The sequence below is a fragment of the Oncorhynchus keta genome, unplaced genomic scaffold (assembly GCF_023373465.1).
Source record: "Oncorhynchus keta strain PuntledgeMale-10-30-2019 unplaced genomic scaffold, Oket_V2 Un_contig_86_pilon_pilon, whole genome shotgun sequence".
Classification (NCBI taxonomy): domain Eukaryota; kingdom Metazoa; phylum Chordata; class Actinopteri; order Salmoniformes; family Salmonidae; genus Oncorhynchus; species Oncorhynchus keta.
In genome coordinates this window covers 2,296-146,474 of record NW_026290186.1, presented here as the reverse complement: position 1 = coordinate 146,474, position 144,179 = coordinate 2,296, and the positions used below count along the sequence as shown (strand labels likewise).

The 144,179-nt window shown below is 41.9% G+C and overlaps 6 protein-coding genes and 2 long non-coding RNA genes across 62 annotated transcripts in view; 5 read left to right on the top strand and 3 right to left on the bottom strand.

Annotated features, from left to right (window-relative positions):
• LOC127926940 (serine/threonine-protein kinase B-raf-like) overlaps positions 1-21,760 on the bottom strand; it is a 130,602-nt gene extending 108,842 nt beyond the window's left edge. Inside the window, 1 exon segment of the mRNA XM_052512567.1 lies at positions 21,441-21,760. Within this exon segment, the coding sequence (XP_052368527.1) occupies positions 21,441-21,596 (156 nt within the window). The 5' untranslated portion in view covers positions 21,597-21,760.
• Positions 21,761-28,396: 6,636 nt separating this feature from the next.
• Positions 28,397-52,180, bottom strand: LOC127926933 (28S ribosomal protein S33, mitochondrial-like). 2 transcript variants are annotated; one of them, XM_052512558.1, is made up of 4 exons: positions 51,971-52,180; positions 33,958-34,178; positions 31,852-31,984; positions 28,397-31,819 (listed from the first exon to the last, which is right to left on the bottom strand). In XM_052512558.1, the coding sequence occupies exons 2-3, from the start codon at positions 34,170-34,172 to the stop codon at positions 31,879-31,881; spliced, it is 321 nt and encodes a 106-aa protein (XP_052368518.1). In that variant the 5' UTR covers positions 34,173-34,178; positions 51,971-52,180; the 3' UTR covers positions 28,397-31,819; positions 31,852-31,878. The 2 variants fall into 2 exon arrangements, with proteins under 2 accessions (XP_052368518.1, XP_052368517.1); XM_052512557.1 differs by having other exon boundaries at positions 28,397-31,984; positions 51,971-52,179.
• LOC127926932 (uncharacterized) lies at positions 29,461-31,987 on the top strand. The gene is made up of 15 exons (XM_052512556.1): positions 29,461-29,597; positions 29,731-29,858; positions 29,896-30,028; positions 30,066-30,161; positions 30,199-30,326; positions 30,396-30,587; positions 30,652-30,752; positions 30,785-30,816; positions 30,923-31,028; positions 31,066-31,129; positions 31,236-31,346; positions 31,384-31,484; positions 31,522-31,585; positions 31,714-31,819; positions 31,852-31,987. Exons 2-10 carry the CDS (start codon positions 29,738-29,740, stop codon positions 31,072-31,074), a joined length of 918 nt encoding a protein of 305 aa, XP_052368516.1. The 5' UTR covers positions 29,461-29,597; positions 29,731-29,737; the 3' UTR covers positions 31,075-31,129; positions 31,236-31,346; positions 31,384-31,484; positions 31,522-31,585; positions 31,714-31,819; positions 31,852-31,987.
• Positions 52,181-76,701: 24,521 nt separating the features above from the next.
• On the top strand, positions 76,702-90,970 carry LOC118380578 (uncharacterized). 3 transcript variants are annotated; one of them, XM_052512553.1, is made up of 13 exons: positions 76,702-76,999; positions 77,357-77,418; positions 77,962-78,110; positions 78,818-78,946; positions 79,100-79,211; positions 79,410-79,476; positions 79,572-79,618; positions 81,928-82,109; positions 82,244-82,357; positions 87,403-87,689; positions 87,952-88,050; positions 89,835-89,913; positions 90,691-90,970. In XM_052512553.1, the coding sequence occupies exons 1-13, from the start codon at positions 76,992-76,994 to the stop codon at positions 90,700-90,702; spliced, it is 1,347 nt and encodes a 448-aa protein (XP_052368513.1). In that variant the 5' UTR covers positions 76,702-76,991; the 3' UTR covers positions 90,703-90,970. The 3 variants fall into 3 exon arrangements, with proteins under 3 accessions (XP_052368513.1, XP_052368515.1, XP_052368514.1); XM_052512555.1 differs by having other exon boundaries at positions 76,703-76,883; XM_052512554.1 differs by having other exon boundaries at positions 76,703-76,968.
• Positions 90,971-97,793: 6,823 nt separating this feature from the next.
• On the top strand, positions 97,794-100,528 carry LOC127926937 (uncharacterized). 47 transcript variants are annotated; one of them, XR_008125571.1, is made up of 3 exons: positions 97,794-99,099; positions 99,897-99,943; positions 100,468-100,528. XR_008125571.1 is itself a non-coding variant. In XM_052512563.1 (2 exons), the coding sequence occupies exon 1, from the start codon at positions 97,873-97,875 to the stop codon at positions 98,839-98,841; it is 969 nt and encodes a 322-aa protein (XP_052368523.1). In that variant the 5' UTR covers positions 97,794-97,872; the 3' UTR covers positions 98,842-98,864; positions 99,662-99,753. The 47 variants fall into 47 exon arrangements, 2 of the variants coding, with proteins under 2 accessions (XP_052368523.1, XP_052368522.1); XR_008125569.1 differs by lacking the exon at positions 100,468-100,528 and adding an exon at positions 100,132-100,234; XR_008125574.1 differs by lacking the exons at positions 99,897-99,943; positions 100,468-100,528 and adding exons at positions 99,662-99,708; positions 100,085-100,169 and having other exon boundaries at positions 97,794-98,911.
• Positions 100,529-101,058: 530 nt separating this feature from the next.
• Positions 101,059-118,801, bottom strand: LOC127926936 (uncharacterized). Of its 2 annotated transcripts, none has more exons than XM_052512560.1 (13): positions 118,687-118,801; positions 118,394-118,455; positions 117,710-117,858; positions 113,796-113,924; positions 113,531-113,642; positions 113,375-113,441; positions 113,228-113,274; positions 111,148-111,329; positions 110,900-111,013; positions 107,261-107,547; positions 105,135-105,233; positions 101,908-101,986; positions 101,059-101,207 (listed from the first exon to the last, which is right to left on the bottom strand). In XM_052512560.1, the coding sequence occupies exons 2-13, from the start codon at positions 118,440-118,442 to the stop codon at positions 101,196-101,198; spliced, it is 1,326 nt and encodes a 441-aa protein (XP_052368520.1). In that variant the 5' UTR covers positions 118,443-118,455; positions 118,687-118,801; the 3' UTR covers positions 101,059-101,195. The 2 variants fall into 2 exon arrangements, with proteins under 2 accessions (XP_052368520.1, XP_052368519.1); XM_052512559.1 differs by having other exon boundaries at positions 118,602-118,771.
• Positions 118,802-126,711: 7,910 nt separating this feature from the next.
• LOC127926939 (uncharacterized) lies at positions 126,712-129,491 on the top strand. The gene is made up of 3 exons (XR_008125592.1): positions 126,712-126,954; positions 127,417-128,117; positions 129,301-129,491. It is a non-coding gene; the product is annotated as an uncharacterized LOC127926939 (long non-coding RNA).
• A 1,580-nt stretch (positions 129,492-131,071) lies between these two features.
• Positions 131,072-134,719, top strand: LOC127926938 (uncharacterized). Of its 5 annotated transcripts, none has more exons than XR_008125587.1 (6): positions 131,072-131,145; positions 131,996-132,229; positions 132,428-132,497; positions 132,823-132,881; positions 133,502-133,864; positions 134,348-134,719. It is a non-coding gene; the product is annotated as an uncharacterized LOC127926938 (long non-coding RNA). The 5 variants fall into 5 exon arrangements; XR_008125588.1 differs by lacking the exon at positions 131,072-131,145 and adding an exon at positions 131,573-131,620 and having other exon boundaries at positions 131,996-132,160; positions 132,425-132,497; positions 134,348-134,718; XR_008125589.1 differs by lacking the exon at positions 131,072-131,145 and adding an exon at positions 131,823-131,873 and having other exon boundaries at positions 131,999-132,160; positions 132,425-132,497; positions 134,348-134,717.
• Positions 134,720-144,179: the final 9,460 nt, after the last annotated feature.

Genomic DNA, 144,179 nt, shown 5'->3' with positions numbered 1-144,179 from the left:
TAACACTAGTCTATGTATAGACAGTATCCTACCATAACACTAGTCTATGTATAGACAGTATCCCACCATAACACTAGTCTATGTATAGACAGTATCCCACTATAACACTAGTCTATGTATAGACAGTATCCCACTATAACACTAGTCTATGTAGACAGTATCCCACCATAACACTAGTCTATGTATAGACAGTATCCCACCATAACACTAGTCTATGTATAGACAGTATCCCACCATAACACTAGTCTATGTATAGACAGTATCCCACCATAACACTAGTCTATGTATAGACAGTATCCCACTATAACACTAGTCTATGTATAGACAGTATCCCACTATAACACTAGTCTATGTATAGACAGTATCCCACCATAACACTAGTCTATGTATAGACAGTATCCCACTATAACACTAGTCTATGTATAGACAGTATCCCACTATAACACTAGTCTATGTATAGACAGTATCCCACTATAACACTAGTCTATGTATAGACAGTATCCCACCATAACACTAGTCTATGTATAGACAGTATCCCACCATAACACTAGTCTATGTATAGACAGTATCCCACTATAACACTAGTCTATGTATAGACAGTATCCCACTATAACACTAGTCTATGTATAGACAGTATCCCACTATAACACTAGTCTATGTATAGACAGTATCCCACCATAACACTAGTCTATGTATAGACAGTATCCCACTATAACACTAGTCTATGTATAGACAGTATCCCACCATAACACTAGTCTATGTATAGACAGTATCCCACTATAACACTAGTCTATGTATAGACAGTATCCCACCATAACACTAGTCTATGTATAGACAGTATCCCACCATAACACTAGTCTATGTATAGACAGTATCCCACCATAACACTAGTCTATGTATAGACAGTATCCTACCATAACACTAGTCTATGTATAGACAGTATCCCACTATAACACTAGTCTATGTATAGACAGTATCCCACTATAACACTAGTCTATGTATAGACAGTATCCCACTATAACACTAGTCTATGTATAGACAGTATCCCACCATAACACTAGTCTATGTATAGACAGTATCCCACCATAACACTAGTCTATGTATAGACAGTATCCTACCATAACACTAGTCTATGTATAGACAGTATCCCACCATAACACTAGTCTATGTATAGACAGTATCCCACCATAACACTAGTCTATGTATAGACAGTATCCTACCATAACACTAGTCTATGTATAGACAGTATCCCACCATAACACTAGTCTATGTATAGACAGTATCCCACTATAACACTAGTCTATGTATAGACAGTATCCCACTATAACACTAGTCTATGTATAGACAGTATCCCACTATAACACTAGTCTATGTATAGACAGTATCCCACTATAACACTAGTCTATGTATAGACAGTATCCCACTATAACACTAGTCTATGTATAGACAGTATCCCACTATAACACTAGTCTATGTATAGACAGTATCCCACCATAACACTAGTCTATGTATAGACAGTATCCCACTATAACACTAGTCTATGTATAGACAGTATCCCACTATAACACTAGTCTATGTATAGACAGTATCCTACCATAACACTAGTCTATGTATAGACAGTATCCCACTATAACACTAGTCTATGTATAGACAGTATCCCACCATAACACTAGTCTATGTATAGACAGTATCCCACCATAACACTAGTCTATGTATAGACAGTATCCTACCATAACACTAGTCTATGTATAGACAGTATCCTACCATAACACTAGTCTATGTATAGACAGTATCCTACCATAACACTAGTCTATGTATAGACAGTATCCCACCATAACACTAGTCTATGTATAGACAGTATCCCACTATAACACTAGTCTATGTATAGACAGTATCCCACTATAACACTAGTCTATGTATAGACAGTATCCCACTATAACACTAGTCTATGTATAGACAGTATCCCACCATAACACTAGTCTATGTATAGACAGTATCCCACCATAACACTAGTCTATGTATAGACAGTATCCTACCATAACACTAGTCTATGTATAGACAGTATCCCACCATAACACTAGTCTATGTATAGACAGTATCCCACCATATAACACTAGTCTATGTATAGACAGTATCCCACTATAACACTAGTCTATGTATAGACAGTATCCCACCATAACACTAGTCTATGTATAGACAGTATCCTACCATAACACTAGTCTATGTATAGACAGTATCCTACCATAACACTAGTCTATGTATAGACAGTATCCCACCATAACACTAGTCTATGTATAGACAGTATCCCACTATAACACTAGTCTATGTATAGACAGTATCCCACTATAACACTAGTCTATGTATAGACAGTATCCCACCATAACACTAGTCTATGTATAGACAGTATCCTACCATAACACTAGTCTATGTATAGACAGTATCCCACCATATAACACTAGTCTATGTATAGACAGTATCCCACTATAACACTAGTCTATGTATAGACAGTATCCCACTATAACACTAGTCTATGTATAGACAGTATCCCACCATAACACTAGTCTATGTATAGACAGTATCCCACCATAACACCATAACACTAGTCTATGTATAGACAGTATCCCACCATAACACTAGTCTATGTATAGACAGTATCCTACCATAACACTAGTCTATGTATAGACAGTATCCCACCATAACACTAGTCTATGTATAGACAGTATCCCACTATAACACTAGTCTATGTATAGACAGTATCCCACCATAACACTAGTCTATGTATAGACAGTATCCTACCATAACACTAGTCTATGTATAGACAGTATCCTACCATAACACTAGTCTATGTATAGACAGTATCCCACCATAACACTAGTCTATGTATAGACAGTATCCCACCACACTAGTCTATGTATAGACAGTATCCCACCATAACACTAGTCTATGTATAGACAGTATCCCACTATAACACTAGTCTATGTATAGACAGTATCCCACTATAACACTAGTCTATGTATAGACAGTATCCCACCATAACACTAGTCTATGTATAGACAGTATCCTACCATAACACTAGTCTATGTATAGACAGTATCCTACCATAACACTAGTCTATGTATAGACAGTATCCCACCATAACCATAACACTAGTCTATGTATAGACAGTATCCTACCATAACACTAGTCTATGTATAGACAGTATCCTACCATAACACTAGTCTATGTATAGACAGTATCCTACCATAACACTAGTCTATGTATAGACAGTATCCCACCATAACCATAACACTAGTCTATGTATAGACAGTATCCTACCATAACACTAGTCTATGTATAGACAGTATCCCACCATAACACTAGTCTATGTATAGACAGTATCCTACCATAACCATAACACTAGTCTATGTATAGACAGTATCCTACCATAACACTAGTCTATGTATAGACAGTATCCTACCATAACACTAGTCTATGTATAGACAGTATCCCACCATAACCATAACACTAGTCTATGTATAGACAGTATCCTACCATAACACTAGTCTATGTATAGACAGTATCCCACCATAACACTAGTCTATGTATAGACAGTATCCCACCATAACACTAGTCTATGTATAGACAGTATCCTACCATAACACTAGTCTATGTATAGACAGTATCCCACCATAACCATAACACTAGTCTATGTATAGACAGTATCCCACCATAACACTAGTCTATGTATAGACAGTATCCCACCATAACACTAGTCTATGTATAGACAGTATCCCACCATAACACTAGTCTATGTATAGACAGTATCCCACTATAACACTAGTCTATGTATAGACAGTATCCCACTATAACACTAGTCTATGTATAGACAGTATCCCACCATAACACTAGTCTATGTATAGACAGTATCCCACCATAACACTAGTCTATGTATAGACAGTATCCTACCATAACACTAGTCTATGTATAGACAGTATCCCACCATAACACTAGTCTATGTATAGACAGTATCCTACCATAACACTAGTCTATGTATAGACAGTATCCTACCATAACACTAGTCTATGTATAGACAGTATCCTACCATAACACTAGTCTATGTATAGACAGTATCCCACTATAACACTAGTCTATGTATAGACAGTATCCTACCATAACACTAGTCTATGTATAGACAGTATCCCACTATAACACTAGTCTATGTATAGACAGTATCCCACCATAACACTAGTCTATGTATAGACAGTATCCCACCATAACACTAGTCTATGTATAGACAGTATCCCACTATAACACTAGTCTATGTATAGACAGTATCCCACTATAACACTAGTCTATGTATAGACAGTATCCCACTATAACACTAGTCTATGTATAGACAGTATCCCACTATAACACTAGTCTATGTATAGACAGTATCCCACTATAACACTAGTCTATGTATAGACAGTATCCCACCATAACACTAGTCTATGTATAGACAGTATCCCACTATAACACTAGTCTATGTATAGACAGTATCCCACCATATAACACTAGTCTATGTATAGACAGTATCCCACTATAACATAACACTAGTCTATGTATAGACAGTATCCCACTATAACACTAGTCTATGTATAGACAGTATCCCACTATAACACTAGTCTATGTATAGACAGTATCCACCATAACACTAGTCTATGTATAGACAGTATCCCACCATAACACTAGTCTATGTATAGACAGTATCCCACTATAACACTAGTCTATGTATAGACAGTATCCCACCATAACACTAGTCTATGTATAGACAGTATCCCACCATAACACTAGTCTATGTATAGACAGTATCCCACCATAACACTAGTCTATGTATAGACAGTATCCCACTATAACACTAGTCTATGTATAGACAGTATCCCACTATAACACTAGTCTATGTATAGACAGTATCCCACCATAACACTAGTCTATGTATAGACAGTATCCCACTATAACACTAGTCTATGTATAGACAGTATCCCACCATAACACTAGTCTATGTATAGACAGTATCCCACCATAACACTAGTCTATGTATAGACAGTATCCCACCATAACACTAGTCTATGTATAGACAGTATCCCACCATAACACTAGTCTATGTATAGACAGTATCCCACCATAACACTAGTCTATGTATAGACAGTATCCCACCATAACACTAGTCTATGTATAGACAGTATCCCACTATAACCATAACACTAGTCTATGTATAGACAGTATCCCACCCATAACACTAGTCTATGTATAGACAGTATCCCACCATAACACTAGTCTATGTATAGACAGTATCCCACTATAACCATAACACTAGTCTATGTATAGACAGTATCCCACTATAACACTAGTCTATGTATAGACAGTATCCCACCATAAACACTAGTCTATGTATAGACAGTATCCCACTATAACCATAACACTAGTCTATGTATAGACAGTATCCCACTATAACACTAGTCTATGTATAGACAGTATCCCACCATAACACTAGTCTATGTATAGACAGTATCCCACCATAACACTAGTCTATGTATAGACAGTATCCCACCATAACACTAGTCTATGTATAGACAGTATCCCACCATAACACTAGTCTATGTATAGACAGTATCCCACTATAACACTAGTCTATGTATAGACAGTATCCCACTATAACACTAGTCTATGTATAGACAGTATCCCACCATAACACTAGTCTATGTATAGACAGTATCCCACCATAACACTAGTCTATGTATAGACAGTATCCCACCATAACACTAGTCTATGTATAGACAGTATCCCACCATAACACTAGTCTATGTATAGACAGTATCCCACCATAACACTAGTCTATGTATAGACAGTATCCCACCATAACACTAGTCTATGTATAGACAGTATCCCACCATAACACTAGTCTATGTATAGACAGTATCCTACCATAACACTAGTCTATGTATAGACAGTATCCCACCATAAACACTAGTCTATGTATAGACAGTATCCCACTATAACACTAGTCTATGTATAGACAGTATCCCACTATAACACTAGTCTATGTATAGACAGTATCCCACCATAACACTAGTCTATGTATAGACAGTATCCTACCATAACACTAGTCTATGTATAGACAGTATCCCACCATAACACTAGTCTATGTATAGACAGTATCCTACCATAACACTAGTCTATGTATAGACAGTATCCTACCATAACACTAGTCTATGTATAGACAGTATCCCACCACAACACTAGTCTATGTATAGACAGTATCCCACTATAACACTAGTCTATGTATAGACAATATCCCACTATAACACTAGTCTATGTATAGACAGTATCCCACTATAACACTAGTCTATGTATAGACAGTATCCTACCATAACACTAGTCTATGTATAGACAGTATCCCACCATAACACTAGTCTATGTATAGACAGTATCCCACCATAACACTAGTCTATGTATAGACAGTATCCCACCATAACACTAGTCTATGTATAGACAGTATCCCACCATAACACTAGTCTATGTATAGACAGTATCCCACCATAACACTAGTCTATGTATAGACAGTATCCTACCATAACACTAGTCTATGTATAGACAGTATCCTACCATAACACTAGTCTATGTATAGACAGTATCCCACCATAACACTAGTCTATGTATAGACAGTATCCCACCATAACACTAGTCTATGTATAGACAGTATCCTACCATAACACTAGTCTATGTATAGACAGTATCCTACCATAACACTAGTCTATGTATAGACAGTATCCCACCATAACACTAGTCTATGTATAGACAGTATCCCACCATAACACTAGTCTATGTATAGACAGTATCCTACCATAACACTAGTCTATGTATAGACAGTATCCTACCATAACACTAGTCTATGTATAGACAGTATCCTACCATAACACTAGTCTATGTATAGACAGTATCCCACCATAACCATAACACTAGTCTATGTATAGACAGTATCCTACCATAACACTAGTCTATGTATAGACAGTATCCCACCATAACACTAGTCTATGTATAGACAGTATCCTACCATATAACACTAGTCTATGTATAGACAGTATCCTACCATAACACTAGTCTATGTATAGACAGTATCCTACCATAACACTAGTCTATGTATAGACAGTATCCCACCATAACCATAACTAGTCTATGTATAGACAGTATCCTACCATAACACTAGTCTATGTATAGACAGTATCCCACCATAACACTAGTCTATGTATAGACAGTATCCTACCATAACACTAGTCTATGTATAGACAGTATCCTACCATAACACTAGTCTATGTATAGACAGTATCCCACCATAACCATAACACTAGTCTATGTATAGACAGTATCCTACCATAACACTAGTCTATGTATAGACAGTATCCCACCATAACACTAGTCTATGTATAGACAGTATCCCACCATAACACTAGTCTATGTATAGACAGTATCCCACCATAACACTAGTCTATGTATAGACAGTATCCCACCATAACACTAGTCTATGTATAGACAGTATCCCACCATAACACTAGTCTATGTATAGACAGTATCCCACTATAACACTAGTCTATGTATAGACAGTATCCTACCATAACACTAGTCTATGTATAGACAGTATCCCACCATAACACTAGTCTATGTATAGACAGTATCCCACTATAACACTAGTCTATGTATAGACAGTATCCCACCACAACACTAGTCTATGTATAGACAGTATCCCACCATAACACTAGTCTATGTATAGACAGTATCCCACTATAACCATAACACTAGTCTATGTATAGACAGTATCCCACTATAACACTAGTCTATGTATAGACAGTATCCCACCATAAACACTAGTCTATGTATAGATAGTATCCCACTATAACCATAACACTAGTCTATGTATAGACAGTATCCCACTATAACACTAGTCTATGTATAGACAGTATCCCACTATAACACTAGTCTATGTATAGACAGTATCCTACCATAACACTAGTCTATGTATAGACAGTATCCCACTATAACACTAGTCTATGTATAGACAGTATCCCACCATAACACTAGTCTATGTATAGACAGTATCCCACTATAACACTAGTCTATGTATAGACAGTATCCCACTATAACACTAGTCTATGTATAGACAGTATCCCACCATAACACTAGTCTATGTATAGACAGTATCCCACTATAACACTAGTCTATGTATAGACAGTATCCTACCATAACACTAGTCTATGTATAGACAGTATCCCACCATAACACTAGTCTATGTATAGACAGTATCCTACCATAACACTAGTCTATGTATAGACAGTATCCCACCATAACACTAGTCTATGTATAGACAGTATCCCACCATAACACTAGTCTATGTATAGACAGTATCCCACCATAACACTAGTCTATGTATAGACAGTATCCTACCATAACACTAGTCTATGTATAGACAGTATCCTACCATAACACTAGTCTATGTATAGACAGTATCCCACTATAACACTAGTCTATGTATAGACAGTATCCCACCATAACACTAGTCTATGTATAGACAGTATCCCACCATAACACTAGTCTATGTATAGACAGTATCCCACCATAACACTAGTCTATGTATAGACAGTATCCTACCATAACACTAGTCTATGTATAGACAGTATCCCACCACAACACTAGTCTATGTATAGACAGTATCCCACTATAACACTAGTCTATGTATAGACAATATCCCACTATAACACTAGTCTATGTATAGACAGTATCCCACTATAACACTAGTCTATGTATAGACAGTATCCTACCATAACACTAGTCTATGTATAGACAGTATCCTACCATAACACTAGTCTATGTATAGACAGTATCCCACCATAACACTAGTCTATGTATAGACAGTATCCCACCATAACACTAGTCTATGTATAGACAGTATCCTACCATAACACTAGTCTATGTATAGACAGTATCCCACTATAACACTAGTCTATGTATAGACAGTATCCCACCATAACACTAGTCTATGTATAGACAGTATCCCACCATAACACTAGTCTATGTATAGACAGTATCCCACCATAACACTAGTCTATGTATAGACAGTATCCTACCATAACACTAGTCTATGTATAGACAGTATCCCACCATAACACTAGTCTATGTATAGACAGTATCCCACCATAACCATAACACTAGTCTATGTATAGACAGTATCCCACCATAACCATAACACTAGTCTATGTATAGACAGTATCCCACTATAACACTAGTCTATGTATAGACAATATCCCACCATAACACTAGTCTATGTATAGACAGTATCCCACTATAACACTAGTCTATGTATAGACAGTATCCCACCATAACACTAGTCTATGTATAGACAGTATCCCACTATAACCATAACACTAGTCTATGTATAGACAGTATCCCACCATAACACTAGTCTATGTATAGACAGTATCCCACCATAACACTAGTCTATGTATAGACAGTATCCCACCATAACACTAGTCTATGTATAGACAGTATCCCACTATAACACTAGTCTATGTATAGACAGTATCCCACCATAACACTAGTCTATGTATAGACAGTATCCCACTATAACACTAGTCTATGTATAGACAGTATCCCACTATAACACTAGTCTATGTATAGACAGTATCCCACCATAACACTAGTCTATGTATAGACAGTATCCCACTATAACACTAGTCTATGTATAGACAGTATCCCACTATAACACTAGTCTATGTATAGACAGTATCCCACTATAACACTAGTCTATGTATAGACAGTATCCCACCATAACACTAGTCTATGTATAGACAGTATCCCACCATAACACTAGTCTATGTATAGACAGTATCCCACCATAACACTAGTCTATGTATAGACAGTATCCCACTATAACACTAGTCTATGTATAGACAGTATCCCACTATAACACTAGTCTATGTATAGACAGTATCCCACCATAACACTAGTCTATGTATAGACAGTATCCCAACCATAACACTAGTCTATGTATAGACAGTATCCCACTATAACACTAGTCTATGTATAGACAGTATCCCACCATATAACACTAGTCTATGTATAGACAGTATCCCACTATAACCATAACACTAGTCTATGTATAGACAGTATCCCACTATAACACTAGTCTATGTATAGACAGTATCCCACTATAACACTAGTCTATGTATAGACAGTATCCCACCATAACACTAGTCTATGTATAGACAGTATCCCACCATAACACTAGTCTATGTATAGACAGTATCCCACTATAACACTAGTCTATGTATAGACAGTATCCCACCATAACACTAGTCTATGTATAGACAGTATCCCACCATAACACTAGTCTATGTATAGACAGTATCCCACTATAACACTAGTCTATGTATAGACAGTATCCCACCATAACACTAGTCTATGTATAGACAGTATCCCACCATAACACTAGTCTATGTATAGACAGTATCCCACCATAACACTAGTCTATGTATAGACAGTATCCCACTATAACACTAGTCTATGTATAGACAGTATCCCACCATAACACTAGTCTATGTATAGACAGTATCCCACTATAACACTAGTCTATGTATAGACAGTATCCCACTATAACACTAGTCTATGTATAGACAGTATCCCACCATAACACTAGTCTATGTATAGACAGTATCCCACCATAACCATAACACTAGTCTATGTATAGACAGTATCCCACCATAACACTAGTCTATGTATAGACAGTATCCCACTATAACACTAGTCTATGTATAGACAGTATCCCACTATAACACTAGTCTATGTATAGACAGTATCCCACCATATAACACTAGTCTATGTATAGACAGTATCCCACTATAACCATAACACTAGTCTATGTATAGACAGTATCCCACTATAACCATAACACTAGTCTATGTATAGACAGTATCCCACTATAACATAACACTAGTCTATGTATAGACAGTATCCCACCATAACACTAGTCTATGTATAGACAGTATCCCACTATAACCATAACACTAGTCTATGTATAGACAGTATCCCACTATAACACTAGTCTATGTATAGACAGTATCCCACCATATAACACTAGTCTATGTATAGACAGTATCCCACTATAACCATAACACTAGTCTATGTATAGACAGTATCCCACTATAACACTAGTCTATGTATAGACAGTATCCCACCATAACACTAGTCTATGTATAGACAGTATCCCACCATAACACTAGTCTATGTATAGACAGTATCCCACTATAACACTAGTCTATGTATAGACAGTATCCCACCATAACACTAGTCTATAACACTAGTCTATGTAAGACAGTATCCCACCATAACACTAGTCTATGTATAGACAGTATCCCACTATAACACTAGTCTATGTATAGACAGTATCCCACTATAACATAACACTAGTCTATGTATAGACAGTATCCCACTATAACACTAGTCTATGTATAGACAGTATCCCACTATAACACTAGTCTATGTATAGACAGTATCCCACTATAACCATAACACTAGTCTATGTATAGACAGTATCCCACCATAAACACTAGTCTATGTATAGACAGTATCCCACCATAACACTAGTCTATGTATAGACAGTATCCCACCATAACACTAGTCTATGTATAGACAGTATCCCACCATAACACTAGTCTATGTATAGACAGTATCCCACCATAACACTAGTCTATGTATAGACAGTATCCCACCATAACCATAACACTAGTCTATGTATAGACAGTATCCCACCATAACACTAGTCTATGTATAGACAGTATCCCACTATAACACTAGTCTATGTATAGACAGTATCCCACTATAACACTAGTCTATGTATAGACAGTATCCCACCATAACACTAGTCTATGTATAGACAGTATCCCACCATAACACTAGTCTATGTATAGACAGTATCCCACTATAACACTAGTCTATGTATAGACAGTATCCCACTATAACACTAGTCTATGTATAGACAGTATCCCACCATAACACTAGTCTATGTATAGACAGTATCCCACCATAACACTAGTCTATGTATAGACAGTATCCCACTATAACACTAGTCTATGTATAGACAGTATCCCACCATAACACTAGTCTATGTATAGACAGTATCCTACCATAACACTAGTCTATGTATAGACAGTATCCCACCATAACACTAGTCTATGTATAGACAGTATCCTACCATAACACTAGTCTATGTATAGACAGTATCCCACTATAACACTAGTCTATGTAGACAGTATCCTACCATAACACTAGTCTATGTATAGACAGTATCCTACCATAACACTAGTCTATGTATAGACAGTATCCCACCATAACACTAGTCTATGTATAGACAGTATCCCACTATAACTCTAGTCTATGTATAGACAGTATCCTACCATAACACTAGTCTATGTATAGACAGTATCCCACTATAACACTAGTCTATGTATAGACAGTATCCCACCATAACACTAGTCTATGTATAGACAGTATCCCACTATAACACTAGTCTATGTATAGACAGTATCCTACCATAACACTAGTCTATGTATAGACAGTATCCCACCATAACACTAGTCTATGTATAGACAGTATCCCACCATAACACTAGTCTATGTATAGACAGTATCCCACTATAACACTAGTCTATGTATAGACAGTATCCCACTATAACACTAGTCTATGTATAGACAGTATCCCACCATAACACTAGTCTATGTATAGACAGTATCCTACCATAACACTAGTCTATGTATAGACAGTATCCCACCATAACACTAGTCTATGTATAGACAGTATCCCACTATAACACTAGTCTATGTATAGACAGTATCCCACTATAACACTAGTCTATGTATAGACAGTATCCCACCATAACACTAGTCTATGTATAGACAGTATCCCACTATAACACTAGTCTATGTATAGACAGTATCCCACTATAACACTAGTCTATGTATAGACAGTATCCCACCATAACACTAGTCTATGTATAGACAGTATCCCACTATAACACTAGTCTATGTATAGACAGTATCCCACTATAACACTAGTCTATGTATAGACAGTATCCTACCATAACACTAGTCTATGTATAGACAGTATCCCACCATAACACTAGTCTATGTATAGACAGTATCCTACCATAACACTAGTCTATGTATAGACAGTATCCCACCATAACACTAGTCTATGTATAGACAGTATCCTACCATATAACACTAGTCTATGTATAGACAGTATCCCACTATAACACTAGTCTATGTATAGACAGTATCCCACCATAACTATAACACTAGTCTATGTATAGACAGTATCCCACCATAACACTAGTCTATGTATAGACAGTATCCTACCATAACTATAACACTAGTCTATGTATAGACAGTATCCCACTATAACACTAGTCTATGTATAGACAGTATCCCACCATATAACACTAGTCTATGTATAGACAGTATCCCACTATAACACTAGTCTATGTATAGACAGTATCCCACCATAACACTAGTCTATGTATAGACAGTATCCCACTATAACACTAGTCTATGTATAGACAGTATCCCACCATATAACACTAGTCTATGTATAGACAGTATCCCACCATAACCATAACACTAGTCTATGTATAGACAGTATCCCACTATAACACTAGTCTATGTATAGACAATATCCCACCATAACACTAGTCTATGTATAGACAGTATCCCACTATAACACTAGTCTATGTATAGACAGTATCCCACCATAACACTAGTCTATGTATAGACAGTATCCCACCATAACCATAACACTAGTCTATGTATAGACAGTATCCCACTATAACACTAGTCTATGTATAGACAGTATCCCACCATAACACTAGTCTATGTATAGACAGTATCCCACTATAACACTAGTCTATGTATAGACAGTATCCCACCATAACACTAGTCTATGTATAGACAGTATCCCACCATAACACTAGTCTATGTATAGACAGTATCCCACCATAACACTAGTCTATGTATAGACAGTATCCTACCATAACACTAGTCTATGTATAGACAGTATCCTACCATAACACTAGTCTATGTATAGACAGTATCCTACCATAACACTAGTCTATGTATAGACAGTATCCCACCATAACACTAGTCTATGTATAGACAGTATCCCACCATAACACTAGTCTATGTATAGACAGTATCCCACCATAACACTAGTCTATGTATAGACAGTATCCCACCATAACACTAGTCTATGTATAGACAGTATCCTAGTCTATGTATAGACAGTATCCCACCATAACACTAGTCTATGTATAGACAGTATCCCACTATAACACTAGTCTATGTATAGACAGTATCCCACCATAACACTAGTCTATGTATAGACAGTATCCTACCATAACACTAGTCTATGTATAGACAGTATCCCACCATAACACTAGTCTATGTATAGACAGTATCCAACCATAACACTAGTCTATGTATAGACAGTATCCCACCATAACACTAGTCTATGTATAGACAGTATCCCACCATAACACTAGTCTATGTATAGACAGTATCCCACCATAACACTAGTCTATGTATAGACAGTATCCAACCATAACACTAGTCTATGTATAGACAGTATCCAACCATAACACTAGTCTATGTATAGACAGTATCCCACTATAACACTAGTCTATGTATAGACAGTATCCCACCATAACCATAACACTAGTCTATGTATAGACAGTATCCCACCATAACACTAGTCTATGTATAGACAGTATCCTACCATAACACTAGTCTATGTATAGACAGTATCCCACCATAACACTAGTCTATGTATAGACAGTATCCCACCATAACACTAGTCTATGTATAGACAGTATCCCACTATAACACTAGTCTATGTATAGACAGTATCCCATAACACTAGTCTATGTATAGACAGTATCCCACTATAACACTAGTCTATGTATAGACAGTATCCCACTATAACACTAGTCTATGTATAGACAGTATCCCACCATAACACTAGTCTATGTATAGACAGTATCCCACCATAACACTAGTCTATGTATAGACAGTATCCTACCATAACACTAGTCTATGTATAGACAGTATCCCACCATAACACTAGTCTATGTATAGACAGTATCCCACCATAACACTAGTCTATGTATAGACAGTATCCTACCATAACACTAGTCTATGTATAGACAGTATCCTACCATAACACTAGTCTATGTATAGACAGTATCCTACCATAACACTAGTCTATGTATAGACAGTATCCTACCATAACACTAGTCTATGTATAGACAGTATCCCACCATAACACTAGTCTATGTATAGACAGTATCCTACCATAACACTAGTCTATGTATAGACAGTATCCCACCATAACACTAGTCTATGTATAGACAGTATCCTACCATAACACTAGTCTATGTATAGACAGTATCCCACCATAACACTAGTCTATGTATAGACAGTATCCCACCATAACACTAGTCTATGTATAGACAGTATCCTACCATAACACTAGTCTATGTATAGACAGTATCCTACCATAACACTAGTCTATGTATAGACAGTATCCCACCATAACACTAGTCTATGTATAGACAGTATCCCACCATAACACTAGTCTATGTATAGACAGTATCCTACCATAACACTAGTCTATGTATAGACAGTATCCCACCATAACACTAGTCTATGTATAGACAGTATCCCACCATAACACTAGTCTATGTATAGACAGTATCCCACCATAACACTAGTCTATGTATAGACAGTATCCTACCATAACACTAGTCTATGTATAGACAGTATCCTACCATAACACTAGTCTATGTATAGACAGTATCCCACTATAACACTAGTCTATGTATAGACAGTATCCCACCATAACCATAACACTAGTCTATGTATAGACAGTATCCAACCATAACACTAGTCTATGTATAGACAGTACCCCACCATAACACTAGTCTATGTATAGACAGTATCCCACCATAACACTAGTCTATGTATAGACAGTATCCCACCATAACACTAGTCTATGTATAGACAGTATCCCACCATAACACTAGTCTATGTATAGACAGTATCCCACCATAACACTAGTCTATGTATAGACAGTATCCTACCATAACACTAGTCTATGTATAGACAGTATCCTACCATAACACTAGTCTATGTATAGACAGTATCCCACCACAACACTAGTCTATGTATAGACAGTATCCCACCATAACACTAGTCTATGTATAGACAGTATCCTACCATAACACTAGTCTATGTATAGACAGTATCCCACCATAACACTAGTCTATGTATAGACAGTATCCCACCATAACACTAGTCTATGTATAGACAGTATCCTACCATAACACTAGTCTATGTATAGACAGTATCCTACCATAACACTAGTCTATGTATAGACAGTATCCCACCATAACACTAGTCTATGTATAGACAGTATCCTACCATAACACTAGTCTATGTATAGACAGTATCCTACCATAACACTAGTCTATGTATAGACAGTATCCTACCATAACACTAGTCTATGTATAGACAGTATCCCACTATAACACTAGTCTATGTATAGACAGTATCCTACCATAACACTAGTCTATGTATAGACAGTATCCCACCATAACACTAGTCTATGTATAGACAGTATCCCACTATAACACTAGTCTATGTATAGACAGTATCCTACCATAACACTAGTCTATGTATAGACAGTATCCTACCATAACACTAGTCTATGTATAGACAGTATCCCACCATAACACTAGTCTATGTATAGACAGTATCCCACTATAACACTAGTCTATGTATAGACAGTATCCTACCATAACACTAGTCTATGTATAGACAGTATCCCACCATAACACTAGTCTATGTATAGACAGTATCCTACCATAACCATAACACTAGTCTATGTATAGACAGTATCCCACCATAACACTAGTCTATGTATAGACAGTATCCCACCATAACACTAGTCTATGTATAGACAGTATCCTACCATAACACTAGTCTATGTATAGACAGTATCCCACCATAACACTAGTCTATGTATAGACAGTATCCCACCATAACAAACCAATTCCTCTTCAGGGGCTTCAGTTAGAACAAACGTGTTCTATGTGAGAAAATGCTTGATAAACCAGTGTCTCCACCACGGATCCTAAAATAACCAGTCACACAAACCTTCCCCGTCACTGGCTAAATGCATGGAAGCGTCTGTACATCCAGAGAGTAGGCCTAGAACTAAAGACAAGCCCCCCGTTGCCCTCAGATACTCAGAACATGATTTGATATTAGGGCTGTCTTGAAAAGCCCAACCAAATCCTTTCTAGTATTTTAGGGGTCTCATTGAAATGATCGTAAGCTACATAAGAGTTTGATACTCTGATCAATCTTGAGTGGTTTGAGTACCGTCCACATTCTTTATGAGCAAATTAATATATAAATATATGTAAAGTGACTTCGGAAAGTACTGACACCTTGACTTTTTCCACATTTTGTTACGTTACAGCCTTATTCTAATTTTTTTTTTTTTAAATACTCCGCAATCTACACACAATACCCCATAATGACATCACAATACCCCATAATGACATCACAATACCCCATAATGACATCACAACACCCCATAATGACATCACAACACCCCATAATGACATCACAACACCCCATAATGACATCACAACACCCCATAATGACATCACAACACCCCATAATGTCATCACAACACCCCATAATGACATCACAACACCCCATAATGACATCACAACACCCCATAATGACATCACAACACCCCATAATGACAAAGCCAAAACAAGTTTTTAGAAATGTATTAAAAACAAAACAGAAATAGCTTATTAACTTAAGAATTCAGGGCCTTTGCTATGAGGCTCGAAAATGAGTTCAGGTGCCTCCTGTTTCCATTGATCATCCTTGAGATGTTTCGACAACTTGGAGTCCAGCTGTGGTAAATTCAATTGATTAGACATGATTTGGAAAGGCACAAAACTGTCTATAAAAAAGGTCCCACAGTTGCCAGGGCATGTCAGAGCAAAAACCAAGCCATGAGGTCGATGGAATTGTCTGTAAACCTCCGAGACAGGATTGTGTTGAGGCACAGGTCTGGGGAAGGGTAGCAAAAAATGTCAGCAGCATTGAAGGTCCCCAAGTGCCCTCCCATCATTCTTAAAATGGAAGAAGTTTGGAACCACCAAGACTCTTCATAGAGCTGGCAACCCCGCCAAACTGAGAAATCAGGGTAGAAGGGCCTTGGTCTGGGAGGTGACCAAGAACCCGATGGTCACTCTGACAGAGTTCCAGAGTTCCTCTGTGGAGATGGGAGAAGCTTCCAGAAGGACAACTATCTCTGCAGCACTCCACTAATCAGGCATTTATGGTAGAGTGGTCAGACGGAAGCCACTCCTCAGTTAAAGGCACATGACAGCCAGCTTGGAGTTTGTCAAACAGGCACTTGAAGGACTCTCAGACCATGAGAAACAAGATTCTCTGGTCTGATGAAACCAAGATTGAACTCTTTGACCTGAATGCCAAGCTTCACGTCTGGAGGAAACCTGGCACCATCCCTACGGTGAAGCATGGTGGTGGAAGCATCATGCTGTGGGGATGTTTTTCAGTGGCAGGGACTGGGAGACTAGTCAAGATCGAGAGAAAGATGAACGGAGCAAAGTACAGAGAGATCCTTGATGAAAACCTGCTCCAGAGCGCTCAGGACGCTCAGACTGGGGCGAAGGTTCACCTTCCAACAGGACAACGACCCTAAGCACACAGCCAAGATAATACAGGAGTGGCTTCGGGACAAGTCTCTAAATGTCCTTGAGTGGCCCAGCCGGAGCCCGGACTTGAACCCGATCAAACATCTCTGGAGAGACCTGATAATAGCTGTGCAGCGATGCAACCCGGACAGAGCTTGAGAGGATCTGCTGAGAAGAACGGGAGAAACTCCCACTTTTAATACGGTATGACTACTTGCATAAAAACTGTGGATAGAAACGTGAGGCCGGCAAGTACCGTTTCATGAAAATAACTCCAAATGCGCACATCATGTGCATATCTGGAGCAGGTGGATGTGACACCTCTGGACTCTAATTGGCCTCAGTCTGTACAATGTTCTACTGTTTTGGGGCAATATGACTTGTGATCAAAAATTATAGAATTCAAATTCAATGACATTCTCTGATTCTCCGGTACTTTTTAGCCAGTAGTTCTGAAAGTAACGCTCACTAGCCAATAGTGGTTCTCGATAAAATTGCGAACTACGTCATCGGGACAGATATGTCATTACTCTCTCTCCACTCTGCATCTTGATTCGTTATCACTCAAAATGGCGAGGGGCTGAAGCTCATTGGCTAGAAATCAAATTGCTAGGGGCTAAACCCATGTGGGAGGAGGGGTTTAGGGGTGGAATGGAGGAGCACAGCTTCCAGAAATACTGTTGCTTTCAAACTCGGGATTCCGTGGCTAATTGAGGTAAGACAGTAATTCTTGCGCATAGATTATGCATGTATGAACTACACATTGACACATCCTGCCCAGAGCTGGAGGTTTCAAAAATACTTACTAGTAGCCAAAGTTCTGGAGCCTGTCTAACTGTTCTATTTGAATTCTGTTTGATTCTACGCACATTCTATTTGAATTCTGTTTGATTCTACGCGCATTCTATTTGAATTCTGTTTGATTCTACACGCATTCTATTTGAATTCTGTTTGATTCTACGCGCATTCTATTTGAATTCTGTTTGATTCTACACGCATTCTATTTGAATTCTGTTTGATTCTACACGCATTCTATTTTAATTCTGTTTGATTCTACAGGCATTCTATTTTAATTATGTTTGATTCTACGTGCATTCTATTTTAAATTCTGTTTGATTCTACGTGCATTCTATTTTAAATTATGTTTGATTCTACGCGCATTCTATTTGAATTTTGTTTGATTCTACGCGCATTCTATTTGAATTCTGTTTGATTTTATGTGGATTCTATTTGAAATTCTGTTTGATTCTACGTGGATTCTGTTGACTACTGAATGGGGGCCAGTATTATTCACTAAGCTGGGAAGATATCCTGAAGATTTGCAGATATCCCGCGCGGACAAAATTTCAACAGACAATAAAGATATTGTATTTATTGAGACGGCATACAATAACATCGGTCAAGCACTTTTGGGAAGGAGAAAGTTTAGCTATCTGAATATACCCTTTAAAAAAAATCTGACTAATTTGGCCTACTAATTGATGTAATTACCTGGATCCCAGGTGAATTTTGTTTATGAGTTCTACTGTAACCAGAGAAACCACTAGTATCAACAGCAGGTTACTCAAGGTCCCAAAGTTAAGCTGACAGGGAATTGATTGAGGATTTTGGTTTGGCTCGTTGCACAACTTACAGCTTTTTCTATTTGACTAATAGATACAATATGACGCGATTGTGATTTTGGCATTATTTTATATTATGGTCAATTGGATACGTCACTCACAACATACCTTTTGACTGTTGCATCGTGTTCTTTATTTTACTTTCATGTCTTCGATACAGACCTTCTTGCATTGAAAGCAACAATTTTGTTTTATTAAATAGCTGTTGAAAAATATGTTTTAACTTTACATAAATGTAACGTTGGCTAGGAGCATATCATTTGAGCCATGGCGATGAAAGAGGCCTAGCTTAGTGTATAGATATTAATATTCGTGCGCTAATAATTCTGCATGAACCTCCGTTATGGATCTATATTGTAAAATAATGTACATTTTATCAACCAAAACAAAGCCGATCTTTGCACAGACATATCAGCTCCCGTCGACAGCCCACGAAGGGGTTCTCTGCATGGAATTGACGAAAATCCCTGATGAATTGTTCATAAATATCAATACAAGTTTGTCAGTTAGCTATAGCGATATAAAACGATGTATTATCAAGCCGTACGCGGTAGATCGTTGAAGTCAAACGGTGCCAGGTAGCGAACAGAGAGCTGGATGCAGCCGCCGCAGAGAGAGAGAGACCTGCTGGAGAGAGAGGAAAAAAACCTCGAAAAGCAAATGAAATATAGGCAGGCCTGAAATAAACATTGCCGTCAGCGTACTATTACACAAATCTAACGTGATCGGTGTAGTCTAACGCAAAATGCACCTTAAGGAATAACGGCAAAATACAAAGAGGACGAAGGACACGTTCGTGATGGAAATCATTTCCATTTTAGTGCATCATCTCGCCCCCTGCAATGCATCCCCACGATCCATATTACAGCCGGTGTTTCCTAAAGATCCCCATCCAGCAACGTCCACTCGGTACCCCCGTGTCGCCATGCCCAGCTTCACCCCGTCTCCCCGGTCCATACCTCCTCGTCCTGCGGACATTCCGGGATCCCCACCGAACAGGCGGGGTCCAGGCAGGCTCCCAGCTCCTCCAGTCCCCGCTCCCGCTCCGGGTCTCGGTCCATCGTGTCACCGTTGAAGACGGGCGGTGGGGACTCGGCGTTACTCAACGCCGCCATTTTAAACTGCGATCAGCTGAGTGGAAAATAATCGAGGAGAGGAGACAGGAGGGGGAGACAGATTCAAGAAATGTAGCTGGCTAGTAAAGCACCGGGATGTGATGGTTTGGGGGTACACGAGGAAATTAGGGTACCACTTTCCTCCTTTCTGTGTCAGTGACAATGTCTATTGGTTTATTATGTCAATAACGAGTATTTAATTTGTTTCAGTGACCGCATATGATTTTGCTTATTGATTAGTCGCTGGTCCAATTACAACTGCATCAAGTGCACCTGCAAAATAAAAAGCATCCCAACAAAATAAAATAAAACATTAACCACAAAACAAATGTATAGCACCAACCTTTTGTAGGTCTACCGCCATACACAGACAGGCAAACCAAACTCTAGCTGAGATTTAAACTCCAATAGTTAAAATCTCAGCTAGACCAGAGAGAGGTAAAAAGGCGAACCGAGAGGGGTAATTTGGTCCAAAATCTGTCTCCTCCAGCAGGTGGCGGTGTTTCGTCCGCCAGGCGAGGAGTATTTATAATGGAGACCAACGAAGCCACAGGAAAAGGTCAACCAGTGAAGAACAAACACCATTGTAAATACAACCCATATTTATGCTTATTTATTGTCCCTTTTTGTACTTGAACTATTTGCACATCGTTACAACACTGTATATATATATAATATGACATTTGAAATGTATTTATTATTTTGGAACTGTTGTGAGTGTAATGTTACCTGTTAATTTGTATTGTTTATTATCTACTTCACCTGCTTTGGCAATGTAAACACATGTTTCCCATGTCAATAAAACACCTTACATTTAAATTGAATGGATTACCTCTACTCTGTCAGAGATACGATGCAGAGACAGATCCTTAACAACAGACTGAGTGACCTCCGATTGGCAATAGAAACCAGACAATAAACAACATGGCTCCCCAAAGAGGAGCGTGTATGTGGTCACTGCACGACAGGGGAGGTAGAAACAGATCCTTAACAACATGGCTCCCCAAAGAGGAGCGTGTATGTGGTCACTGCACGACAGGGGAGGTAGAGACAGAGATGGACAGGCTGAGTGACGTGGTCACTGACACAGATGGCTGAGTGACCTCCGACTAGAAACCAGACAATAAACAACATGGCTCCCCAAAGAGGAGCGTGTAGGGTCACTGCAGACAGGGGAGGTAGAGACAGATCCTTAACACTGCGACAGGGGAGGTAGAGACAACAGGCTGAGTGACCTCCGATTGGCAATAGAAACCAGACAATAACAACATGGCTCCCCAAAGAGGAGCGTGTATGTGGTCACTGCATGACAGGGGAGGCAGAGACAGATCCTTACCAACAGGCTGAGTGACCTCCGATTGGCAATAGAAACCAGACAATAAACAACATGGCTCCCCAAAGAGGAGCGTGTATGTGGTCACTGCATGACAGGGGAGGTAGAGACAGAGATGGACGACGTGGTCACTGCAAGACAGGGGAGGTAGAGACAGAGATGGACGACGTGGTCACTGCATGACAGGGGAGGCAGAGACAGATCCTTAACAACAGGCTGAGTGACCTCCGATTGGCAATAGAAACCAGACAATAAACAACATGGCTCCCCAAAGAGGAGCGTGTATGTGGTCACTGCATGACAGGGGAGGTAGAGACAGATCCTTAACAAGTACCGGCTGAGTGACCTCCGATTGGCAATAGAAACCAGACAATAAACGACATGGCTCCCCAAAGAGGAGTGTGTATGTGGTCACTGCACGACAGGGGAGGTAGAGACAGAGATGGACGACGTGGTCACTGCACGACAGGGGAGGTAGAGACAGAGATGCACTTTCTCCTTTACTGTGAGAAATATAATCCTCACCAAGAGATTCATTATTCGTATAAATTACTACATTTATTCCACATTTGGTCTTAAAAACAACAAATACCCAGAGGTGAAGGAGCAACGACTCCTCTTGCAGACAAATATGTATTTGCCTCCCGAAGCCTGAGAGACACTGAATAATTAACTTAATTATTATTATGGTTGTGATTATTATTCCTAATAGTAGTGGTACGAGTAGTAGGGGTGATGGTAATGATATCAGTTTAGTTAATGATGGTTGTGGTCGTGGTGGTATAGTATTGTATTAGTCAAGGTGATGCTAGTGGTAGTACTGATGTAATGGTGAGTTAGTTATAGTTTAATGTTACATTTTTTTTTTTTTTTCATTCCTATTATTTATTCTTTTTCTACTATTAACTGTTACCATTTTCTTATTTTTATTATGTATTACCATTTGATATTATTATTCTGCATTATTTTATTACAATTTATATTGTATACGTTGTTGCTTGGGCAATATTGACGCAATGTCAATATCCAGCTTGGATTTGAATTTGATTTGAGTAACCTAACGTAAAATAATGAGAATGAGTGTCGACTTTTGGTCAACAAAAAAGTGTAATGGCTTACTTGCTTCGTGAGGCTTATTTGATTGAATAGAAGATTTGTCACGTTTAGGTTGTTAGGAGCGTGCTGATATAAGTAGAACACGTGACATCCCGGCAACTTTGAGAAAACCCCCCACTTCATATCAGTTTATCCCGGTTCTTGACAGTCCTGCTCATGAAGCGTCTCACTCTCCACGTAATTACAGAAAGGTGACGTCAGGAACCCCTCATCGAATATTCAACAAAATATTCAAATAAAGTAGACGTATCCACCAATCCAAAGCGAGGTGGGAGCGTGACTGGCAGTCTTTCCCGCTCTATGGACAACAGTTTCCATTGTCAACGTGGAGACATACAGTAGGCATCTCTTCATTTTATCTGGATCTCTGGGTAAATCAAACTGCAGGTTTAACCTGTAGGCAAGTCAACCCTGCCAATTATACCGAACAAAAATATAAACACAACATGCAACAATGTTAATTATTTTACTGAGTTGCAGTTTATGTAAGGAAATCAATCAATTGAAATAAATAGATTAGGCACTAATATATCAATTTCATGACTAGGAATAAAGACATGCATCTGTTGGTCACAGAAACCGTAAATAAAAGGTTGGGGTGTGGATCAGAAAACCAGTCAGTATCTGTCTGGTGTGGATCAGAAAACCAGTCAGTATCTGTCTGGTGTGGATCAGAAAACCAGTCAGTATCTGGTGTGGATCAGAAACCCAGTCAGTATCTGGTGTGGATCAGAAACCCAGTCAGTATCTGGTGTGGATCAGAAACCCAGTCAGTATCTGGTGTGGATCAGAAAACCAGTCAGTATCTGTCTGGTGTGGATCAGAAAACCAGTCAGTATCTGGTGTGGATCAGAGAACCAGTCAGTATCTGGTGTGGATCAGAAAACCAGTCAGTATCTGGTGTGGATCAGAAACCCAGTCAGTATCTGGTGTGGATCAGAAAACCCAGTCAGTATCTGGTGTGGATCAGAAACCCAGTCAGTATCTGGTGTGGATCAGAAAACCAGTCAGTATCTGGTGTGGATCAGAAACCCAGTCAGTATCTGGTGTGGATCAGAAAACCAGTCAGTATCTGGTGTGGATCAGAAACCCAGTCAGTATCTGGTGTGGATCAGAAAACCAGTCAGTATCTGGTGTGGATCAGAAACCCAGTCAGTATCTGGTGTGGATCAGAAACCCAGTCAGTATCTGGTGATCACCATTTGTCTCATGCAGCGCGACACGTCTCCTTCACATAGAGTTGATCAGGCTGTTGATTTGTGGCCTGTTGGAATGTTGTCCCACTCCTCTTCAATGGCTGTGTGAAGTTGCTGGATATTGTCGGGAACTGGAACACGCTGTCGTACACGTCGATCCAGAGCATCCCAAACATGCTCAATGGGTGACATGTCTGGTGAGTATTCAGGCCATGGAAGAACTGGGACATCTACAGCTTCCTGGAATTGTGTAGACATCCTAGTGACATGGTGCCGTGCATTATCATGCTGAAACATGAGGTGATGGCGCCGGATGAATGGCACGACAATGGGCCTCAGGATATCGTTACGGAATCTCTGTAAATTTAAATTGCCATTGATAAAATACCATTGTTTTCACTGTCCGTAGCTTATGCCTACACATGCCATAACCCAACTAGAGGGGGGGGGGCATAGTCAAAAACACATCTTACAAGTCCTACCTTCACTGAAACCTATCTTTGGGGTTATGTTAAATGTATTAAATTGGAAATAATCAAGATTATGGTTCTGGCTTAACTGCCATGGTGTTAAATGAGTGTTCTGGTCTCATGATGAGCAACCAGCTCTCTGGGACAGAGGATATTACAGAGAGAGGGAGACAACGAGGACAGAGAGAGGAGCCCAGTAATATCAGTGTTCTTCCCAAATGCCACCCTGTTCCTTTTATAGAAAGGTGCACTACATAGGGAATAGGGCTCTGGTCGAAAGTAGTGCACTATATAGGGAATAGGGCTCTGGTCTAAAGTAGTGCACTACATAGGGAATAGGGCTCTGATCTAAAGTAGTGCACTATATAGGGAATAGGGCTCTGGTCTAAAGTAGTGTACTATATAGGGAATAGAGCTCTGGTCTAAAGTAGTGCACTATATAGGGAATAGGGCTCTGGTCTAAAGTAGTGCACTATATAGGGAATAGGGTGGACGTACCCAGTCAGTCTCTGGACAAGACCCACTACACCAGTACCCATGTGTATCAAGGTGGTCTGAACACACATGGCTTCATGAACGGTGTGTGTGTGTGTGTGTGTGTGTGTGTGTGTGTCAGCAACATTAAAGACATCCACGTATTGAGTGACATCCAAACTCCAGCCACCCTCTGGGACTAGTTTGTCAACAGTTATCAGAGTTTCTCCTGTCAGATAGGACTAAATGATTAGAAATATAATGAATAGAACCAGACTCTCCATTCATATCTCCTGTCAGATAGGACTAAATGATTAGAAATATAATGAATAGAACCAGACTCTCCATTCATATCTCCTGTCAGATAGGACTAAATGATTAGAAATATAATGAATAGAACCAGACTCTCCATTCATATCTCCTGTCAGATAGGACTAAATGATTAGAAATATAATGAATAGAACCAGACTCTCCATTCATATCTCCTGTCAGATAAACAGACTAAATGATTAGAAATATAATGAATAGAACCAGACTCTCCATTCATATCTCCTGTCAGATAAACAGACTAAATGATTAGAAATATAATGAATAGAACCAGACTCTCCATTCATATCTCCTGTCAGATAGGACTAAATTATTAGAAATATAATGAATAGAACCAGACTCTCCATTCATATCTCCTGTCAGATAAACAGACTAAATGATTAGAAATATAATGAATAGAACCAGACTCTCCATTCATATCTCCTGTCAGATAGGACTAAATGATTAGAAATATAATGAATAGAACCAGACTCTCCATTCATATCTCCTGTCAGATAAACAGACTAAATGATTAGAAATATAATGAATAGAACCAGACTCTCCATTCATATCTCCTGTCAGATAGGACTAAATGATTAGAAATATAATGAATAGAACCAGACTCTCCATTCATATCTCCTGTCAGATAGGACTAAATGATTAGAAATATAATGAATAGAACCAGACTCTCCATTCATATCTCCTGTCAGATAGGACTAAATGATTAGAAATATAATGAATAGAACCAGACTCTCCATTCATATCTCCTGTCAGATAAACAGACTAAATGATTAGAAATATAATGAATAGAACCAGACTCTCCATTCATATCTCCTGTCAGATAAACAGACTAAATGATTAGAAATATAATGAATAGAACCAGACTCTCCATTCATATCTCCTGTCAGATAGGACTAAATTATTAGAAATATAATGAATAGAACCAGACTCTCCATTCATATCTCCTGTCAGATAAACAGACTAAATGATTAGAAATATAATGAATAGAACCAGACTCTCCATTCATATCTCCTGTCAGATAGGACTAAATGATTAGAAATATAATGAATAGAACCAGACTCTCCATTCATATCTCCTGTCAGATAAACAGACTAAATGATTAGAAATATAATGAATAGAACCAGACTCTCCATTCATATCTCCTGTCAGATAGGACTAAATGATTAGAAATATAATGAATAGAACCAGACTCTCCATTCATATCTCCTGTCAGATAGGACTAAATGATTAGAAATATAATGAATAGAACCAGACTCTCCATTCATATCTCCTGTCAGATAGGACTAAATGATTAGAAATATAATGAATAGAACCAGACTCTCCATTCATATCTCCTGTCAGATAGGACTAAATGATTAGAAATATAATGAATAGAACCAGACTCTCCATTCATATCTCCTGTCAGATAGGACTAAATGATTAGAAATATAATGAATAGAACCAGACTCTCCATTCATATCTCCTGTCAGATAGGACTAAATGATTAGAAATATAATGAATAGAACCGGACTCTCCATTCATATCTCCTGTCAGATAGGACTAAATGATTAGAAATATAATGAATAGAACCGGACTCTCCATTCATATCTCCTGTCAGATAGGACTAAATGATTAGAAATATAATGAATAGAACCAGACTCTCCATTCATATCTCCTGTCAGATAGGACTAAATGATTAGAAATATAATGAATAGAACCGGCATCTATTCAGTTGATCCGATAGGAGAAATACAGATCACTTTTGAAAAACTGGGCATCAATTCATAAAGAGAACAGAGCAGGTGTTTAAATGGGTTTCCTGTAGTTGCACTAAGTCGCTAGTAACAACATGGTATAACACAGTAATTGCATGGCAATAAACCAGTCACAAACCGGAGAGTCACATTTCAGCAGATTTTGTTTTCAGTATTTTATTCACGACACCTGGTGTCACTCAGAACAGATGTAAAACACCAGCTTGGTCTCAGTCAATAGGAACATACCAACATCACAGTTCTATGTACCGATGCCTTCCAGGTCTCCTTCACCCTTTCACTGTGCAGAGACTCCCTTCACTGTACAGAGACTCCCTTCACTGTACAGAGACTCCCTTCACTGTACAGAGACTCCCTTCACTGTACAGAGACTCCCTTCACTGTACAGAGACTCCCTTCACTGTGCAGAGACTCCCTTCACTGTACAGAGACTCCCTTCACTGTACAGAGACTCCCTTCACTGTACAGAGACTCCCTTCACTGTACAGAGACTCCCTTCACTGTACAGAGACTCCCTTCACTGTACAGAGACTCCCTTCACTGTACAGAGACTCCCTTCACTGTACAGAGACTCCCTTCACTGTACAGAGACTCCCTTCACTGTACAGAGACTCCCTTCACTGTGCAGAGACTCCCTTCACTGTGCAGAGACTCCCTTCACTGTGCAGAGACTCCCTTCACTGTGCAGAGACTCCTTTCACTGTGCAGAGACTCCTTTCACTGTACAGAGACTCCTTTCACTGTACAGAGACTCCTTTCACTGTGCAGAGACTCCTTTCACTGTGCAGAGACTCCCTTCACTGTACAGAGACTCCCTTCACTGTACAGAGACTCCCTTCACTGTACAGAGACTCCCTTCACTGTACAGAGACTCCTTTCACTGTGCAGAGACTCCTTTCACTGTGCAGAGACTCCTTTCACTGTGCAGAGACTCCTTTCACTGTGCAGAGACTCCTTTCACTGTGCAGAGACTCCTTTCACTGTACAGAGACTCCTTTCACCGTACAGAGACTATGAGAACAGAAATGCTTGATGTACCAAACACACAGCGGTCAAAAGACTGGTCACTTGTCAGACAGGATCTTCTGTGATGGGGACATGAAAGGGATCCTCTCAACACACGTCATCAGCTGTTCCAAGGATCCATTCATTATGAACATCCTGGAGGTGGGGGGGGGGTGTCACATGTTACCGGTGTGAACACAGTTAGGGAGGCCATTCCTCTGGTGTCCCAAAGCAAACGAGGACTGTTGTGATTCCTCCACAGGTCCTATAGGACAGGGCTGGGTTTATCCACAGGTCCTATAGGACAGGGCTGGGTTTATCCACAGGTCCTATAGGACAGGGCAGGGCTGGGTTTATCCACAGGTCCTATATGACAGGGCAGGGTTTATCCACAGGTCCTATAGGACAGGGCAGGGTTTATCCACAGGTACTATATGACAGGGCTGGGTTTATCCACAGGTACTATATGACAGGGCAGGGTTTATCCACATGTCCTATAGGACAGGGCTGGGTTTATCCACAGGTCCTATATGAGAGGGTTGGGTTTATCCACAGGTCCTATATGACAGGGCTGGGTTTATCCACAGGTACTATATGACAGGGCAGGGCTGGGTTTATCCACAGGTCCTATAGGACAGGGCTGGGTTTATCCACAGGTCCTATATGACAGGGCAAGGCTGGGTTTATCCACAGGTCCTATAGGACAGGGCTGGGTTTATCCACAGGTCCTATATGACAGGGCTGGGTTTATCCACAGGTCCTATATGACAGGGCAGGGCTGGGTTTATCCACAGGTCCTATATGACAGGGCAGGGTTTATCCACAGGTCCTATAGGACAGGGCTGGGTTTATCCACAGGTACTATATGACAGGGCTGGGTTTATCCACAGGTCCTATATGACAGGGCAGGGCTGGGCTTATCCACAGGTCCTATATGACAGGGCAGGGTTTATCCACAGGTCCTATAGGACAGGGCTGGGTTTATCCACAGGTACTATATGACAGGGCAGGGTTTATCCACATGTCCTATAGGACAGGGCTGGGTTTATCCACAGGTCCTATATGACAGGGCAGGGCTGGGTTTATCCACAGGTCCTATATGACAGGGCAGGGTTTATCCACAGGTCCTATAGGACAGGGCTGGGTTTATCCACAGGTACTATATGACAGGGCTGGGTTTATCCACAGGTCCTATAGGACAGGGCTGGGTTTATTCATAGGTTTTATAGGGCAGGGCTGGGTTTATCCACAGGTACTATATGACAGGGCTGGGTTTATCCACAGGTACTATATGACAGGGCTGGGTTTATCCACAGGTCCTATAGGGCAGGGCTGGGTTTATCCACAGGTACTATATGACAGGGCTGGGTTTATCCACAGGTCCTATAGGACAGGGCTGGGTTTATCCACAGGTACTATATGACAGGGCTGGGTTTATCCACAGGTCCTATATGACAGGGCAAGGCTGGGTTTATCCACAGGTCCTATATGAGAGGGTTGGGTTTATCCACAGGTCCTATATGACAGGGCTGGGTTTATCCACAGGTACTATATGACAGGGCAGGGCTGGGTTTATCCACAGGTCCTATATGACAGGGCAGGGCTGGGTTTATCCACAGGTCCTATAGGACAGGGCTGGGTTTATCCACAGGTCCTATATGACAGGGCAGGGCTGGGTTTATCCACAGGTCCTATATGACAGGGCTGGGCTGGGTTTATCCACAGGTCCTATAGGACAGGGCTGGGTTTATCCACAGGTCCTATATGACAGGGCAGGGCTGGGTTTATCCACAGGTCCTATAGGACAGGGCTGGGTTTATCCACAGGTCCTATAGGACAGGGCTGGGTTTATCCACAGGTCCTATATGACAGGGCTGGGCTGGGTTTATCCACAGGTCCTATATGACAGGGCAGGGCAGGGTTTATCCACAGGTCCTATAGGACAGGGCAGGGTTTATCCACAGGTCCTATAGGACAGGGCAGGGCTGGGTTTATCCACAGGTCCTATAGGACAGGGCAGGGCTGGGTTTATCCACAGGTCCTATAGGACAGGGCAGGGCTGGGTTTATCCACAGGTCCTATAGGACAGGGCAGGGCAGGGTTTATCCACAGGTCCTATAGGACAGGGCAGGGCTGGGTTTATCCACAGGTCCTATAGGACAGGGCTGGGTTTATCCACATGTCCTATAGGACAGGGCTGGGTTTATCCACAGGTCCTATATGACAGGGCAGGGCTGGGTTTATCAACAGGTCCTATATGACAGGGCAGGGTTTATCCACAGGTCCTATAGGACAGGGCAGGGTTTATCCACAGGTCCTATATGACAGGGCAGGGTTTATCCACAGGTCCTGTGTGACAGGGCAGGGTTTATCCACAGGTCCTATAGGACAGGGCAGGGTTTATCCACAGGTCCTATAGGACAGGGCAGGGTTTATCCACAGGTCCTATATGACAGGGCAGGGCTGGGTTTATCAACAGGTCCTATATGACAGGGCAGGGTTTATCCACAGGTCCTATATGAGAGGGCAGGGCTGGGTTTATCCACAGGTCCTATAGGACAGGGCTGGGTTTATCCACAGGTCCTATAGGACAGGGAAAGGAAGTGCTCATTTCTTCTTGGTGGCTCTCTTTCCCTCGCCCTTCTTGGGTTTCCCTTTGCCTCTCAGTTTCCTCAGCCGACGCATCTCCTCCTTGAAGTCCTCGTGTTCATCTCTGGTGGGGAAGCAGGGAGGAAATGGTGTTACTGATGTGAGCTAAATTAATACTGAAGGAGGTGTACAGAAGAACAGAGACAAACAGGGTCGAGAACATAGAGACAAACAGGGTCGAGAACACAGAGACAAACAGGGTCTAGAACACTGTCTGGTTATAACAGAGACAAACAGGGACTAGAACATAGAGACAAACAGGGTCTAGAACACTGTCTGGTTATAACAGAGACAAACAGGGACTAGAACACAGATACAAACAGGGTCTAGAACACTCTGGTTAGAACACAGAGACAAACAGGGTCTAGAACACAGAGACAAACAAGGTCTGGAACACTCTGGTTAGAACACAGAGACAAATAGGGTCTAGAACACAGAGACAACCAGGGTCTAGAACACTGTCTGGTTATAACAGAGACAAACAGGGACTAGAACATAGAGACAAACAGGGTCGAGAACACAGAGACAACCAGGGTCTAGAACACTGTCTGGTTATAACAGAGACAAACAGGGACTAGAACACAGATACAAACAGGGTCTGGAACACTCTGGTTAGAACACAGAGACAAATAGGGTCTAGAACACAGAGACAAACAGGGTCTAGAACACTGTCTGGTTAGAACACAGAGACAAACAGGGTCTAAAACACAGAGACAAAACCGGGTCTGGGACACAGAGACAAAACCGGGTCTGGGACACAGAGACAAAACCGGGTCTGGGACACAGAGACAAAACCGGGTCTGGGACACAGAGACAAAACCGGGTCTGGGACACAGAGACAAAACCGGGTCTGGGACACAGAGACAAAACCGGGTCTGGGACACAGACAAAACCGGGTCTGGGACACAGAGACAAAACCGGGTCTGGGACACAGAGACAAAACCGGGTCTGGGACACAGAGACAAAACCGGGTCTGGGACACAGAGACAAAACCGGGTCTGGGACACAGAGACAAAACCGGGTCTGGGACACAGAGACAAAACCGGGTCTGGGACACAGAGACAAAACCGGGTCTGGGACACAGAGACAAACCGGGTCTGGGACACAGAGACAAAACCGGGTCTGGGACACAGAGACAAAACCGGGTCTGGGACACAGAGACAAACCGGGTCTGGGACACAGAGACAAACCGGGTCTGGGACACAGAGACAAACCGGGTCTGGGACACAGAGACAAACCGGGTCTGGACACAGAGACAAACAGGGTCTGGGACACAGAGACAAACAGGGTCTGGAACACAGAGACAAACAGGGTCTGGAACACAGAGACAAACAGGGTCTGGAACACAGAGACAAACAGGGTCTGGAACACAGAGACAAACAGGGTCTGGAACACAGAGACAAACCGGGTCTGGGACACAGAGACAAAACCGGGTCTGGGACACAGAGACAAAACCGGGTCTGGGACACAGAGACAAAACCGGGTCTGGGACACAGAGACAAACCGGGTCTGGGACACAGAGACAAACCGGGTCTGGGACACAGAGACAAACCGGGTCTGGGACACAGAGACAAACCGGGTCTGGAACACAGAGACAAACCGGGTCTGGAACACAGAGACGAACAGGGTCTGGAACACAGAGACAAACAGGGTCTGGAACACAGAGACGAACAGGGTCTGGAACACAGAGACAAACAGGGTCTGGAACACAGAGACAAACAAGGTCTAGAACACAGAGACAAACAGGGTCTGAACACAGAGACAAACAGGGTCTGGAACACAGAGACAAACAAGGTCTAGAACACAGAGACAAACAAGGTCTAGAACACAGTGACAAACAAGGTCTAGAACACTGTAATTTCCCTGTCTGTGGTTAGCCAGAAGAACCTTCTAAAGCCTCTAGCAGTGGTTCTGGCTAGAGTAGGGCTGTAAACATTACTGCACACTGCCAAACACAGACATGCCAAAACAACCCAGATCCCTTTCCCATGAATAGCCCTATGGATCTATTAAGCCCATCACCACGTCATGTACTACCTGAAGAGTCCCATGTATCGTAGCTTCTGCGTAAGGGCATAGTAGATCTTGTGTTGAGGGTACCAGTCGTACACCTCCTTTTTCTGGGCCATGGGCGGCTCCTTGAACAGCTGGACCACCTTCATGGACTTGTTGTCCGTAGGACGCGCCACATCCCCAAAGATACGTGCACTGAGACGCGCCATACGTACGGCGTAGTTGGACAGGCTGGCCATAGCTCGCTGAAAGACAAGAGGAAAGAGAAGCAGCAAACGTCGGTCAAATATGTCCTAAAAAATAAAAATAAAAACTTCTATAGACGGATTAGCTGACAACGTCACAAAAAAACAACATGACACGAGCGCTCAAATGGGGCACTTTGTTTTATAATGGGGCAGAAGTCTGGTGATTCTGGATGGTCAGATAGCTAGGAACAATGAGAAGAAGCTGGCATGTAGCTAGTTTCATCTTCTATGCTAATACAGCTAGTTTCATCTTCTATGCTAATACAGCTAGTTTCATCTTCTATGCTAATACAGCTAGTTTCATCTTCTATGCTAATACAGCTAGTTTCATCTTCTATGCTAATACAGCTAGTTTCATCTTCTATGCTAATACAGCTAGTTTCATCTTCTATGCTAATACAGCTAGTTTCATCTTCTATGCTAATACAGCTAGTTTCATCTTCTATGCTAATACAGCTAGTTTCATCTTCTATGCTAATACAGCTAGTTTCATCTTCTATGCTAATACAGCTAGTTTAATCTTCTATGCTAATACAGCTAGTTTAATCTTCTATGCAAATACAGCTAGTTTCATCTTCTATGCAAATACAGCTAGTTTCACCTTCTATGCTAATACAGCTAGTTTCATCTTCTATGCAAATACAGCTAGTTTCATCTTCTATGCAAATACAGCTAGTTTCACCTTCTATGCTAATACAGCTAGTTTCATCTTCTATGCTAATACAGCTAGTTTCATCTTCTATGCAAATACAGCTAGTTTCATCTTCTATGCAAATACAGCTAGTTTCATCTTCTATGCTAATACAGCTAGTTTCATCTTCTATGCTAATACAGCTAGTTTCATCTTCTATGCTCATACAGCTAGTTTCATCTTCTATGCTCATACAGCTAGTTTCATCTTCTATGCTAATACAGCTAGTTTCATCTTCTATGCTAATACAGCTAGTTTCATCTTCTATGCTAATACAGCTAGTTTCATCTTCTATGCTAATACAGCTAGTTTCATCTTCTATGCTAATACAGCTAGTTTCATCTTCTATGCTAACATGGCTAAAATTCACACGCTACCTTGCCAACAACGGTAATGATGTATTTGGCACAACAAGTGCTCATTGTGCAGATGTATATATTTTAGAGGTAGACCGATTAAAATCGGAGTGGCCGATTAATTAGGGCCGATTTCAAGTTTTCATAACAAATCGGGAAATCTGTATTTTTGTGCGCCGACCTTTATTTAATCTTTAACTAAGCAAGTCAGTTAAGAACACATTCTTATTTTCAATGACGGCCTGGGAACGGTGGGTTAACTGCCTCGTTCAGGGGCAGAAAGACAGATTTTCACCTTGTCAGCTCGGGGGATCCAATCTTGCATCCTTACAGTTAACTAGTACAACGCAATAACGACCTGCCTCTCTCTCATTGCACTCCACAAGGAGACTGCCTGTTACGCGAATGCAGTAAGCCAAGGTAAGTTGCTAGCTAGCATTAAACGTATCTTATAAAAAACAATCAATCATAATCACTAGATAACTACACATTGTTGATGATATTACTAGATATTATCTAGCGTGTCCTGTGTTGCATATAATCTGACTGAGCATACAAGTATCTGACTGAGCGGTGGTAGGCAGAAGCAGGCGCGTAAACATTCATTCAAACAGCACTTTCGTGCGTTTTTGCCAGCCGCTCTTCATTGTGCTTCAAGCATGGCGCTGTTTATGACTTCAAGCCTATCAACTCCCGAGATGAGGCTGGTGTGACCGAAGTGAAATGGCTGGCTAGTTAGCGCGCGCTAATAGCGTTTCAAACTTCACTCGCTCTGAGACTTGGAGTGGTTGGTTGTTGTCCCTTGCTCTGCATGGGTAACGCTGCTTCTAGGGTGGCTGTTGTTGTGTGGCTGGTTCGAGCCCAGGGAGGGAGGAGCGAGGAGAGGGACGGAAGCTATACTGTTACACTGGCAATATTAAAGTGCCTATAAGAACATCCAATAGTCAAAGGTTAATGAAATACAAATGGTATAGAGGGAAACAGTCCTATAATAACTACAACCTAAAACTTCTTACCTGGGTACATTGAAGACTCATGTTAAAAGGAACCATCAGCTTTCATATGTTCTCATGTTCTGAGCCAGGAACTGAAACATTAGCTTTCTTACATGGCACATATTGCACTTTTACTTTCTTCTCCAACACTTTGTTTTTGCATTATTTAAACCAAATTGAACAGGTTTCATTATTTACTTGAGGCAAAATTTGATTTTATAGTATTATATTAAGTTAAATAAGTGTTCATTCAGTATTGTTGTAATTGTTATTATTATTATTATTATTACACAAATAAATAAAAATAATAATAAAAAAATTGGAAAGAAAATCGGTATCGGCTTTTTTGGTCCTCCAATAATCGGTATCGGCGTTGAAAAGTCATAAATCGGTCGACCTCTACTATATTTTCAAAAAACAGATGAAATATAGTTTAACATGTTGTCAACACTCTAAACGGAACAACAATCTGGGCTGACAGGAAACGTTGAATTACAGGGATTCTCTTTTAAGCCCAGGAAGCAGCCAATTAACAGCTTGTCCAACTTAATAATGTTGGAAGTAAAGCATCAAAACCACCTTTTCTGCACCTCCAATAGAATCACTTATTACTGCCACGCACTGATTGGCTGATCCAGCAGATGGAAAGGTTATTGATTTTATCCAGAGAGGAACAAACAGAGCGAGAGGTTTCACTCTTCACAAAAATCTATCCCCCCCCCCCCAAAAAAAGACGCCTAGTAAGTTTTTATTGGCTCGTATTGGACCGAAGATGGTCGCCTTTGTAACAACAACTTCCATTGGTAGAACAGAGGCATGAGCATCTCATAAAAAATAGACAGATCTCCGTTTTAACACCTACAACAGTGTTGGAACATAAAATCTAAATTTGTTGTTTAAACCTGCTCTACCCAGAATGTAATACTATTCCACCTGCTCTACCCAGAATGTAATACTATTCCACCCGCTCTACCCCCAGAATGTAATACTATTCCACCTGCTCTACCCCCAGAATGTAATACTATTCCACCTGCTCTACCCAGAATGTAATACTATTCCACCCGCTCTACCCCCAGAATGTAATACTATTCCACCTGCTCTACCCCCAGAATGTAATACTATTCCACCTGCTCTACCCCCAGAATGTAATACTATTCCACCTGCTCTACCCCCAGAATGTAATACTATTCCACCTGCTCTACCCCCAGAATGTAATACTATTCCACCTGCTCTACCCCCAGAATGTAATACTATTCCACCTGCTCTACCCCCAGAATGTAATACTATTCCACCCGCTCTACTCCCAGAATGTAATACTATTCCACCTGCTCTACTCCCAGAATGTAATACTATTCCACCTGCTCTACTCCCAGAATGTAATACTATTCCACCTGCTCTACCCCCAGAATGTAATACTATTCCACCTGCTCTACCCCCCAGAATGTAATCCTATTCCACCTGCTCTACCCCCAGAATGTAATACTATTCCACCTGCTCTACTCCCAGAATGTAATACTATTCCACCTGCTCTACCCAGAATGTAATACTATTCCACCTGCTCTAACCCCAGAATGTAATACTATTCCACCTGCTCTACCCCCAGAATGTAATACTATTCCACCCGCTCTACCCCCCAGAATGTAATACTATTCCACCTGCTCTACCCCCCAGAATGTAATACTATTCCACCTGCTCTACCCAGAATGTAATACTATTCCACCCGCTCTACCCCCAGAATGTAATACTATTCCACCCGCTCTACCCCCAGAATGTAATACTATTCCACCTGCTCTACCCCCCAGAATGTAATACTATTCCACCTGCTCTACCCAGAATGTAATACTATTCCACCCGCTCTACCCCCAGAATGTAATACTATTCCACCTGCTCTACCCCCAGAATGTAATACTATTCCACCTGCTCTACCCCCAGAATGTAATACTATTCCACCTGCTCTACCCCCAGAATGTAATACTATTCCACCTGCTCTACCCCCAGAATGTAATCCTATTCCACCTGCTCTACCCCCAGAATGTAATACTATTCCACCCGCTCTACCCCCAGAATGTAATACTATTCCACCTGCTCTACCCAGAATGTAATACTATTCCACCCGCTCTACTCCCAGAATGTAATACTATTCCACCTGCCCTACCCCCAGAGTGTAATCCTATTCCACCCGCTCTACCCCCAGAATGTAATCCTATTCCACCCGCTCTACCCCCAGAATGTAATACTATTCCACCTGCTCTACCCAGAATGTAATACTATTCCACCCGCTCTACCCCCCAGAATGTAATACTATTCCACCCGCTCTACCCCCAGAATGTAATACTATTCCACCTGCTCTACCCCCCAGAATGTAATACTATTCCACCTGCTCTACCCAGAATGTAATACTATTCCACCCGCTCTACCCCCAGAATGTAATACTATTCCACCTGCTCTACCCCCCAGAATGTAATACTATTCCACCTGCTCTACCCCCCAGAATGTAATACTATTCCACCTGCTCTACCCCCAGAATGTAATACTATTCCACCCGCTCTACTCCCAGAATGTAATCCTATTCCACCTGCTCTACTCCCAGAATGTAATACTATTCCACCTGCTCTACTCCCAGAATGTAATACTATTCCACCTGCTCTACCCCCAGAATGTAATACTATTCCACCTGCTCTACCCCCCAGAATGTAATCCTATTCCACCTGCTCTACCCCCCAGAATGTAATACTATTCCACCTGCTCTACTCCCAGAATGTAATACTATTCCACCTGCTCTACCCAGAATGTAATACTATTCCACCTGCTCTAACCCCAGAATGTAATACTATTCCACCTGCTCTACCCCCCAGAATGTAATACTATTCCACCCGCTCTACCCCCCAGAATGTAATACTATTCCACCTGCTCTACCCCCCAGAATGTAATACTATTCCACCTGCTCTACCCCCAGAATGTAATACTATTCCACCTGCTCTACCCCCAGAATGTAATACTATTCCACCTGCTCTACCCCCCAGAATGTAATACTATTCCACCTGCTCTAACCCCAGAATGTAATACTATTCCACCTGCTCAACCCCCAGAATATAATACTATTCCACCTGCTCAACCCCCAGAATGTAATACTATTCCACCTGCTCTAACCCCAGAATGTAATACTATTCCACCTGCTCTACCCCCCAGAATGTAATACTATTCCACCTGCTCTACCCCCAGAATGTAATCCTATTCCACCTGCTCTACCCCCCAGAATGTAATACTATTCCACCTGCTCTACTCCCCAGAATGTAATCCTATTCCACCTGCTCTACTCCCCAGAATGTAATACTATTCCACCTGCTCTACCCCCCAGAATGTAATACTATTCCACATGCTCTACTCCCCAGAATGTAATACTATTCCACATGCTCTACTCCCCAGAATGTAATCCTATTCCACCTGCTCTACCCCCAGAATGTAATACTATTCCACCTGCTCTACTCCCCAGAATGTAATACTATTCCACCTGCTCTACCCCCCAGAATGTAATACTATTCCACCTGCTCTACCCCCCAGAATGTAATACTATTCCACCTGCTCTACTCCCCAGAATGTAATACTATTCCACCTGCTCTACTCCCCAGAATGTAATCCTATTCCACCTGCTCTACCCCCCAGAATGTAATCCTATTCCACCTGCTCTACCCCCAGAATGTAATACTATTCCACCCGCTCTACCCCCCAGAATGTAATACTATTCCACCCGCTCTACCCCCCAGAATGTAATACTATTCCACCCGCTCTACCTCCCAGAATGTAATACTATTCCACCCGCTCTACCCCCCAGAATGTAATACTATTCCACCTGCTCTACCCCCAGAATGTAATACTATTCCACCTGCTCTACCCCCAGAATGTAATACTATTCCACCTGCTCTACCCCCAGAATGTAATACTATTCCACCTGCTCTACCCCCAGAATGTAATACTATTCCACCTGCTCTACCCAGAATGTAATACTATTCCACCTGCTCTACCCAGAATGTAATACTATTCCACCTGCTCTACCCAGAATGTAATACTATTCCACCTGCTCTACCCAGAATGTAATACTATTCCACCTGCTCTACCCCAGAATGTAATACTATTCCACCTGCTCTACCCCCAGAATGTAATACTATTCCACCTGCTCTACCCAGAATGTAATACTATTCCACCTGCTCTACCCCCAGAATGTAATACTATTCCACCTGCTCTACCCCCAGAATGTAATACTATTCCACCTGCTCTACCCCCAGAATGTAATACTATTCCACCTGCTCTACCCCCAGAATGTAATACTATTCCACCTGCTCTACCCCCAGAATGTAATACTATTCCACCTGCTCTACCCCCCAGAATGTAATACTATTCCACCTGCTCTACCCCCCAGAATGTAATCCTATTCCATCTGCTCTACCCCCCAGAATGTAATCCTATTCCACCTGCTCTACCCCCCAGAATGTAATACTATTCCACCTGCTCTACCCCCAGAATGTAATACTATTCCACCTGCTCTACCCCCCAGAATGTAATCCTATTCCACCTGCTCTACCCCCAGAATGTAATACTATTCCACCTGCTCTACTCCCAGAATGTAATCCTATTCCACCTGCTCTACCCCCTAGAATGTAATACTATTCCACCTGCTCTACCCCCCAGAATGTAATACTATTCCACCTGCTCTACTCCCAGAATGTAATCCTATTCCACCTGCTCTACCCCCTAGAATGTAATACTATTCCACCTGCTCTACCCCCAGAATGTAATACTATTCCACCTGCTCTACCCCCAGAATGTAATACTATTCCACCTGCTCTACCCCCAGAATGTAATCCTATTCCACCTGCTCTACCCCCAGAATAGATTATTTTCAGACCTCATTAGGAAGTGCATACAGGTCGTGACAGCAGTAATGACGATAGCTGCTCAGCGAAACTCCATTCTTTGGTAGCTAGTTAGCAAATGTATTTTGACATTATTATTAACCTTGAAAAGCTGGTGACTGGCAAGTTGAATGGCTGTTTCCTGGGCTTAAAAGTGGGACTGACTGCATTTTAGCAACATGAAATCTTATTCAAATCTGTTCTTATCCAACCCAGACATTTCTGACAAGCTTGGTCATATTCACATGTTCATAAATGTTTGGGCATAGCGATATAGAGGGAACGTGGCCGTGCGTTTGGACAATTAGTAAGACACTGCAGTAAATATAACCATCTGTCTCATCCAGGACCAGAGTCTACGCAGACTGGTGCCCCAAAGCCAATCAGAACTACAGTAGGCTAATATAGGCCTGTCGTCATGAGGCCTGTCATCATGAGGCCTGTCATCATGAGGCCTGTCATCATTCACTATGAACTGGACTGTGTGTTTACAGACAGTAGGGCCTGTCATCATTCACTATGAACTGGACTGTGTGTTTACAGGCAGTAGGACCTGTCATCATTCACTATGAACTGGACTGTGTGTTTACAGACAGTAGGGCCTGTCATCATTCACTATGAACTGGACTGTGTGTTTACAGGCAGTAGGGCCTGTCATCATTCACTATGAACTGGACTGTGTTTACAGACAGTAGGGCCTGTCATCATTCACTATGAACTGGACTGTGTGTTTACAGACAGTAGGGCCTGTCATCATTCACTTTGAACTGGACTGTGTGTTTACAGGAAGTAGGGCCTGTCATCATTCAATATGAACTGGACTGTGTGTTTACAGACAGTAGGGCCTGTCATCATTCACTATGAACTGGACTGTGTGTTTACAGACAGTAGGGCCTGTCATCATTCACTATGAACTGGACTGTGTGTTTACAGACAGTAGGGCCTGTCATCATTCACTATGAACTGGACTGTGTGTTTACAGACAGTAGGGCCTGTCATCATTCACTATGAACTGGACTGTGTGTTTACAGACAGTAGGGCCTGTCATCATTCACTATGAACTGGACTGTGTGTTTACAGGCAGTAGGGCCTGTCAGTCACTATGAACTGGACTGTGTGTTTACAGGCAGTAGGGCCTGTCATCATTCACTATGAACTGGACTGTGTGTTTACAGGCAGTAGGGCCTGTCATCATTCACTATGAACTGGACTGTGTGTTTACAGACAGTAGGGCCTGTCAGTCACTATGAACTGGACTGTGTGTTTACAGACAGTAGGGCCTGTCATCATTCACTATGAACTGGACTGTGTGTTTACAGGCAGTAGGGCCTGTCAGTCACTATGAACTGGACTGTGTGTTTACAGGCAGTAGGGCCTGTCATCATTCACTATGAACTGGACTGTGTGTTTACAGACAGTAGGGCCTGTCATCATTCACTATGAACTGGACTGTGTGTTTACAGACAGTAGGGCCTGTCATCATTCACTATGAACTGGACTGTGTGTTTACAGACAGTAGGGCCTGTCATCATTCACTATGAACTGGACTGTGTGTTTACAGTAAGTAGGGCCTGTCATCATTCACTATGAACTGGACTGTGTGTTTACAGACAGTAGGGCCTGTCATCATTCACTATGAACTGGACTGTGTGTTTACAGACAGTAGGGCCTGTCATCATTCACTATGAACTGGACTGTGTGTTTACAGACAGTAGGGCCTGTCATCATTCACTATGAACTGGACTGTGTGTTTACAGACAGTAGGGCCTGTCATCATTCACTATGAACTGGACTGTGTGTTTACAGACAGTAGGGCCTGTCATCATTCACTATGAACTGGACTGTGTGTTTACAGACAGTAGGACCTACACCTGCATTGCTTGCTGTTTGGGGTTTTAGGCTGGGTTTCTGTACAGCACTTTGAGATATCAGCTGATGTACGAAGGGCTACATAAATACATTTGATTTGATGTACAACACGATAGCAATATTTTCTGGAGTACCAAGAAATGTATTAGTTTATTATATAAATCATGCATTGAACCGCATCGACCTCGTCTGACAACAATGCCTTTTCTTGGTCTCCATCATGGAATGTAGAGTCAAATATAACCTATTTATAAAATCACTTAGAAAAGTTGGTTTCGTATCATAAACTGGGCATTTTATATTTTTTGACTGATATTATGGATTGTCTGTTTTCAGTGGTGTAAAGTACTGAAGTAAAAATACTTTAAAGTACTACTGAAGTTGTTTGGGGTATCTGTACATTACTATTTAAAATTGGTCAACTTTTACTTCACTACATTCATAAAGAAAATAAATGTACCTTCTACTCCGTACATTTTCCCTGACACCCAAAAGCACTCTTTGCATTTTGAATGCTTAGCAGGACAGGAAAATGATCTAATTCATGCACTTAAAAGAGAAAATCCCATGTCATCCCTACTGCCTCTGATCTGGCAGACTTACTAAACAGAGAACATCCCTGGTCATCCCTACTGGCTTTGATCTGGAGGACTCACTAAACAGAGAACATCCCTGGTCTACTGCCTCTGATCTGGAGGACTCACTAAACAGAGAACATCCCTGGTCATCCCTACTGCCTCTGATCTGGAGGACTCACTAAACAGAGAACATCCCTGGTCTACTGCCTCTGATCTGGAGGACTCACTAAACAGAGAACATCCCTGGTCATCCCTACTGCCTCTGATCTGGAGGACTCACTAAACAGAGAACATCCCTGGTCTACTGCCTCTGATCTGGAGGACTCACTAAACAGAACATCCCTGGTCATCCCTACTGGCTTTGATCTGGAGGACTCACTAAACAGAGAACATCCCTGGTCTACTGCCTCTGATCTGGAGGACTCACTAAACAGAGAACATCCCTGGTCATCCCTACTGCCTCTGATCTGGAGGACTCACTAAACAGAGAACATCCCTGGTCATCCCTACTGCCTCTGATCTGGAGGACTCACTAAACAGAGAACATCCCTGGTCATCCCTACTGCCTCTGATCTGGAGGACTCACTAAACAGAGAACATCCCTGGTCATCTCTACTGCCTCTGAACTGGAGGACTCACTAAACAGAGAACATCCCTGGTCATCCCTACTGCCTCTGATCTGGTGGACTCACTAAACAGAGAACATCCCTGGTCATCCCTACTGCCTCTGATCTGGAGGACTCACTAAACAGAGAACATCCCTGGTCATCCCTACTGCCTCTGATCTGGAGGACTCACTAAACAGAGAACATCCCTGGTCATCCCTACTGCCTCTGATCTGGAGGACTCACTAAACAGAGAACATCCCTGGTCATCCCTACTGCCTCTGATCTGGAGGACTCACTAAACAGAGAACATCCCTGGTCATCCCTACTGCCTCTGATCTGGAGGACTCACTAAACAGAGAACATCCCTGGTCATCCCTACTGCCTCTGATCTGGAGGACTCACTAAACAGAGAACATCCCTGGTCATCACTACTGCCTCTGATCTGGAGGACTCACTAAACAGAGAACATCCCTGGTCATCCCTACTGCCTCTGATCTGGAGGACTCACTAAACAGAGAACATCCCTGGTCATCCCTACTGCCTCTGATCTGGAGGACTCACTAAACAGAACATCCCTGGTCATCCCTACTGCCTCTGATCTGGAGGACTCACGAAACAGAGAACATCCCTGGTCATCCCTACTGCCTCTGATCTGGCAGACTTACTAAACAGAGAACATCCCTGGTCATCCCTACTGCCTCTGATCTGGAGGACTCACTAAACAGAGAACATCCCTGGTCATCCCTACTGCCTCTGATCTGGAGGACTTACTAAACAGAGAACATCCCTGGTCATCCCTACTGCCTCTGATCTGGAGGACTCACTAAACAGAGAACATCCCTGGTCATCCCTACTGCCTCTGATCTGGAGGACTCACTTAACAGAGAATATCCCTGGTCATCCCTACTGCCTCTGATCTGGAGGACTCACTAAACAGAGAACATCCCTGGTCATCACTACTGCCTCTGATCTGGAGGACTCACTAACCAGAGAATATCCCTGGTCATCCCTACTGCCTCTGATCTGGAGGACTCACTAAACAGAACATCCCTGGTCATCCCTACTGCCTCTGATCTGGAGGACTCACGAAACAGAGAACATCCCTGGTCATCCCTACTGCCTCTGATCTGGCAGACTTACTAAACAGAGAACATCCCTGGTCATCCCTACTGCCTCTGATCTGGAGGACTCACTAAACAGAGAACATCCCTGCTCATCCCTACTGCCTCTGATCTGGCAGACTTACTAAACAGAGAACATCCCTGGTCATCCCTACTGCCTCTGATCTGGCAGACTTACTAAACAGAGAACATCTCTGCTCATCCCTACTGCCTCTGATCTGGAGGACTCACTAAACAGAGAACATCCCTGGTCATCCCTACTGCCTCTGATCTGGAGGACTCACTAAACAGAGAACATCCCTGCTCATCCCTACTGCCTCTGATCTGGAGGACTCACTAAACAGAGAACATCCCTGGTCATCCCTACTGCCTCTGATCTGGAGGACTCACTAAACAGAGAACATCCCTGCTCATCCCTACTGCCTCTGATCTGGCAGACTTACTAAACAGAGAACATCCCTGGTCATCCCTACTGCCTCTGATCTGGAGGACTCACTAAACAGAGAACATCCCTGGTCATCCCTACTGCCTCTGATCTGGTGGACTCACTAAACAGAGAACATCCCTGGTCATCCCTACTGCCTCTGATCTGGAGGACTCACTAAACAGAGAACATCCCTGCTCATCCCTACTGCCTCTGATCTGGCAGACTTACTAAACAGAGAACATCCCTGGTCTACTGCCTCTGATCTGGCAGACTTACTAAACAGAGAACATCCCTGGTCTACTGCCTCTGATCTGGAGGACCCACTAAACAGAGAACATCCCTGGTCTACTGCCTCTGATCTGGAGGACCCACTAAACAGAGAACATCCCTGGTCTACTGCCTCTGATCTGGAGGACCCACTAAACAGAGAACATCCCTGGTCTACTGCCTCTGATCTGGAGGACTCACTAAACAGAGAACATCACTGGTCATCCCTACTGCCTCTGATCTGGAGGACTCACTAAACAGAGAACATCCCTGGTCATCCCTACTGCCTCTGATCTGGAGGACTCACTAAACAGAGAACATCCCTGGTCATCCCTACTGCCTCTGATCTGGTGGACTCACTAAACAGAGAACATCCCTGGTCATCACTACTGCCTCTGATCTGGAGGACTCACTAAACAGAGAACATCCCTGGTCATCACTACTGCCTCTGATCTGGAGGACTCACTAAACAGAGAACATCCCTGGTCATCACTACTGCCTCTGATCTGGAGGACTCACTAAACAGAGAACATCCCTGGTCATCTCTACTGCCTCTGATCTGGAGGACTCACTAAACAGAGAACATCCCTAGTCATCCCTACTGCCTCTGATCTGGAGGACTCACTAAACAGAGAACATCCCTGGTCATCTCTACTGCCTAAGATCTGGCAGACTTACTAAACAGAGAACATCCCTGGTCATCCCTACTGCCTCTGATCTGGAGGACTCACTAAACAGAGAACATCCCTGGTCATCTCTACTGCCTCTGATCTGGAGGACTCACTAAACAGAGAACATCCCTGGTCATCCCTACTGCCTCTGATCTGGCAGACTTACTAAACAGAGAACATCCCTGGTCATCCCTACTGCCTCTGATCTGGCAGACTCACTAAACAGAGAACATCCCTGGTTATCCCTACTGCCTCTGATCTGGCGGACTCACTAAACAGAGAACATCCCTGGTCATCCCTACTGCCTCTGATCTGGCAGACTTACTAAACAGAGAACATCCCTGGTCATCCCTACTGCCTCTGATCTGGAGGACTCACTAAACAGAGAACATCCCTGGTCATCCCTACTGCCTCTGATCTGGCAGACTCACTAAACAGAGAACATCCCTGGTTATCCCTACTGCCTCTGATCTGGAGGACTCACTAAACAGAGAACATCCCTGGTCATCCCTACTGCCTCTGATCTGGAGGACTCACTAAACAGAGAACATCCCTGGTCATCCCTACTGCCTCTGATCTGGAGGACTCACTAAACAGAGAACATCCCTGCTCATCCCTACTGCCTCTGATCTGGCAGACTTACTAAACAGAGAACATCCCTGGTCTACTGCCTCTGATCTGGCAGACTTACTAAACAGAGAACATCCCTGGTCTACTGCCTCTGATCTGGAGGACTCACTAAACAGAGAACATCCCTGGTCTACTGCCTCTGATCTGGAGGACTCACTAAACAGAGAACATCCTGGTCTACTGCCTCTGATCTGGAGGACTCACTAAACAGAGAACATCCCTGGTCATCCCTACTGCCTCTGATCTGGAGGACTCACTAAACAGAGAACATCCCTGGTCATCCCTACTGCCTCTGATCTGGAGGACTCACTAAACAGAGAACATCCCTGGTCATCCCTACTGCCTCTGATCTGGAGGACTCACTAAACAGAGAACATCCCTGGTCATCACTACTGCCTCTGATCTGGAGGACTCACTAAACAGAGAACATCCCTGGTCATCACTACTGCCTCTGATCTGGAGGACTCACTAAACAGAGAACATCCCTGGTCATCACTACTGCCTCTGATCTGGAGGACTCACTAAACAGAGAACATCCCTGGTCATCTCTACTGCCTCTGATCTGGAGGACTCACTAAACAGAGAACATCCCTAGTCATCCCTACTGCCTCTGATCTGGAGGACTCACTAAACAGAGAACATCCCTGGTCATCTCTACTGCCTAAGATCTGGCAGACTTACTAAACAGAGAACATCCCTGGTCATCCCTACTGCCTCTGATCTGGAGGACTCACTAAACAGAGAACATCCCTGGTCTACTGCCTCTGATCTGGAGGACTCACTAAACAGAGAACATCCCTGGTCATCCCTACTGCCTCTGATCTGGAGGACTCACTAAACAGAGAACATCCCTGGTCTACTGCCTCTGATCTGGAGGACCCACTAAACAGAGAACATCCCTGGTCTACTGCCTCTGATCTGGAGGACCCACTAAACAGAGAACATCCCTGGTCTACTGCCTCTGATCTGGAGGACCCACTAAACAGAGAACATCCCTGGTCTACTGCCTCTGATCTGGAGGACTCACTAAACAGAGAACATCCCTGGTCATCCCTACTGTCTCTGATCTGGAGGACTCACTAAACAGAGAACATCCCTGGTCATCCCTACTGCCTCTGATCTGGAGGACTCACTAAACAGAGAACATCCCTGGTCATCCCTACTGCCTCTGATCTGGAGGACTCACTAAACAGAGAACATCCCTGGTCATCCCTACTGCCTCTGATCTGGTGGACTCACTAAACAGAGAACATCCCTGGTCATCACTACTGCCTCTGATCTGGAGGACTCACTAAACAGAGAACATCCCTGGTCATCCCTACTGCCTCTGATCTGGCCGACTCACTAAACAGAGAACATCCCTGGTTATCCCTACTGCCTCTGATCTGGCAGACTTACTAAACAGAGAACATCCCTGGTCATCCCTACTGCCTCTGATCTGGCCGACTCACTAAACAGAGAACATCCCTGGTTATCCCTACTGCCTCTGATCTGGAGGACTCACTAAACAGAGAACATCCCTGGTCATCCCTACTGCCTCTGATCTGGAGGACTCACTAAACAGAGAACATCCCTGGTCATCCCTACTGCCTCTGATCTGGAGGACTCACTAAACAGAGAACATCCCTGGTCATCCCTACTGCCTCTGATCTGGAGGACTCACTAAACAGAGAACATCCCTGCTCATCCCTACTGCCTCTGATCTGGCAGACTTACTAAACAGAGAACATCCCTGGTCTACTGCCTCTGATCTGGCAGACTTACTAAACAGAGAACATCCCTGGTCTACTGCCTCTGATCTGGAGGACCCACTAAACAGAGAACATCCCTGGTCTACTGCCTCTGATCTGGAGGACCCACTAAACAGAGAACATCCCTGGTCTACTGCCTCTGATCTGGAGGACTCACTAAACAGAGAACATCCCTGGTCATCCCTACTGCCTCTGATCTGGAGGACTCACTAAACAGAGAACATCCCTGGTCTACTGCCTCTGATCTGGAGGACCCACTAAACAGAGAACATCCCTGGTCATCCCTACTGCCTCTGATCTGGAGGACTCACTAAACAGAGAACATCCCTGGTCATCACTACTGCCTCTGATCTGGAGGACTCACTAAACAGAGAACATCCCTGGTCATCACTACTGCCTCTGATCTGGAGGACTCACTAAACAGAGAACATCCCTGGTCATCACTACTGCCTCTGATCTGGAGGACTCACTAAACAGAGAACATCCCTGGTCATCTCTACTGCCTCTGATCTGGAGGGGACTCACTAAACAGAGAACATCCCTAGTCATCCCTACTGCCTCTGATCTGGAGGACTCACTAAACAGAGAACATCCCTGGTCATCTCTACTGCCTAAGATCTGGCAGACTTACTAAACAGAGAACATCCCTGGTCATCCCTACTGCCTCTGATCTGGAGGACTCACTAAACAGAGAACATCCCTGGTCCCTACTGCCTCTGATCTGGAGGACTCACTAAACAGAGAACATCCCTGGTCATCTCTACTGCCTCTGATCTGGAAGACTCACTAAACAGAGAACATCCCTGGTCATCCCTACTGCCTCTGATCTGGCAGACTCACTAAACAGAGAACATCCCTGGTCATCCCTACTGCCTCTGATCTGGAGGACTCACTAAACAGAGAACATCCCTGGTCATCTCTACTGCCTCTGATCTGGAGGACTCACTAAACAGAGAACATCCCTGGTCATCCCTACTGCCTCTGATCTGGAGGACTCACTAAACAGAGAACATCCCTGGTCATCCCTACTGCCTCTGATCTGGCAGACTCACTAAACACAAACGCTTTGTTTGTAAATGATGTCTGAGTGTTGGTGTGCCCCTGGCCATCAGTCAATTAAAAAAAAATACAATAACCGTGCCGCCTGTTTTGCGTAATATAAGGAATTGGAAATGAGTTATACTTTTAACTTTTGACACGTACGTATAATCATATCCAAACAACTTTTACTCATGTAGTATTTTACTCACTCGAGTCATTTTCTATAAAAAGGAATCTTTACTTTCACTCAAAGTATAACAGTTTAGGTACTTTTTCCACCACTGCTGTGTTTCATACCTGCAAAGTAGTTCCTCTTTAAATAGCCCAAGGGCCACCCACCAAAAATGTGCTGTACCTTGACCCAGGTAACTGAACGTCAACAACATCACTTAGATAATTTTATGAATGTATACAACCATTGGGTCTAATCCTGAATGGTGATTGGGTAAAAGCGCATTCCAGTCAGTGTCTATTCCACAAATTACCACTGGCTAAACCTTTGACTTTAAAATTCCCATTTACTCAGTTGCACCTGACCGCAATCCACTGTTTCATAAGCCCAGCCAGGCAATTTATAACCTTGATCTCCACTATAAAAAGCATCTAGACATGATCTCACGTTTCTTTTAGACCAACATTTAGTTTTCAACAGCGGAGATTTGTATAAACGTTGCTGTCTGCTTCTCCGACATTTGCAACATGGTTTCAATATTCAAATTCCATCTCCAGCTGTCCCATATCAAAGTAATGAACAAGTAAGAGTCGCGACAGCGTTTCTCAGAGAGAGAGAGACCCGTTGCCACGAGAAAAGGGCAACCAGTGAAGAACAAACACCATTGTAAATACAACCCATATTTATGCTTATTTATTTTATCTTGTGTCCTTTAACTATTTGTACATTGTATATATATAATATGACATTTGTAATGTCTTTACTGTTTTGAAACTTCTGTATGTGTAATGTTTACTGTTAATTTTTCACTTTATATATTCACTTTGTATGTTGTCTACCTCACTTGCTTTGGCAATGTTAACACGTGTTTCCCATGCCAATGAAGCCCTTGAATTGAATTGACAGACATTCCAAAAGGTACAACAAAAGCTTGCAGCAGCCTAGACAGCTTCAGTGTTGGAACTGACCGCGTTACTGTCGCTGTGTTTGTCGGCTCGCTGCTCTGAACAGAGAACACATGTTCTGTGCCAGGGCGAAATCGCGCCTCAATAGCTCATTGTTATGGATGTATCCGAATAAATGTCACTAGAACACAGCTTGAAAAAAATAAAATGTAGATACTGTTCATCTGTTTGACTGGACTAAATTGGCCAGCTTGCAAACCAGGAAGAAGGGTCGTCTCGGGCCTAACACCCGTGACAATATCCTGCAAACACCGGCTTCTCGGGCATTTTCATTTAAATTAAACACTGTGGCTCAACATGTAAAAAAGTTGCAATTAATTATTTTTTTAAATAAAAGTTACGAATGTTTGCATCGAAATCCCGGCACATCTTGGGTTTATTTCCCCTAAAAACATTTCGGTGTTGCCGTTTTACCTTGATTACTGTTGTTGCACACGGAACTATTTGTGCGCTCGGTGTTTGTCCTTTTGTATAAACTGAAGAAACACACGTTACCGGTCTTTTTTGGGGGCCTGGGATTAAAATAAAAATCGCCATATTGAACGTCTTCTGTAAACCCAGTTTTGTCCCATAGTTTCTAAGTAACCAACCCGTTTATGAAACCGCTTCATTGGTCATGGTTTAATACCAATAGAAGAATCATAGTCAAACACATCATAAATGATCCGTTTGAAAACAGACAGAGGAAAACATGAATGACAAAATGGCTCACTGCGTCCACAGCCAAATACACATACCTGGAATCACCGAGACTTGTGTCGTGGCTTTTATATCCAAATGTAGATTATATTACCATGTTCTACACGATAATTGCATAACTTGCTACTCAGTTTGTGTGTCAAACTCGAAGTTGTTATTGTATTTCGTTCAATGTGTCGCTAACCTTCAAGCATGCCTCCACTTCTATAATATTCTTCTTCGATTATGTTTAACGGCGGTTGGCAGCCAATACATGTTGCATTACCGCCACCTACTAGACTGGAGTATAACTACCTTATACGTGTCTTGAAAATGTAAAATAAATACATAAAAAAAAAATACCCTACCATCTAACCCTGCACTCACTAAAAATCCACCACCTTACTCCACTATTTAAATCTCTCTAGTCCTACCTCAGACCAACAGCCTGAAAGGACGGGACACCATCACTCAACCCACCCTGTAACTCTTCTGATGTCAAGTCTTGTACACCCAAATAGCTCACTGCAGCTGCCACCACGACCTCAATATCCAGCGACTTACGTTCCATCCCTACAGTACAGTTGATAACCACTGCTATAAATACTAAACATCTAATCTTACTGAAGCATATTGTACCAGTCAAAAGTTTGGACACACCTACTCATTCAAGGTTTTTTCTTTATTTGTACTATTTTCTACATTGTAAAATAATAATAGTGAAGACATCAAAACTATGAAATAACACATGTGGAATCATGTCGTAACCAAAAGTGTTAAATGAAAATATATTTTAGATTCTTCAAAGTAGCTACCTTGACAGCTTTGCACACTCTTCACATTCTCTCAACCAGCTTCACCTGGAGTGCTTTTCCAACAGTCTTGAAGGAGTTCCCACATATGCTGAGCACTTGTTGACTGCTTTTCCTTCACTCTGCGGTCCAACTCATCCCAAACCATTTCAATTGGGTTGAGGTCAAGTGATTGTGGAGGCCAGGTCATCTGATGCAACACTCCATCACTCTCCTTCTTGGTTATCTAAATAAATCACAGACAGTGTCACCAGCAAAGCACCCCCACACCATCACACTTCCTCCTCCATGCTTCACGGTGGGAACCACACATGCAGCGATCATCCGATCACCTACTCTGGTCTCACAAAGACATGGTGATATTGGAACCAAAAACCTCAAATTCGGACTCATCAGACCAAAGGACAGATGAGCATGTTTTGAAACTGATCATGAACGTTTATGACTTGTTGGCTATGATTTTTCGATTGGTATTAAACCAATGAAGCACTTTCATAAATGGGTTGGTTGTTTAGAAACTATGTGGCTAAACTGGGTTTTCAGAAGACGTTCAATATCGTGATTTTTATTTTAGTCCAAGGGCCAAAAAGCATCGGTAGCATACGATTCTTCAGTTTATGCAAGGGCAAACACCAAGCCCAAACACCAAGGGCAAACACCAAGCCCAAACACCAAGCCCAAACACCAAGCCCAAACACCAAGGGCAAACACCAAGCCCAAACACCAAGGGCAAACACCAAGGGCAAACACCAAGCCCAAACACCAAGCCCAAACACCAAGGGCAAACACCAAGCCCAAACACCCAAACACCAAGCCCAAACACCAAGCCCAAACACCAAGCCCAAACACCAAGGGCAAACACCAAGGGCAAACACCAAGCCCAAACACCAAGCCCAAACACCAAGCCCAAACACCAAGGGCAAACACCAAGGGCAAACACCAAGCCCAAACACCAAGCCCAAACACCAAGCCCAAACACCAAGGGCAAACACCAAGCCCAAACACCAAGGCCAAACACCAAGCCCAAAAACCAAGCCCAAACACCAAGGGCAAACACCAAGCCCAAACACCAAGGGCAAACACCAAGGGCAAACACCAAGGGCAAACACCAAGGGCAAACACCAAGCCCAAACACCAAGCCCAAACACCAAGCCCAAACACCAAGGGCAAACACCAAGGGCAAACACCAAGCCCAAACACCAAGCCCAAACACCAAGGGCAAACACCAAGCCCAAACACCAAGCCCAAACACCAAGGGCAAACACCAAGCCCAAACACCAAGGGCAAACACCAAGCCCAAACACCAAGGGCAAACACCAAGCCCAAACACCAAGCCCAAACACCAAGGGCAAACACCAAGCCCAAACACCAAGGGCAAACACCAAGCCCAAACACCAAGCCCAAACACCAAGCCCAAACACCAAGCCCAAACACCAAGGGCAAACACCAAGCCCAAACACCAAGGGCAAACACCAAGGGCAAACACCAAGCCCAAACACCAAGCCCAAACACCAAGGGCAAACACCAAGCCCAAACACCAAGCCCAAACACCAAGCCCAAACACCAAGCCCAAACACCAAGGGCAAACACCAAACACCAAGCCCAAACACCAAGCCCAAACACCAAGCCCAAACACCAAGGGCAAACACCAAGGGCAAACACCAAGCCCAAACACCAAGCCCAAACACCAAGCCCAAACACCAAGGGCAAACACCAAGCCCAAACACCAAGCCCAAACACCAAGCCCAAACACCAAGCCCAAACACCAAGCCCAAACACCAAGCGCAAACACCAAGGGCAAACACCAAGCCCAAACACCAAGCCCAAACACCAAGGGCAAACACCAAGGGCAAACACCAAGCCCAAACACCAAGCCCAAACACCAAGCCCAAACACCAAGGGCAAACACCAAGCCCAAACACCAAGCCCAAACACCAAGGGCAAACACCAAGGGCAAACACCAAGCCCAAACACCAAGCCCAAACACCAAGCCCAAACACCAAGGGCAAACACCAAGCCCAAACACCAAGGCCAAACACCAAGCCCAAACACCAAGCCCAAACACCAAGGGCAAACACCAAGCCCAAACACCAAGGCCAAACACCAAGGGCAAACACCAAGCCCAAACACCAAGCCCAAACACCAAAACACCAAGGGCAAACACCAAGGGCAAACACCAAGCCCAAACACCAAGCCCAAACACCAAGCCCAAACACCAAGGGCAAACACCAAGCCCAAACACCAAGGCCAAACACCAAGCCCAAAACCAAGCCCAAACACCAAGGGCAAACACCAAGCCCAAACACCAAGGGCAAACACCAAGGGCAAACACCAAGGGCAAACACCAAGGGCAAACACCAAGGGCAAACACCAAGCCCAAACACCAAGCCCAAACACCAAGGGCAAACACCAAGGGCAAACACCAAGCCCAAACACCAAGCCCAAACACCAAGGGCAAACACCAAGCCCAAACACCAAGCCCAAACACCAAGGGCAAACACCAAGCCCAAACACCAAGGGCAAACACCAAGCCCAAACACCAAGGGCAAACACCAAGCCCAAACACCAAGCCCAAACACCAAGGGCAAACACCAAGCCCAAATATCAAGGGCAAACACCAAGCCCAAACACCAAGCCCAAACACCAAGCCCAAACACCAAGCCCAAACACCAAGGGCAAACACCAAGCCCAAACACCAAGGGCAAACACCAAGGGCAAACACCAAGCCCAAACACCAAGCCCAAACACCAAGGGCAAACACCAAGCCCAAACACCAAGCCCAAACACCAAGCCCAAACACCAAGGGCAAACACCAAGGGCAAACACCAAGCCCAAACACCAAGCCCAAACACCAAGCCCAAACACCAAGGGCAAACACCAAGGGCAAACACCAAGCCCAAACACCAAGCCCAAACACCAAGCCCAAACACCAAGGGCAAACACCAAGCCCAAACACCAAGGCCAAACACCAAGCCCAAACACCAAGCCCAAACACCAAGGGCAAACACCAAGCCCAAACACCAAGGGCAAACACCAAGGGCAAACACCAAGCCCAAACACCAAGCCCAAACACCAAGGGCAAACACCAAGGGCAAACACCAAGCCCAAACACTAAGCCCAAACACCAAGCCCAAACACCAAGGGCAAACACCAAGCCCAAACACCAAGCCCAAACACCAAGGGCAAACACCAAGGGCAAACACCAAGCCCAAACACCAAGGGCAAACACCAAGCCCAAACACCAAGGGCAAACACCAAGCCCAAACACCAAGGGCAAACACCAAGCCCAAACACCAAGGGCAAACACCAAGGCCAAACACCAAGGCCAAACACCAAGCCCAAACACCAAGCCCAAACACCAAGGGCAAACACCAAGCCCAAACACCAAGGGCAAACACCAAGCCCAAACACCAAGCCCAAACACCAAGGGCAAACACCAAGCCCAAACACCAAGGGCAAACACCAAGCCCAAACACCAAGGGCAAACACCAAGCCCAAACACCAAGCCCAAACACCAAGCCCAAACACCAAGCCCAAACACCAAGGGCAAACACCAAGCCCAAACACCAAGCCCAAACACCAAGGGCAAACACCAAGCCCAAACACCAAGCCCAAACACCAAGGGCAAACACCAAGCCCAAACACCAAGGGCAAACACCAAGCCCAAACACCAAGCCCAAACACCAAGCCCAAACACCAAGCCCAAACACCAAGCCCAAACACCAAGCGCAAAAATAGTTCCGTGTGCAACAAAAGTAAATCAAGATGAAACGGCGGTACATTGTTAGCTTGCTAGCTAGCCAACTACGGCTAACTTTCTAGTGACGTTGATTTTGGATACATTGTTAGCTTGCACCTCTGGTTATTTCCCTGTGATTTTGATGCCTGAGACAAATTCGTTCTTATCCCTCCTTGCCAGCTAGCCAACTACGGCTAACTTACAGTCACTTCAAAAAGAACAACACAGTTACATTTGTTTAATCTGTTTTCTAGTGACGTTGATTTGGATACATGTGGTCTCTCTTCAGGACACAGTTGTTCAGAGGAGCTCGTCAACAACACAGCTTACAGGAACAATATCAGTTTAAACACAGACGCTGTAAAGACTGATAAGACAGTGGATTGCGCGGTCAGATCTTTATTTAGTATAGATTTTTTTTTATTATAACATTTCAAATTACAATACAAACATAGGACATCACTACACTTATATTTTCTCTGAAGAAACATAAAATGACATTAAAAGCGAGAAAAAAAAATATAAAAACACAAAAATGTACTTTCAAAAGATAAAGTTACTAAAACAAAAGGTCACAGTTGTACAAACATATGGTAGAGTTGTAAGAATACAGTGTTTTTGTTGTTATTGATCAATTCTAGAGATTTTATTAGATATTGGATTTCAAGTAAAAAATGTATTTGCATTTGGTGATAGATTTCAAATATTTGTTTTTGTGTAACTAACATTTACCCGAGAGAATGAAGAATGGATAACTAATTCAGTGGTCTTGTTTTCATTTGAATAATAACGTTACATTTTTCATTGTAAATACCTGGGTCTTATTAATGTAATAAAACATGTAACTACGTATCTCGCTCCGAGATAACTTCACAGAGTCACACTCATCAATATTTTTTTTTTGTATACTAGTTTCCCCTTTGTCACAGAAAAGGCATATTTCTTTGAAGTCCATGACTAGACAAGTTATTGCAAGGGTATATTTTGTGCAACATTTTAAAGTCAACTTCTTTGACTTTTTTTTTTTTTATTTTTTAAATGTGTGAGGGAGCAACCAAGCTTTCTTCCGTTAAATTTCAGTAATATATGCATTCCGGAAGAATTTCCCTCTCGGAGAGATCTGGTTGGAGTTATTATTATTACATTTCTTATCCAGCAGGGGGCAACCTTCTAACATAAATTCCACATCCATCTTGACACGTTCTCCAGAACACAAATGACATTTCATGAATTGAGTAAATCTTGAAGGTGTTGCTTTGCATATAGAATTACATTTATGTTCTGGCAAGTTCCAAGACCTTCCTATAAGAGAGTATATTTCCTTATTTATCAAATAAATCAAGCACAAATATAATATTTATTACAAACCCCTTGGGAAAGAACAAAGACTTGTTTTTTTTAACAACAATATCTTTGTTGTTCCACAGAAGTGTCGTCTTGTGTGGTTGAAAAGTTGTAGACGTTAAAATAGTTTCCAGGATAAAAGGGCTTGTTCATGAAACTCGGACAGTTTGATGGGTCATTTTGCTGGAGAATAATTGCACATCCACAAAAAAATTGAAGACAACCCCATTTTATAAATATATGACAGGGATTGAAGTACCATACATATTCAGAGCTAAGCACACATCTGTTTATCCAGTTTAATGGTCTGACATAATATAATAGAGACAGTAGATCTAGCTGGTCTGCCATAATATAATAGAGACAGTAGATCTAGCTGGTCTGTCATAATATAATAGAGACAGTAGATCTAGCTGGTCTGTCATAATATAATAGAGACAGTAGATCTAGTGGGTCTGTCATAATATAATAGAGACAGTAGATCTAGCTGGTCTGTCATAATATAATAGAGACAGTAGATGCAGCTGGTCTGTCATAATATAACAGAGACAGTAGATCTAGCTGGTCTGTCATAATATAATAGAGACAGTAGATGCAGCTGGTCTGTCATAATATAACAGAGACAGTAGATCTAGCTGGTCTGTCATAATATAATAGAGACAGTAGATATAGCTGGTCTGTCATAATATAATAGAGACAGTAGATCTAGCTGGTCTGTCATATTATAATAGATACAGTAGATCTACCTGGTCTGTCATAATATAATAGAGACAGTAGATCTAGCTGGTCTGTCATATTATAATAGTGACAGTAGATCTACCTGGTCTGTCATAATATAATAGAGACAGTAGATCTAGCTGGTCTGTCATAATATAATAGAGACAGTAGATCTAGCTGGTCTGTCATAATATAATAGTGACAGTAGATCTACCTGGTCTGTCATAATATAATAGAGACAGTAGATCTAGCTGGTCTGTCATATTATAATAGTGACAGTAGATCTACCTGGTCTGTCATAATATAATAGTGACAGTAGATCTACCTGGTCTGTCATAATATAATAGAGACAGTAGATCTAGCTGGTCTGTCATATTATAATAGTGACAGTAGATCTACCTGGTCTGTCATAATATAATAGAGACAGTAGATCTAGCTGGTCTGTCATAATATAATAGAGACAGTAGATCTAGCTGGTCTGCCATAATATAATAGAGACAGTAGATCTACCTGGTCTGTCATAATATAATAGAGACAGTAGATCTAGCTGGTACGTCATAATATAATAGAGACATTAGATCTAGCTGGTCTGCCATAATATAATAGAGACAGTAGATCTAGCTGGTACGTCATAATATAATAGAGACATTAGATCTAGCTGGTCTGTCCTAATATAATAGAGACAGCAGATATAGCTGGTCTGTCATAATATAATAGAGACAGTACATATAGCTGGCCTGTCTTAATATAATTGTGACAGTAGGTCTAGCTGGTCTGTAATAATATAATAGAGACAGTAGATCTAGCTGGTCTGTCATAATATAATAGAGACAGTACATATAGCTGGCCTGTCTTAATATAATAGAGACAGTAGATCTAACTGGTCTGTCATAATATAATAAAGACAGTAGATCTAGCTGGTCTGTCATAATATAAATAGAGACAGTAGATCGAAATGGTCTGTCATAATATAATAGAGACAGTAGATCTAACTGGTCTGTCATATTATAATAGAGGCAGTAGTTCTAGCTGGTCTGTCATAATATAATAGAGACAGTAGATCTAACTGGTCTGTCATATTATAATAGAGGCAGTAGTTCTAGCTGGTCTGTCATAATATAATAGAGACAGTAGATCTAGCTGGGCTGTCATTAATTAATAGACACTGTAGATCTAGCTGGTCTGTCATAATATAATAGAGACAGTAGATCTAGCTGGTCTGTCATAATATAATAGAGACAGTAGATCTAGCTGGTCTGTAATAATATAATAGGGACAGTAGATCTAGCTGGTCTGTCATAATATTATAGACACAGTAGATCTAGCTGGTCTGTCATAATATTATAGAGACAGTAGATCTAGCTGGTCTGTCATAATATAATAGAGACAGTAGATCTAGCTGGTCTGTCATAATATAATAGGGACAGTAGATCTAGCTGGTCTGTCATAATATTATAGACACAGTAGATCTAGCTGGTCTGTCATAATATAATAGTGACAGTAGATCTAGCTGGTCTGTAATAATATAATAGGGACAGTAGATCTAGCTGGTCTGTCATAATATTATAGACACAGTAGATCTAGCTGGTCTGTCATAATATTATAGAGACAGTAGATCTAGCTGGTCTGTCATAATATTATAGAGACAGTAGATCTAGCTGGTCTGTCATAATATTATAGAGACAGTAGATCTAGCTGGTCTGTCATAATATTATAGACACAGTAGATCTAGCTGGTCTGTCATAATATAATAGAGACAGTAGATCTAGCTGGTCTGTCATAATATAATAGAGACAGTAGATATATCTGGTCTGTCATAATATAATAGGGACAGTAGGTCTAGCTGGTACGTCATAATATAATAGAGACATTAGATATATCTGGTCTGTCATAATATAATAGAGACAGCAGATATAGTTGGTCAGTCATAATATATTAGAGACAGTAGATATAGCTGGTAGGTCATGATATAATAGAGACAGTAGATCTAGCTGGTCTGTCATAATATAATAGAGACAGTAGATCTAGCTGGTCTGTCATAATATAATAGAGACAGTAGATCTAGCTGGTCCAGCATAATATAATAGAGGCAGTAGATCTAGCTGGTCTGTCATAATATAATAGAGACAGTAGATCTAGCTGGTCTGTCATAATATAATAGAGACAGTAGATCTAGCTGGTCTGTCATAATATAATAGAGACAGTAGATCTAGCTGGTCTGTCATAATATAATAGAGACAGTAGATCTAATTCATGATCTCATCCCTGAGCTGACAAGGTACAAATCTGTCGTTCTGCCCCTGAACAAAGCAGTTAACCCACTGTTACTAGGCCCTAATTGTAAAGAATAAATTGTTCTTAAACTGACTTGCCTAGTTAAATAAAGGTTAAATAAATAAAATCATATGCTCTGTACTGGTAAGTGGCTCGGTCTCTGGCACGGGCTGCTTGGGGCTGGGGATAAGAGTCCACGGGCTGCTTGGGGCTGGGGATAAGAGTCCATGGGCTGCTTGGGGCTGGGGATAAGAGTCCACGGGCTGCTTGGGGCTGGGGGTAAGAGTCCACGGGCTGCTTGGGGCTGGGGATAAGAGTCCACGGGCTGCTTGGGGCTGAGGGGTAAGAGTCCATGGGCTGCTTGGGGCTGAGGGGTAAGAGTCCATGGGGTGCTTGGGGCTGAGGGGTAAGAGTCCATGGGCTGCTTGGGGCTGAGGGGTAAGAGTCCATGGGCTGCTTGGGGCTGAGGGGTAAGAGTCCATGGGGTGCTTGGGGCTGAGGGGTAAGAGTCCATGGGCTGCTTGGGGCTGAGGGGTAAGAGTCCATGGGCTGCTTGGGGCTGAGGGGTAAGAGTCCATGGGCTGCTTGGGGCTGAGGGGTAAGAGTCCATGGGTTGGGTAGGATATGGCAAATCGGACCACAATTCTATCTTTCTGCTTCCTGTTTACAAGCAAAAACTCAAACATGAAGTGCCAGTGACGTGCTCAGTACGGAACTGGTCAAGATGAAGCAGACGCTATGCTATAAGACTGTTTCTTACAGACTGGAATATGTCCCCGACCACATCAAGGACTTTCATTAATTATTGCGTCGATGAAGACGTCCCCACTTTGACTGTACGTATCCAAACCAAAAAGCATGGATTCTAAAGGAGACATCCACGCTGGGCTAAAGGCTAGAGCTACCACTTTCCAGGAACGGGACACGAACATGGACGCATATAAGATATTGTGTTATAAAACATGCAGAAGAACAATATACACAAGAGTAGACCCAAACATTAGGGAACACCTTCCTAATATCGAGTTAAAAATCTTTCTTTAAACCTGTTTCCTCCCTTTTATCTACACCGGTTGAAGTGACATCATAGCCTTCACCTGGATTCACCTGGTCAGTCTATGTCATAGAAAGAGCAGGTGTTCTTAATGTTTTGTTTACTCAGTGTCGGATTAAGACGGAATCCAACTACAACGGGTCTGACGCTAGTCAGGTGTAGCAGCGCTTGCAGACTATTACGGATTATAAATGGAGAACCAGCCGTGAGTTGCCCAGTGACTACCCTGATGAGCTAAATGCCTTCTGTGCTGGCTCCGGGGTGAACACTGAGCTATATATGAGAGCCCCTGCTGTTCCGGACGGCTGTCTCGCTCTCCATTGGCTGACGTGAGTAAGACATTTAACCTCTCTGCGCAACAAACCCGTTAGCGGGATTAAATTCGACAACATACGGTGATCGCTACATAAATAGTCATATTAAACATTCATGAAAATACAAGTGTCTCACGTGGTTCGAAAGCCTAGAATCTTGCTAATCCAACTGCGTTGTCAGATTTAAAAAAACCCGATTTATTGCGAAAGAATACGCTGCGATAAACTACTTATTCAGCCAGCACTTGCGTAACAAAATCACAGATTGCATTGAGATAAATCGTTTACCTTTTGAAGACCTTGCTCTGGTTGCAATTCCAAGGATCATTGTTACACAATGAACGGTATTTTGTTCGGGTTAAATCCATTTATTTATAAACTAACACAAAACATTCTGTGAACGCTTGTCTCGTTGAATTTCGTGTCATTCAATTTTTGACGTTAACATCCAACGTAAAATAGACAGACTTGTCAGAGTGTGATTGTTTGAAGTTGTGGACAGATGTCTTTTATACTGTCAACAAGTTCAAACAGGTGCCATTAATACAGGTAGGTAACGAGTGGAGGACAGAGGAGCTGTCACGCCTTGGTCTTAGTATTTTGTGTTTTCTTTAATTATTTGTTCAGGCCGGGGTGTGACATGGGGTTATTGTATTGTTCGTATTGGGGTTTGTAGTATTTGGGACCGCGGCTGATTAGGGGTGTTGTATAGGCTTGGCTGCCTGAGGCGGTTCTCAATCAGAGTCAGGTGATTCTCGTTGTCTCTGATTGGGAACCGTATTTAGGTAGCCTGGGTTTCACTGTGTATTTCGTGGGTGATTGTTCCTGTCTCTGTGTAGTTTCACCAGATAGGCTGTAATTAGGTTTCACATTCCGTTTGTTGTTTTGTATTTTCTATTAGTTATTTCATGTTTCGCTTTTGATTCTCTTCATTAAAGACATGAGTAACCACCACGCTGCATTTCGGTCCGACTCTCTTTCGACAAACGAAGAACGCCGTTACAGGAGCCTCTTAAAGAAGAAGTTACAGGTCTGTGAGAGCCAGAAATCTTGCTTGTTTGTAGGTGACCAAATACTTATTTTCCACCATAATTTGGAAATCAATTCATTAAAAATCCTACAATGTGATTTTCTGGGGGTTTTTTCAATTTTTTTTCTGTCATAGTTGAAGTGTACCTATGATGAACATTACAGGCCTCTCTCATCTTTTTAAGTGGGAGAACTTGCACAATTGGTGGCTGACTAAATACTTTTTTGCCCCACTGTATGTATATATGTATGTATATATGTATATGTATATATATATATATATATATATATATATATATATATATATATATATATATATAAATAAATGGTATGGTGTAGAATGCAAACCCATACATCTCAACACAACCAGCTTCCTACTATCAGTCTACATTAGAGGGAGCATCAAGGAGCTTGCTGGCTACTGCACCACTGCACCAAGCCCTGTCCCTTCTGCTCCTGCCACAAGTGTTCATCTACCCAAATATATTTGTGCAGGCATGGATGTGCCTAAGGGCCAAAAGGGCACAGCATGGAGGCGTTGCTGTGTTGTTTGCAAGATGAAGTCTCCCATCACATGCACCACATGCTCAGTGACCCTTTGCTTTACATCAGAAAGAGACTGCTATGGTATCTGGCATCAGCAGCAGAATATTGTCTAGTGTTTTGGCAAAGTTGGTGGGGTTATATGGCAAAATGGGTGGGGTCAGTATGTTATATCTGGTAGTACTTTTCCTGTCTTATCCGGTGTCTTGCCTCCGCCTATGTAACCCTAAACTGTTCATTTTTACTCTTGAGGTGCTGTTGCACCCTCTACAACCACTGTGATCTCCACCCGGCACAGCTAGAGGAAGAGAGAGAGGAACCAGCGAGCCTGGTTCCTCTCTAGGTTTCTTCCTTGTTTTTTTTCTGAAACTTTGCACAAGTACTGTTGCCCTCTTATATTTTTCACTGAAATTGTCCCCATCATCCTATCTGAATGTTTGTTTCATCTTGTTCATTTTTAAGATGATGATAAAAGAAAAAATGTATGTTTTTTTTTCATTGTTTTATCTAAACCAGATCTTATTTTTCTACTGTATTATTATTATTTCTACTGTATTTTATTCCATGTGTAACTCTGTGTCGTTGTATCTGTCAAACTGCTTTGCTTTATCTTGGCCAGGTCGCAATTGTAAATGAGAACTTGTTCTCAACTAGCCTACCTGGTTAAATAAAGGTGTTCTCAACTAGCCTACCTGGTTAAATAAAGGTGTTCTCAACTAGCCTACCTGGTTAAATAAAGGTGTTCTCAACTAGCCTACCTGGTTAAATAAAGGTGTTCTCAACTAGCCTACCTGGTTAAATAAAGGTGTTCTCAACTAGCCTACTTGGTTAAATAAAGGTGTTCTCAACTAGCCTACCTGGTTAAATAAAGGTGTTCTCAACTGGCATACCTGGTTAAATAAAGGTGAAATAAAAAATATATAATATCTTGGCAAATGAGAAATAATCACCCACAGGGATGTAAAGACATTTGAAAGAAATAAGCTTTTTGTGCTCATGGATCATTTCCTGTATTTTTTTTCCAGCTCATGAAACACGAAATCAACACTTTACATGTTGTGTTTACACTCTGAGTGTACAAAACACAAACAAGGACACCATGTCTTTCCATGACATAAACTGACAGGGGAATCCAGGTGAAAGTTCAGATCCCTTATTGATGTCACTTGCTGAATCCACTAGAATCAGTGCAGATGAAGGGGAGGAGACGGGTTAAAGAAGGATGTTGAAGCCTTGAGACAATTGTGCATGAATTGCATACGACAGCTTGATGAAAACCAGTCGATATTCAGGTCCCCAAGAAAGTAGATTCTCTGTTTACCGTCACATATACTCATTCTAAAATGGATTACATCCCCCCTCATCAATCTACACACAATACCCCATAATGACAAAGCAAAAAAACAGATTTATAGAAATATGGAAAGAAGTTAGACGGCCAGATAATTCACAGTTGTATGGACTTCACAAAGCTATGGAAGTGAACTGAAAGTGAAAAAATGCACACAGTTGCAATGTTATTCCCAACCGATTGGCTGTTTTGCTGTTGGCAAGACAAATGAACCTTCTGCACGTGTGTGATTCTCTACATAGCAATGTTTTGCTCCATCTACTGCCACCCTTCCCCTGTGTGTGTGTGTGTGTGTGTGTGTGTGTGTGTGTGTGTGTGTGTGTGTGTGTGTGTGTGTGTGTGTGTGTGTGTGTGTGTGTGTGTGTGTAGTTGGGACAGTTAGCTAAGTGTTCAGAATGAATTTTGTTTTGTAATTTTTGTTAGATACAATGTTATTACTATTATAAATTGTCATAAAGGCTGCTATTCTACTTTAAATGAAAAAATACCTTGTTTATCGTTGTCTCTGATTGGGAACCATATTTAGGCAGCCATATTCTTTGGTTGTATTGTGGGTGATTGTCCTGAGTGTCTTGATGTCCTTTGTGCTGTGTTAGTTGACACAAGTATAGGCTGTTTTCGGTTTTCGTTTATTGTTTTTGTTTTTGTAGTGTTTGTGTTTATTCGTGTTTACGTTGTTTGATTAAACATGGATCGCAATATACACGCTGCAGTTTGGTCCGACTCTCCTTCACCATTTGAAAACCGTGACATATTCATTAAACCAATATGATATTTAAATGGTTTATTCATGAAACCAAAATGATATTTAAATTGTTTATTCATTCAACCAATATGATATTTAAATGGGTTATTCATGAAACCAATATGATATTTAAATTGGTTATTCATTAAACCAATATGATATTTAAATTGGTTATTCAATAAACCAATATGATATTTAAATTGGTTATTCATGAAACCACTATGATATTTAAATTGGTTATTCATTAAACCAATATGATATTTAAATAGTTTATTCATTCAACCAATATGATATTTAAATTGGTTATTCATGAAACCAATATGATATTTAAATTGGTTATTCATGAAACCAATATGATATTTAAACAGATACTGGTGGACAAGGTTACCTTTGTGGAGTGAAACCAGCTGCAGAGGAATATCAGCGAAGGGAACATGATGCACTTCAGGGACTGCCAGGAATAAGCATCACTTCAGGGACTGCCAGGAATAAGCATCACTTCAGGGACTGCCAGGAATAAGCATCACTTCAGGGACTGCCAGGAATAAGCATCACTTCAGGGACTGCCAGGAATAAGCATCACTCCAGGGACTGCCAGGAATAAGCATCACTTCAGGGACTGCCAGGAATAAGCATCACTTCAGGGACTGCCAGGAATAAGCATCACTTCATGGACTGCCAGGAATAAGCATCACTTCAGGGACTGCCAGGAATAAGCATCACTTCAGGGACTGCCAGGAATAAGCATCACTTCAGGGACTGCCAGGAATAAGCATCACTTCAGGGACTGCCAGGAATAAGCATCACTTCAGGGACTGCCAGGAATAAGCATCACTTCAGGGACTGCCAGGAATAAGCATCACTTCAGGGACTGCCAGGAATAAGCATCACTTCAGGGACTGCCGGGAATAAGCATCACTTCAGGGACTGCCAGGAATAAGCATCACTTCAGAGACTGCCAGGAATAAGCTGGGACTGCCAGGAATAAGCATCACTTCAGGGACTGCCAGGAATAAGCATCACTTCAGGGACTGCCAGGAATAAGCATCACTTCAGGGACTGCCAGGAATAAGCATCACTTCAGGGACTGCCAGGAATAAGCATCACTTCAGGGACTGCCGGGGGACTGCCAGGAATAAGCATCACTTCAGAGACTGCCAGGAATAAGCGTCACTTCAGGGACTGCCAGGAATAAGCATCACTTCAGGGACTGCCAGGAATAAGCATCACTTCAGGGACTGCCAGGAATAAGCATCACTTCAGGGACTGCCAGGAATAAGCATCACTTCAGGGACTGCCAGGAATAAGCATCACTTCAGGGACTGCCAGGAATAAGCATCACTTCAGGGACTGCCAGGAATAAGAATAGCTTCAGGGACTGCCAGGAATAAGCATCACTTCAGGGACTGCCAGGAATAAGCATCACTTCAGGAACTGCCAGGAATAAGCATCACTTCAGGGACTGCCAGGAATAAGCATCACTTCAGGGACTGCCAGGAATAAGCATCACTTCAGGGACTGCCAGGAATAAGCATCACTTCAGAGACTGCCAGGAATAAGCATCACTCCAGGGACTGCTAGGAATAAGCATCACTTCAGGGACTGCCAGGAATAAGCATCACTTCAGGGACTGCCAGGAATAAGCGTCACAGCGGATGACATCACGGCTGTGGTGCAACAATGGAAGAAGCAGCGGCAGGACCATGACCACAACCTGACTCAGCTCTTACAAAGAGCAAAGGGAGATTCATCTAAAGTTGAGTAAAGACTAAAGTTAAGCTCAGGCTCACAAGTACTTTCATACACGGGACATCTTTTGACAGCTGAAGGCCAGAAGCCAGACCCTGAATTGAAATGTCAAATTACACATATGTAATGTCTATATTATTTAACCAGATTTTGTATAGATCATTGAAGATCTATTGTACGTATGGACACAATTATATCCCCTGATGCTGCAGACATCTGATTATTTGGAATTTGTTTAGATTATTTAGAATATGTTTAGATTATTTAGAATATGTTTAGATTATTTAGAATATGTTTAGATTATTTACAATATGTTTAGACTATTTAGAATATGTTTAGATTATTTAGAATATGTTTAGATTATTTAGAATATGTTTAGATTATTTAGAATATGTTTAGATTATTTAGAATATGTTTAGATTATTTAGAATATGTTTAGATTATTTAGAATATGTTTAGATTATTTACAATATGTTTAGATTATTTAGAATATGTTTAGATTATTTAGAATATGTTTAGATGATTTAGAATATGTTTAGATTATTTAGACTATGTTTAGATTATTTAGAATATGTTTAGATTATTTAGAATATGTTTAGATTATTTACAATATGTTTAGATTATTTAGAATATGTTTAGATTATTTACAATATGTTTAGATTATTTAGAATATGTTTAGATTATTTAGAATATGTTTAGATTATTTAGAATATGTTTAGATTATTTAGAATATGTTTAGATTATTTAGAATATGTTTAGATTATTTAGAATATGTTCGTGATGGAAAATGTCTGATGAGCAATGATACATCACAAACACAATTTATTCACATTGTGATCAGTGAAGATTACAAAGCAAAAGCCTTATCTCAGACTGGCCAATAAAAAGAAAAGATTAAGATGTGCAAAGACCACAGACACTGGACAGAGGAACTCTGCCTGGAAGGCCAGCATCCCGGAGTCGCCTCTCCCAGAGTCTGGTCAATTGTCGGATTCATGTGATTTCGGATTAATGAAAAATGAATTTATCAGAGACAGACTTGTGATTGTCTGTAAAGATGAACAGACGCAGATACAATTAAACAAGACGAACACTGTCCCCGAACAGGCATAATCTGTCAATTATGCCACTCAGAACAAAGACAGACACCATGTCGATAGAAAATGGAAACATAATTAATCGGAAAATAATCTAAAGTGGAAAAACACTAAAGAAGGGTCCATGTACTGTGGATTAACACAAGAGCCAAATGTCCAGCATATGGGCTTATATGCGAATTCTGTGGGAAAAAATCAACAATTTTGCTAAAGTGTGCAGACAAAGTAAGCCTGTCAATCTGCTAGAACAGGATACATGCAGTGATCACAATGATGATGAAGAAGTGGACATGGCTATACATGACAGAGGTTCATTCTGTTCAAAGTGGCAAAGATAAAAGATAAAAGCTGACCCCCACTGACATGTGATAACTGCGATTATGATCCAAGCAGCACTATCAAATGCCAGTTATACAGTGGTTCAACAGTCAATATACTCAGCTAGGGAGACTTTACGCAAGTAATGCAGGAAGGAGATTACAATGCCTCAACCAAGCAAGGCAAGGCGAAGGCTGTACGATGTCTTGGTTATTACATCAGTAGGGGGAGTGTGAACAACAAGCCAATCACGATTAGGAAACATATGTGCTAAAGTTCCAAGTGGGGAAAATCCTGTAAGAGCCACTCCTTTTCAGCAAAAAAAAATGGGTGAAAAGCTCAAGTTGCAACAACAGCTCAACCACCAACATGTCATGCATCACGTCAGCACTAAAGAAATAACACGCGGTCCCGTCAGACTCGAACACCTCAGGGGCAATACTGAAACAGTTTGAGGATGTTTTTGAAGGAATGGGGGCTCTGCCAGGTGAGCTGTTAGACCAGTTAAATAGCTTCCCCCTCCGACATATCCCCAATCCACTGAAGGAAAAAAAATAACAAAGGCTGTTGATTCAATGGAGAAACAGATACTGGTGGACAAGGTTACCTTTATGGAGTGAAACCAGCTGCAGAGGAATATCCGTGAAGGGAACATGATGCACTTCAGGAACTGCCAGGAATAAGCATCACTTCAGGAACTGCCAGGAATAAGCATCACTCCAGGGACTGCCAGGAATAAGCATCACTTCAGGGACTGCCAGGAATAAGCATCACTTCAGGAACTGCCAGGAATAAGCATCACTTCAGGGACTGCCAGGAATAAGCATCACTTCAGGGACTGCCAGGAATAAGCATCACTTCAGGGACTGCCAGGAATAAGCATCACTTCAGGGACTGCCAGGAATAAGCATCACTTCAGGGACTGCCAGGAATAAGCATCACTTCAGGGACTGCCAGGAATAAGCATCACTTCAGGGACTGCCAGGAATAAGCATCACTTCAGGGACTGCCAGGAATAAGCATCACTTCAGGAACTGCCAGGAATAAGCATCACTTCAGGGACTGCCAGGAATAAGCATCACTTCAGGGACTGCCAGGAATAAGCATCACTTCAGGGACTGCCAGGAATAAGCATCACTCCAGGGACTGCCAGGAATAACCATCACTGCCAGGAATAAGGGGACTGCCAGGAATAAGCATCACTTCAGGGACTGCCAGGAATAAGCATCACTTCTGCCAGGAGGGACTGCCAGGAATAAGCATCACTTCAGGGACTGCCAGGAATAAGCATCACTTCAGGGACTGCCATCACTTCAGGACTGCCATAAGCATCACTTCAGGGACTGCCAGGAATAAGCATCACTTCAGGGACTGCCAGGAATAAGCATCACTTCAGGGACTGCCAGGAATAAGCATCACTTCAGGGACTGCCAGGAATAAGCATCACTTCAGGGACTGGGACTGCCAGGAATAAGCATCACTTCAGGGACTGCCAGGAATAAGCATCACTTCAGGGACTGCCAGGAATAAGCATCACTTCAGGGACTGCCAGGAATAAGCATCACACTTCAGGGACTGCCAGGAATAAGCATCACTTCAGGGACTGCCAGGAATAAGAGGGACTGCCAGGAATAAGCATCACTTCAGGGACTGCTGCAGGAATAAGCATCACTTCAGGGACTGCCAGGAATAAGCATCACTTCAGGGACTGCCAGGAATAAGCATCACTTCAGGGACTGCCAGGAATAAGCATCACTTCAGGGACTGCCAGGAATAAGCATCACTTCAGGGACTGCCAGGAATAAGCATCACTTCAGGGACTGCCAGGAATAAGCCAGGGAATAAGCATCACTTCAGGGACTGCCGGAATAAGGAATAAGCATCACTTCAGGGACTGCCAGGAATAAGCATCACTTCAGGACTGCCAGGAATAAGCATCACTTCAGGGACTGCCAGGAATAAGCAATAAGCATCACTTCAGGGACTGCCAGGAATAAGCCAGGGACTGCCAGGAATAAGCATCACTTCAGGGACTGCCAGGAATAAGCATCACTTCAGGGACTGCCAGGAATAAGCATCACTTCAGGGACTGCCAGGAATAAGCATCACTTCAGGGACTGCCAGGAATAAGCATCACTTCAGGGACTGCCAGGAATAAGCCAGGAATAAGCATCACTTCAGGGACTGCCAGGAATAAGCATCACGGCTGTGGGATGACATCACGGCTGTGGTGCAACAATGGAAGAAGCAGCGGCAGGACCATGACCACAACCTGACTCAGCTCTTACAAAGAGCAAAGGGAGATTCATCTAAAGTTGAGTAAAGACTAAAGTTAAGCTCAGGCTCACAAGTACTTTCATACACGGGACATCTTTTGACAGCTGAAGGCCAGAAGCCAGACCCTGAATTGAAATGTCAAATTACACATATGTAATGTCTATATTATTTAACCAGATTTTGTATAGATCATTGAAGATCTATTGTACGTATGGACACAATGATATCCCCTGATGCTGCAGACATCTGATTATTTGGAATTTGTTTAGATTATTTAGAATATGTTTAGATTATTTAGAATATGTTTAGATTATTTAGAATATGTTTAGATTATTTAGAATATGTTTAGATTATTTAGAATATGTTTAGATTATTTAGAATATGTTTAGATTATTTACAATATGTTTAGACTATTTAGAATATGTTTAGATTATTTAGAATATGTTTAGATTATTTAGAATATGTTTAGATTATTTAGAATATGTTTAGATTATTTAGAATATGTTTAGATTATTTAGAATATGTTTAGATTATTTAGAATATGTTTAGATTATTTAGAATATGTTTAGATTATTTAGAATATGTTTAGATTATTTAGAATATGTTCGTGATGGAAAATGTCTGATGAGCAATGATACATCACAAACACAATTTATTCACATTGTGATCAGTGAAGATTACAAAGCAAAAGCCTTATCTCAGACTGGCCAATAAAAATAAAAGATTAAGATGTGCAAAAGATCACAGACACTGGACAGAGGAACTCTGCCTGGAAGGCCAGCATCCCGGAGTCGCCTCTCCCAGAGTCTGGTCAATTGTCGGATTCATGTGATTTCGGATTAATGAAAAATGAATTTATCAGAGACAGACTTGTGATTGTCTGTAAAGATGAACAGACGCAGATACAATTAAACAAGACGAACACTGTCCCCGAACAGGCATAATCTGTCAATTATGCCACTCAGAACAAAGACAGACACCATGTCGATAGAAAATGGAAACATAATTAATCGGAAAATAATCTAAAGTGGAAAAACACTAAAGAAGGGTCCATGTACTGTGGATTAACACAAGAGCCAAATGTCCAGCATATGGGCTTATATGCGAATTCTGTGGGAAAAAATCAACAATTTTGCTAAAGTGTGCAGACAAAGTAAGCCTGTCAATCTGCTAGAACAGGATACATGCAGTGATCACAATGATGATGAAGAAGTGGACATGGCTATACATGACAGAGGTTCATTCTGTTCAAAGTGGCAAAGATAAAAGATAAAAGCTGACCCCCACTGACATGTGATAACTGCGATTATGATCCAAGCAGCACTATCAAATGCCAGTTATACAGTGGTTCAACAGTCAATATACTCAGCTAGGGAGACTTTACGCAAGTAATGCAGGAAGGAGATTACAATGCCTCAACCAAGCAAGGCAAGGCGAAGGCTGTACGATGTCTTGGTTATTACATCAGTAGGGGGAGTGTGAACAACAAGCCAATCACGATTAGGAAACATATGTGCTAAAGTTCCAAGTGGGGAAAATCCTGTAAGAGCCACTCCTTTTCAGCAAAAAAAAACGGGTGAAAAGCTCAAGTTGCAACAACAGCTCAACCACCAACATGTCATGCATCACGTCAGCACTAAAGAAATAACACGCGGTCCCGTCAGACTCGAACACCTCAGGGGCAATACTGAAACAGTTTGAGGATGTTTTTGAAGGAATGGGGGCTCTGCCAGGTGAGCTGTTAGACCAGTTAAATAGCTTCCCCCTCCGACATATCCCCAATCCACTGAAGGAAAAAAAAATAACAAAGGCTGTTGATTCAATGGAGAAACAGATACTGGTGGACAAGGTTACCTTTATGGAGTGAAACCAGCTGCAGAGGAATATCCGTGAAGGGAACATGATGCACTTCAGGAACTGCCAGGAATAAGCATCACTTCAGGAACTGCCAGGAATAAGCATCACTCCAGGGACTGCCAGGAATAAGCATCACTTCAGGGACTGCCAGGAATAAGCATCACTTCAGGAACTGCCAGGAATAAGCATCACTTCAGGGACTGCCAGGAATAAGCATCACTTCAGGGACTGCCAGGAATAAGCATCACTTCAGGGACTGCCAGGAATAAGCATCACTTCAGGGACTGCCAGGAATAAGCATCACTTCAGGGACTGCCAGGAATAAGCATCACTTCAGGAACTGCCAGGAATAAGCATCACTTCAGGGACTGCCAGGAATAAGCATCACTTCAGGGACTGCCAGGAATAAGCATCACTTCAGGGACTGCCAGGAATAAGCATCACTCAGGGACTGCCAGGAATAACCATCACTTCAGGGACTGCCAGGAATAAGCATCACTTCAGGGACTGCCAGGAATAAGCATCACTTCAGGGACTGCCAGGAATAAGCATCACTTCAGGGACTGCCAGGAATAAGCATCACTTCAGGGACTGCCAGGAATAAGCATCACTTCAGGGACTGCCAGGAATAAGCATCACTTCAGGGACTGCCAGGAATAAGCATCACTTCAGGGACTGCCAGGAATAAGCATCACTTCAGGGACTGCCAGGAATAAGCATCACTTCAGGGACTGCCAGGAATAAGCGTCACCGCGGATGACATCACGGCTGTGGTGCAACAATGGAAGAAGCAGCGGCAGGACCATGACCACAACATGACTCAGCTCTTACAAAGAGCAAAGGGAGATTCATCTAAAGTTGAGTAAAGACTAAAGTTAAGCTCAGGCTCACAAGTACTTTCATACACGGGACATCTTTTGACAGCTGAAGGCCAGAAGCCAGACCCTGAATTGAGAAGGAATGCCGAGCCATAGTGTTCGCCTGTGACCGTTTTGATCAATACCTTCATTCTGTATATAGCCTCGACATTGACTCTGTACCGGTACCCCCTGTATATAGCATCCACATTGACTCTGCACCAGTACCCCCTGTATATAGCCTCCACATTCACTCTGTACCGGTACCCCCTGTATATAGCCTCCACATTGACTCTGCACCAGTACCCCCTGTATATAGCCTCCACATTCACTCTGTACCGGTACCCCCTGTATATAGCCTCCACATTGACTCTGTACCGGTACCCCCTGTATATGGCCTCCACATTGACTATGTACCAGTACCCCCTGTATATAGTCTCCACATTGACTCTGTAATGTAAAACCCTGTATATAGCCTCCACATTGACTCGGTAACGTAAAACCCTGTATATAGCCTCCACATTGACTCTGTACCAGTACGCCCTGTATATAGCCTCCACATTGACTCTGTACCAGTACCCCCTGTATATAGTCTCCACATTGACTCTGTAACGTAAAACCCTCTATATAGCCTCCACATTGACTCTGTACCGGTACCCCCTGTATATAGTCTCCACATTCACTCTGTACCGGTACCCCCTGTATATAGTCTCCACATTGACTCTGTAACGTAAAACCCTCTATATAGCCTCCACATTGACTCTGTACCGGTACCCCCTGTATATAGTCTCCACATTCACTCTGTACCGGTACCCCCTGTATATAGTCTCCACATTCACTCTGTACCGGTACCCCCTGTATATAGTCTCCACATTGACTCTGTACCGTAACACCCTGTATATAGTCTCCACATTTACTCTGTAACGTAAAACCCTCTATATAGCCTCCACATTGACTCTGTAACGTAAAACCCTGTATATAGCCTCCACATTGACTCTGTACCGGTACCCCTGTAACGTAAAACCCTGTATATAGCCTCCACATTGACTCTGTACCCCCTGTATATAGTCCCCATGACTCTGTATATAGCCTCCACATTGACTCTGTAGTACCCCCTGTATATAGTCTCCAAACTCTGTACCGGTACCCTGTATATAGCCTCCACATTGACTCTGTACCGGTACCCCCTGTATATAGTCTCCACATTGACTCTGTACCGTACCCTGTATAAGCTCCACCTCTGTAATATGTATATAGTCTCCACATTGACTCTGTAACGTAAAACCCTGTATATAGCCTCCACATTGACTCTGTACCGGTACCCCCTGTATATAGTCTTGACCTGTACATTGACATTGACTCTGTAACGTAAAACCCTGTATATAGTCTCCACATTGACTCGGTACCGGTACCCCCTGTAACGTAATACCCTGTATATAGCCTCCACATTGACTCTGTAACGTAAAACCCTGTATATAGTCTCCACATTGACTCTGTAACGTAAAACCCTGTATATAGCCCCCTATTGTATTTACTGATGCTTTTTAATTAATTGTTTTTCTTATCTCTTAATATTTTTTTTTGTATTTTCTTAAAACTGTATTGTTGGTTAAGGACTTGTAAGAAAGCACTTCACGATAAGGTCAACACCTGTTGTATTCGGTGCATGTAACAAGGAACATTTGATTTGATTTGATTTCACGCATATGCCACGGTCGTTATTGGGATCAACTTTGTCTCCACTTTTGTGGATTGGGGTGATCAGTCCTTGGTTCCAAATATAGGGGATGATGCCAGAGCTGAGGATGATGTTAAACAGTTTATGTATGGCCAATTGGAATTTGTAGTCTGTGTATTGTATCATTAATTCAAGATACCATAAACACCACAGGCCTTTTTGGGTTGGAGGGTTTGTAATTTTGTCCTGTAGTTCAAGTGTAGCCTGAAGTCCTTTTTAAATCCTAAATAATAATTTTTTGGGATGCAAATATGTTTTGTAATACAGTGTTAGAGAGCGAGTGTGTGACCTTACATAGTTGTATGTTAGTGCGTGTCTGAGGGGTATGCTCCGTGTCTTCTGTCAGAACAGGAGAGGTGTTGTTTGAACTAGCAGGATGTTGATGTGATTCTAGTCTGTCAGAACAGGAGATGTGTTGTTAGAACTAGCAGGTTGTTGATGTGATTCTAGTCTGTCAGAACAGGAGATGTGTTGTTAGAACTAGCAGGATGTTGATGTGATTCTAGTCTGTCAGAACAGGAGATGTGTTGTTAGAACTAGCAGGTCAGAGCAGGTTGATGTGATTCTAGTCTGTCAGAACAGGAGATGTGTTGTTAGAACTAGCAGGATGTTGATGTGATTCTAGTCTGTCAGAACAGGAGATGTTGATGTGATTCTAGTCTGTCAGAACAGGAGATGTGCTGTTGAACTAGCAGGATGTTGATGTGATTCTAGTCTGTCAGAACAGGAGATGTGTTGTTAGAACTAGCAGGTTGTTGATGTGATTCTAGTCTGTCAGAACAGGAGATGTGTTGTTAGAACTAGCAGGTTGTTGATGTGATTCTAGTCTGTCAGAACAGGAGATGTGTTGTTAGAACTAGCAGGATGTTGATGTGGTTCTAGTCTGACTGATAATTAGAGTGGGCAGGGCTGAGGCTTTTAGGACACACCCACTAGTGTAGAGAGGAGGATATGGGCTGGTTGCTGTTCTGCAGTACCTCATCATTTCCTCATCTCTTCTCCTCACATCTCATTTCACTCCTCCTCCTCCTCAACAGTCACTAGTCCAAGCCAGAAGCCGTAGCCAGCTCAGGTACTCTCAACATTCTCTGATTCTGAGCTACTCTACCAAGACCAAGCTACTACTACTACTGTCACTGTGTTACTAGCCAGCTCAGGTACTCTCAACATTCTCTGATTCTGAGCTACTCTACCAAGACCAAGCTACTACTACTACTGTCACTGTGTTACTAGCCAGCTCAGGTACTCTCAACATTCTCTGATTCATGTCCAGGTAATGTGCTACGTTACAGATGGAGCTGCTCTGTTGTGTCATGTTAACTTATGTCACTTAAAAGTTCATTTGTGTTACGTTTTGTCATGTTATGCGAGTTCATTTTAAAATAAGTTATGTTAAATGCATAATGTACGATTCTAGTTCAATGACTGGAAGTCTACAGGTGTATTAGCAATGCTTCCGTACCTGTAGACTTCCAGTCATTGTGCTAATGCTCGTGAAACAACCACTACCTTCCTTCCTAATGCACACGGAGACATTAAAATGGCATCCAGGATCCCTTTAACACTATTAGAGGTTATTAAATGTAGAGTTAAGTTGTTATGTAATGTAATATCATTGTTTCCTCTGTAGATCGGTTGGCAGAATGTCTCTGCTGCTTTGTTGTATAGTAATGGCTCTGCACCTGGCAACAGGTGAATATGAAACTTGAAAAACAGACGGTGTGTTTGTGTAAACAGTTCAAATGATTGATAAAAACACCCTCTGTGTTCTGTTAAAACAAATCTTTTGATTTAACCTTCATTTAACTAGGCAGAGTTAAGAACATATTTACAAATGGTTATTTATTTAAACAGGTTACTCTTTATCCACATTATAGCAGGAGGTATAAAGCCATAGACTATGAATGATAATGTCAAAGGCCACACTGAAGTCTAACAAAACAACTCCCACAATCTTTTGATCATGAATTTCACTCAGCCAATCATCAACCATCTGTGTAAATGCTGTGCATGTTGAAGCCTGCTGAATGTCTGTTGTCAATCTGTTTACAGTAAAATAGCATTGTATCTAGTCAAACCCAACTCTAGATGCTATACAGTATTTGAGGTGCTACTTGATCTAGCTTAGTTTGCACTTTTGGGATTATTCCATTAATTGCTTCATATGTACCAGGTAAACTAAGTCAAGCACAGCTCTTGAACAGTACATACTGTCGGTGTGTGTTGTTGTTCCAGGGCTGGATGCTGCCCCGGGGGTGGTGAACACTACAGAGGAGGAGGTGGAAGGGGTGGACTCCCAGTCACCGTGCCCAGCCGGGTGGCATCAGAATGAGCATCGCTGCTTCTCCTTCTACCCCGTCTGGGCCACCTGGGCCACTGCAGAGGTAACGCTTGTAATTGGGAGACACTGAGAAACTAAAGGTCAACTTGTTCTGTTGCTGTAGTAGAGTTGGTTAGGAATTGATTTAGGGCAAATCCATGGTAAAAGAATGAAGCTAAAATCAGTTTTTTCACATGAAATTGTATGAAAATCTAGTTAAATTAAAAACTAAAATCAGTACTACTACTACTTTTACTACACTACTACTACTACTACTAATTGTACTACTGCTTTAAAACTACTACTAGTTAAATTAAAAACTTCTACTACTACTACTACTACTACTACTACTACTACTACTACTACTACTACTACTACTACTACTACTACTACTACTACTACTACTACCAATACTACCACTTCTAAATGCTGTCACTACTGCTTCTCCTACTACTGCAGAGGTAATACTTCTGTCACTGGTCACTACTACTACACTACTACTACTACTACTACTACTACTACTACTACTACTACTACTACTACTACTACTACTACTACTACTACTACTACGACTTCTGTCACCAATACTACCACTTCTACTGCTGTCACTACTACAACTATTACTATTTCACAACCATTGATACTTCAAGACTAGCACACATTTAATTCAGGAAATTTCAATTTCTAGTCTGCATTGATCTTCGCTCCCTGAGGTACTGCCAGGGCTTTAGCTCAGCGGGCTAACACAGTGTTCTCTGACTGTCTCTCTAGTTGTACTGCTCCCAGCACAGAGGGAACCTGGTGTCGGTTCACAGCCCGGGTCAACAGGTGTTTGTCCAGGATCTGGTCAGGAGACACACAGACCAGCCGGTCTGGATAGGAGGCTACGATGCAGCTCAGGTACATGGGGTCAATAATGAATCAGTCAGTCAGTCAGTCTGTCAACCAGTCTGTCAAATGTCTACAGTTTAAAGAGGCAAAAGCTCAAGGTACTTTCTGTTTAAAAACAATGAAGTGGTTTCAATCCATCAATCAATGTGTTTCTGTGATAAGGAGGGGATGTGGCTGTGGAGTGACGGCTCAGCTGTTGACAGTTTCTACTGGGAGGAGGATGAGCCCAGTAACTCTGGACAGGGGGAGAACTGTATGGAGCTACACACTGGAGGTACACACACACACACACACACACACACACACACACACACACACACACACACACACACACACACACACACACACACACACACACACACACACACACACACACACACACACACACACACACACACACACACACACACACACACACACACACACTCTGAGCACATTGAAATAACTGAAGTGTGATTTGTCTTGACAACAGGTGGACAGGGCTGGAATGACGTGTCCTGTGGAGAGCTCAGGTTCTATGTGTGTTCTATGGAGACAAGGTAGCAGGTCTAACACTGTATCTGGACACGTTTTATACAGAGACCATATTAACACTCAATTACATTCATGTATTTCTTATTTCATTTTATTTTAGATCTGATTTAGCATCATTGCCAAGTCAGAAGAAATCACATGAGAGAGGTAGGAATGTCCTGGCCCATTGCCTCGGCTAGACAATAAGTTAATTATGTAACAGGTGCAGCTCCTTGTTGAATGGCATTCTGATGTTTAGAAGTGTCAAGGAGCTGCACCTGTATTGCCCTTTAAAACGTGTCTGGAATTGTTTTTAAACTATTAAGCTTTTTGTCCTCCTAGAAAACCTCTCAGTATTTTGAAGTTTGGATGACTGAGGTGCCCAAAGTAAACTGCCTTTTACTCAGGCTATCCTAGAAATCCTCTTCCTCTTTAATGGGATATCTATTCTAAATCTCCTTTTATTTAAATCTCCCATTTTAAATCTGACTTCCAACAGTCTATTCACTCTAAACAATGTGATTTTGACATGTTCTAGATAGTAGACTGTTCTAGATAGTAGACTGTTCTAGATAGTAGACTTTTCTAGATAGTAGACTTTTCTAGATAGTAGACTGTTCTAGATAGTAGATAGTAGACTGTTCTAGATAGTAGACTGTTCTAGATAGTAGACTGTTCTAGATAGTGGATAGTAGACTGTTCTAGATAGTAGATAGTAGACTGTTCTAGATAGTAGACTGTTCTAGATAGTAGATAGTAGACTGTTCTAGATAGTAGATTGTTGTAGACTGTTGTAGATAGTAGACTGTTGTAGACTTGTAGATTGTAGACTGTTGTAGATAGTAGATAGTAGACTGTTCTAGATAGTAGATAGTAGACTGTTCTAGATAGTAGACTATTCTAGATAGTGGGAGAGCCTGTTATTTAGAATTCAGGAATACAGGTTACATACATTGCTAATGCGACTAATCCCTCTATGGTTCAATGTGATTTTCCTTTTTGGAGGATTTTGAGATAGGATTGATTATAGATTTCTACTGTACAGAAGGAATAATGACAATCTCAAAACAAGTCTGCAAAGAGTTCAAATAGTATTTGGAAAAGTTCTGGGGGAAATTATGACATATTTCACAATAATTGATGCAAAAAATAAATGCATTGTTCCGATATCATTACAACATAGGTGTACTGTAATCAAATGAGACAAATTAATGAATGAAAGAAACAAGGTTTAGCAGGCTGTAACGGTTTTCATGTGGTGAAGGAGAGTCGGACCAAACTGCAGCGTGTAGATTGCGATCCATGTTTAATCAAACAAATGTAACACGAATCAATACAAAAAAAAACCCTACAAAACAATAAACTAAACGAAAACCGAAAACAGCCTATACTTGTGTCAACTAACACAGCACAAAGGACATCAAGACACTCAGGACAATCACCCACAATACAACCAAAGAATATGGCTGCCTAAATATGGTTCCCAATCAGAGACAACGATAAACACCTGCCTCTGATTGAGAACCACTTCAGACAGCCATAGACTTGCCTAGAACACCCCACTAAGCTACAATCCCACTACATACACACCACAATACAAAACCCATGTCACACCCTGGCCTGACCAAATAAATGAAGCTAAACACAAAATACTTCGACCAGGGCGTGACAAAGGCACCAGTTAGCATCAAGCCTGTCTGGAGCATCTGACCATAGGTTCTCATCCACGTCACAGTGAATGTCCTCATTGTTCATGCGCCTGCGGAAAAACCTTTTGGCATGACAAATCCAAGCCTGACATAGTTCTGGATTGATGTCATTGCATGCCTCATCTATGGCCTGAAGGAGGGCTGTATGCTCAAGGGGACGGCCATCATACATCTTCCACCTCTATTGTAATCATTAAATGTATTTTAATTGCGCTTATGTAATATAGTGTCTTGTGTGGCTCAGTTCGTATGCGCATGGCACTAGCAACACCAGAGCTGTGGGTTTGATTCCCACTGAGGTTACATACCAACACTTTGCTACACAAATGGCATATATTAGAGTGATAGTAAAATGTATTTGAACAAATGAGAAGAGAATCATATCTAAAGTAAAGAGTGGGTTGCATTGTGAAAAGCATTTACATTTTTATGAACATGTATTGCAATGTGAAACATGTATTTCTAGATGAAACACTGATTAAGTTTGGTGAATAAGTGACTGTATGATATTGTCTCTTGTAATAGTCAATTGAAAATGTGCTCAGAGTGTTGAAACAACTGTTTTTTGATGATCTATTTGGGGTTTTGTACTAATCATTGCTAAAATGTACAACATAGTTGTGAACACTGCCCCTCCCTCCCTCCCTCCCTCCCTCCCTCCCTCCCTCCCTCCCTCCCTCCCTCCCTCCCTCCCTCCCTCCCTCCCTCCCTCCCTCCCCCTCCCTCCCTCCCTCCCTCCCTCCCTCCCTCCCTCCCTGCCTCCCCCAGAGCTGGTTGAAGAGGTGAGTATTTATGACATCCTGTGGGAGACCAGTGAGAGAGTAGCAGATGAGATCCTCGACTCAGCCTTCCTCAGAGGGATGTATTCCAGACGTCTGCCTGTCCGCTGCTATGCTGACTTCTGCCACCAGGAGGTGCTATACCTGGACAGAGTCATCACCATGCTGCGGGTGAAAAGAAAATACATGAAATAAAACCAATACCATAAAGATTTACTTACTATGACTGTGATACGTGGTTGTCGTTCTTAGCTATCTTAAGATAAGTTGCTCTGTATAACAGTGTAAATGTGTGTGTGGGCCAGGTGCTGATCAGAACAGTCCAGGGTCCTCCAGACATCATGATGTTTCTCCAGAGAACACATCAACGCTACCAGGAGTCTCTGAAGGAGGCCCAGATCCAAACTCCACCACACCTGGTAAGAAGCTGTTATAACAATCACCCTAAATATACAATTTAAGAAAATATATCTTAATATACAATTTTAGATAATATATATATTTATACAACTTAAGATAATATATCATAATATATAATTTAAGATAATATATCTATTTATACAATTTAAGATAATATATATTAATATATAATTTAAGAGGATTTATAGCAAGAAAATTCAACTTGAACGTAGTAGGTGATTTATCAATAAACGAAACAAGATGGCATCAACGTTTTTGAGTTATGGCCATTTGTCTGGGATTAAAGGTCCAAAATTAAAATAGAGCAATAATTTTGGCACTTCACGTCAAAGTAAAGGAACCTACGGTGTCAATGACAAAAGAACCAGACATTTATCTATTGTTGTTTACGAGAAATCGTACAATGTCAAATTGGTGATGTTCAAAAATAGTTTTTTTTTTTTAAACAGTTACAGATTCAGTTGCAGGGTGTTCATACGAATCTTTTTAAAGTGTGCTGCGGAGCTCTGCGAGATTTCTCAGATTTTCTAAAATAACAGATTTTCTAAAAAGACTAAAACTCAGGATTCTGTACTCAATCTAATTGTACTTCCTGTGCCAACCGGAAGTGCCATAACACAGGGGCTGTTTCAGGGTTAAAAAAGTCAGATCTTTCCAAAACTTCATATGTGATTAGGGTCTTGAACTGTAAATCAGTCATTTTTCCCGTAAAATTTCAACAAAATCGCACACACAGCTTGGAAGGATGGACATATTGGGGTGCCTAAAGAAATACACTGTCTGCAATATTAACCTTGTTGGAACTTTTAAAGCTCGACCTCGGCACCAAATTACCTATTGAGCCGAAACCTATTCAGGGGATTCGGGGTCGCCTCAGCTCGGCCTACACATAACATCAGAACTGGACCCGCAGGTAGAACATTACTACGTTTTTTACGTTTTTATTATGGTTTGAACAGAAGGCGTTGTGAATTTTGGGCCAGCTCTGAAGTATGTGATAGTTGGCTACTAAGAGAGTTGGAAAAAGTGGGTTTGGTGTCAGTTTGTATCAGTTTGGTGTCAGAATGATATCTAATTGACTGATGGACACTGACTTGCTAGTTGACTTTTGTACATTTGCAATATGTTTAAACGGAGAGGGACCATCACCAAAATGGCATTCTGAAATCAACACAAAAAAATGGCATCACCATAGTCTCCAGACTGTGCCGAGTTCAACAAGATATCCCGCTTGACCGTAGCTCGCTCGGTCTGAGCGAAGCGACCATGAGAAAAGTAGGCCCAAAATGAAGCCTGCCCCTCAACGTCATTTGCTTTTGGGTGACAGTGAGAGAACCGTTAGGGTGAGAAGCACAATTCGACCTCAGGTATGTTCCTGAGGTACTCCCGGTCCGTGCAAGCCTAACCTTGACCGTGCGGCATTAACCCTTAACAGTTAGAAGAAGGTGTTCACATCAAACAGTTTGCATTGACTTCTCTCCCCATAGGAATACATTGCCTGCACCCCTAAATTCAACCTGAAGCCTATATGGGTTATGAATGCCGTATGAACCTGTCTTCGGTAACAGTCCATCAGGCCACTACGAGGTCTACCTGTGTTGATTCTAAGCTTCCTGGAGCAACCGGAAGTGGTTAAAATCACCCTAAAAGTGTATATCCATTTGATAGAAATAGTGCATTCAACCCTGAGTAAATCAGTCAATTCTTAATGTAAAGACCTAAAACTCAGGATTCTGTAAAAGCATACCCCAATGAGGATATGTGTTGACTTATAGCTTCCTGTGCCAACCGGACGTGCCATAATTGGTGTCTCCTGGCGGCTGTTTCGAGGGGTTAAAAAAGTCAGATCTTTCCAAAACTTCATATGTGTGATTAGGCAACCCCCATGAACTGTAAATCAGTCATTTTTCCCGTAAAATTTCAAAGAAAAACAAAATCACACACACAGCTTGGAAGGATGGACATATTGGGGTGCGTAAAGAAATACACTGTCGGCATTAGTTAACCTTGTTGGAACTTTTCAAGAACCATCAGACCTAGAGTTCCGAAACTTTAGAAACCTGTTCTAGACCTCAGGTTGATAGTGCGTGGTGGGTTACGTGGCTCTAGAAGGTTCTCGGACCGAGAAACAGAGCCTCGTACATTTGCAATAACTTCAATTAATTTTTGCATCCCGAAAATGACGACATTTAGAAATGTCCCAGAGTCGCAAGACTAGGTGCATTGCGACCGACTCGGCCCATATAGACGGACCCCAACGTTTCTGTCCGATTGCTCATTCAAGGACCCCGTAGCAAGGCATGGAATAAAGTGGATTTTCAGCACCAATTAGAGTCTTGCTCGGGCACCAAATTACCTATTGAGCCGAAACTTGGGATTCGGGGTCGCCTCAGCTAGGCCTACACATAACATCAGAACTGGACCCGCAGGTAGAACGTTACTACATTTTTTACGTTTTTATTATGGTTTGAACAGAAGGCGTTGTGAATTTTGGGCCAGCTCTGAAGTATGTGATAGTTGGCTACTAAGAGACTTGGAAAAAGTGGGTTTGGTGTCAGTTTGTATCAGTTTGGTGTCAGAATGATATCTAATTGACTGATGGACAGTGACTTGCTCGTGACTATTGTCCATTTGCAATATGTTTAAACAGTGAGGTACCATCACCAAAGTGACATTCTGAAATCAACCCCAACGAGCGATGGAGAGGAACCAGAATCACTGCCCAGCCATCCCGAGTTCATCGGGCCAGTCAATTTCGCATTCCTGCTGGATTTTTATAGCATGACAAATTTGTGATGGTAAATGCCCATTGAACCATATTGAAAATGCACAGTGACTTTGCAAAAGTGAGAAAACATAAACAAATGGACATAATGAAATCAACACAATGAGCGATGGAGAAGAACCACTATCAATGCCCGGCCATCCTGTGTTCATCAGGCCAGTCAATTTTGCAATTCTGCATGATTTTTGAGCATGCCAAATTCGTGATGGTAAATGCCCATTGACACATATTGCAAATGCACGTGCATTTGCAATATGATTCAATAGTGAAAAAAATATCACCAGATGGACATGATGAAATCAACACAACGTGCAATGGAAAGGAGCAACGATCACTGCCCGGCCATCCTGTGTTCATCAGGCCAGTCAGTTTTGCATTTCTGCAGGATTCTTATGGCATTTGGCCCCCAAAAAGTGACTTTTGACTTCCTATGAAATCATATTACAAATGGACAAAACATATGCCTTATGCACAAGTAAAAAAAAAAAAGTAAAAAAAAATATATGGCTAAAGTATGTTGATACAGTTCTTATACATGTGTAATTGACACAAAATTGGAAAGAATTTAGAAAAATGGTCCAGAAAGCACTTTTTTAAGGGTGTGTGAAGTTTTTCAAAATTTTTGCTATTTTTGACTTTTGACTTCCTATGAAATCACATTGCAAATGGAGAAAACATATGCCTCATGCACAAGTATAATTTTTTTTTTTCAAAATGATGATAATAAAATATGACTAAAGTATGTTGATACAGTTCTTATACATGGGTAATTGACACAAAAATCAAAAGAATTTCGAAAAATGGTCCAGAAAGCACTTTTTTAAGGGGGTGATAAGTTTTAGATTTTTTTTCTCACTTTTTCAAAATTTTACTTTTGGATGTTGACTTGTGTTACATTACCAATATGAAAAACCACGGTGGAGCGCGCTCGCCACCTGTTGGATTTTTAAAGTGTTACACCTGGCATTTGCAATCAACTTTGAATGAATCAACACCGAATTGAGTGGTATTGGACACCGTGTATATGGTTTGTCCAGTGCCAATGACTTCCCATTCATTTTTGTCCATTTCAGGGGAACATCACAGAGACATTAAACATGAATACAGACTCATATTTAACTTTTTTTGTTTTGGTTAATTTAAAGTTCGGCTACCCAAGTTTTGGTGTACTTAGACACACCCCAAAATGTAAATCAATAATATCTTCTATCTTTTCCCTTTTTGACTCCCTTTACTTCATTCAGTTCAAGGTCTTTTAACATTACAGTTTATAGCTGGTTTCCAGTCATCTGGGAATATTAAAATATCTTCATATAATCACTTCAGAGTTTCCTTTAAAAACATTTGGTGCCTGACAACATGACAGGGAGGATTTAATTTACAGGATATTTGAGAAACCCCAAAATAGAACTGTTTGGCCATAATGACGATCATTATGTTTGGAGGAAAAAGGGGGAGGCTTGCAAGCCAAAGAACACCATCCCAACCTTGAAGCACGGGGGTGGCAGCATCACCCTTTGCACCAACCCAACCTCTGGTCTGTGGAGTCTGGACCTGATGTTAGCTTGAGTGACGTATTTATTTATGACATGCAGGAGGGACTGGTGCACTTCACAAAATAGATGCCATCATGAGGCAGGACAATTATGTGGATATATTGAAGCAATATCTCAAGACATCAGTCAGGAAGTTGAAGCTTGGTTGCAAATTGGTCTTCCAAATGGACAATGACCCCAGGAATACTTCCAAAGTTGTGGCAAAATGGCTAAAGGACAACAAAGTGAAGGTATTGGAGTGGCCATCACAAAGCCCTGACCTCAATCCCATAGAAGATTTGTGGGCAGAACTGAAAAAGCGTGTGCGAGCAAGGAGGCCTACAAACCTGACTCAGTCACACCAGCTCTGTCAGGAGGACTGGACCAAAATTCACCCACCTACTTGTGGGAAGCTTGTGGAAGGCTAACCGAAATGTTTGACCCAAGTTAAACAATTTATAGGCAATGCTACCAAATACCAATTGAGTGTATGTACATTTCTGACTTACTGGGAATGTGATGAAATAAATAAAAGCTGAAATAAATCATTCTCTCTACTATTATTCTTAAAACAAAGTGGTGATCCTAAGACATGGTATTTGAACTTTTATTAAATGTCAGGAACTGTGAAACTGAGTTGAAATGTATTCAGCTAAGCTTAGCCATAACCACATAGTAAACTCTTTGTCTCTCTTCCTCCATCTCTTCCTCTTCCTGCCTACAGAACCTGTCCTCCATCCAGCCCTCTGCAGCTGTGCGTCAGTACCTCCAGAGCTTCCATGACATTGTGAATGAGGAGCCCATCTACTGGCTGGTGTCTCTGCTGCCCAGAGCCCTGCTCAGACCTTACCTGGCACAAAACCTGCCCCTGGGAGAGAGGACCAGACCAGACCCCAGCCCCTGCCTCTACCCCTGGCTAAACCTCTTCCCCTGCCCCTGCTACCAGTGGGGGGGAGAGGACATGAAGCCAGACCAGAGGAACCAGAAGGATGAGTCTGGGACATATTACAGGTATATTGAGGAAATTATAATATTACAACTGATACAATATAATATATGCTGATTGATATTGATGATATGAGGTATGCTGATTGATATTGATGATATGAGGTATGCTGATTGATATTGATGATATAATACGTGTTAATTGATATTGATGATATTGATTGCCAATGGAAGTTTATAGTGTCTCAACTCCACATTGTTGTGTTTAATCTTGTCAAATGTGGTGATATTGTGGAGTGACTCTTTTCTATGCTGTCTCTCTCTCCAGGCATCTACTGGAGAAGTACCAGGATGTGATAGACGTCTATAAGGCTGTCAACATCTTCAGAGTCCAGATGATCAACGAGAAGTCTCTCTTCACCTCCAGGTGCGGTTAGCCTGACTTAGGTCTACAGTTAGCCTAACTTACGAATGCTGTTAGCATGGTCCTGCTATTTATGTTTACAATTAGCCTGGTCCTGAGAATCAAGGTTACGGTTAGCCTTGTCCTGCTATCTAATTCTACAGTTAGCATGGTCCTGCTAAACAAGTCTTGCCAGGTCTCCCTCTCAAAACAGACTCTGAACCCTATGGGATCTTCTTCGTCTAGGCACCAGTCTATTTTGTGATAACATTCTACTCCTTGTCAACATAATTTGGCATATGACATGGAGTACAAGAAGTGTAATCCCAACTTGCGCATATGGTTTATTGAAAGTTGTGGGAACATACATTTTTGGTTTTCCATTGGTTCTTGGGTGGAAACCATAACTTTACTGCCTGGTAAAACAGAGCATTTTTTAAACGTTCTGAAAACGGAAGTGAAGAGTTAGCCTGTTCTGGGAACGTTAAGTTTTAGGTTGCAGGGAGGTTCTGAGAACGTTTTACTATGGTTCCAGGGAGGATCTGAGAACATCTTAGTATGGTTTCAGGGAGGTTCTGAGAACGTCTAACTATGGTTCCAGGGAGGTTCTGAGAACATCTAACTATGGTTTCAGGGAGGTTCTGAGAACATCTAACTATGGTTCCAGGGAGGTTCTGAGAACATCTAACTATGGTTCCTTAGGAACGTCTAGGTTCTCTAACTATGGTTTCAGGGAGGTTCTGAAACATCTAACTATGGTTCCAGGGAGGTTCTGAGAACGTTTACTCTGTATTAATGTTTAATGTCTCTGTGATATTCTTTACTGTATTAATGTTAAATGTCTCTGTGATGTTCATCTCTGTGTTAATGTTTAATGTCTCTGTGGTGTTCATCTCTGTATTCATGTTTAATGTCTCTGTGGTGTTCATCTCTGTATTAATGTTAAATGTCTCTGTGAATGTTCATCTCTGTGTTAATGTTTAATGTCTCTGTGATGTTCATCTCTGTGATGTTTAATGTCTCTGTGATGTTCATCTCTGTGTTAATGTTTAATGTCTCTGTGATGTTCATCTCTGTATTCATGTTTAATGTCTCTGTGATGTTCATCTCTGTATTAATGTTAAATGTCTCTGTGATGTTCATCTCTGTATTCATGTTTAATGTCTCTGATGTTCATCTCTGTATTAATGTTTAATGTCTCTGTGATGTTCATCTCTGTATTAATGTTACTCTCTGTGTCTCTGATGTTCATCTGTGTTAATGTTTAATGTCTCTGTGATGTTCATCTCTGTATTCAGTTGTCATATATAATGTTGTCTCTGTGATTTCATCTCTGTATTATAAATAATATAACTGAGGTCATATATAATGTTGTCTCTGTGATGTTCATCTCTGTATTACTAGTTGGCAGAGTAATATAACTGAGGTCATATATAATGTTGTCTCTGTGATGTTCATCTCTGTATTACTAGTTGACAGAGTAATATAACTGAGGTCATATATAATGTTGTCTCTGTGATGTTCATCTCTGTATTACTAGTTGACAGAGTAATATAACTGAGGTCATATATAATGTTGTCTCTGTGATGTTCATCTCTGTATTACTAGTTGGCAGAGTAATATAACTGAGGTCATATATAATGTTGTCTCTGTGATGTTCATCTCTGTATTACTAGTTGGCAGAGTAATATAACTGAGGTCATATATAACGTTGTCTCCAGCTGGAGAGTCCTAATACTTTAAATATCAAATCAATAAATCAATGAATATCTGATGTAATCTAATCCGTCTGTATAATATTATCCTAGCTGGTTTCCCACTGGTGACGAGGAGGAAGAGGAGGACCAACCCAACCTGTGGTCTGTGGAGTCTGGTCCTGACGTTAGGGTGAGTGACGTATTTATTTATGACACGATTATCTTGTATTGAAATCATTCGGGGATTGTGAAATGTTTTTATATTTTATTTCACCTTTATTTAACCAGGTAGTCTAGTTGAGAACACATTCTCATTTACAACTGCGACCTGGCCAAGATAAAGCAAAGCAGTTCGACACATACAACAACACAGAGTTACACATGGAATAAACAAACAAACAGTCAATAATTCAGTACAAAAAGTCTATATACAGTGAGTGCAAATGAGGTAAGATAAGAGAGGTAAAGCAATAAATAGGCCACAGTGGTGGCGAAATAATTACAATATAGCAATTAAACACTGGAGTGATAGATGTGCAGAAGATGAATGTGGAAGTAGAGATACTGGGGTGCAAAGAATCAAGATAAATAAATAAATACAGTATGGGGATGAGGTAGTTGGATGGGCTATTTACAGATGGGCTATGTACAGGTGCAGTGATCTGTGATGATTGATAATGTGACTGTTTTTCTTTTCAACATTTACATGTATTTTCATACACACTACCCCCCCCGTCCTCCCAAAACAGTTGTTCTTTGCAAACACCCAATTTAGGCCAGCTCACTGTGCTTAAAGATGGACCGGTCCATCTGGCCCCAAAATGTCCTATGGCCAGTCCGTTTCTGGATCATAGTGACTCTATTGGGACAGCTATGTCAAGAGAGCCTTTCAGATAAGATGTGTTGTCTGTCATTGGTCTTGTTTGTCCTGTCCCTTAAATCTGGTTGTTTCTGTCGCCCCCTCCAGGTGAAGCTGTAGCAGTGCAGCTGTAGAATACAGGGAGCTGAGTGTGTAAGGCTGTGTGTGTTTTGGCTTTCACACTGGGCAGGACTGTTCCTCTTGTCAGACATATTCCAATATTCCACTTTTATGTTAGTAACTTCCCCCAAATATCTACTGTTTAAACTGTATTAATGCAATAACACAATGAATGTACACATCTAATAACACATTTAATTATTGTCAACAAAGGAGCTACAATAAAATAAATAACATTTAGGTAATAAAATCAAAGAATGAAAATGTGTGAACTGTTGAACTGTATTTTCTATATGAGTATTGGAATGTGAATATTACACAGCCAATCACATTGCTGTGCTCTACCACAACCAGGATAGTTAGAAACCCGATGTTTTCTCCTGTCAGATTTACATGTTGAGGATAGTTAGAAACCAGATGTTTTCTCCTCTCAGATTTACATGTTGAGGATAGTTAGAAACCCGATGTTTTCTCCTGTCAGATTTACATGGCGAGGAGCGAGGATAGTTAGAAGCCTTCGGGTAGCCTTCCACAAGCTTCCCACAATAAGTTGGGTTAATTTTGGTCCATTCTTCCTGACAGAGCTCGTGTAACTGAGGCAGATTTGTAGGCCTCCTTGCTCGCACACGCTTTTTCAGTTCTACCCACAAATGTTCTGTAGGATTGAGGTCAGGGCTCTGTGACGGCCACTCCAATACCTTGACTTTGTTGTCCTTAAGCCAATTTGCTACAATTTTGGAAGCATGCTTAGGGTCGTTGTCCATTTGAAAGACCCATTTACGACCAAGCTTTAACTTCCTGACTGAAATCTTGAGCTTCAATATATCCACATAATTTTCCTGCCTCATGAAGACATCCTATTTTGTGAAGTGCACCAATATTAAAATATTAAAATATTTCTATGTGGGGCGCTGTCCTCAAACAATCGCATGGCATGCTTTCGCTGTGAAGCCTATTGTAAATCGGACAGTGCAGTTAGATTAACAGGAATTTAAGCTTTCGGACAGTGCAGGTAGATTAACTTGAATTTAAGCTTTTAACCAATATAAGACCTAAATGTTTTTATATCCATAGTTTCTATGATTATTTATTTGAATTGCGTGCCTGGCTGTGAATGAGCTACGGATGAGGTTACGTTTTCTACGTATTCCCCACGGTGTCTACAGCATTGTGACGTATTTTTACGCATTTATGTTGAAGAATAGCCGTAAGGGACCACATTTAGCAAGTGGTCATATGACGGCTCCCGCAGAAAATCTTGCGTAAAGCACACAAGTAGCCATTTTTCCAATCACTTCTTATGAGAAACCAATTGTCCCAACGGATATTTTATCAAATAGATATGTGAAAAACACCTTGAGGATTAATTCTAAACAACGTTTGCCATGTTTCTGTCGATATTATGGACCTAATTTGGAAAAAAGTTTGTGTAGTGACTGCATTTTCCGGTCGATTTCTCAGCCAAACGTGAAGAACAAACGGAGCTATTTCGCCTACAAAAATAATATTTTTGGAAAAAAAGAATATTTGCTATCTAACTGGGAGTCTCCTGAGTGAAAACATCCGAAGTTCTTCAAAGGTAAATTATTCAATTTGATTGCTTTTCTTATTTTCGTAAAAATGTTGCCTGCTGATAGCAGAGCCTAGCCATAGCATTATGCCATGATAAACTTACACAAATGCTTGTCTATATTTCATTTGTGATTTTCAAGAATAGAAAGATTTTCTAGGAAGATTTATGTCCGCTGCGTTATGCTAATTAGTTTGAGGCTATGCGGGTTTGAGAGTCATGAGAAGTTAAGCTTTTAAATTATGTATGACACTTGTATATTCATGAATGTTTAATATTACGATTTCTGTCTTTTGAATTTCGCCCTCTGCAATTTCACCGAATGTTGTCGAGGTGAGACGCTAGCGTCCCAGTGATCCGTAAGAAGTTAATGGACCCCAGGAAGAGTAGCTGCTGCATATTCAGTAGTTAATGGACCCTTGGAAGAGTTGCTGCTACATTTTCAGTCGTTAATGTTTCAGTGCACGGTCTAGTTTCCTGAATTTCCGCCTGTCTGATGTGCCCAAAGTAAACTGCCTGTTACTCAGGCCCAGAAGCTAGGATATGCATATAATTGGTATAATTGGATAGAAAACACTCTGAAGTTTCTAAAATTGTTTGAATAATGTCTGTGTGTATAACACAACTGATATGGCAGGGAAAAGGGGGGAAAATCCATCCTGAATTCTATTTTGAGCTTCCAACCAAATCTTCCAACCACTTCAAATGTGAAGCTATTGAAAACTATGACGTCTGCCTCCCAGATTGAAGTTCCTATTCCTTCCACTAGATGTCAACAGTCTTTAAACATAGATTCCGGCTTGTTTTCTGAAAAACCAACGAGGAATAGTAGTTTATCCAAGGGGAGCACTAAGGCAAAAATAGTCTATGCGTCTGTGAATGAGGGCGCGCTCTTCGGTATTTTCCTTCCCTATTAAACATACTAGTCTCCGTATAAAATATGATCGTTTATTTAAATATTATACTTCCTGAGGATGAATTACAAATGCCGTTTGACTTGTTTGGACGAACTTTACTTTGGGGACTTATTGTATAATATTACGGTTTTGTGTTTTGAAATTGGCTCGCTCCGATTTCACTGGAAAGCTAGCGGGATCCGTGCGCAAAGAGGTTTTAATGGGGATCCTGACAAACTAAACAATCCTATCGACATTAAATATTTGTTTTATTTATTACACTAAATCAGTTTATGGGTCTATACTGTACATGGCAAATCCTCTCCGTATTAACAAAACATTATTTTTACAGTCAAAAGGACTGATGTAAATACATGTAAAGGATAATGGATAATGGTAAAATCATTATCCATTAATAATGGATTGGGCAGATGTGACACCTGCATCTTCCTCCTGAATCCTCCTCACGATGGTTGCAGAAGCCGGGGTCCTTGGGATATGTTGCCTCCTGGACTTGAGGTCTTACCAAGGCCTCTCTCAGCTCCTCGAGAAAGAGCCGTCTCCTCTGGAGCTTCCCTCTGTTCCAATCTGGGTTCAACGCCATCCAGATGACAAACATGTTGTACACCGAGATGTCCAAGATGTTGTAGAATATCACCGGGTAGGGTTCAGCGTAGGGTTCTTCTGTTGCAGCTGTAGCCAGTCACCAACTTGTCTACATTTTCAATCCCTCCTTTTGTGGCATTGTAATCCATTATGATTTCTGGTTTTAGATGTTCCTGGCCACAAAATCTGTCTTTCTGCCTCTGCACAAGGCAGTTAACCCATTGTTCCTGGAAATAATGTGGAACTTTTCCAGAGACATTGTTGCACGGAAAAATTCTCTGTCAGTTTCTGCATCCCACAGGGATTATGTGATCCCCCATTGGACCTGAAAACACCAGCAAGGATAAGACCCCCAAAGTATGCATTTAAATGAGTTTGGTCCATCTCTTTCCATCTCTCTCCAAAAACATCGCCTTCCCTCCAAATTCGTGCAGTCCAGAATGATTTTCTGGATGGTGTCTGGGATGAACAGTTCAAAAGAAGACTGTATGTCCTGCACATGAGTAAACTCTATCCACATCGGCCCTGGTTGCATCCATATCACATTGGCAACCATGTTGGGTGGCTCATGCCTTGGCCAAGAACACCATTAAATTTCACAATTTGTTGGCATTCATATTTCTCCTACGGCAGGTTGCTGATGAGCTGATTGCTGACCGACTGGTCCTGGGGCTGGCTGCTGAAGGGCTGGCCCTGTGGCTGGCTGCTGACGGGCTGGTCCTGTGGCTGGCTGCTGACGGGCTGGTCCTGGGGCTGGCTGCTGAATGGCTGGTCCTGAGGCTGGCTGCTGATGGGCTGGTCTTGGGGCTGGCTGCTGATGGGCTGGTCCTGGAGCTGGCTGCTGAATGGCTGGTCCTGGGGCTGGCTGCTGACCGACTGGTCCTGGAGCTGGCTGCTGAAGGGCTGGTCCTGGGGCTGGCTGCTGACGGGCTGGCTGCTGACGGGCTGGTCCTGGGGCTGGCTGCTGAAGGGCTGGTCCTGGGGCTGGCTGCTGAAGGGCTGGTCCTGGGGCTGGCTGCTGAAGGGCTGGTCCTGTGGCTGGCTGCTGACGGGCTGGTCCTGGGGCTGGCAGCTGACGGGCTGGCTGCTGACGGGCTGGCTGCTGAAGGGCCGGTCCTGGGGCTGGCTGCTGAAGGGCTGGTCCTGGGGCTGGCTGCTGACCGACTGGTCCTGGGGCTGGCTGCTGAAGGGCTGGTCCTGGGGCTGGCTGCTGACGGGCTGGTCCTGGGGCTGGCTGCTGACGGGCTGGCTGCTGACGGGCTGGTTGCTGACGGGCTAGTCCTGGGGCTGGCTGCTGACGGGCTGGTTGCTAACGGGCTGGCTGCTGACGGACTGGTCCTGGGGCTGGCTGCTGACGGGTTGGCTGCTGAAGGGCTGGTTGCTGACGGGCTAGTCTTGGGGCTGGCTGCTGACGGGCTGGTTGCTAACGGGCTGGCTGCTGACGGACTGGTCCTGGGGCTGGCTGCTGACGGGTTGGCTGCTGATGGGCTGGCTGCTGACGGGTTGGCTTCTGATGGGCTAGTCCTGGGGCTGGCTGCTGACGGACTGGTCATGGGGCTGGCAGCTGAAGGGCCGGTCCTGGGGCTGGCTGCTGAAGGGCTGGTCCTGGGGCTGGCTGCTGACGGGCTGGATCTGGGGCTGGCTGCTGACCGTATGGTCATGGGGCTGGCTGCTAACCGACTGGTCATGGGGCTGGCTGCTGATGGGCTGGTCCTGGTCCTGGGGCTGGCTGCTGACGGGCTGGATCTGGGGCTGGCTGCTGAAGGGCAGGTCCTGGGGCTGGCTGCTGAAGGGCTGGTCCTGGGGCTGGCTGCTGACGGGCTGGTCCTGGTCCTGGGGCTGGTTGCTGACGGGCTGGTCCTGGGGCTGGCTGCTGACGCGCTGGTCCTGGGGCTGGCTGCTGACGGGCAGGTCCTGGGGCTGGCTGCTGAAGGGCTGGTCCTGGGGCTGGCTGCTGACGGGCTGGTCCTGGGGCTGGCTGCTGAAGGGCTGGTCCTGGGGCTGGCTGCTGACGCGCTGGTCCTGGTCCTGGGGCTGGTTGCTGAAGGGCTGGTCCTGGGGCTGGCTGCTGACGCGCTGGTCCTGGTCCTGGGGCTGGTTGCTGCCGGGCTGGTCCTGGGGCTAGCTGAAGGTCAATCTCATCCTCTTCTTACAACTCACTGTCAGACTCCGAATTGACAGAGACATGATCATCATATTCTTAAAATTCTTAATCTTGCAAAGTGGAAGATGCTACTTCCACACTAGTATCTCTATCTGCAGAGATTATTTTTGCCATACTGATTGTTTGTGGTAAGTAGCCACACATGCAAAGCTATTGATTTGTTGTGTTCCTCCTTCAATTTGCACCGGGCTGGGGTAGAGTGTTTTACAATGTATTGGAATAATGTATTGAAGTAATGTATTGTAATAACATCGAAAAGGTTCCTGCAAGACATTGTGTAGTTTCACACGCTACAACGGGTAAAGAGTGTGAGAAAAACAGTAGACCAGCAGACAAGGCAGGGAGACAAACAGACAAGGCAGGGAGACAAACAGACAAGGCAGGGAGACAAACAGACAAGGCAGGGAGACAAGCAGACAAGGCAGGGAGAAAAGCAGACAAGGCAGGGAGACACACAGACAAGGCAGGGAGACACACAGACAAGGCAGGGAGACAAACAGACAAGGCAGAGAGACAAGCAGACAAGGCAGGGAGAAAAGCAGACAAGGCAGGGAGACACACAGACAAGGCAGGGAGACACACAGACAAGGCAGGGAGACACACAGACAAGGCAGGGAGACAAACAGACAAGGCAGGGAGACAAACAGACAAGGCAGGGAGACAAACAGACAAGGCAGGGAGACACACAGACAAGGCAGGGAGACAAACAGACAAGGCAGGGAGACACACAGACAAGGCAGGGAGACACACAGACAAGGCAGGGAGACACACAGACAAGGCAGGGAGACAAACAGACAAGGCAGGGAGACAAACAGACAAGGCAGGGAGACAAACAAACAAGGCAGGTAGACAAACAGACAAGGCAGGTAGACAAACAGACAAGGCAGGGAGACAAACAGACAAGGCAGAGAGACAAACAGACAAGGCAGGGAGACAAACAGACAAGGCAGGGAGACACACAGACAAGGCAGGGAGACAAACAGACAAGGCAGGGAGACACACAGACAAGGCAGGGAGACAAACAGACAAGGCAGAGAGACAAACAGACAAGGCAGGGAGACACACAGACAAGGCAGGGAGACAAACAGACAAGGCAGGGAGACAAACAGACAAGGCAGAGAGACAAACAGACAAGGCAGGGAGACAAACAGACAAGGCAGGGAGACAAACAGACAAGGCAGGGAGACAAACAGACAAGGCAGGGAGACAAACAGACAAGGCAGGGAGACAAACAGACAAGGCAGGGAGACAAACAGACAAGGTGCAGGAGACAAACAGACAACCAAACAGACAAGGCCCAGGGAAGAGGAAGACAGAGTGTTGGCAAACAGACATACATTTGTTTCATTTTTACAGACAAGGCACCTACACACACACACATACACAGGGAGACACACAGACACACACACAAACAGACACAGGGAGACAAACACACAAACAGACAAGGCACACAGACAAGGCACACAGACAAGGCACAGACACAGACAAGGCAGGGAGACACACACACACACACACACACACACACACACACTCACACTCACACTCACACACACACACTCACACACACACTCACACACACACACACACACACACTCACACACACACACACACACTCACACACACACTCACACACACACACACACACACACACACACACACACACACACACACACACACACACACACACACACTCACACACACACTCACACTCACACTCACACTCACACTCACACTCACACTCACACACTCACACACACTCACACACACACATTTCCACACTTCTATTACCCTCTGGTCCAGTGGACCCAAACACCACATATGTGATATAAATGATCAAAATGTTTCATTTTAATTCAAATGTTTTATTTGTCACATAAAATGACAACAAAAATATATGTATAATTGTGTAATCTTTCTTTTAATAAACATTGAAAATGGGTCAGACAGACCCGAACACCACACAAGGGTTAAGCATCCTCATCACCATCTCTACACACCCTGCTTTCATAATAACTTTTACTGTGGTTTCAACCACATGGAATGCAGCCCAGCAGATGCTGTTAAAGGAGATCTACCTCTACATTGTTATTGTCAGAACATTAAAGTCTCTCCCTACTATTATAACTGAGATAGAAAGGACTAGCAGGGTGCAACGTACTTCAACTCCTTTACATACTATTATAATTGAGACAGAAAGGCCTAGCAGGGTGCAACGTACTCCAACTCCTTTACATACTATTATAATTGAGACAGAAAGGCCTAGCAGGGTGCAACGTACTCCAACTCCTTTACATACTATTATAATTGAGACAGAAAGGCCTAGCAGGGTGCAACGTACTCCAACTCCTTTACATACTATTATAATTGAGACAGAAAGGCCTAGCAGGGTGCAACGTACTCCAACTCCTTTACATACTATTATAATTGAGACAGAAAGGCCTAGCAGGGTGCAACGTACTCCAACTCCTTTACATACTATTATAATTGAGACAGAAAGGCCTAGCAGGGTGCAACGTACTCCAACTCCTTTACATACTATTATAATTGAGACAGAAAGGCCTAGCAGGGTGCAACGTACTCCAACTCCTTTACATACTATTATAATTGAGACAGAAAGGCCTAGCAGGGTGCAACGTACTCCAACTCCTTTACATACTATTATAATTGAGACAGAAAGGCCTAGCAGGGTGCAACGTACTCCAACTCCTTTACATACTATTATAATTGAGACAGAAAGGCCTAGCAGGGTGCAACGTACTCCAACTCCTTTACATACTATTATAATTGAGACAGAAAGGCCTAGCAGGGTGCAACGTACTCCAACTCCTTTACATACTATTATAATTGAGACAGAAAGGCCTGGGGGGGTTCAACTTGTCAAGCAGATGCCCCTGCAGCCATAGACAACTTCCGGTGAGAACATCAGGTTTCTAACTATCCTCAACATGTAAATCTGACAGGAGAAAACATCGGGTTTCTAACTATCCTCAACATGTAAATCTGACAGGAGAGAACATCAGGTTTCTAACTATCCTCAACATGTAAATCTGACAGGAGAAAACATCTGGTTTCTAACTATCCTCAACATGTAAATCTGACAGGAGAAAACATCGGGTTTCTAACTATCCTCAACATGTAAATCTGACAGGAGAAAACATCTGGTTTCTAACTATCCTCAACATGTAAATCTGACAGGAGAAAACATCTGGTTTCTAACTATCCTCAACATGTAAATCTGACAGGAGAAAACATCAGGTTTCTAACTATCCTCAACATGTAAATCTGAGGAGAAAACATCTGGTTTCTAACTATCCTCAACATGTAAATCTGACAGGAGAAAACATCTGGTTTCTAACTATCCTCAACATGTAAATCTGACAGGAGAAAACATCGGGTTTCTAACTATCCTCAACATGTAAATCTGACAGGAGAAAACATCTGGTTTCTAACTATCCTCAACATGTAAATCTGACAGGAGAAAACATCAGGTTTCTAACTATCCTCAACATGTAAATCTGACAGGAGAAAACATCAGGTTTCTAACTATCCTCAACATGTAAATCTGACAGGAGAAAACATCGGGTTTCTAACTATCCTCAACATGTAAATCTGACAGGAGAAAACATCTGGTTTCTAACTATCCTCAACATGTAAATCTGACAGGAGAAAACATCGGGTTTCTAACTATCCTCAACATGTAAATCTGACAGGAGAAAACATCAGGTTTCTAACTATCCTCAACATGTAAATCTGACAGGAGAAAACATCTGGTTTCTAACTATCCTCAACATGTAAATCTGACAGGAGAAAACATCTGGTTTCTAACTATCCTCAACATGTAAATCTGACAGGAGAAAACATCTGGTTTCTAACTATCCTCAACATGTAAATCTGACAGGAGAGAACATCAGGTTTCTAACTATCCTCAACATGTAAATCTGACAGGAGAAAACATCAGGTTTCTAACTATCCTCAACATGTAAATCTGAGAGGAGAAAACATCTGGTTTCTAACTATCCTCAACATGTAAATCTGACAGGAGAAAACATCTGGTTTCTAACTATCCTCAACATGTAAATCTGACAGGAGAGAACATCAGGTTTCTAACTATCCTCAACATGTAAATCTGACAGGAGAAAACATCAGGTTTCTAACTATCCTCAACATGTAAATCTGACAGGAGAAAACATCAGGTTTCTAACTATCCTCAACATGTAAATCTGACAGGAGAAAACATCTGGTTTCTAACTATCCTCAACATGTAAATCTGACAGGAGAAAACATCGGGTTTCTAACTATCCTCAACATGTAAATCTGACAGGAGAAAACATCTGGTTTCTAACTATCCTCAACATGTAAATCTGACAGGAGAAAACATCGGGTTTCTAACTATCCTCAACATGTAAATCTGACAGGAGAAAACATCTGGTTTCTAACTATCCTCGCTCCTCGCCATGTAAATCTGACAGGAGAAAACATCGAGTTTCTAACTATCCTCAACATGTAAATCTGAGAGGAGAGAACATCAGGTTTCTAACTATCCTCAACATGTAAATCTGACAGGAGAAAACATCGAGTTTCTAACTATCCTCGCTCCTCACCATGTAAATCTGTCATCGTCATCCAGACCATAAATTCTGATATAAAAAACCCTCTATTTTTGTCAATCCACTCGTCAGGATGGGAACTTCACAACGTTACACCCAGAAAGGTGAAAGTGTTAAAGTAACAGGAGTTATGTTTGGTACGTCCCAAAGAGAAACGCTTTCATCTATTCATTTAAGAACAGGTTTACATCTCAACCATAATGTCAGCCAAGTTGTTTTGATTGTAAATCCAGTAAATAATTAAAGACAGACTTTGAGGAAGATGTGATAAGGACAAGTATTCTCTAATTGTTTGAAATCAGTGGATTCAACATGAATGTAAAACATGCACACAGGATAAATAGAATTGTTTATACAATGGAGCATTCAAATATTGGCCCACTGCTAGTGGGGCAACCTTAGCATTTTCTGATTGGTCAATTCTTGGAGTAGGTAGCTCCTTTGTTGACAATAATTAAATGTGTTATTAGATGTGTACATTCATTGTGTTATTGCATTAATACAGTTTAAACAGTAGATATTTGGGGGAAGTTACTAACATAAAAGTGGAATATTGGAATATGTCTGACAAGAGGAACAGTCCTGCCCAGTGTGAAAGCCAACACACACAGCCTTACACACTCAGCTCCCTGTATTCTACAGTTGCACTGCTACAGCTTCACCTGGAGGGGGCGACAGAAACAACAAGATTTAAGGTACAGGACAAAAAGACCAATGACAGACAACACATCTTATCTGAAAGGCTCTCTTGACATAGCTGTCCCAATAGAGTCACTATGAACCAGAAGCTGACTGGCCATGGGACATATGGGGGGGGGTTAGTGTGTTAGAAAATACATGTAAATGTTAAAAAGAGAAACAGTCACATTACCAACATTACCAATGATCACAGATCACTGCACCTGTACATAGCCCATCTGTAAATAGCCCATCCAACTACCTCATCCCCATACTGTATTTATTTATTTATCTTGCTCATTTTCACCCCAGTATCTCTACTTCCACATTCATCTTCTGCACATCTACCATTCCAGTGTTTAATTGCTATATTGTAATTACCCTCGACACCATGGCCTATTTATTGCCTTACCTCCCTTATCTTACCTCATTTGCACTCACTGTATATAGACTTTTTGTACTGAATTATTGACTGTATGTTTGTTTATTCCATGTGTAACTCTGTGTTGTTGTTTGTGTCGAACTGCTTTGCTTTATCTTGGCCAGGTCGCAGTTGTAAATGAGAATGTGTTCTCAACTAGACTACCTGGTTAAATAAAGGTGAAATAAAATATAAAAACATTTCACAATCCCCGAATGATTTCAATACAAGATAATCGTGTCATAAATAAATACGTCACTCACCCTAACGTCAGGACCAGACTCCACAGACCACAGGTTGGGTTGGTCCTCCTCTTCCTCCTCGTCACCAGTGGGAAACCAGCTAGGATAATATTATACAGATGGATTAGATTACATCAGATATTCATTGATTTATTGATTTGATATTTAAAGTATTAGGACTCTCCAGCTGGAGACAACGTTATATATGACCTCAGTTATATTACTCTGTCAACTAGTAATACAGAGATGAACATCACAGAGACATTAATACAGAGATGAACATCACAGAGACATTAAACATAATACAGAGATGAACATAGAGATATTAAACATTAATACAGAGATGAACATCACAGAGACAACATTATATATGACCTCAGTTATATTACTCTGTCAACTAGTAATACAGAGATGAACATCACAGAGACAACATTAATATGACAGTTATATTACTCTGCCAACTAGTAATACAGAGATGAACATCACAGAGACAACATTATATATGACCTCAGTTATATTACTCTGTCAACTAGTAATACAGAGATGAACATCACAGAGACATTACATTATATGAACATCACAGAGACATTATATTACTAGTAATACAGAGATGAACATCACAGAGACATTAAACATTAACACAGAGATGAACATCACACATTAAACATAATACAGAGATGAACATCACAGAGACAACATTATATATGACCTCAGTTATATTACTCTGTCAACTAGTAATACAGAGATGAACATCACAAAGACATTAATACAGAGATGAACATCACAGAGACATTAATACAGAGATGAACATCACAGAGACATTAAACATTAATACAGAGATGAACATCACAGAGACATTAAACATTAATACAGAGATGAACATCACAGAGACAACATTATATATGACCTCAGTTATATTACTCTGTCAACTTAATACAGAGATGAACATCACAGAGACATTAAACATTAACACAGAGATGAATATCACAGAGACATTAAACATTAATACAGAGATGAACATCACAGAGACATTAATATGAACATCAGAAACATTAATACAGAGATGAACATCAAGAGACATTAAACATTAATACAGAGATGAACATCACAGAGACAACATTATATATGACCTCAGTTATATTACTCTGTCAACTAGTAATACAGAGATGAACATCACAGAGACATTAAACATTGAACATCACAGAGACATTAAACATTAATACAGAGATGAACATCACAGAGACATTAAACATTAATACAGAGATGAACATCAGAGACATGAAACATTAATACAGAGATGAACATCACAGAGACATTAAACATTAATACAGAGATGAACATCACAGAGACATTAAACATTAACACAGAGATGAACATCACAGAGACATTAATACAGAGATGAACACCACAGAGACATTAAACATTAATACAGAGATGAACATCACAGAGACATTAAACATTAACACAGAGATGAACATCACAGAGACATTAATACAGAGATGAACACCACAGAGACATTAAACATTAATACAGAGATGAACATAACAGAGACGTTTAACATTAACACAGAGATGAACATCACAGAGACATTAAACATTAATACATCACAGAGATAACATTATATATGACCTTAGTTATATTACTCTGTCAACTAGTAATACAGGGGATGAACATACAGAGACATTAATACAGAGATGAACATCACAGAGACATTAAACATTAACACAGAGATGAACATCACAGAGACATTAATACAGAGATGAACACCACAGAGACATTAAACATTAATACAGAGATGAACATAACAGAGACGTTTAACATTAACACAGAGATCACCTGGTTAATGTGATACATGTGTTACATGTGTTCTACTGTAGTGTTTCAGACCTGTTTTGTGCGAACATCCCAGCTAGCGCATAAAGTTGCGCCCCCTGTTCTATTTGTGCTTTTATTAAAAGTTTTATTGAAACATTCAGTGAACGTTGAAGGAAGTTTAAAAAAACTCCAAATAACCAATAATTCTGTTTCTCTGAGTGTTAATAAAACCTCCCAGGAAAATGTTCCTGGAACCATAGTTAGACGTTCTCAGAACCTCCCTGGAACGATAGTTAGACGTTCTCAGAACCTCCCTGGAACCATAGTAAGACGTTCTCAGAACCTCCCTGGAACCATAGTAAGACGTTCTCAGAACCTCCCTGGAACCATAGTTAGATGTTCTCAGAACCTCCCTGGAACCATAGTTAGATGTTCTCAGAACCTCCCTGGAACCATAGTAAGACGTTCTCAGAACCTCCCTGGAACCATAGTTAGATGTTCTCAGAACCTCCCTGGAACCATAGTTAGATGTTCTCAGAACCTCCCTGGAACCATAGTAAGACGTTCTCAGAACCTCCCTGGAACCATAGTTAGACGTTCTCAGAACCTCCCTGGAACCATAGTTAGATGTTCTCAGAACCTCCCTGGAACCATAGTTAGATGTTCTCAGAACCTCCCTGGAACCATAGTAAGACGTTCTCAGAACCTCCCTGGAACCATAGTTAGACATTCTCAGAACCTCCCTGGAACCATAGTAAGACGTTCTCAGAACCTCCCTGGAACCATAGTAAAACGTTCTCAGAACAGGCTAACTCTTCACTTCCGTTTTCAGAACGTTTAAAAAATGCTCCGTTTTACCAGGCAGTAAAGTTATGGTTTCCTCCCAAGAACCAATAGTAAACCAAAAATGTATGTTCCCACAACTTTCAATAAACCATATGCGCTAGTTGGGATTACACTTCTTGTACTCCATGTCATATGCCAAATTATGTTGACAAGGAGTAGAATGTTATCACAAAATAGACTGGTGCCTAGGCTAAGAAGATCCCGTAGGGTTCAGAGCCTGTTTTGAGAGGGAGACCTGGCAAGACTTGTTTAGCAGGACCATGCTAACTGTAGAATTAGATAGCAGGACAAGGCTAACTGTAGACTTAGTTAGTAGGACCAGGCTAACTGTAGAATTAGTTAGCAGGACCAGGCTAACTGTAGACTTAGTTAGCAGGACCGGGCTAACTGTAGAATTAGATAGCAGGACCAGGCTAACTTTAGAATTAGATAGCAGGACAAGGCTAACTGTAAACTTGATTAGCAGGACCAGGCTAACTGTAGACTTAGATAGCAGGACCAGGCTCATTGTAAACATAGATTGCAGGACCATGCTAACAGCATTCGTAAGTTAGGCTAACTGTAGACCTAAGTCAGGCTAACCGCACCTGGAGGTGAAGAGAGACTTCTCGTTGATCATCTGGACTCTGAAGATGTTGACAGCCTTATAGACATCTATCACATCCTGGTACTTCTCCAGTAGATGCCTGGAGAGAGAGACAGGATAGAAAATAGTCACTCCACAATCCATTGGCAATCAATATCATCAATATCAATCAGCATACCTCATATCATCAATATCAATCAGCATACCTCATATCATCAATATCAACCAGCATACCTCATATCATCAATATCAACCAGCATACCTCATATCATCAATATCAACCAGCATACCTCATATCATCAATATCAATCAGCATACCTCATATCATCAATATCAACCAGCATATATTATTTCATCAATATCATTCAGGGGGAGACACCCTGGACCCAAACTGTTACAGACCTATATCCATCCTGCCCTGCCTATCTAAGGTCTTCGAAAGCCAAGTCAACAAACAGGTCACTGACCATCTCGAATCCCACCGTACCTTCTCCGCTTTGCAATCTGGTTTCCGAGCCGGTCACGGGTGCACCTCAGCCACTCTCAAGGTACTAAACGATATCATAACCGCCATCGATAAAAGACAGTACTGTGCAGCCGTCTTCATTGACCTTGCCAAGGCTTTCGACTCTGTCAATCACCATATTCTTATCGGCAGACTCAGTAGCCTCGGTTTTTCGGATGACTGCCTTGCCTGGTTCACCAATTAATTTGCAGACAGAGTTCAGTGTGTCAAATCGGAGGGCATGCTGTCCGGTCCTCTGGCAGTCTCTATGGGGGTGCCACAGGGTTCAATTCTCGGGCCGAATCTTTTCTCTGTATATATCAAAGATGTTGCTCTTGCAGCGGGCGATTCCCTGATCCACCTCTACGCAGACCACACCATTCTATATACTTCCGGCCCGTCCTTGGACACTGTGCTATCTAACCTCCAAACGAGCTTCAATACCATACAACACTCCTTCCGTGGCCTCCAACTGCTCTTAAACGCTAGTAAAACCAAATGCATGCTTTTCAACCGATCGCTGCCTGCACCCGCATGCCCGACTAGCATCACCACCCTGGATGGTTCCGACCTTGAATATGTGGACATCTATAAGTACCTAGGTGTCTGGCTAGACTGTAAACTCTCCTTCCAGACTCATATCAAACATCTCCAATCGAAAATCAAATCAAGAGTCGGCTTTCTATTCCGCAACAAAGCCTCCTTCACTCACGCCGCCAAACTTACCCTAGTAAAACTGACTATCCTACCGATCCTCGACTTCGGCAATGTCATCTACAAAATTGATTCCAACACTCTACTCAGCAAACTGGATGCAGTTTATCACAGTGCCATCCGTTTTGTCACTAAAGCACCTTATACCACCCACCACTGCGACTTGTATGCTCTAGTCGGCTGGCCCTCGCTACATATTCGTCGCCAGACCCACTGGCTCCAGGTCATCTACAAGTCCATGCTAGGTAAAGCTCCGCCTTATCTCAGTTCACTGGTCACGATGGCAACACCCATCCGTAGCACGCGCTCCAGCAGGTGTATCTCACTGATCATCCCTAAAGCCAACACCTCATTTGTCCGCCTTTCGTTCCAGTACTCTGCTGCCTGTGACTGGAACACAAAAATCTGAGGTTGGAGACTTTTATCTCCCTCACCAACTTCAAACATCTGTCTGAGCAGCTAACTGATCGCTGCAGCTGTACATAGTCTATTGGTAAATAGCCCACCCATTTTCACCTACCTCATCCCCATACTGTTTTTATTTATTTACTTTTCTGCTCTTTTGCACACCAATATCTCTCTACCTGTACATGACCATCTGATCATTTATCACTCCAGTGTTAATCTGCAAAATTGTAATTATTCACCTACCTCCTCATGCCTTTTGCACACAATGTATATAGACTCCCCTTTTTTTCTACTGTGTTATTGACTTGTTAATTGTTTACTCCATGTGTAACTCTGTGTTGTCTGTTCACACTGCTATGCTTTATCTTGGCCAGGTCGCAGTTGCAAATGAGAACTTGTTCTCAACTAGCCTACCTGGTTAAATAAAGGTGAAATAAAAAAAAATAAAAAAATACATTATATTGTATCAGTTGTATTACATTATAATATCCTTAATATACCTGTAATATGTCCCAGACTCATCCTTCTGGTTCCTCTGGTCTGGCTTCATGTCCTCTCCCCCCCACTGGTAGCAGGGGCAGGGGAAGAGGTTTAGCCAGGGGTAGAGGCAGGGGCTGGGGCCTGGTCTGGTCCTCTCTCCCAGGGGCAGGTTCTGTGCCAGGTAAGGTCTGAGCAGGGCTCTGGGCAACAGAGACACCAGCCAGTAAATGGGCTCCTCATTTACAATGTCATGGAAGCTCTGGAGGTACTGACGCACAGCTGCAGAGGGCTGGATGGAGGACAGGTTCTGTAGGCAGGAGAAAGAGGAAAAGGAGGAGGAGATGGAGGAGGAATAGAGACAGGGAGTTTACTGTGTGGTTATGGAAAACCTGGAGGTACTGACGCATGGCTACAGAGGGCTGGATGGAGGACAGGTTCTGTAGGCAGGAGGAGGAGATGGAGGAGGAGATGGAGGAAGTGAGACAAAGAGTTTACTATGTGGTTATGGCTAAGCTTAGCTGAATACATTTCAACTCAGTTTCACAGTTCCTGACATTTAATAAAAGTTCAAATTCCATGTCTTAGGATCACCACTTTATTTTAAGAATGTGAAGTGTCAGCATAATAGTAGAGAGAATGATTTATTTCAGCTTTTATTTATTTCAGCAGAAATTTTAATTGGTATTTCATCATAAATTGTTTAACATTTGGTTAGCAGCTACAAGTAGGTGGGTGATGCCAGTCCTCCTGACAGAGCTGGTGTGACTGAGTCAGGTTTGTAGGCCTCCTTGCCCGCACACGCTTTTTCAGTTCTGCCCACAAATGTTCAAGGATTGAGGTCAGGGCTTTGGTGTCCAATATTGACTTTGTTGTCCTTTAGCCATTTTTCCACAACTTTGCTTGGGGTCATCCATTTGGAAGACCCATTTGCAACCAAGCTTCAACTTCCTGATGTCTTGAGATATTGCTTCAATATATCCATAATTGTCCTGCCTCATGATGGCATCATTTTGTGAACCAGGCATGTCATAAATAAATACAGTAACATCAGGTATTTGGGTTGGTGCATGTTGCATGCTTCAAGGTTGGGATGGTGTTATTCAGCCTCCCCTTTTCCTCCAAACATAACGATGATTAAGGCATTTCATCATACAAGGAATCTCTCCAAAAAGTACAATCTTTGTCCCTATGTCCAGTTGAAAACCCTAGTCTGGCTTTTTTTTGGTTTTGGAGCAGTGGCTTCTGCATCTAAAAGTCACTCAGTCTGGCTTTTTGTTTTGTTTTGGAGCATCCACTCGTTTCACTGTGGATATAGATACTTTTGTACCGGTTTCCTCCAGCATCTTCACAAGGTCCTTTGCTGTTGTTCTGGGATTGATTTGCACTTTTCTCACCAAAGTACGTTCATCTCTAGGAGACAGAACGCGTCTCCTTCCTGAGCGGTATGATGGCTGCATGGTCCCATGGTGTTTATACTTGCGTACTGTTGTTTGTACAGATGAATGTGGTACCTTCAGGCGTTTGGTAATTGCTCTAAAGGATGAACCAGACTTGTGGAGGTCTACAATTTTTTTTTCTGAGGTCTCTGCTGATTTTTTGGGATTTTCCTAGGATGTCAAGCCAAGATGCATTGAGTTTAAAGGTAGGTATGCATCCACAGGAACACCTCCAAATTACTCAAATGATGTCAATTAGCCTATCAGAAGCTTCTAAAGCTATTACATAATTTTCTGGAATTTTCCAAGCTGTTTAAAGGCACAGTCAACATAGTGTATGTAAACTTCTGACCCACTGGAATTGTGATACAGTGAATTATAAGTGAAATAATCCGTCTGTAAACAATTGTTGGAAAAAGTAATTGTGTCATGCACAAAGTAGATGTCCTAACCAACTTGCCAAAACTATAGTTTGTTAAAATCAAAATTGTGGAGTGGTTGAAAAACAAGTTTTAATGACTCCAACCAAAGTTGGACTTCCGACTTCAAATGTAGTATGCAGTGAACACTTAAGTCTATAGTGTACAATTGTTGTTTTAGGGAAGTAGCCTAAAGACCAATAAAGAAATGGGCTATGAAGATGTGTGTATGCTCCACAATGAAACACATGTAATCGTGTTTTGTAATTTATTATAACTGTTTTTTTATAGCTGCACCAGGTTGGATAATATTAAATATGAGAAATTTAAAATGTTTATGTTTTTGGAATTGATAAATCACCTACTACGTTGGATTCGGAGTCACACTCAAAATTAAAGTGAAAACCAAACTACATGCTGATCCAACTTTGATGTAATGTCCTTAAAACAAGTCAAAATGAGGCTCAGTAGTGTGTGTGTGGCCTCCACGTGCCTGTATGACCTCCCTACAACGCGTGGGCATGCTCCTGATGAGGTGGCGGATGGTCTCCTGAGGGATCTCCTCCCAGACCTGGACTAAAGCATCTGCCAACTCCTGGACAGTCTGTGGTGCATCGTGGCGTTGGTGGATGGAGCAAGACATGATGTCCCAGATGTGCTCAATTGGATTCAGGTCTGGGGAACAGGCGGTCCATAGCATCAATGCCTTCCTCTTGCAGGAACTGCTGACACACTCCAGCCACATGAGGTCTAGCATTGTCTTGCATTAGGAGGAACCCAGGGCCAACCGCACCAGCATATGGTCTCACAAGGGGTCTGAGGATCTCATCTCGGTACCTAATGGCAGTCAGGCGAGCACATGGAGGGCTGTGCGGCCCCCAAAGAAATGCCACCCCACACCATGACTGACCCACCGCCAAACCGGTCATGCTGGAGGATGTTGCAGGCAGCAGAACGTTCTCCACGGCGTCTCCAGACTCTGTCACATGTGCTCAGTGTGAACCTGCTTTCATCTGTGAAGAGCACAGGGCGCCGGTGGCGAATTTGCCAATCTTGGCGTTCTTTGGCAAATGCCAAACGTCCTGCACGGTGTTGGGCTGTAAGCACAACCCCCACCTGTGGACGTCGGGTCCTCATACCACCCTCATGGAGTCTGTTTCTGACCGTTTGAGCAGACACATGCACATTTGTGGCCTGCTGGAGGTCATTTCGCAGGGCTTTGGCAGTGCTCCTCCTGCTCCCCCTTCCACAAAGGCGGAGGTAGCGGTCCTGCTGCTGGGTTGTTGCCCTCCTACGGCCTCCTCCATGTCTCCTAATGTATTGGCCTGTCTTCTGGTAACGCCTCCATGCTCTAGACAATACGCTGACAGACACAGCAAACCTTCTTGCCACAGCTCGCATTGATGTGCCATCCTGGATGAGCTGCACTACCTGAGCCACTCATAGACTCCGTCTCATGCTACCACGAGAGTGAAAGCACAGCCAGCATTCAAAAGTGACAGAAACATCAGCCAGGAAGCATAGGAACTGAGAAGTGGTCTGTAGTCACCACCTGCAGAACCACTCCTTTATTGGGGGTGTCTTGCTAATTGCCTATAATTTCCACCTGTTGTCTATTCCATTTGCTCAACAGCATGTGACATTTATTGTCAATTAGTGTTGCTTCCTAAGTGGACAGTTTGATTTCACAGAAGTGTGTTTGACTTGGAGTTACATTGTGTTGTTTAAGTGTTCCCTTTATTTATTTGAGCAGTGTATTATCTTAAATTGTATATTAAGGGTGATTGTTATAACAGCTTCCTACCAGGTGTGGTTGAGTTTGGATCTGGGCCTCCTTCAGAGACTCCTGGTAGCGTTGATGTGTTCTCTGGAGAAACATCATGATGTCTGGAGGACCCTGGACTGTTCTGATCAGCACCTGGTTCATACACACATGTATACTGTTATACAGAGCAACTTATCTTAAGATAGCTGGGGACGACACCCACGTATCACAGTCATAGTAAGTAAATCTTTGAGGTATTCGTTTTATTTAATGTATTTTCTTTTCACCCGCAGCATGGTGATGACTCTGTCCAGGTATAGCACCTCCTGGTGGCAGAAGTCAGCATAGCAGCGGGCAGGCAGACGTCTGGAATACATCCCTCTGAGGAAGGCTGAGTAGAGGATCTCATCTGCTACTCTCTCACTGGTCTCCCACAGGGCGTCATAAATACTCAACTCTTCAACCAGCTCTGGGGAGGCAGGGAGGGAGGGAGGGAGGGAGGGAGGGAGGGAGGGAGGGAGGGAGGGAGGGAGGGAGGGAGGGAGGGAGGGAGGGAGGGAGGGAGGGAGGGAGGGAGGGAGGGAGGGAGGGAGGGAGGGGCTAGTGTTCACAACTATGTTGTACATTTTAGCAATGATTAGTACAAAACCCCAAATAGATCATCAAAAAACAGTTGTTTCAACACTCTGAGCACATTTTCAATTGACTATTACAAGAGACAATATCATACAGTCACTTATTCACCAAACTTAATCAGTGTTTCATCTAGAAATACATGTTTCACATGCCAATACATGTTCATAAAAATGTAAATGCTTTTCACAATGCAACCCACTCTTTACTTTAGATATGATTCTCTTCTCATTTGTTAAAATACATTTTACTATCACTCTAATATATGCCATTTGTGTAGCAAAGTGTTGGTATGTAACCTCAGTGGGAATCAAACCCACAGCTCTGGTGTTGCTAGTGCCATGCGCATACGAACTGAGCCACACAACACACTATATTACATAAGCGCAATTAAAATACATTTAATGATTACAATAGAGGTGGAAGATGTATGATGGCCGTCCCCTTGAGCATACCGCCCTCCTTCAGGCCATAGATGAGGCATGCAATGACATCAATCCAGAACTATGTCAGGCTTGGATTTGTCATGCCAAAAGGTTTTTCTGCAGGTGCATGAACAATGAGGACATTCACTGTGACGTGGATGAGAACCTATGGTCAGATACTCCAGACAGGCTTGATGCTAACTGGTGCCTGCTAAACCTTGTTTCTTTCATTCATTAATTTGTCTCATTTGATTACAGTACACCTATGTTGTAATGATATCGGAACAATGCATTTATTTTTTGCATCAATTATTGTGAAATATGTCATAATTTCCCCCAAAACTTTTCCAAATACTATTTGAACTCTTTGCAGACTTGTTTTGAGATTGTCATTATTCCTTCTGTACAGTAGAAATCTATAATCAATCCTATCTCAAAATCCTCCAAAAAGGAAAATCACATTGAACCATAGAGGGATTAGTCGCATTAGCAATGTATGTAACCTGTATTCCTGAATTCTAAATAACAGGCTCTCCCACTATCTAGAATAGTCTACTATCTAGAACAGTCTACTATCTACTATCTAGAACAGTCTACTATCTACTATCTAGAACAGTCTAATATCTACTATCTAGAACAGTCTACTATCTACTATCTAGAACAGTCTACTACCTACTATCTAGAACAGTCTACTATCCACTATTAGGAACAGTCTACTATTTACTATCTAGAACAGTCTACTATCTACTATCTAGAACAGTCTACTATCTACTATCTAGAACAGTCTACTATCTACTATCTAGAACAGTCTACTATCTACTATCTAGAACAGTCTACTATCCACTATTAGAACAGTCTACTATCTACTATCTAGAACAGTCTACTATCTACTATCTAGAACAGTCTACTATCTACTATCTAGAACAGTCTACTTACTATCTACTATATAGAACAGTCTACTATCTACAACAGTCTACTATCTACTATCTAGAACAGTCTACTATCTACTATCTACTATCTAGAACAGTCTACTATCTACTATCTAGAACAGTCTACTATCTACTATCTAGAACAGTCTACTATCTACTATCTAGAACAGTCTACTATCTACTATCTAGAACAGTCTGGTCAGCTTGCTGTTTGATGTGATGTTTGTTGTTATGTAACTTCAATTGATTGACTGGTGCGACAATCGACTCCAGGGGGTGAAACAGCTTGCCTCTGTTGAGGGAAAATATATGTTGCTGAAGGGAGGGAAATCCATTTTCATTTCAGAGACCCTGGAGGCAATGGGCCACGACATTCCTACCTCTCTCATGTGATTTCTTCTGACTTGGTAATGATGCTAAATCAGATCTAAAAGAAAATGAAATAAAAAAAACATGAATGTAATTGAGTGTTAATATGGTCTCTGTATAAAACGTGTCCAGATAGAAGACAGTGTTAGACCTGCTACCTTGTCTCCATAGAACACACATAGAACCTCAGCTCTCCACAGGACACGTCATTCCAGCCCTGCCCACCTGTTGACAAATCACACTTCAGTTATTTCAATGTGCTCAGTGTGTGTGTGTGTGTGTGTGTGTGTGTGTGTGTGTGTGTGTGTGTGTACCTCCAGTGTGTAGCTCCATACAGTTCTCCCCCTGTCCAGAGTTACTGGGCTCATCCTCCTCCCAGTAGAAACTGTCAACAGCTGAGCCGTCACTCCACAGCCACATCCCCTCCTTATCACAGAAACACATTGCTTGATGGATTGAAACCACTTCATTGTTTTTAAACAGAAAGTACGTTGAGTTTTTGCCTCTGTAAACTGTAGACATTTGACAGACTGGTTGACCGACTGACTGACTGACTGATTCATTATTGACCCCATGTACCTGAGCTGCATCGTAGCCTCCTATCCAGACCGGCTGGTCTGTGTGTCTCCTGACCAGATCCTGGACAAACACCTGTTGACCCGGGCTGTGAACCGACACCAGGTTCCCTCTGTGCTGGGAGCAGTACAACTAGAGAGACAGTCAGAGAACACTGTGTTAGCTCGCTGAGCTAAAGCCCTGGCAGTACCTCAGGGAGCGAAGATCAATGCAGACTAGAAATTGAAATTTCCTGAATTAAATGTGTGCTAGTCTTGAAGTATCAATGGTTGTGAAATAGTAATAGTTGTAGTAGTGACAGCAGTAGAAGTGGTAGTACTTGGTAGACAGTCTAGTAGTAGTAGTAGTAGTAGTAGTAGTAGTAGTAGTAGTAGTAGAACAGTCTACTAGTAGTAGTAGTAGTAGTAGTACTATCTAGTAGTAGTATCTACTAGTAGAAGCAGTAGTAGTAGTAGTAGTAGTCTAGTAGTAGTAGTCTACTAGTAGTAGAACAGTACAGCAGAGTCTAGCAGCTACTATTAGAGTAGTCTAGCAGTGACAGCATTAGAACAGTGGTAGTATTGGTGACAGAGTCGTAGTAGTCTAGTAGTAGTAGTAGTAGTCTAGTAGTAGTAGTAGTAGTCAGTAGTAGTAGTCTAGAACAGTAGTAGTAGTAGTCTAGTAGTAGTAGTAGAGTGAGTGACAGCACTATTAGAAGTGGTAGTATTGGTGACAGAAGTCTACTAGTTGTAGTAGTAGTAGTAGTAGTAGTAGTAGTAGTAGTAGTAGTAGTAGTAGTAGTAGTAGTAGTAGTAGTAGTAGTAGTAGTAGTAGTAGTAGTAGTAGTAGTGACAGCATTAGAAGTGGTAGTATTGGTGACAGAAGTCGTAGTAGTAGTAGTAGTAGTAGTAGTAGTAGTAGTAGTAGTAGTAGTAGTAGTAGTAGTAGTAGTAGTAGTAGTAGTAGTGACAGCATTAGAAGTGGTAGTATTGGTGACAGAAGTCGTAGTAGTAGTAGTAGTAGTAGTAGTAGTAGTAGTAGTAGTAGTAGTAGTCTAGCAGCTAGTAGTAGTAGTAGTAGTAGTAGTAGCAGCAGTAGTCTAGTAGTAGCAGTGTCTAGCAGCAGCAGCAGAACAGTCTACTAGTTGTACTATTAGAACAGTCTAGCAGCAGCAGCAGCAGCAGCAGCAGTAGTAGCAGCAGCAGAAGCAGTCTAGCATCTAGCCCTGGAACAGTCTAGTAGTAGTAGTAGCACAGCTAGCAGTAGCAGTTAAATCATCTAGAGCTAGTAGTAGTAGTGCAGTCTACTAGTAGTAGTAGTAGTAGTCTAGTAGCAGTAGTAGAAGTAGTAGTAGTAGTAGTAGTAGTAGTAGCCCTAGTAGCAGTCTAGTTTGTACAGTAGTATTATGTAGTAGTCTAGTAGTAGTTTAGTAGAAGCAGCAGTTTCAGTAGTAGCAGCTAGTAGTAGTGTAGTCTAGTGATCAGCATTAAAGTGGTAGTATTGGTGACTAGAACAGTCGTAGTAGTTGTAGTAGTAGTAGTAGTAGTAGTGACAGCATTACTATCTGGTGACTAGAAGTCTAGTAGTAGTATTAGTAGTAGTAGTAGTAGTAGTAGTAGTAGTACAGTCAGTAGTACTAGTAGCAGTGACAGCATTAGAAGTGGTAGTATTGGTTGAGTCCTAGTTACTAGTAGCAGTAGTAGTAGTAGTAGTAGTAGTAGTAGTAGTAGCAGTAGAAGTAGCAGCTAGCAGATGGATTGAAGCAGTCTAGTTTAGCAGCAAAGAGTTGTCAGCAGTTTTCAGCAGCAGAGCAGCAGCAGCAGGCCAGTAGCAGAGCAGTAGCAGTAGACAGTCTAGCAGAGCAGCAGCAGCAGTCTAGCTATCTAGCAGTGGGAACAGCATTTACAGCAGCAGCAGGTATCCTGCATGCAGCACAGCTGCAGTGGGCTGGATCAGCAGCAGAAGTCTCCAGTACTGCACTAGGGAAGGTAGTGGTATTAGGAACAGAGCAGCAGCATCTAGAACAGTCTAGCAGCCCTATCAGCAGTTCATATAGTAGTCTACAACAGTCATCTATTATCTAGCTGTCTACTAGCAGCATCACAGCAGAAGCAGTGAACTAGCTAGTAGACTAGCAGTTAGTAGCCAGTTTAGGAAGTAGTAGTAGTACATGTAGTACTAGTAGTAGTAGTAATAGTAGCATCTAGAACAGTCTACTAGTACTATCTAGAACAGACATTAGAAGTGGTAGTATTGGTGACATCTGTAGCTTGTTCTTGAATCAGTCGTAGTAGTTGTAGTAGTAGCTTGCCTCTGTAGTAGTAGTAGTAGTAGCTGAGTAGCAATCAGTAGTAGTAGAGTAGCCCTGTAGCAGTAGTAGTAGTAGTGACAGCATTAGATTTCTTCTGTACTTGGTGACAGCTCAAAGTAGTTGTAGCAGCAGTAGTAGCATGAAGTAGTAGTAGTAGTAGTTGGCAGTAGTAGTAGTGTAGTAGTAGTAGTAGTAGTAGACCTTAGTAGTAGTAGTGACACATTAGAAGTGGTCATTGGTGACAGAGGAGTCAGTTGTAGCAGTGCCCAGTAGTTGACAAAGTCAGTAGTAGTAGTTAGTAGTAGCACAGTAGTTAGTAGTAGTAGTAGTAGTGGTAGTAGTAGTAGTGACAGCATTAGAATCAGATTGGTGAGCAGTCATAGTTGTAGTAGTAGTGTAGTAGTTAGTAGTAGCATAGCAGTAGTAGAAGTGTAGTAGTAGCTGTAGTAGTAGTAGTCAGTAGTAGTAGTGACAGCATTATGGTAGTATTGGTGACAGAAGACATTGCTTGAGTTGAAGTAGTCAGTGACAGCATTAGAAGTGGTGAGTATTGGTGACAAGTAGTAAACTAGTAGCAGACAGTGTAGACAGACAGACAGACTGTTTTAGTTGAGTACAGTAGTAGCAGCAGTAGCAGTAGTACAGGCAGGTCTGACAGCATTAGAAGTGGTAGTATTGGTGACAGGCTTTAGTTGTAGTAGTTCCAGTAGTAGCAGTAGCAGTACAACAGTAGAGTATAGTGGTAGAACAGTGTTTAGCAACAGCAGTAGTAGTAGCAGCAGGCAGTAGTAGTTTATAGCATCAATGCAGAGCTAGCAGAAGCCTGCAGCAGCAGCAGCAGCAAATGTGTAGCTAGTGCAGCAGTAGCAGCAGCAGCAGTAGTAGTTGTAGTAGTGAGCAGTAGTGCAGTAGCAGTAGTAGCAGACAGTAGTAGTCAGTAGTAGTAGTAGTAGCAGCTAGTAGTAGTAGTAGTAGTAGTAGTAGTAGTAGTAGTAGTAATAGCAGTAGTAGCAGCAGTAGCAGAGCAGCAGCAGCAGTAGCAGTGAGCAGAAGTAGTAGTAGTTTAGTAAACAGTCAGTTAGCAGTAGAAAGCAGAAGCAGTTTAGCAGCAGCAGCAGCAGCAGCAGCAGTAGCAGCAGCAGTCACAGTAGTTGCAGCAGCAGCAGAGCCAGCAGCAGCTAGTAGCAGTAACAAGTAGCAGCAGAGAGTATTCTGCAGCAAGCAGTAGCAGCAGTAGAGGTGCACAGTATGTAGTAGTAGCAGCAGTAGTAGTAGTTAGTAGCAGTAGTAGTAGTAGTTAGTGGTAGTAGCAGTAGTAGTCTAATAGTAGTAGTAGTGTAGTAGAGTAGTAGTAGTGAGTGGTAGTAGTAGTAGTAGTAGTAGTAGTAGTAGTAGTAGTAGTAGTAGTAGTAGTAGTAGTAGTAGTAGTAGTAGTAGTAGTAGTAGTAGTAGTAGTAGTTTTTAATTTAACTAGATTTTAAAGCATACAATTTTATGTGAAAAAAACTGATTTTAGCTTCATTCTTTTACCATGGATTTGCCCTAAATCAATTCCTAACCAACTCTACTACAGCAACAGAACAAGTTGACCTTTAGTTTCTCAGTGTCTCCCAATTACAAGCGTTACCTCTGCAGTGGCCCAGGTGGCCCAGACGGGGTAGAAGGAGAAGCAGCGATGCTCATTCTGATGCCACCCGGCTGGGCACGGTGACTGGGAGTCCACCCCTTCCACCTCCTCCTCTGTAGTGTTCACCACCCCCGGGGCAGCATCCAGCCCTGGAACAACAACACACACCGACAGTATGTACTGTTCAAGAGCTGTGCTTGACTTAGTTTACCTGGTACATATGAAGCAATTAATGGAATAATCCCAAAAGTGCAAACTAAGCTAGATCAAGTAGCACCTCAAATACTGTATAGCATCTAGAGTTGGGTTTGACTAGATACAATGCTATTTTACTGTAAACAGATTGACAACAGACATTCAGCAGGCTTCAACATGCACAGCATTTACACAGATGGTTGATGATTGGCTGAGTGAAATTCATGATCAAAAGATTGTGGGGGCTGTTTTGTTAGACTTCAGTATGACGTGGGTTTGACGTTATCATTCATAGTCTATGGCTTTATACCATCTGCAATAAGGTGGATAAATAGTTACCTGTTTAAATAAATAACAATATGTTCTTAACTCTGCCGAGTTAAATGAAGGTTAAATCAAATAGAGAAATGACAGAACACAGAGGGTGTTTTTTATCATTGAATTAAACTCTTTACACAAACACTGTTTAATTTCAAGTTTCATATTCACCTGTTGCCAGGTGCAGAGCCATTACTATACAACAAAGCAGCAGAGACATTCTGCCAACCGATCTACAGAGGAAACAATGATATTACATTACAACTTAACTCTACATTTAATAACCTCTAATAGAGAATGTTGAGAGTAACACAGTGACAGTAGTAGTAGTAGCTTGGTCTTGGTAGAGTAGCTCAGAATCAGAGAATGTTGAGAGTACCTGAGCTGGCTAGTAACACAGTGACAGTAGTAGTAGTAGCTTGGTCTTGGTAGAGTAGCTCAGAATCAGAGAATGTTGAGAGTACCTGAGCTGGCTACGGCTTCTGGCTTGGATTAGTCACTATTGAGGAGGAGGAGGAGTGAAATGAGATGATGTGAGGAGAAGAAATGAGGAAATGATGAGGTACTGCAGAACAGCAACCAGCCCATATCCTCCTCTCTACACGAGTGGGTGTGTCCTAAAAGCCTCAGCCCTGCCCACTCAACAACCTCATTATCAGACTCAGAGTTCTAACAACACATCTCCTGACAGACTACATCAACATCCTGCTAGTTCTAACAACACATCTCCTGTTCTGACAGACTAGAATCACATCAACAACCTGCTAGTTCTAACAACACATCTCCTGTTCTGACAGACTAGAATCACATCAACAACCTGCTAGTTCTAACAGCACATCTCCTGTTCTGACAGACTAGAATCACATCAACATCCTGCTAGTTCTAACAACACATCTCCTGCTCTGACAGAAGACACAGAGAAAACCGCTCAGACACACACTAACCTTAAGTAAGGTCACACACTCTCTCTCTCTCTCTCTGTTTTACACTTAAAAATTATATTGCATGTAAATAAACGAAGAAAATTGTTTGCAAAAAAAACAACATCTTTGCATCCCAACAAATGATTATTTAGGATTGAAAAAAGGACTTCAGGCTACTCTTGAATGTCTGCAATCAGATAGATGTATTGACAAATGATGATGGACCTGCAAATTGATTTGGACAACCAAATCAGTCCAAAAAACGGTCTCTCTGTTATCTCAGCTCACTGGTCACCATAACAACACCCACCCGTAGCACGCGCTCCTGCAGGTATATCTCACTGGCCATCCCCAATGCCAACACCTCCTTTGACCGCCTTTCCTTTCAGTTCTCTGCTGCCAATGACTGACACAAATTGCACAAAAAATGACTTTAATCAGCAGCTATCTGATCAGCTTACCGATCACTGCAGCTGTACATAGCCCATCTATAAACAGCCCATCCAACTACCTACCTCATCCCCATAGTTTTTTACTTTTTTGCTCTTTTGCACACCAGTATTTCTACTTTTACGTCATAATCTCCACATCTATCACTCCACTTTTCTTTCGCTAAATTGTAATTACTTTGCTACTATGGCCTATGTATTGCTTTGCCTCCTTACTGCATTTGTATATATATTTTTCTATTGTGTTATTGACAGTACTTTTGTTTATGTGTAACTGTCTTGTTGTTTTTGTCACACTGCTTTGCTTTAACTTGGGCAGGTTGTAAATGAGAACTTGTTCTCATCTGACCTACCTGGTTAAATAAGGTGAAAAAAAAACACAAAAACAGCATGCCACAATCAACAGCCTGATCAAATGTTGGTCACACCAGATAGACCAGTTGTCTGATCCAAGCCCCTACCTTTTTAAAAGTCATCTTTGACTAACAGATGCATATCTGTATTTCTAGTCATGTGAAATCAACAGATCAGTGCCAGGTGAATTTATTTCCATTGACTGGTTTCCTTATAAGAACTGTAACTCAGTAAAATCTATTTACATTGTTGCATGTTGAGTTGATATTGTTTGTTCAATGTAGTTATAACTATTTGTTTTCATATTATAATCTTGTGTATATAATTCGTTTTCAAGTATTTTCAATTTGAACTTGTAATCCTCAATCATTTTAAATGGATTATATAAACATGTGGTTGTATTGTGGTTTTAAATGGTCAAATCTAATCCCCTAGCGGGTCACTGAACACACCTTCCATGTCATTATTTTCCTTTGAACCCATAGCCCCTCGTTGATTATCTCTTACATAACATCGATTAGATGGTACAACCTGAACTGATAGATTTCCCCTTTTGCCTTGTCATTGGCAGGATGTTTTTACACAAGGAAGTGAATCATCCATATTACCTTTTTTAAAAAAGCTATTTTTCTTTGTTTGTGTTTGTTTTCATACAGTTTACGGTATATGTCTAGTGGTTAGGGGTTGTTTCTGGAAAGGAATACCAGCTCCACTTTGACATTATGCTAAAGTTTTTCTTCATGGAAATTCAGTCCACCACTGTGTCTTGTCTGATCTACACATCTATAGATGGAATCCATGCAACATTCCCTATTTCTCCATCACTAAACCACTGGTCTGTTACTCATACACTGCATATCGTTGTCACAGGGGAGACGTTGTTTTTAGTTAGGCTGTGGAAAATATAACTAGTGAAGTAACAAACATTCTGAAAGTGGTGAAATATTTATTTCAAGAAAAATACACATAATCGTAATCTTTGTTTAAACATTATATTTCTTGATGTTTTTCCCAGTAATCAACATACAGTAGATAGACTACAGAATACAGGATGAATAAGGTAATAAAAAATATTTATTTTCCTATAAATGAAGAACGTTATTATCCATAAACTACAACAGTGACTGATATACAGTACATTTAAAATAGTAGTTTTATGTCAGTGTATATATTTCACCAACAGAAAATGAATGGGGCCGGACAGCTGTATATCAAATGTGACATTTTATACCTTTTAACCTCAAGCTGCTTGTTATCAGTGTGCACCTTGATGAAGTCCCTACGTTGAAGGTATTGATCAAAACGGTCACAGGCGAACACTATGGCTAGGCATTCATTCTCAATTCAGGATCTGGCTTCTGGCCTTCAGCTGTCAAAAGATGTCCCGTGTATGAAAGTACTTGTGAGCCTGAGCTTAACTTTAGTCTTTACTCAACTTTAGATGAATCTCCTTTGCTCTTTGTAAGAACTGAGTCAGGTTGTGGTCATGGTCCTGCCGCTGCTTCTTCCATTGTTGCACCACAGCCGTGATGTCATCCGCGGTGACGCTTATTCCTGGCAGTCCCTGAAGTGATGCTTATTCCTGGCAGTCCCTGAAGTGATGCTTATTCCTGGCAGTCCCTGAAGTGATGCTTATTCCTGGCAGTCCCTGAAGTGATGCTTATTCCTGGCAGTCTCTGAAGTGATGCTTATTCCTGGCAGTCCCTGAAGTGATGCTTATATTGGTTTAATGAATAACCAATTTAAATAACATATTGGTTTAATGAATAACCAATTTAAATATCATATTGGTTTTATGAATAACCAATTTAAATATCATATTGGTTTAATGAATAACCAATTTAAATATCATATTGGTGTTATGAATAACCTGAGGGTGTGCTAGCGAAACGGAAGCCTTTCCCTGGAGCTGTACAAACAGATGATGGTGCAGAGACAAGATCAAAGACTATCGTTGCCAAATGTTTTCCTCCCAAGGTATTTTTCAGTAGAATAGCAGCCTTTATGACAATTTATAATAATAATAACATTGTATCTAAAAAAATAAATAAAACAAAATTCATTCTGAACACTTAGCAAACTGTCCCAACTACACACACACACACACACACACACACACACACACACACACACACACACACACACACACACACACACACACACACACACACACACACACACACACACACACACACACACACACACACACGGGGTGAGGTGGCTGAAGATGGAGCAAAATATTGCTATGTAGAGAATCACACACGGGGTGAAGTGGCAGTAGAGGGAGCAAAATATTGTTATGTAGAGAATCACACACGTGCAGAAGGTTAATTTGTTTTGCCACCAGCAAAACAGCCAATCGGTTGGGAATAACATTGCAACTGTGTGCATTTTTTCACTTTCAGTTCACTTCCATAGCTTTGTGAAGTCAATACAACTGTGAATTATCTGGCCGTCTAACTTTTTTCCATATTTCTATAAATCGTTTTTTTTGCTTTGTCATTATGGGGTATTGTGTGTAGATTGATGAGGGGGGGGGGGTGTAATCCATTTTAGAATGAGTATATGTGACGGTAAACAGAGAATCTACTTTCTTGGGGACCTGAATATCGACTGGTTTTCATCAAGCTGTCGTATGCATTTTATGCACAATTGTCTCAAGGCTTCAACATCAAATCAAATCAAATCAAATTACATTTTATTTGTCACATACACATGGTTAGCAGATGTTAATGCGAGTGTAGCGAAATGCTTGTGCTTCTAGTTCCGACAATGCAGTAATAACCCAACAAGTAATCTAACTAACAATTCCAAAACTACTGTCTTATACACAGTGTAAGGGGATAAAGAATATGTACATGAGGATATATGAATGAGTGATGGTACGGGGCAGCATACAGTAGATGGTATCGAGTACAGTATATACATATGAGATGAGTGTGTAGACAAAGTAAACAAAGTGGCATAGTTAAAGTGGCTAGTGATACATGTATTACATAAGGATGCAGTCGATGATATAGAGTACAGTATATACATATGCATATGAGATGAATAATGTAGGGTAAGTAACATTATATAAGGTAGCATTGTTTAAAGTGGCTAGTGATATATTTACATCATTTCCCATCAATTCCCATTATTAAAGTGGCTGGAGTTGGGTCAGTGTCAATGTCAGTGTGTTGGCAGCAGCCACTCAATGTTAGTGGTGGCTGTTTAACAGTCTGATGGCCTTGAGATAGAAGCTGTTTTTCAGTCTCTCGGTCCCAGCTTTGATGCACCTGTACTGACCTCGCCTTCTGGATGATAGCGGGGTGAACAGGCAGTGGCTCGGGTGGTTGATGTCCTTGATGATCTTTATGGCCTTCCTGTAACATCGGGTGGTGTAGGTGTCCTGGAGGGCAGGTAGTTTGCCCCCGGTGATGCGTTGTGCAGATCTCACTACCATCTGGAGAGCCTTACGGTTGAGGGAGGAGCAGTTGCCGTACCAGGCGGTGATACAGCCCGCCAGGATGCTCTCGATTGTGCATCTGTAGAAGTTTGTGAGTGCTTTTGGTGACAAGCCGAATTTCTTCAGCCTCCTGAGGTTGAAGAGGCGCTGCTGCGCCTTCTTCACGACGCTGTCTGTGTGAGTGGACCAATTCAGTTTGTCTGTGATGTGTATGCCGAGGAACTTAAAACTTGCTACCCTCTCCACTACTGTTCCATCGATGTGGATAGGGGGGTGTTCCCTCTGCTGTTTCCTGAAGTCCACAATCATCTCCTTAGTTTTGTTGACGTTGAGTGTGAGGTTATTTTCCTGACACCACACTCCGAGGGCCCTCACCTCCTCCCTGTAGGCCGTCTCGTCGTTGTTGGTAATCAAGCCTACCACTGTTGTGTCGTCCGCAAACTTGATGATTGAGTTGGAGGCGTGCATGGCCACGCAGTCGTGGGTGAACAGGGAGTACAGGAGAGGGCTCAGAACGCACCCTTGTGGGGCCCCGTGTTGAGGATCAGCGGGGAGGAGATGTTGTTGTCTACCCTCACCACCTGGGGGCGGCCCGTCAGGAAGTTCAGTACCCAGTTGCACAGGGCGGGGTCGAGACCCAGGGTCTCGAGCTTGATGACGAGCTTGGAGGGTACTATGGTGTTGAATGCCGAGCTGTAGTCGATGAACAGCATTCTCACATAGGTATTCCTCTTGTCCAGATGGGTTAGGGCAGTGTGCAGTGTGGTTGAGATTGCATCGTGCCTAGGAACGTGAAGCGAGGCGGCCATCTCTGTCGGCGCCGGAAGTCAAAGCCCCATACATCCTTCTTTAACCGTCTCCTCCCCTTCATCTGCACTGATTCTAGTGGATTTAGCAAGTGACATCAATAAGGGATCTGAACTTTCACCTGGATTCCCCTGTCAGTTTATGTCATGGAAAGACATGGTGTCCTTGTTTGTGTTTTGTACACTCAGAGTGTAAACACAACATGTAAAGTGTTGGTTCCGTGTTTCATGAGCTGAAAAAAAAAATACAGGAAATGATCCAAAAAGCTTATTTCTTTCAAATGTCTTTACATCCCTGTGGGTGATCATTTCTCATTTGCCAAGATATTCCATTCACCTGATAGGTGTGGCATATCAAGAAGCTCATTAAACAGCATGATTGTTACACAGGTGCACCTTCTGCTGGGGACAAAAAGACCACCCTAAAAGGCTAACCTAAAATGTACATTTTTTTTTGTCACACAACACAATACCACAGATGTCTCAAGTTTTGAGGAAGTGTGCTATTTACATGCTGAGTGCAGGAATGTCAACCAGAGCAGTTGCCAGATAATTTATTGTGAATTTTTCTACCATAAGCCGCCTCCAACGTCCTTTTAGACAATCTGGCAGAACAGGTTCCAGCCTTGGTGTGAGATGAATTGGGAAAAACTGGTACTGACGAAGCAGGCGGTGTAACTTATGATACACACATTTATTTTGTTCAAGTATTGTAGTTTGTTTTACAATTTTTGACAATGTGAAAACAACCAAACGGCAAAAACACATTGTAACAAATAATCAAACCCTGATTCAACTATAGCAAACAATCTGTGAATTTTCTAGCAGCCTAACTTTTTTTCCAAATTTCTTAAACCCTGATTCAAACCCTGAGCCTAACTTTTCTTTTGTATGTGTTTGAAACAGAGACTTAGATAGACATTGCATAACTCTACTGGCCCCATTAGGGTGTCTGTGAGATCACAAGCAGTGCCATTGAGGCCATCTCCATTCTGAAGTAGTACATTTTGTTCTTCTACGACTTCTATGAGTTGGTAAACAAACAAGAAAGGGTGCACACTGCCCCCTGGAGGGAGTTGTCTGAACAGGTATGAAGACAAGGGTGGTGATTTACTGCCCCCTGGAGGGTGTTGTCTGAACAGGTATGAAGACAAGGATGGTGATTTTCTGCCCCCTGGAGGGAGTTGTCTGAACAGGTATGAAGACAAGGATGGTGATTTACTGCCCCCCGGAGGGTGTTGTCTGAACAGGTATGAAGACAAGGATGGTGATTTTCTGCCCCCTGGAGGGAGTTGTCTGAACAGGTATAAAGACAAGGATGGTGATTTACTGCCCCCTGGAGGGAGTTGTCTGAACAGGTATAAAGACAAGGATGGTGATTTACTGCCCCCTGGAGGGTGTTGTCTGAACAGGTATGAAGACAAGGATGGTGATTTACTGCTCCCCGGAGGGTGTTGTCTGAACAGGTATGAAGACAAGGATGGTGATTTACTGCCCCCTGGAGGGTGTTGTCTGAACAGGTATAAAGACAAGGATGGTGATTTTCATTGACAGAGAGGCGGACCAAAGTGCAGCGTGGTTGTTTTGATTCATGTTTTAATAAATCACTTCACATGAACAAACTAACAAAAACAAGAAACGTGAAAACCCAAAACAGGTGCAAAACACAGAGACAGGAACAATCACCCACAAACACACAGTGAAACCCAGGCTACCTAAGTATGATTCTCAATCAGAGACAACTAATGACACCTGCCTCTGATTGAGAACCATACTCGGCCGAAACATAGAAATACCCAAAACCTAGAAAAACAAACATAGACTGCCCACCCAACTCACGCCCTGACCATACTAAATAAATACAAAACAAAGAAAAATAAAGGTCAGAACGTGACAATAACAGGGAGGAAGACAGCTTCTTTCTACCGCACCTTCACCAAGTCATATAATGTTTACTACATGAATAACTGTTACATCAGAAAAAAATACAGTGTTTTTAATAATGTGTTTTTATGCTGGATGTGAGTAATTTAGCAGGTCTATAGTGTAATGTGTTTTTATGCTGGATGTGAGTAATTTAGCAGGTCTATAGTATAATGTGTTTTTATGCTGGATGTGAGTAAGTTAGCAGGTCTATAGTATAATGTGTTTTTATGCTGGATGTGAGTAATTTAGCAGGTCTATAGTATAATGTGTTTTTATGCTGGATGTGAGTAATTTAGCAGGTCTATAGTATAATGTGTTTTTATGCTGGATGTGAGTAAGTTAGCAGGTCTATAGTATAATGTGTTTTTATGCTGGATGTGAGTAATTTAGCAGGTCTATAGTATAATGTGTTTTTATGCTGGATGTGAGTAATTTAGCAGGTCTATAGTATAATGTGTTTTTATGCTGGATGTGAGTAAGTTAGCAGGTCTATAGTATAATGTGTTTTTATGCTGGATGTGAGTAATTTAGCAGGTCTATAGTATAATGTGTTTTTATGCTGGATGTGAGTAATTTAGCGTAATTTAGCAGGTCTATAGTATAATGTGTTTTTATGCTGGATGTGAGTAATTTAGCAGGTCTATAGTATAATGTGTTTTTATGCTGGATGTGAGTAATTTAGCAGGTCTATAGTATAATGTGTTTTTATGCTGGATGTGAGTAATTTAGCAGGTCTATAGTATCATGTGTTTTTATGCTGGATGTGAGTAATTTAGCAGGTTTATAGTATAATGTGTTTTTATGCTGGATGTGAGTAATTTAGCAGGTCTATAGTATAATGTGTTTTTATGCTGGATGTGAGTAATTTAGCAGGTCTATAGTATAATGTGTTTTTATGCTGGATGTGAGTAATTTAGCAGGTCTATAGTATAATGTGTTTTTATGCTGGATGTAATTTAGCAGGTCTATAGTATAATGTGTTTTTATGCTGGATGTGAGTAATTTAGCAGGTCTATGGTATAATGTGTTTTTATGCTGGATGTAATTTAGCAGGTCTATAGTATAATGTGTTTTTATGCTGGATGTGAGTAATTTAGCAGGTCTATAGTATAATGTGTTTTTATGCTGGATGTGAGTAATTTAGCAGGTCTATAGTATAATGTGTTTTTATGCTGGATGTGAGTAATTTAGCAGGTCTATAGTATAATGTGTTTTTATGCTGGATGTGAGTAATTTAGCAGGTTTATAGTATAATGTGTTTTTATGCTGGATTTGAGTAATTTAGCAGGACTATAGTATAATGTGTTTTTATGCTGGATGTGAGTAATTTAGCAGGTCTATAGTATAATGTGTTTTTATGCTGGATGTGAGTAATTTAGCAGGTCTATAGTATAATGTGTTTTTATGCTGGATGTGAGTAATTTAGCAGGTCTATAGTATAATGTGTTTTTAGGCTGGATGTGAGTAATTTAGCAGGTCTATAGTATAATGTGTTTTTATGCTGGATGTGAGTAATTTAGCAGGTCTATGGTATAATGTGTTTTTATGCTGGATGTGAGTAATTTAGCAGGTCTATAGTATAATGTGTTTTTATGCTGGATGTGAGTTATTTAGCAGGTCTATGGTATAATGTGTTTTTATGCTGGATGTAATTTAGCAGGTCTATAGTATAATGTGTTTTTATGCTGGATGTGAGTAATTTAGCAGGTCTATAGTATAATGTGTTTTTATGCTGGATGTGAGTAATTTAGCAGGTCTATAGTATAATGTGTTTTTATGCTGGATGTGAGTAATTTAGCAGGTCTATAGTATAATGTGTTTTTATGCTGGATGTGAGTAATTTAGCAGGTCTATAGTATAATGTGTTTTTATGCTGGATGTGAGTAATTTAGCAGGTCTATAGTATAATGTGTTTTTATGCTGGATGTGAGTAATTTAGCAGGTCTATAGTATAATGTGTTTTTATGCTGGATGTGAGTAATTTAGCAGGTCTAGTATAATGTGTTTTTATGCTGGATGTGAGGTCTATAGTATAATGTGTTTTTATGCTGGATGTGTAATTTAGCAGTAATTTAGCAGGTCTATAGTATAATGTGTTTTTATGCTGGATGTGAGTAATTTAGCAGGTCTATAGTATAATGTGTTTTTATGCTGGATGTGAGTAATTTAGCAGGTCTATAGTATAATGTGTTTTTATGCTGGATGTGAGTAATTTAGCAGGTCTATAGTATAATGTGTTTTTATGCTGGATGTGAGTAATTTAGCAGGTCTATAGTATAATGTGTTTTTATGCTGGATGTGAGTAATTTGTGTTTTTATGCTGGAGGTCTATAGTATAATGTGTTTTTATGCTGGATGTGAGTAATTTAGCAGGTCTATAGTATAATGTGTTTTTATGCTGGATGTGAGTAATTTAGCAGGTCTATAGTATAATGTGTTTTTATGCTGGATGTGAGTAATTTAGCAGGTCTATAGTATAATGTGTTTTTATGCTGGATGTGAGTAATTTAGCAGGTCTATAGTATAATGTGTTTTTATGCTGGATGTGAGTAATTTAGCAGGTCTATAGTATAATGTGTTTTTATGCTGGATGTGAGTAATTTAGCAGGTCTATAGTATAATGTGTTTTTATGCTGGATGTGAGTAATTTAGCAGGTCTATAGTATAATGTGTTTTTATGCTGGATGTGAGTAATTTAGCAGGTCTATAGTATAATGTGTTTTTATGCTGGATGTGAGTAATTTAGCAGGTCTATAGTATAATGTGTTTTTATGCTGGATGTGAGTAATTTAGCAGGTCTATAGTATAATGTGTTTTTATGCTGGATGTGAGTAATTTAGCAGGTCTATAGTATAATGTGTTTTTATGCTGGATGTGAGTAATTTAGCAGGTCTATAGTATAATGTGTTTTTATGCTGGATGTGAGTAATTTAGCAGGTCTATAGTATAATGTGTTTTTATGCTGGATGTGAGTAATTTAGCAGGTCTATAGTATAATGTGTTTTTATGCTGGATGTGAGTAATTTAGCAGGTCTATAGTATAATGTGTTTTTATGCTGGATGTGAGTAATTTAGCAGGTCTATAGTATAATGTGTTTTTATGCTGGATGTGAGTAATTTAGCAGGTCTATAGTATCATGTGTTTTTATGCTGGATGTGAGTAATTTAGCAGGTCTATAGTATCATGTGTTTTTATGCTGGATGTGAGTAATTTAGCAGGTCTATAGTATAATGTGTTTTTATGCTGGATGTGAGTAATTTAGCAGGTCTATAGTATAATGTGTTTTTATGCTGGATGTGAGTAATTTAGCAGGTCTATAGTATAATGTGTTTTTATGCTGGATGTGAGTAATTTAGCAGGTCTATAGTATAATGTGTTTTTATGCTGGATGGATTTAGCAGGTCTAATAATGTGTTTTTATGCTGGATGTGAGGTCTATAGTATAATGTGTTTTTATAATGTGTAATTTAGCCTTTAGTATAATGTGTTTTTATGCTGGATGTGGGTAATTTAGCAGGTCTATAGTATAATGTGTTTTTATGCTGGATGTGAGTAATTTAGCAGGTCTATAGTATAATGTGTTTTTATGCTGGATGTGAGTAATTTAGCAGGTCTATAATATAATGTGTTTTTATGCTGGATGTAGTAATTTAGGCGGCAGGGTAGCCTAGTGGTTAATGTGTTTTTATGCTGGATGGCAGGGTAGCCTAGTATAATGGTTTTTATGCTGGATGTGTAGCAGGTCTATAGTATAATGTGTTTTTATGCTGGATGTGAGTAATTTAGCAGGTCTATAGTATAATGTGTTTTTATGGGATGTAGCCTATGGTATAATGTGTTTTTATGCTGGATGTAGGGTAGCCTAGTTTAGTGCAGCCTGTGGTTAGTGTAGTATAATGTGTTTTTATGCTGGATAGCCTATGGTTAATGTGTTTTTATGCTGGAGGTAGGGTAGCCTATGGTATAATGTGTTTTTATGCTGGATGTGAGTAATTTAGCCTAGTATAATGTGTTTTTATGCTGGAGTGAGTAATTTAGCAGGTCTAGGTGTTTTTATGCCTAGTGGTTAGAGTCTAGAGGTGGTTTTTAGGGTGTGTGGTTTTATAGAGGCTGGAGGGTAGCCTAGTGGTATAATGTGTTTTTATGCTGGATGTGAGTAATTTAGCCTATGGTATAATGTGTTTTTATGCTGGATGGCAGGTCTATAGTATAATGGTTTTTATGCTGGATGTGTAGAGGTCTATAGGTAGGGTAGCCTAGTGGTTAGAGTGTAGAGGTGGTAGGGTAGCTTAACAGGTCTAGTGGTTTTTATGCTGGAGGGCGGCAGGTCTAGCCTAATGGTTTTTAGAGGATGTAGAGGGCAGGTCTATAATATAATGGTTTTGAACCATTTAGCCAAAACACACATTAGTGGTTAGAGTGAGCTCGAGAGGATGGCAGGGTAGCCTAGTGGTTGATTGTAGAGGTTTTAAATAGTTTGTTGCTACTGTCTAGTGGTTAGAGTGGAGGAGGTGGAAGGGAGAGCCTGAGTGGTTAGAGTGTCAAAGGTGGTAGGTAAATGTACAGCCTATGGTTGACAAAGAAACAGTGCAGGGTAGCCTTGGATTACATCAGATATTTATTTAGGGTTATCTACTGGACAGAGGTTAGAGTGTAGAGGTGGCAGGGTAGCCTAGTGGTTAGAGTGTAGAGGGGCAGGGTAGCCTAGTGGTTAGAGTGTAGAGGTGGTAGGGTAGCCTAGTGGTTAGAGTGTAGAGGTGGCAGGGTAGCCTAGTGGTTAGAGTGTAGAGGTGGTAGGGTAGCCTAGTGGTTAGAGTGGAGGGGCAGGGTAGCCTAGTGGTTAGAGTGTAGAGGTGGTAGGGTAGCCTAGTGGTTAGAGTGTAGAGGAGGCAGGGTAGCCTAGTGGTTAGAGTGGAGGTGGTAGGGTAGCCTAGTGGTTAGAGTGTAGAGGTGGCAGGGTAGCCTAGTGGTTAGAGTGTAGAGGTGGCAGGGTAGCCTAGTGGTTAGAGTGTAGAGGTGGTAGGGTAGCCTAGTGGTTAGAGTGGAGGGGTGGCAGGGTAGCCTAGTGGTTAGAGTGTAGAGGTGGTAGGGTAGCCTAGTGGTTAGAGTGTAGAGGTGGTAGGGTAGCCTAGTGGTTAGAGTGGAGAGGGTGGTAGGGTAGCCTAGTGGTTAGAGTGTAGAGGTGGTAGGGTAGCCTAGTGGTTAGAGTGTAGAGGAGGCAGGGTAGCCTAGTGGTTAGCCTAGTGGTTAGAGTGTAGAGGTGGCAGGGTAGTCTAGTGGTTAGAGTGTAGAGGAGGTAGGGTAGTCTAGTGGTTAGAGTGTAGAGGTGGTAGGGTAGCCTAGTGGTTAGAGTGTAGAGGAGGTAGGGTAGTCTAGTGGTTAGAGTGTAGAGGTGGCAGGGTAGCCTTGTGGTTAGAGTGTAGAGGTGGTAGGGTAGCCTAGTGGTTAGAGTGTAGAGGAGGTAGGGTAGCCTAGTGGTTAGAGTGTAGAGGTGGCAGGGTAGCCTAGTGGTTAGAGTGGAGGGCGGCAGGGTAGCCTAGTGGTTAGAGTGTAGAGGTGGCAGGGTAGTCTAGTGGTTAGAGTGTAGAGGAGGTAGGGTAGCCTAGTGGTTAGAGTGTAGAGGGAGGTAGGGTAGCCTAGTGGTTAGAGTGTAGAGGAGGTAGGGTAGTCTAGTGGTTAGAGTGTAGCCTAGTGGTTAGAGTGTAGAGGAGGTAGGGTAGCCTAGTGGTTAGAGTGTAGAGGAGGTAGGGTAGTCTAGTGGTTAGAGTGTAGCAGGGTAGCCTAGTGGTTAGAGTGTAGAGGTGGCAGGGTAGCCTAGTGGTTAGAGTGTAGAGCGGCAGGGTAGTCTAGTGGTTAGAGTGTAGAGGAGGTAGGGTAGACTAGTGGTTAGAGTGTAGAGGAGGCAGGGTAGCCTAGTGGTTAGAGTGTAGAGGAGGTAGGGTAGCCTAGTGGTTAGAGTGTAGAGGTGGCAGGGTAGCCTAGTGGTTAGAGTGTAGAGGTGGCAGGGTAGCCTAGTGGTTAGAGTGTAGAGGTGGCAGGGTAGCCTAGTGGTTAGAGTGTAGAGGAGGTAGGGTAGCCTAGTGGTTAGAGTGTAGAGGCGGTAGGGTAGCCTAGTGGTTAGAGTGTAGAGGCGGTAGGGTAGCCTAGTGGTTAGAGTGTAGAGGCGGCAGGGTAGCCTAGTGGTTAGAGTGTAGAGGTGGCAGGGTAGCCTAGTGGTTAGAGTGTAGAGGTGGTAGGGTAGCCTAGTGGTTAGAGTGTAGAGGTGGCAGGGTAGCCTAGTGGTTAGAGTGTAGAGGAGGTAGGGTAGCCTAGTGGTTAGAGTGTAGAGGAGGTAGGGTAGCCTAGTGGTTAGAGTGTAGGGGTGGCAGGTAGCCTAGTGGTTAGAGTGTAGAGGAGGTAGGGTAGCCTAGTGGTTAGAGTGTAGAGGAGGCAGGTAGTCTAGTGGTTAGAGTGTAGAGGAGGTAGGGTAGCCTAGTGGTTAGAGTGTAGAGGTGGCAGGGTAGCCTAGTGGTTAGAGTGTAGGGGTGGCAGGTAGCCTAGTGGTTAGAGTGTAGAGGAGGTAGGGTAGCCTAGTGGTTAGAGTGTAGAGGAGGCAGGTAGCCTAGTGGTTAGAGTGTAGAGGAGGTAGGGTAGCCTAGTGGTTAGAGTGTAGAGGTGGCAGGTAGCCTAGTGGTTAGAGTGTAGAGGCGGCAGGGTAGCCTAGTGGTTAGAGTGTAGAGGTGGCAGGGTAGCCTAGTGGTTAGAGTGTAGAGGTGGCAGGGTAGCCTAGTGGTTAGAGTGTAGAGGGGGCAGGGTAGCCTAGTGGTTAGAGTGTAGAGGTGGCAGGGTAGCCTAGTGGTTAGAGTGGAGGGGGGCAGGGTAGCCTAGTGGTTAGAGTGGAGGGGTGGCAGGGTAGCCTAGTGGTTAGAGTGGAGGGGGGCAGGGTAGCCTAGTGGTTAGAGTGTAGAGGTGGCAGGGTAGCCTAGTGGTTAGAGTGGAGGGGTGGCAGGGTAGCCTAGTGGTTAGAGTGGAGGGCGGCAGGGTAGCCTAGTGGTTAGAGTGTAGAGGTGCCAGGGTATCCTAGTGGTTAGAGTGGAGGGGCGGCAGGGTAGCCTAGTGGTTAGAGTGGAGGGTGGCAGGGTAGCCTAGTGGTTAGAGTGGAGGGCGGCAGGGTCCCTAGTGGTTAGAGTGTAGAGGTGGTAGGGTATCCTAGTGGTTAGAGTGGAGGGCGGCAGGGTAGCCTAGTGGTTAGAGTGTAGAGGTGGCAGGGTAACCTAGTGGTTAGAGTGGAGGGGCAGCAGGGTAGCCTAGTGGTTAGAGTGGAGGGGCGGCAGGGTAGCCTAGTGGTTAGAGTGGAGGGGTGGCAGGGTAGCCTAGTGGTTAGAGTGTAGAGGTGGTAGGGTAGCCTAGTGGTTAGAGTGTAGAGGCGGCAGGGTAGCCTAGTGGTTAGAGTGTAGAGGTGGCAGGGTAGCCTAGTGGTTAGAGTGTAGAGGTGGTAGGGTAGCCTAGTGGTTAGAGTGTAGAGGTGGCAGGGTAGCCTAGTGGTTAGAGTGTAGAGGTGGTAGGGTAGCCTAGTGGTTAGAGTGTAGAGGTGGCAGGGTAGCCTAGTGGTTAGAGTGTAGAGGTGGCAGGGTAGCCTAGTGGTTAGAGTGTAGAGGTGGCAGGGTAGCCTAGTGGTTAGAGTGTAGAGGTGGCAGGGTAGCCTAGTGGTTAGAGTGTAGAGGTGGCAGGGTAGCCTAGTGGTTAGAGTGTAGAGGTGGTAGGGTAGCCTAGTGGTTAGAGTGGAGGGGCGGCAGGGTAGCCTAGTGGTTAGAGTGGAGGGTGGCAGGGTAGCCTAGTGGTTAGAGTGGAGGGTGGCAGGGTAGCCTAGTGGTTAGAGTGGAGGGCGGCAGGGTAGCCTAGTGGTTAGAGTGGAGGGGCGGCAGGGTAGCCTAGTGGTTAGAGTGGAGGGGGCAGGGTCGCCTAGTGGTTAGGTGTAGAGGTAGGGTATCCTAGTGGTTAGAGTGGAGGGCGGCAGGGTAGCCTAGTGGTTAGAGTGGAGGGGTGGCAGGGTAGCCTAGTGGTTAGAGTGTAGAGGTGGCAGGGTAGCCTAGTGGTTAGAGTGGAGGGGTGGCAGGGTAGCCTAGTGGTTAGAGTGGAGAGGTGGCAGGGTAGCCTAGTGGTTAGAGTGGAGAGGTGGCAGGGTAGCCTAGTGGTTAGAGTGTAGAGGCCAGGGTAGCCTAGTGGTTAGAGTGTAGAGGTGGCAGGGTAGCCTAGTGGTTAGAGTGTAGAGGGGGCAGGGTAGCCTAGTGGTTAGAGTGTAGAGGCGGCAGGGTAGCCTAGTGGTTAGAGTGGAGGGGCGGCAGGGTCGCCTAGTGGTTAGAGTGTAGAGGTGCCAGGGTATCCTAGTGGTTAGAGTGGAGGGGCGGCAGGGTAGCCTAGTGGTTAGAGTGGAGGGGCGGCAGGGTAGCCTAGTGGTTAGAGTGGAGGGGCGGCAGGGTAGCCTAGTGGTTAGAGTGGAGGGTTGGCAGGCTAGCCTAGTGGTTAGAGCGTTGGACTAGTAACTGGAAGGTTGCAAGTTCAAACCCATGAGCTGACAAGGTACAAATCTGTCGTTCTGCCCCTGAACAGACAGTTAACCCACTGTTCCTAGACCAGTTAACCCACTGTTCCGAAAAAAATAAGATTTGTTCTTAATTAACTGACTTGCCTGGTTAAAAAAAAAAAAAAAAAAAATTTTGGTCTCATGACCTGAAATAAAAGATGGCCGACATTTTCCATGCGCACCAAAAAGCTTTTATCTCTCAAATGTTAATTCAGCCTTTGTGGTTTGGAATATAAAGTTCTAATCACCTGTAAAATCACCTGTAAATGAACACTGAACAGGTGTAATGAACACTGAACAGGTGTAATGAACACAGAACAGGTGTAAACACTGAACAGGTGTAATGAACACTGAACAGGTGTAATGAACACTGAACACTGTAACAGGTGTAATGAACACTGAACAGGTGTAATGAACACTGAACAGGTGTAATGAACACTGAACAGGTGTAATGAACAGGTGTAATGAACACTGAACAGGTGTAATGAACAGGTGTAATGAACACTGAACAGGTGTAATGAACAGGTGTAATGAACACTGAACAGGTGTAATGAACAGGTGTAATGAACACTTAACAGGTGTAATGAACACTGAACAGGTGTAATGAACACTGAACAGGTGTAATGAACACTGAACAGGTGTAATGAACAGGTGTAATGAACACTGAACAGGTGTAATGAACAGGTGTAATGAACACTGAACAGGTGTAATGAACACTGAACAGGTGTAATGAACACTGAACAGGTGTAATGAACAGGTGTAATGAACACTGAACAGGTGTAATGAACAGGTGTAATGAACACTGTAATGAACACTGAACAGGTGTAATGAACACTGAACAGGTTACACTGAACAGGTGTAATGAACATTAATGAACACTGAACAGGTGTAATAAAAAATACAGGTGTAATGATCCTGAACAGGTATGAACACTGAACAGGTGTAATGAACAGAGGTGTAATGAACACTGAACAGGTGTAATGAACACTGAACAGGTGTAATGAACACTGAACAGGTGTAATGAACACTGAACAGGTGTAATGAACACTGAACAGAACACTGAACAGAATGAACACTGAACAGGTGTAATGAACAGGTGTAATGAACACTGAACAGGTGTAATGAACAGGTGAATGAACAGGTGTAATGAACACTGAACAGGTGTAATGAACACTGAACAGGTGTAATGAACACTGAACAGGTGTAATGAACAGGTGTAATGAACACTGAACAGGTGTAATGAACACTGAACAGGTGTAATGAACACTGAACAGGTGTAATGAACACTGAACAGGTGTAATGAACACTTAACAGGTGTAATGAACACTTAACAGGTGTAATGAACACTGAACAGGTGTAATGAACAGGTGTAATGAACACTGAACAGGTGTAATGAACACTGAACAGGTGTAATGAACAGGTGTAATGAACACTGAACAGGTGTAATGAACAGGTGTAATGAACACTGAACAGGTGTAATGAACACTGAACAGGTGTAATGAACACTGAACAGGTGTAATGAACAGAACAGGTGTAATGAACACTTAACAGAATGAACACTGAACAGGTGTAATGAACAGGTGTAATGAACACTGAACAGGTGTAATGAACAGGTGTAATGAACACTGAACAGAATGAACAGGTGTAATGAACACTGAACAGGTGTAATGAACACTGAACAGGTGTAATGAACACTGAACAGGTGTAATGAACAGAGAATGAACACTGAACAGAATGAACACTGAACAGGTGTAATGAACACTGAACAGGTGTAATGAACAGGTGTAATGAACACTGAACAGAGTAATGAACAGGTGAATGAACACTGAACAGAATGAACAGAACAGAATGAACACTGAACAGAATGAACAGGTGTAATGAACACTGAACAGGTGTAATGAACACTGAACAGAGTAATGAACAGAACAGGTGTAATGAACAGAACAGGTGTAATGAACACTGAACAGGTGTAATGAACACTGAACAGGTGTAATGAACACTTAACAGGTGTAATGAACAGAACAGGTGTAATGAACAGGTGAATGAACACTGAACAGGTGTAATGAACAGAGAATGAACAGAATGAACACTGAACAGGTGTAATGAACACTGAACAGGTGTAATGAACAGAGTGTAATGAACACTGAACAGGTGTAATGAACACTGAACAGAGAACAGGTGTAATGAACACTGAACAGGTGTAATGAACAGAGTAATGAACACTGAACAGAATGAACAGAACAGGTGAATGAACACTGAACAGGTGTAATGGACAGAATGAACAGGTGTAATGAACAGAACAGGTGTAATGAACAGGTGTAATGAACAGAACAGAGAACAGAACAGGTGTAATGAACAGAGAATGAACACTGAACAGGTGTAAAACAGAATGAACAGAGACAGGTGTAATGAACACTGAACAGAAGAGGGACAGAGAGACAGAGACAGAGACAGAGAGGGACAGAGACAGAGAGAGACAGAGAACAGAGACAGAGAAGAGAGAGACAGAGAGAGAGAGAGAGAGAGACAGAGAGACAGAGAGAGGGACAGAGAGACAGAGACAGAGAGGGACAGAGAGACAGAGACAGAGACAGAGACAGAGAGAGAGACAGAGACAGAGACAGAGACAGAGACAGAGAGAGACAGAGAGAGAGAGAGAGACAGAGACAGAGACAGAGACAGAGACAGAGACAGAGACAGAGAGAGAGAGACCTGTCCATCTACCACTCAGTAATATAGGATCAGAGCAGTGCTAAGGTATGAAAAATCTGTTATAGACACACATGGACAAATTCAAACATACACCTTACATGCTTACGCACGTACAGTGCGGCAAAAAAGTATTTAGTCAGCCACCAATTGTGCAAGTTCTCCCAGTTAAAAAGATGAGAGAGGCCTGTAAATTTCATCATAGGTACACTTCAACTATGACAGACAAAATGAGGGAAAACAAATCCAGAAAATCACATTGTAGGATTTTTTATGAATATATTTGCTAAATATGGTGGAAAAAAAGTATTTGAATGGAGCATTCAAATATTTACCCACTGCTAGTGGGGCAACCTTAGCTTTTTCTGATTGGTCAATTCTTGGAAGCAATACCATCTGTTTAGTGGCTAGCCAGAGCAATTCTTCTGGTTGTGGTAGAGCACAGCAATGTGATTGGCTGTGTAATATTCACATTCCAATACCCATATAGAAAATACAGTTCAACAGTTCACACATTTTCATTCTTTGATTTTATTACCTAAATGTTATTTATTTTATTGTAGCTCCTTTGTTGACAATAATTAAATGTGTTATTAGATGTGTACATTCATTGTGTTATTGCATTAATACAGTTTAAACAGTAGATATTTGGGGAAGTTACTAACATAAAAGTGGAATATTGGAATATGTCTGACAAGAGGAACAGTCCTGCCCAGTGTGAAAACCAACACACACAGCCTTACACACTCAGCTCGCTGTATTCTACAGCTGCACTGCTACAGCTTCACCTGGAGGGGGAGACAGAAACAACCAGATTTAAGGGACAGGACAAACAAGACCAATGACAGATAGGATGTGTTATCTGAAAGGCTCTGACATAGCTGTCCCAATAGAGTCACTATGATCCAGAAACGGACTGGCCATAGGACATTTTGGTCAGATGGTCACTGACCATCTCGAATCCCACCGTACCTTCTCCGCTGTGCAATCTGGTTTCCGAGCCGGTCACGGGTGCACCTCAGCCACACTCAAGGTACTAAACGATATCATAACCGCCATCGATAAAAGACAGTACTGTGCAGCCGTCTTCATCGACCTTGCCAAGGCTTTCGACTCGGTCAATCACCATATTCTTATCGGCAGACTCAGTAGCCTCGGTTTTTCGGATGACTGCCTTGCCTGGTTCACCAATTACTTTGCAGACAGAGTTCAGTGTGTCAAATATGAGGGCATGCTGTCCGGTCCTCTGGCAGTCTCTATGGGGGTGCCACAGGGTTCAATTCTCGGGCCGACTCTTTTCTCTGTATATATCAATGATGTTGCTCTTGCTGCGGGCGATTCCCTGATCCACCTCTACGCAGACGACACCATTCTATATACTTTCGGCCCGTCATTGGACACTGTGCTATCTAACCTCCAAACGAGCTTCAATGCCATACAACACTCCTTCCGTGGCCTCCAACTGCTCTTAAACGCTAGTAAAACCAAATGCATGCTTTTCAACCGATCACTGCCTGCACCCGCATGCCCGACTAGCATCACCACCCTGAATGGTTCCGACCTTGAATATGTGGACATCTATAAGTACCTAGGTGTCTGGCTAGACTGCAAACTCTCCTTCCAGACTCATATCAAACATCTTCAATCGAAAATCAAATCAAGAGTCGGCTTTCTATTCCGCAACAAAGCCTCCTTCACTCACGCCGCCAAGCTTACCCTAGTAAAACTGACTATCCTACCGATCCTCGACTTTGGCGATGTCATCTACAAAATGGCTTCCAACACTCTACTCAGCAAACTGGATGCAGTCTATCACAGTGCCATCCGTTTTGTCACTAAAGCACCTTATACCACCCACCACTGCGACTTGTATGCTCTAGTCGGCTGGCCCTCGCTACATATTCGTCGCCAGACCCACTGGCTCCAGGTCATCTACAAGTCCATGCTAGGTAAAGCTCCGCCTTATCTCAGTTCACTGGTCACGATGGCAACACCCATCCGTAGCACGCGCTCCAGCAGGTGTATCTCACTGATCATCCCTAAAGCCAACACCTCATTTGGCCCGCCTTTCGTTCCAGTACTCTGCTGCCTGAGACTGGAACGAACTGCAAAAATCGCTGAAGCTGGAGACTTTTATCTCCCTCACCAACTTCAAACATCAGCTATCTGAGCAGCTAACCGATCGCTGCAGCTGTACATAGTCTAATGGTAAATAGCCCAACCATTTTCACCTACCTCATCCCCATACTGTTTTTATTTATTTACTTTTCTGCTCTTTTGCACACCAATATCTCTACCTGTACATGACCATCTGATCATTTATCACTCCAGTGTTAATCTGCAAAATTGTAATTATTCGCCTACCTCCTCATGCCTTTTTTTCTACTGTGTTATTGACTTAATTGTTGACTTAATTGTTGACTTAATTGTTTACTCCATGTGTAACTCTGTGTTGTCTGCTCACACTGCTATGCTTTATCTTGGCCAGGTCGCAGTTGCAAATGAGAACTTGTTCTCAACTAGCCTACCTGGTTAAATAAAGGTGAAATAAAAAAATAAAAATAAAATACATTTTGTAAACATTTTCTGATTGGTCAATTCTTGGTGTAGGTAGCTCCTTTGTTGACAATCCTCGACTGACTTCAATACAAGATTATCGTGTCATAAATAAATACGTCACTCACCCTAACGTCAGGACCAGACTCCACAGACCACAGGTTGGGTTGGTCCTCCTCTTCCTCCTCGTCACCAGTGGGAAACCAGCTAGGATAATATTATACAGACGGATTAGATTACATCAGATATTCATTGATTTATTGATTTGATATTTAAAGTATTAGGACTCTCCAGCAACATGGAGACAGTAATACAGAGATAGAATACATTATATATGACCTCAGTTATATTACTCTGTCAACTAGTAATACAGAGATGAACATCACAGAGACAACATTATATATGACCTCAGTTATATTACTCTGTCAACTAGTAATACAGAGATGAACATCACAGAGACAACATTATATATGACCTCAGTTATATTACTCTGCCAACTAGTAATACAGAGATGAACATCACAGAGACAACATTATATATGACCTCAGTTATATTACTCTGCCAACTAGTAATACAGAGATGAACATCACAGAGACATTAATACAGAGATGAACATCACAGAGACAACATTATATATGACCTCAGTTATATTACTCTGCCAACTAGTAATACAGAGATGAACATCACAGAGACATTAATACAGAGATGAACATCACAGAGACAACATTATATATGACCTCAGTTATATTACTCTGCCAACTAGTAATACAGAGATGAACATCACAGAGACATTAATACAGAGATGAACATCACAGAGACAACATTATATATGACCTTAGTTATATTACTCTGTCAACTAGTAATACAGAGATGAATATCACAGAGACATTAAACATTAACACAGAGATGAACATCACAGAGACATTAAACATTAACACAGAGATGGACATCACAGAGACATTAATACAGAGATGAACATCACAGAGACATTAAACATTAACACAGAGATGAACATCACAGAGACATTAAACATTAACACAGAGATGGACATCACAGAGACATTAATACAGAGATGAACATCACAGAGACATTAAACATTACACAGAGATGAACATCACAGAGACATTAAACATTACACACAGAGATGAGATGACATCACAGAGACATCACAGAGACATTAAACATTACCACAGAGATGAACATCACAGAGACATTAAACATTAACACAGAGATGAACATCACAGAGACATTAAACATTACACAGAGATGACAGAGACATTAAACATGAACATCACAGAGATAGACATCACATTAAACATTAACACAGAGATGGACATCACAGAGACATTAATACAGAGATAGACATCACAGAGACATTAATACAGAGATGAACATCACAGAGACATTAAACATTACCACAGAGATGGACATCACAGAGACATTAAACATTACCACAGAGATGAACATCACAGAGACATTAAACATTAACACAGAGATGAACATCACAGAGACATTAAACATTAACACAGAGATGGACATCACAGAGACATTAATACAGAGATGAACATCACAGAGACATTAAACATTAACACAGAGATGAACATCACAGAGACATTAAACATTAACACAGAGATGGACATCACAGAGACATTAATACAGAGATAGACATCACAGAGACATTAATACAGAGATGAACATCACAGAGACATTAAACATTACCACAGAGATGGACATCACAGAGACATTAAACATTACCACAGAGATGAACATCACAGAGACATTAAACATTAACACAGAGATGAACATCACAGAGACATTAAACATTACCACAGAGATGGACATCACAGAGACATTAAACATTACCACAGAGATGAACATCACAGAGACATTAAACATTAACACAGAGATGAACACCACAGAGACATTAAACATTAACACAGAGATGAACATCACAGAGACATTAATACAGAGATGAACATCACAGAGACATTAATACAGAGATGAATATCACAGAGACATTAAACATTAACACAGAGATGAACATCACAGAGACATTAAACATTACCACAGAGATGAACATCACAGAGACATTAAACATTAACACAGAGATGAACATCACAGAGACATTAAACATTAACACAGAGATGAACATCACAGAGACATTAAACATTACCACAGAGATGGACATCACAGAGACATTAAACATTACCACAGAGATGAACATCACAGAGACATTAAACATTAACACAGAGATGAACATCACAGAGACATTAAACATTAACACAGAGATGAACATCACAGAGACATTAAACATTACATTACAGAGACACAGAGATGAACATCACAGAGACATTAAACATTACATTGACATCACAGAGACATGAAACATTACATGAACATCACAGAGACATTAAACATTAACACAGAGATGAACATCACAGAGACATTAAACATTAACACAGAGATGAACATCACAGAGACATTAAACATTACCACAGAGATGAACATCACAGAGACATTAAACATTAACACAGAGATGAACATCACAGAGACACAGAGATGAACATCACAGAGACATTAAACATTAACACAGAGATGAACACCACAGAGACATTAAACATTAACACAGAGATGAACATCACAGAGACATTAAACATACAGAGATGAACATCACAGAGACATTAAACATACAGAGATGAACATCACAGAGACATTAAACATTAACACAGAGATGAACATCACAGAGACATTAAACATTACCACAGAGATGAACATCACAGAGACATTAAACATTGACATCACAGAGATGGACATCACACAGAGACATTAAACATTAACACAGAGATGAACATCACAGAGACATTAAACATTAACACAGAGATGAACATCACAGAGACATTAAACATTAAACATTAACACAGAGATCACAGAGACATTAAACATTAACATCACAGAGACATCATGAGAGACATTAAACATTAACACAGAGATGAACATCACAGAGACATTAAACATTACCACAGAGATGGACATCACAGAGACATTAAACATTACCACAGAGATGAACATCACAGAGACATTAAACATTAACACAGAGATGAACACCACAGAGACATTAAACATTAACACAGAGATGAACATCACAGAGACATTAATACAGAGATGAACATCACAGAGACATTAATACAGAGATGAACATCACAGAGACATTAAACATTAACACAGAGATGAACACCACAGAGACATTAAACATTAACACAGAGATGGACATCACAGAGACATTAAAACAGAGATGAACATCACAGAGACATTAAACATTAATACAGAGATAGACATCACAGAGACATTAATACAGAGATCACCTGGTTAATGTGAAACATGTGTTCTACTGTAGTGTTTCACTGAGAGGCTGAAATCCAGACCTGTTTTGTGTTAACATCCCATAAAGATGAGATGAAACGTGTGTTATACTGTAGTGAGCCTGAACTTCAGACCATCTAGCACAAAAAGTTGCTCCCCTGGTCATATTTGTGCTTGGACTTTCAAAACGTTAACCCAGAATGTGTTAACACTGTTATTAAAACTATTATTGAAATATTCATTGAACGTTTTCAGGAAGTAAAAAATAACCTATAATTTCTGTTCTCTGAGTGTTAATAAAACCTCCCAGGTAAATGTTCAGGGAACCATAGTAAAACGTTCTCAGAACCTCAGAAACCTCCCTGGAACCATAATAAGACGTTCTCAGAACCTCCCTGGAACCATAGTTAGATGTTCTCAGAACCTCCCTGGAACCATAGTTAGACGTTCTCAGAACCTCCCTGGAACCATAGTTAGACGTTCTCAGAACCTCCCTGGAACCATAGTTCTCAGAACCTCCCTGGAACCATAGTTCTCAGAACCTCCCTGGAACCATAGTAAGACGTTCTCAGAACCTCCCTGGAACCATAGTAAAACGTTCTCAGAAACCTCCTCAGAACCTCCCTGGAACCAACCTAAACCTCCCTGGAACCATAGTTAACGTTCCCAGAACAGGCTAAGTTTTCACTTCCATTTTCAGAACGTTAAAAAAATGCTCCGTTTTACCAGGCAGGAAGGTTATGGCTTCCTCCCCAGAACCAATGGTAAACCAAAAATGTATGTTCCCACAACTTTCAGCAAATCAAATTCGCTAGTTGGGATTCCACTTCTTGTACTCCATGTCATATGCCAAGTTATGTTG

What these genes read in the sequence shown, in the direction of transcription:
- LOC127926932 (XM_052512556.1), top strand. Translation starts at nt 29,738, where the DNA reads ATGACAGGGCAGGGTTTATCCACATGTCCTATAGGACAGGGCTGGGTT. An exon ending in AGGGCTGGGTTTATCCACAG is followed by an intron (nt 29,859 to 29,895) that starts GTACTATATGAC and finishes GTTTATCCACAG; the next exon opens with GTCCTATAGGACAGGGCTGG. An exon ending in AGGGCTGGGTTTATCCACAG is followed by an intron (nt 30,162 to 30,198) that starts GTCCTATATGAC and finishes GCTTATCCACAG; the next exon opens with GTCCTATATGACAGGGCAGG.
- LOC127926933 (XM_052512558.1), bottom strand. Translation starts at nt 34,172, where the DNA reads ATGGCCAGCCTGTCCAACTACGCCGTACGTATGGCGCGTCTCAGTGCA. An exon ending in CGATACATGGGACTCTTCAG is followed by an intron (nt 31,985 to 33,957) that starts GTAGTACATGAC and finishes CTTCCCCACCAG; the next exon opens with AGATGAACACGAGGACTTCA.
- LOC118380578 (XM_052512553.1), top strand. An exon ending in GTGTGTTCTATGGAGACAAG is followed by an intron (nt 79,477 to 79,571) that starts GTAGCAGGTCTA and finishes ATTTTATTTTAG; the next exon opens with ATCTGATTTAGCATCATTGC. An exon ending in GAGTCATCACCATGCTGCGG is followed by an intron (nt 82,110 to 82,243) that starts GTGAAAAGAAAA and finishes TGTGTGGGCCAG; the next exon opens with GTGCTGATCAGAACAGTCCA.
- LOC127926937 (XM_052512563.1), top strand. Translation starts at nt 97,873, where the DNA reads ATGGGTCAGACAGACCCGAACACCACACAAGGGTTAAGCATCCTCATC.
- LOC127926936 (XM_052512560.1), bottom strand. Translation starts at nt 118,442, where the DNA reads ATGTCTCTGCTGCTTTGTTGTATAGTAATGGCTCTGCACCTGGCAACA. An exon ending in GAGGCTACGATGCAGCTCAG is followed by an intron (nt 113,643 to 113,795) that starts GTACATGGGGTC and finishes TTCTGTGATAAG; the next exon opens with GAGGGGATGTGGCTGTGGAG. An exon ending in AAGTCTCTCTTCACCTCCAG is followed by an intron (nt 101,987 to 105,134) that starts GTGCGGTTAGCC and finishes ATATTATCCTAG; the next exon opens with CTGGTTTCCCACTGGTGACG.